The 144,179-nt window shown below is 43.3% G+C and overlaps 2 protein-coding genes across 7 annotated transcripts; one reads left to right on the top strand and one right to left on the bottom strand.

Moving 5' to 3' along the window:
* Positions 1-56,965: 56,965 nt before the first annotated feature.
* On the bottom strand, positions 56,966-101,630 carry NUP58 (nucleoporin 58). Of its 4 annotated transcripts, none has more exons than XM_065896075.1 (16): positions 101,524-101,630; positions 97,012-97,154; positions 95,338-95,373; positions 92,433-92,582; positions 91,670-91,807; positions 90,103-90,213; positions 88,388-88,412; positions 87,006-87,071; positions 86,512-86,686; positions 83,071-83,150; positions 80,955-81,073; positions 80,442-80,524; positions 76,848-77,049; positions 71,342-71,440; positions 69,646-69,741; positions 56,966-57,048 (listed from the first exon to the last, which is right to left on the bottom strand). In XM_065896075.1, the coding sequence occupies exons 1-16, from the start codon at positions 101,628-101,630 to the stop codon at positions 56,966-56,968; spliced, it is 1,713 nt and encodes a 570-aa protein (XP_065752147.1). The 4 variants fall into 4 exon arrangements, with proteins under 4 accessions (XP_065752147.1, XP_065752145.1, XP_065752148.1 ...); XM_065896073.1 differs by lacking the exon at positions 56,966-57,048 and adding an exon at positions 68,242-68,411; XM_065896076.1 differs by lacking the exons at positions 56,966-57,048; positions 71,342-71,440 and adding an exon at positions 68,242-68,411.
* Positions 101,631-126,670: 25,040 nt separating this feature from the next.
* On the top strand, positions 126,671-141,749 carry MTMR6 (myotubularin related protein 6). 3 transcript variants are annotated; one of them, XM_065895847.1, is made up of 14 exons: positions 126,671-126,784; positions 128,494-128,656; positions 129,921-130,078; positions 130,292-130,420; positions 131,687-131,821; positions 132,477-132,590; positions 133,966-134,098; positions 135,056-135,165; positions 135,576-135,701; positions 138,229-138,278; positions 138,731-138,931; positions 139,315-139,446; positions 139,534-139,660; positions 141,486-141,749. In XM_065895847.1, the coding sequence occupies exons 3-14, from the start codon at positions 130,025-130,027 to the stop codon at positions 141,747-141,749; spliced, it is 1,575 nt and encodes a 524-aa protein (XP_065751919.1). In that variant the 5' UTR covers positions 126,671-126,784; positions 128,494-128,656; positions 129,921-130,024. The 3 variants fall into 3 exon arrangements, with proteins under 3 accessions (XP_065751919.1, XP_065751920.1, XP_065751921.1); XM_065895848.1 differs by lacking the exon at positions 132,477-132,590 and having other exon boundaries at positions 129,975-130,078; XM_065895849.1 differs by lacking the exons at positions 126,671-126,784; positions 128,494-128,656; positions 132,477-132,590; positions 139,534-139,660 and having other exon boundaries at positions 130,025-130,078; positions 141,486-141,543.
* Positions 141,750-144,179: the final 2,430 nt, after the last annotated feature.

Genomic DNA, 144,179 nt, shown 5'->3' with positions numbered 1-144,179 from the left:
GTGCATATCTTGCTGCTGCCCCTGGCCTGGGTCCTCCTTAAAGGAGGACACTTCACCTTCTTAACCCCCAAATCCCACCCCCTCCGAGTCCGTAATACGCAGCAGAGACCTTAATTCATCTTGTTGAAAGATCTACGCCAAACAACTCACAACTCACTGAGCGCGGGCACCCTCCAACCTCACCTGCGCCCTCAGGTGAGGCATGAAAAACAAGTCAGTGCTAGCAAAACAAGCATCCCTTCGTCGGTTGGGCAAATGCTTGGGCCAGAGCGCCTGAGGGAGCTAAATACTACAGGCTTTCAAAGAACCTCTGGAGGCGTCTCAAGTCCTTACGGAATTCTTTACATCACAGTTGGTTCAGAAGAGTTGTGTCTAAGTCATACTACAATTGAGGAATAAGCCAGAAAAGGACGATTATGTCTTTGCTGAAACCAGAAGTCAAAGTTTACGCCCTACACCTGTTTTTATCCCTTCCCAATAATTGCTCAGTATCACCATTATATAACTGCTAGGGCTGGACTAAGGAGCATGGAACAGGATCCGTTCTAGATACCATGTGATGTGGAAAAATGGTGATACATTTACCAAGAGCAAAAAGAGAGATTCAAGTACCCTCAGAAGGACTTCAGTTGCCTTTGTCAGCCCTGCCAGGCCCCAGAGTTCCGCAGTAAACATACACACAGTCTGCATCTCAGATTTCCACGGCACCGAACAGAGCCGGCACAAGGTGACCTACTTCTGTTTTCTTTGCCCTGCCGTATACTTCCAGTTCTGTGCAGGTAAAAAGTGATCATTACTTGGGTAATTTTCAGGTGGCCATACAGTTTACTCTTCTTTTAGAGGGACAAGAGAGACCGTAAGTTACGGAGAAACGTGTTAACACATGTAAGAAGAGCAGTCGCATGCCCCCCACACAGCGGGGAACAGGGCCCCGGAGGGACCCCGAAAACAAAAGGTACTGCCCAGCAAGCATCTGGGCACCGCTACAACGCCAGCCCATTAAGGGAATGTTCCACGTGAAATTAAATGTCACCTGGGCGTTCTACACCAAGGTGATGTCAATCAAAATAATCAGTAAGCAATCAGTAATAAGAACAGAAAAAGGTTTTATTTTAAACAGCTGAGAACTAGCCCCGAAGCCCTCTTCCCAGAAACCGCTCCGGAGAAGCAGCTTTTCAGCACAGTTTTATATCTTGTCGGAACAAAGAACATTAAAACAAGTCAGGGAGACATTTTCTCAAGGTTTCAAAATAACAGACCAGCACGTACACAGCGAGTCAACACGGCCTTGGCACCTGGAAAGGGAGGCTTATCATCAAACGAGTAACCAGCTCGCTTGCATCCCAGGAAGAGGGGCATTTAATCTTTATCTTTAACACAGACATTCTTTACTTCTGGTCAATGTGCCCTTTTAATAATTACAGCAGATATACAATATATGTCTGATAGACCACAACAGGCGGCTTCACTCAGCATCAAATTCAAGTTAACTCATGTGTAAGCCAGAATGACTTCCCCAGACCTCGATGTGTGAAAGTTTCTTTCATCGGCGATCGTTTCTTAAAGAATGTGAGGTCTCTGTCCCTCTAGAATTGTCTTATACTTCACACAATAGAAAAAATCTGAGCTATTTCACATTCAGTCCGGGAACTTGAAGCAACGTTTTGGAAATAAAAGGAAGGCACAACTTAAATAAAATAACCCCAGGGAGACATTCCATGGACGTAAGTTAAAGATAAAAGGTATTTGTACAGACCTGTTTACAGCTATCCCAGCTAAATCTTAAAACTGAAATTCATCATTTAAACTTCAAGCTCTCCTAACACAAGGTCAACATGCCCATGACCTTGATATTAAAGCATACAACTTTACAGATTCAATGTTAAGCCCATTTCAATTATCGCCCCAAGTTTTATTTTGTACTCACAACACTGCACCTAAAGCATGGCTAGTATTCAATGTAATAATCTTTGGTACATCACATTTCTGTGAAAACAGGTTTTAAGATGCCAACAAAAGAGACCTACCTTCCTCCACGACCCGCTCTCCCCCTCCGCTCCGGCCAAAGCCAGGGCCACGCCCTAGCCCCCACCCCCACCCCGCCCCATTTTATCCCGGTCTCTGATTGCCACTCGCCCCAGCTGGGGTCCTGCGTGAACCAACCCTCTTCCAGCCGATTCATTTTAAAGCGGTTCTTTTCTAATTGCCCCAAGGATGAATCCCCTTTGGCCTCTCCCCACCCTCAAAATGAGTCAAGTTCGGACATGCTTGCTCCCAGATGCCATTTGAAGGCTGTTTCTGCCATGGTTTTTCCACAGAAACCCTTCAGTAGAAAAACCCAGAACCCCGGGAAGACAGTTTACTCTCCAGGCCAATGCATGCACACACACACTCCGCGAGTTACCTCTGATAATCCTTTCTAGAACTATTCACACACCTGCCTCAGTTCTTTGCTCCCGGCAATTGTCAGCAGAATCCTAGCCAAGATGGCCCTTTATCGGGATTGTTAAGCTGTGTACGTAGAGAACCTGGGCCCTTTCCTGACCACCTATACAGCTGTTATCAGTTATTTACATTACTTCTCTTCACAGCTCTTGACTACATTTTACTCTGGTAGAATCTCCTCCCTGTTAAGCCTTTATGTCCTATTAAATATAAGATCCCTAAAGCAAGTGATTATGGCTTACACTTCTCCAGAGGCCAGCACAGCATCAGTGCTAATACTACATACACTGTGGCTGATGGAAGAAAACAAGCTTAGTGATGGTTCCCACCGACTATTGCCGATTTGAATCACAGCCAGTGCTCCGTGACTGGAAACTCAGCCTAGCGAGAGGTACCTTGGGTGTTAGTTAAACTTCATGGAAGTTTTGTGATTTGGCCGCTGTAGGGCTCCGTGTTCCTCCCTCAGCCGCAGCCCATGATGGATGAGGATAAGGCCAGCAGAGCTGGGGCGACAGGAGGCGGAACGGAAGCAAACCCGCCTTCGGAGAAGGCCTGCTGCGAGCCGGGCAATTTGCACGTCCTTTGATTTCAACTTTACAAGATCCCAGGAGGCGAATGTTGTTATCTCGGTTTGAAAGATGAAACCACGGGGGAGTCAGAGAAGTTCGGTGATCTGTTCAGTTCACGCAGCACGAAGAAAGAGCTAGAAGGAGGATCTGACACCGGATCCTTGCCCCCTCCACTCTCATGCAGGGAAGGACCAAAATCGACGGCGAGGACGGAGGTAATAACCCACGTGACAACGCAGACAGGACCACACGACACATGGGCTGCACGTGATCACGTATCAAGTGCTTCGACAGGCATATCTGAGCTGATCGTCACACAGACCTCACCGACAGGCACCACGGTGCGTCTCCATGATCAGATGAAGGGTCTACAGTTCCGCGGCTGGACCACAGCCCCGAGGGGTGCCAGCCATTCGGCAGGATGAGTGTTCACGTCCCTAAGATCAGGGGGCTGGTGCCACTGCCTTGACTGGTAACAGCGGGTACCCAGAGCTTTAGAGCAGTGGCGTGTCTCAACAAGGCCTGGGAGCTTTTCCACCACACACGTGCACACAAGTGGCCGTACACATGGCTGTGCTACAGCCTTCCTCCCCCTCCCCCATCCACTACCTTCAAGGCCCTTCCCTCCTTAGAGGACGTGCTCCTGCCTTAACACAAGGGCCCAGGTGACACATCTCAGAGCCGCCAACTCAGGATCAGTTCCCTTCTGCAGACAGACTGTGAGCACTAACACCTAACGCCAAAGTAGGGAAAATGGTGCTTCGGCAGAAAACCGTGAACTGTTGCGCCCACACCCTCCATGGGGATCTGACTCTCGCCTCTCATGGCCTTGAGCTCCGTGAACTGCAGCTAATGGAAGGCAACGCAAAACAGCTCTCTCATAGACAGGGAGATGCTGTCAGGGGATGGCGCGGTTATCCTCCCATCGAGAAGCATGCCAGCTTTGCCTCAGTGCATTTCAACATCCTTGACTCTAAATATGTCAGCCCTTCGGGTTCTGCTTTGAACTGATTATAACGTGTTACCGGGTCCCCCTCGTCTGTAAGAGAGTTGGGATTTCGCTTTTTTTTTTTTTTCAAATCATCCTTTAACGCAGTGTAGTAACAGGTCAAGAGGCAGACAGCGCAGCCCTGTCTCCGAGGAGACCAGAGTCCCTCAGGGGAGGTGGGACAGCTGCCAGGCTAAGACCCTGTGCGTCAACTTCTGCAGCCCTGCCCGTCACGCAGAGACTTTCAAAGTCTGCAGGAAACCTCAGCGGACCCTCCTCAATGCAGAGCCTCCCTGGTCCTGCGCACGCGTCAGATGTGTTATTCCAGAGGGCGACGGGTCTTTTTCTTCAGGTCCCCTTTCCTCCATGTTGGTGGGTTTGTGGTCATTGAGGCATTCGTTCCGGGCAGAGAGATCTTGGTGGGAGAATTCATGGGTTTCCTGCACCAGGGCATCCCAGGAAAGAGAGGGGCAGACAGGCTGCGAACAGGGGCGGGGGATAATGGTTAATTAGCAGTGTGGGTGTCTGCGGTCTAGGAGGTCAGGAGGGCACCAGGGAGTTAACTGTACCTCCAGACACTTGGGGGCCGTAACAAAGGTGGGTTTCCCATTCTGTCCGCCGAGTGGACTTTCACCTGTTTATCTCCACCTAGAAGTTTTAATTCTGTTTAATTCTGTCTCTACGGTTAATACTGACTTGAGACTGGTTGTCCAAAGATTAAGTCAACAAGCACTGGATGAGCATCCATGCTGTGTCTGGTACCGTCGGCACAGAGGCAGTGTTCCTCAAAGTGCAGCCAACGGCCCCCTGATCAGAATGGCTACGATTCCTCGTTGGGGTGGAGATCCTTGGGCTCCACCCCAAACAGTCAGTGGGAAATCTCCACGCTAAACAAACTCCTTATCTACACGCAGTGAAGTTTGAGAATTACCAAAAGGGATCATTATACTAACTAGGCAAGTGGAACGCCTGGACTACAGAATCATCAAATCTGCGTTGCTGGAAGGGGCTTCTATCACATCGGTACCATGGAGCTCATCATATCTGTATGACCTGCCTCACAGAAATGGCAGGACAACCAAGTGGGATCATATACGTGAAAGTGCTTTATATGCTGTGAGAGCAAATACAGATTTAAGGCACCCGGCTGCCTTAAATTCTTCCCAAAACAAATTTGAGTTGATGAATAAGTGACTCAATCAATGACGAGTTATCCAGTGTCCGAGAAGGCGATAGCCCATAAATATCTGTGGATGAATGAATTCTCTGAGTGAGGGTGTAATACAACCGTCTCATCTTACAGGTGAACAATGGAGTGGGACAAAATGTCAGCGTAACTTGGCCAAGATCACAGAGCTAGACTGTGACGAAATCTTGCCCAGACCAAGAAGGCAGGACACAGGACCAGGTATCTTTGCGGTGGGCGTGGGGGGGGAACGGGGGGAGAAACCTGCCATGTGGTCAGGACACATCGTCGCAGAAGGCGGAGACCCCGTTATACCATCAGGCCGAGGATGGAAGGAAATGCTGGGTTAAGCCTAAACTGGGGAAAACAGAATCACACCTGCCTCCAGAAATGGCCATGAATTCTGTACAGCTGAGGACAGAAGGCCCCAGGGGACAAAGACAGGGTCTTCAGTCAAGTGGAAAGAAACAAAGAGCTGATAAATGACATTGCTTCATCTGGAACCCAGTTTCCAAAACGGCCCCCCTGAGGTGGCCCAAGTTTTAAGCCTGGTGACGATTCCGAGCAGGACCGGCCCCAGACCTCCCATCATATGAGAAACACAGGCCACAGGTACAAAATAGGGCCCTGGATGCTGCTTCCCTCAAGGTGTTTAACACGTGCATGTCTCAATATTTTCAACCCAAATAGAGGAGGGGCTGCTGTTAGCATCTCGCATGAATAAAAGAAAGTAGTAGGGCTTCTCTGGTGGCGCAGTGGTTGAGAGTCCATCCGCCTGCCGATGCAGGGGACACGGGTTCGTGCCCCGGTCCGGGAGGATCCCACGTGCTGTGGAGCGGCTGGGCCCGTGAGCCATGGCCGCTGAGCCTGCGCATCCGGAGCCTGTGCTCCGCAACGGGAGAGGCCACAACAGTGAGAGGCCCGCGTACCGCAAAAAAAAAAAAAAAAGAAAGTAGTAAAGTGACAAGAAACCACTCAGGGATTAATCATAAGGGGTACCGAAGTTAGTCACTCTGCAAGAATTATGGACAATTCAAGCTTCTCCTGGGCAATGTATGTCTTGTCATGCGACACAAAGAATGACAGTAATGGACCACGAGGGGGTTAGAATCTGCTCATTTTGAGAGAACTGGGGAGAGGAAGACAGATCCTCACTTTCTTTTTTTTAAATAAATTTATTTTTGGCTGCGTTGGGTCTTCGTTGCTGCGCGCGGGCTTTCTCTACTTGCGGCGAGCAGGGGCTACTCTTTGTTGCGGTGTGCGGGCTTCTCATTGCGGTGGCTTCTCTTGTTGCGGAGCACGGGCTCTAGGCGTGCGGGCTTCAGTAGTTGCAGCACGCAGGCTTCAGTAGTTGTGGCTCGCGGGCTCTAGAGCGCAGGCTCAGTAGTTGTGGCGCACGGCCTTAGTTGCTCCGCGGCATGTGGGATCTTCCACAGCCAGGGCTCGAACCCGTGTCGCCTGCATTGGCAGATGGATTCTTAACCACTGCGCCACCAGGGAAGTCCCAGATCCTCAGCTTTCTGTCGAGGTGACAAGCACTTGGACCACAGGGCTGCCCCGAATCCACACACACTGTCTCGGCTTGCTGTCGCCAGATGCCAGGTCACAAGAAAAACACAGAGGGCGCTCACCTTCCAACTCTGGCACCAGGACCTGCCCTGGAGTCTTCCAGAGATATGAAATCTATAGATAAGCTTGTATAAGTGGGGCTGGGGCTGGGGGAGGTGGGGTGGAGGGAACAGAAACTAATCCAGTGAGGGACAATGAGAGCAAACCCTAGTATTTAACTATCTGTGCGTTGCCAACACCCTTTCAGCCCTAATGTGCAGCAATAGGAATTTTAATCATCGCAATACGGTCTCAGATGGTCCCAGTTATTCATTTAACAAATACTGGTGTTCTGTAGCAGAAGCAGTGATCAAAACCCAATGCCTGTCTCGTGGAGCCTGCCATCCAGTCGAGGGGCAGATAACACACAGATGCATTTATCATATATTCAGCAAAAGAGACATAAAGGCTAAAGACATAGAGGGTGAGCCCAGAGTTCAATTTCAGATGCAGAAAACAGCAGCCAGCCCCGTGAGGGCGGCGCATCCTGACGGAGGCCAGAGCACGTGCAAAGGTGCGTTTGAAAGTTGGTGGGGAAGCCACGTGCCGGACGTGCAGGCCAAGAGCAGGAGGGTGGCAGGACGGTCAGTGAGGTCCCCAGGGCCCAGCCACGGAGGACCTGTACCCGCCATGAGCTTTAGACTGAATTCTAAGTGGGACTGAAAAGACACATTAGTATTGGCCCAGGAATTCAGAGCATCTGTTCCCCAGAAACCATCCATCTTTATTATCTCCTTGATCTGTAAAAGTGCTACGCTCTTTCGCTCCTTCCCTGAAAATTTCAAATATGTACACTCTCCTGGTTAATTATTTACATAGTACCTGCTTGACGTGCCCTGGGCCACCAGGAACTGATAAAAGAACAAATGAAGAGATAAAATAACAGCTGAGTGGCGGTGAGGGCACAGAAGGAGGGAATAAATTAAAAGCAACCAAGGGCAACGCTCCGAGAACAAAACGTACGTTAGGTAATAAACCGCAGATCCGGCAATGACATTCAGCATCGTTTGTGGTTCTGAGACTTTGCGGCACGGAATTAATATACAATGAGGGTCGTTAACATATAGGAAGACTCCATTAGCTACATGGAAGCACTCAATTTATGGAAAAGCGACATATGTAAGGTGATCCCAGGGACTGATGAATACAGACGCTTCTGATTCTGTCCTGGGGTAAACAGCAGCCAGCTGCATCTCCTAAAATGTGTTACATTTACTTCTGTACTTCAATGCAACTGACACTTCTCTTTAGAAATACCGTCCTTCAAGAAGACAGTCACAGCGTCAAGGGTCTCAAGTCCCAATCACAGCCCTGGTCCCTGACAAGCCATTTGGTGTCCATGGGTCTCAGTGTCGGAGTTTGAAAGTCAAAGTCAGGTCAGTGACCACCCAGCTTCCTCCTCTCCAACAGGTCTGCTCTCTGGTCATGGTCATCCCACACGGCAAATGCTGACCAATCCCCCGCTCTCATCACTGAAGTCACTAAGGCAAGAAGAGGGCCAGCCGCTTGTTTTTTTTGTTTGTTTGGTTTTTTTGCGGTACGCGGGCCTCTCACTGCCGTGGCCTCTCCCGTTGCGGAGCACAGGCTCCGGACGCACAGGCTCAGCAGCCATGGCTCACGGGCCCAGCCACTGCACGGCATGTGGGATCTTCCCGGACCGGGGCACGAACCCATGTCCCCTGCATCGGCAGGCGGACTCTCAACCACTGGGCCACCAGGGAAGCCCGCCAGCCACTTTTAAAGATTTTTCAGCCCACCTGTGGGAAAATGATGACCCTCGTTAGTAAACAAAGAAACACAAATGAAAGCAGAGGGTTACTAAGGGAGAGCAACAGCAAGGCCTTCGAGAAATTGAAGAGCCTTATTCTGAAATCACGGCCAGGCCTTGGGGCAGCGATGGAGGAGAGGGTCCCCCAGGTGGGAAGCCCTCTCCCGAGGTCCCTGCCAGCCTCACAGTCACTGGTCAAGGAACATTTCTGGCCTCCATTTTTTTGTTTAAAAAAAAAAGTGGGTTGGACTTCCCTGGAGCTCCAGTGGTTAAGACTCCGCGCTTCCACCGCAAGGGGCGCAGGTTCGATCCCTGGTTGGGGAACTAAGATCCCACATGCCATGCGGTGCGGCCAAAAAAAAAAAAAAAAAAAGGTGGGTCTAACTCCACACTATATTTTAGCTTAAATAAGAACCAAAATAGTAACCAGACTCGGTTGTTAACTTAGATGATCAAATCAGGTTGTAAATCTTTGGAAAAGTAAGTCTGATGGCAAAGTATAAAAGACATTCCCACCAAACTACTTGATTTATGTATTATAGTACTTCACATAAAAGCGAGCACAGGGGGCTTCCCTGGTGGCGCAGCGGTTAAGAATCCACCTGCCAACGCAGGGGACACGGGTTCGAGCCTTGGTCTGGGAAGATCCCACATGCCGTGGAGCAACTAAGCCCGTGTGCCACAACTACTGAGCCCGTGTGCCACAGCTACTGAAGCCAGTGCGCCTAGAGCCCGTGCTCCAAAACAAGAGAAGCCACCGCAATAAGAAGCCAGCGCACCGCAACTAAGAGTAGCCCCCGCTCGCTGCAACTAGAGAAAGCCCACGCGCAGCAACAAAGACCCAACGCAGCCAAAAATAAATAAAAATAAGGTAAATTTATTAAAAAAAAAAAAAAGCTAGCACAGGGTTCAATTTTTGTTTGGGTTTACTGAACTAACAAATGGATTCATCTGGCATCACGGGGGCACACCCACGCGTGTCCTGCTCAGATGCTGTGGGCCCAAGATAGCACAGGCTGGGGGGCCAGCTGGCTTTGCTGCTTCCCTGTGAGTCCACGTGTCCCTAGGCCTCTGCCGCCTCTGGCCACCAAGACCAAATGCACTGCATCCCCAGGTGATCACGTCTGCCTTTTGCTGGGGTCTGAGGCCCCTCTCCTGAGCCCTCCAGCAGACACCCGGCCAGCAGCTTGATGGGCGGTAAGTTCTAAGCTCTGCCTTCCTTAAGTGGGTCACTTTGGCACCTAATACACCGAGCCCAGCCTGTGGAGGGCAGGTGATCTCTGCACAGTCAAATCATGTTTCCATAAGAAACGAAGTCATGATTAAAAGATAAATCCCTTTCACCACTTCTGATCCCTGAACACTGTGGCTTAAGCTATAGTTTTTCACAGTAAACAATTTCCTGCTTTGGGTTACTGCTTTATGCGTACTCACTGGCCTGCAGGAGCGGTCAGGTAAACTCGGCCCATCGTTAACTAAATCCCGGCACGACTGCCCTGAAGGACCCCTGCATGGACTCGGCCATTCTCATATTCCACGCAGCTCCACGACCCGACCTGTACCTGCCCTGGCGTGGCCGTCTGTCTGTCCGTGCAGTGCCCCCGGCCCCACCCCAAGCCCACTCAAGCGAATCTTCAGTTTACAAAGCAGCCCTGTATTTTAAGTCAGACCATTCCCAGCACACCCTGCCAATTTCGCTAAAGAGAAATCCACACGTTCATTTGGGTCTCAGGCAAGAAGAAACCGATCTACAGGCAGACAGAAACTGCGTTTTATTTATACAGTACAAGAAGGAGAAGAGTTTTGTCAGGAAATTTTATAGTTCTTTTTACTAATTTGTTTTAAATGTTGAGAAAGAGAAGGTAAAGGTCACCCAGAATCCCACCATCTACAGGAAGGAAGTGACACCAACTCCCCGTCCACACTGCATGTCCTCCCGGGATCTGCCCCCTTTCTCCTACATGTATACACAGACACACACACACCCTTTTCTTACATAAAATAGAATCACGCGGTAACTTTTTGACAGTGCCTCCTAAGCATCTTCTCAGGGTCATGACTACAAAGCTACGACTCGGCACCGCTAGATGGATGCACCGAATTTGGCATACCTGTGCCCAGTCTCCTAACGATGGTGGAAACAATTTTTTTTAAATTTATTTTTGGCTACGTTGGGTCTCTGTTGCTGTGCGCGGGCTTTCTCTAGTTGCGGCGAGCGGGGGCTACTCTTCGTTGCGGTGCGCAGGCTTCTCGTTGCAGTGGCTTCTCTTGTTGCAGAGCACGGGCTCTAGAGTGAGCGGGCTTCGGTAGTTGTGGCACGTGGGCTCAGTAGTTGTGGCTCGCGGGCTCTAGAGCGCAGGCTCAGTAGTTGTGGCACACGGGCTTAGTTGCTCCGCAGCATGTGGGATCTTCCCGGACCAAGGCTCGAACCCGTGTCCCCTGCACTGGCAGGTGGATTCCTAACCACTGCACGACCAGGGAAGTCCCGATGGTGGAAACATTTTTGCTGACATGACAGATGACGACTTTCCAAGGTAGACAGGGACTATTAACCTTGCTTTATGTGTAAAAAAATTAAGGATGAGAAGGTTAAGTGCCTTATGGAAAGTCACAAGGCTGGTAAGTGGAGAAGCAGGACACAGATGTTAGACTCCAGGCGCCCTCCTGGTCCCAGCTGCCTCTTGTGAGCCATTAACCAGGTGCAAACACCCTCGGACATCCTCTCTGTGGCTGACGAGGACACAGTGTGAGCGGGGAGAAAACCTTCATCTTCATCTTAGCAAAAGAAATCATCTTAGCAAAAGAAGCCTTCCTCCTTGAAATGGATGGTGTGAAGCTGATAAGAGGGGTTTTTAAAAATATGTCTGACAACATTATAAATAAGCCATTGTCTTTGGCCAGTATTGACCGATGGGCAGCTTTCTAGAGAAGGGATAAGGGAAGTATCTAATGGGGGTGGGGTGGATAGGAGCCCAGCACTCCTGGAAGACAGAGTCGCTAGGAAGCAGGGATGCTGACAACAGCTGGATGGCACTCGCAGGACCCCACACGGGAAGATGAGAACAGCAGGAAAGAGGATGGTGGAGGGAGTAGTCAGGGAAACGTGGACGCAAGTGGTGGGCCCAGGAGGAGGGCAAGGCCAGTTCCTGGAATTTCCCAAAGTGCAATTCCTGAGAAGACGTTGACTCAGCCTGTTGACAAGGGGTGAGGCCACAGCAGGGCTGGTCAGTGGCAGAGAACGTCCCTCCAGTCCTGACGGCAGGCTTAGCAGAACACACGCCCTCCCTGCTCACTGGAGGAGTTGAAACCCTTGGGCTGATTCAACACAGTCTGCTTTATGAGGGTACCAATCTTTCCGGTTTACTTCGAACTAATTTAGTCCTCCAGCAAATATTTCCTGAGAGCCTACAGTGTGCTGTGCGCGGCGCAGGACACTGAGAACAGAAGGGAGAAGAAGACACAGCATCCAACGGGAGGGACTGGAATGTAAATAAATACAGGACAGTGAACGAACGTCTCCCTAGAAATAGACAACGGTGCCCTGGGGCTTTTGGGAAAAGTTAAATCCACACTGATGAGAAGAGAGAGGAAACGCTTCTCAGAGGAAAGAGCCTTTGGCCGGGTCTTGAAGACAAAGTGAATTCAACACTCAGAAACTGGAGGGAACATGCTCTCGAAGGGGCAGAAGGCCCTAGAAGCACCCTCTGCACAAACTCATTTGCACGTGTAAGTGCCACAGCCCCGTGTGTGCTGGGAACCAAGGCCCTGCGGAGGGGCCGCACAGAAGCCCTGCTGCACAAAGTTTCGCACTTACTCTGGAGAAGCGCTGCCCTAGGGCGGCTTCTCTGGCCCTTGCTACTCACTGTAAAACGATTAGGTGTCGGTGCAACAGAAAAATTTTGCCACCACTGTCGGCAAACTTAAAGGCCCATAGTCCTTCCTACAGATAAGGCAGTACATCCTATTTCCTCGGTGAATGTTAATTTTTAAAGATATTTTCCATGTTTTTCCCCACTTGCCCTCTGATTCAGAGGCAGTAACCACATTAGACCCAAGTTTCAACGTCCCTGGTATAAAACTTTGTCTCTTCCTGAAGGTCATGATTTATCCTTCTAAGAACCCGAAATAAAACATTATCATCGGGGCTTCCCTGGTGGCGCAGTGGTTAAGAATCCTCCTGCCAGCGAAGGGGACACGAGTTTGATGCCTGGTCCGCGAAGATCCCACACGTCGTGAAGCAACTAAGCCCGTGCGCCACAACTACTGAGCCTGCACTCTAGAGCCCGCGAGCCACAACTACTGAAGCTCATGCACCACAACTACTGAAGCCCGCGCGCCTAGAGCCCGTGCTCTGCAGCAAGAGAAGCCACCGCAATGAGAAGCCCGCACACCGCAACGAGGAGTAGCCCCATGTCGCCGCAACTAGAGAAAGCCCGCATGCAGCAACGAAGACCCAATGCAGCCAAAGATTAAAAAAAAAAATAAGTAAATTTATTTAAAAAAACAAAAACAAAAACAAAATTATCATCCTCTTGAATCACCTTCTCCATTTACACTTGCAGGTTATCTATTTTACCATCTCTGTCTTACTTCCACCTAGCTATTTGCTATGCTATTTGGAATTTTTCATCATAGATCTTGCGTCCTGGATGTCAGAGGTCTCGTCTTTTCGTTTTGTATTTTTCACACTTTGTAATGATCACGCTCAGACTGAGAAACAAACGTCGTAACCGTCTCCTTCCTCCCCCAAAAGAAATGAGGCCCAGGCAAATCCCTTTTCTGTAAATAGACACAATCGACATTAGTACTGAGCCTGCAGACTGAGTCAATACTTCAGTAGACAGAGTGTATCACGGCAGAGACAGGATGAAAGCCAGCCTGCGGGTCTAGCCTGCTGGTGTTATTCCCAGAAATTGTTGTTTGCAGAAAAAGTGAGCTTTACAGGAATATCAAAATAAGAAACAGCATATACCCGTACAGTCAGAGAACAGAAAAAATTTAAAAAAGAAGATTTGCAAATAACAATTCCATAAGATGAGATACAAATTTGCAAACTATAATTGAAGGTACTAAAATCAAGCATCAAAATAGTGCTTTATTAAAATGTTATAATTCTTTTCATGTCTTCAGAAAGCCCATTATGTCCATATTAGAGCTGCTCCTTGTGCAACACTCCAAGAGGACCACAGTGTTGTTCTGCATCTATAATCAGAAATTAAAATTATTAGACAGAAAATCCGTTTCCAGGAACCATGAGAGCTGTTCCAAAGCACAAGAGAGCTATGAGGATTCCCTAAATTAAGCTGTCTTTTAAAATAAGGCCAAGAGGGCTTCCCTGGTGGTGCAGTGACTGGGAGTCTGCCTGCCAATGCAGGGGACACGTGTTTGAGCCCTGGTCAGGGAAGATCCCACATGCCGCGGAGCAGCTAAGCCCATGAGCCACAACTACTGAGCCTGCGCTCTAGAGCCCGCGAGCCACAACTACTGAAGCCACACGCCTAGAGCCTGTGCTCCGCAACAAGAGAAGCCACAGCAATGAGAAGCCCGTGCACTGCAACGAAGAGTAGCCCCTGCTCGCCACAACTAGAGAAAGCCCGCGCGCAGCAACAGACCCAACGCAGCCAAAAATAAATAAAATAAATTTTTTTAATTATTATTATTTTTTAACATCTTTATTGGAGTACAGTTGCTTTACAATGGTGTGTTAGTTTCTGCTTTATAACAAAATGAATCAGTTATATATATACATATGTTCCCATATCTCTTCCCTCTTGCGTCTCCCTCCCTCCCACTCTCCCTATCCCACCCCTCTAGGTGATCACAAAGCACCGAGCTGATCTCCCTGTGCTATGCGGCCGCTTCCCACTAGCTATCTACCTTACGTTTGGTAGTGTATATATGTCCATGCCTCTCTCTCGCCCTGTCACAGCTCACCCTTCCCCCTCCCCATATCCTCAAGTCCATTCTCTAGTAGGTCTGTGTCTTTATTCCTGTCTTACCCCTAGGTTCTTCATGACATTTTTTTTCCTTAAATTCCATATATATGTGTTAGCATACGGTATTTGTCTCTCTCTTTCTGACTTACTTCACTCTGTAGGACAGACTCTAGGGCTATCCACCTCATAAAATCAGGTCAAGCATATTTGGGGGGAGAGAAGAGTTGAAGGTAACGGCTTAGTATAGAAAACCCATAAATAGAACTCATTAATAAGACGTGAATACAATACTTGGAGAGTTTTTACTTTGCTATACTACAAACCTGGTGACCAAGTAATTATCCACTGACAGAAGACTGGGAAAAATGTCTCTCTGCAAGATGAACACGTCACTGCACGTGATCCCGCCCCGGAAACAGGGCATTCCCCGCAGGGTCTTTAGTGCTCTCCACCTTGTTTCAGCGGGATCCGAGGGGCAGGGCTGACTTGCCAGGGGCCCTGACCACACTTGTTAATGCCAGGGGAGAGAGCGCCCCTCTGGCGTCAGTGGGAACGTTATCTCTGGCCACGAGAGACACCAGCTCCGCGTTAATAAAATTAGAATGATGACGCCAGCTCTGTCTGCAGCAGCTCCCACCACCGGTGCAAATGCACATGTCCTGGGACAGAAGCCACAGATACTCTCTTCAATTTAACCACTTCCTTCCAGGCCTTTGGATCACGTCCCCACTGTGAAATGTCTTAACAGCTGCTGTCGTCTTCCCCATGAGACCCTGGCACAAGCCTCCTATAGAGGAAATAATCCCTACTTCCCAATCCCATACATTCCCCGAGACCTCAAGAGGAAGGGAGATTCTACTGACGTCATTGGGAATTTGGGATACAAGTGTCAAATTCAGACTCTGTTTCAGTATTACCGCAGCTGATTCGGATTGCACTTGCCAAGACACAGAAAGCTGGAAGAGTTTGACTTTTTAAGTCGCCTTCCTTGCTTGGTGGATTTTAACTCTTGGTCATGAGTAAGGGGAGCATAAAACCCAACTGCCTTCCCCTCCCTCAGGAGTCTGGGCCCAGGGCGGGGAAAAACGCCAAGTGTTGAGGCTGAAGGACCATCCTTCTTGCTCCCTGCAGACCCGCACCCTCAACATCTCATCCCCACTCAACTGCTCTCTGGCCTGATCCTTTCAGAAGTGTTTGCGTGTTCCCAGGGGACCTTGAACCTAGAACATGATGGGATGGCCCGAGCCTCTGCTGTCACCACACTACTGCCCGCCCCTGACGTGGGCCTGATCTGGACATTGGGGCCCCCAAAGCCCCTCGGAAAGGAGGACGCTGCTGCTTCACAGAGGGACCAATTCCTCTTGCAACCATCAGGGTGCAACCAGACACATTAAGGCCAGCAAGAAAGAGCCAGGATTGCACCTATAAACGGACAGGAAAAGCTCACGGATTTCTCACAGTAGGCAGTCCTTGAGGATGTATGACTTCCAGAGAGTTCTGGACAGTGAAAACAATCCAGGCTGCCCACAAAGACAGATGTCACCGAGGCCTCAGGTGAGGCATTGACAGCGGAGAAGAGAGGAACTCAGCCACAGCTGCTCCGGTCACTTACTGCTCTGGAGGGACCGGTGGGAGAGGGCGGCCCACTTGGATTCAAGAGCAGGAAACTTCAACTGTTACGGAAACCTTAAACTTTCACAGTAGTTTGACCACGGCAATCTGAGGAAACTGCTGTTCCTTCCACCTCTCCTTTATTTAGTAAATGTTCACTGCGAGCTGCTGTGCCCTGGAAACCGGGTAGGCAGGGGTAACACCGCGACTTACAAATTAGCCTTTACCAACATCGGTTTCCCATCTAACGCCGTGCTCCCCAACCACCCAGGTGCCCGACCAGACATCTGCGCGGCTGGCTGGCCGGCCTCCTGTCTCCCCCGCATCCCCACACCTCATCAAGTCTCTCCTGTGAGCATCCATCCCTCCGTCCTCACTGCCGTGCCCGGATGTGCCCCCCATGCATTCCTCTCCCGTTAACCGTTTCCTGGATATCATCCCTTTCCTCTCCAAGCCTTTCCCCAGAGTGGAACCAGAGTCAAAACTCTCTAGAGCAAATCCCATTGTGGGACCTTAAAGTCCTTCAAAGGATCCTCCACCACCTTGCAGAAGAAGTTCAAGTTGCTTAATGGGGCTGGGCTTTCCCGCTCCCCAGACTGGACACGCCCAGCAACCCCCATCCCGCAGGCTCTCCTTCCAGGGCTCTGCTCAGGCTGTTCCGGTGCCCCGACCCCTCGTGTCACCCACACCCTCCTTCACACGACTCAGTCTTACGTGGAGCCTCCTCTGGCCGCCACGTCTGGGTGCCCCCTCCCGGGCTCCCCTCCCCCCCGCCATGGCACCTATGCATCACTCTGAACAAGCCTGTCAGCTCATCTGGATCCCCCCAGCCCCCCAGCACATCATCAGGGCCTGCACACAGCAAGTAATCAACGAGCGTCCCAATGGATGGATGAGAACACAGATGAGTGGCCCCTCCTTCCTTGTGCTTCTAGATTTATCATCTGTGATAAAGTGAACTGATACCTTTCACGCAGGTCATAGAATCATAGATGTGGGATTTTCCTGGATACTCCCAACTTCAAGGTCTCTACTCCTCTAACCTAACCTTCAAAGTGTCATGGCTGCAACTAGCTAGGAAATGCCTCAAATCAGTGCGCGACAGTCCCTTAAAAAATAAGTATATGTTAGAAAAATATATTTCAAGACCATGTGTTCCCATTGGGTTCTGGGAAGATATGGTGGCCACACATACAGAGGGAAGTCCCCACCTCGCTCTAGAGAAAGCTGGCCTGGAAAGAAAACATCTGGATGCAGAGGAGATGAAAACTGATTCAAGGTCACCCGGGGAGCTCCTGGCAAAGGTGGAGGTTGACTCTATAACCCATACAGCTCAACCTGAATTCTGCTTAGCGATGTTTCTTCCATGTTCTCTCCGGCACCAGTCTGCTCCAGCTCAGCAGTACTGACCAAGGTGGGCTGTTTCACGGGACAAGAACCATTCTACCGAGGAAGCCCCTCTAGGTGGGTGTGGGGAACTTAAAATTCAGAGGACCCTATTTCCACTAGTCTTGAATTGGCACCCAGCCGGACTCAGCCACCCTCTACTGAAAGGCAGACAAAGAATGAGACAAACGGAGACAAGTCCTCAGCTTGTTTTTTTTTTTTTTTTTTTCCGGTACGCGGGCCTCTCACTGCTGTGGCCTCTCCCGTTGCGGAGCACAGGCTCCAGACACACAGGCTCAGCGGCCATGGCTCAGGGGCCCAGCCGCTCCGCGGCGTGTGGGATCTTCCCGGACCGGGGCACGAACCCGCGTCCCCTGCATCGGCAGGCGGACTCCCAACCACTGCGCCACCAGGGAAGCCCCCTCCGCTTGTTTTGATGCAGACCCAGGGGCCAGCAGCCCGGCAAACCAACAGGGGAGACAAGCTCTTTGTAAAGGGCACTTTCAATGAATCCTGCCCTTTCACCCACTCAGAAAGACACATCCCCCAACACGCAGAGGCCCCGCGGCTACGACGCCTGCTCGTGGCTGATTTCCTGCCTCTCGCACACACCCACTGCCTTTACCCCCTGAACCAAAAAGCACTTGTCTTTGTCACTCACCGTCTGGCCTAAAGTGTATTCACTGCTAAAAAGAAGAACAGCTTGAAGCAGAAGAATAAGGACGAAAAATGGTTATTTTGGGAGAAAAAAGCTTTGGGCTGCCTCTTAAAGGGAACAAAAACCTCCTATTACAGCCCGAGCAAGCGTTTATTAATAATACTGCTGCAGCCTTTTTCCCAGATTCGATTTATAACCCGAGAGACGCAAACACCTGCGCCGGTGAGGCAAAGCCCGGGAGAAAACGCTGCTTCTATGATAGCATCATGCCGGTAAGCTGCAGACCCCAGTTTTAACGCTTTTGGTGAAAAGAACAACGCTCCCTTTCGTTATAATACTGAACCAGTTTAAAGGGCTTCTGCATACTTTTCATTTTATCCTCATGACTCTGCTAATGCTGGAAGGGCAAAGAACATATTCAAATTTTACGGAAAGAACAGGCGTCTCAGAGCAGGTAGGGACCCGTCTCATTTCCCAGCTGGGCGGCACTAAGTGCCTAATCGATTCATCTTTGTATCAACCCAGTGTGGCCGTTGTTCAGTGAATTGAATAAAAGTCAACAATTAATGACAGTTGAGGACGTGATCCTAAGAAAGAGACACTAAATAAGAAAAGACCCATCGTGGAGCCGGGCAGTAACAGAACCCACGTGCACTCAGACTGTCACCTCTTAACCTTACCCACGCTTTCAGTAAAACGTATCACGTTGCATGGGACCTAGATCTATACAGATCTCCCTCCTCTCCTCACTCTACCCGGTGGCGGCCACTGTCCAGCCCCCAGCGCCACACCCCAGACTCCACGGCGAATCCACGGCGCCAGCCGGCCAGTGTTTCTGTTCCCCAGATGGGGGCCTGAGCCTGACTACACCTCACGTTGTGTGGACTCAGCACTGAAAAAGTGGAACCAGGGACACGCTGGCTACTCCTCCATGCAACGGAATCTGATAGCTTTATTTTTTAATCCGTGTACTTATATATTGTACGTTATGATAGATGGTTGCTTGTTGGCGTTTTGCAAAGCACATTCTCAACCACGAACAGGTATTGAGGAGAAGGTCCCTGCTGCCCACTGTGATCCTCCCTGAGCTCTGCACCCCCTAACACAGGCTGCTCCAGGGTGCCCACCATGGCCAAGACACCTTCTGCACGGCATCCTGCAAGGACAACAACGTAAACATCGATACTAGTAGGTTTCTTTTCTTTCCCAAAGAGCAGAACTAACCCAAAGGGCTTCAACTTAAATTATCTTTCACACTTGTTTAATGCCTACGATGTTCAACGCACTGAAAGAGAGGCAAGGTGAGCCTCCTGCCTTCAAGGACCCACAAGGAGAGTTATGTAATTTAAATCCTTCTAGGATAACGTTTTGTTAACTGACTTTCCTGCTATGTCCTTCACTGGACTAAGAACTTCTAGGGGTCAGGGATTATGATTTTGAGTTTGTTTAACCCGATCATAGCTCAGCGCCTGGCACTTTGGAGGCCGTCAACAAATGTTGCTGAATGATGAGTAAACAAAATAACTGAATAGTTTCTTTAATTGAATTATAGTTGATTTACAATGTTGTGTTAATTTCCGCTGTACAGAAAAGCGATTCAGTTACACATATATACACGTTCATTTTGATATATATATTCTTTTCGTTCTTGGTTTATCATAGGATATTGAATATAGTTCCCTGTGCTATACAGTAGGACCTTGTTGTTTATCCATCCTATATATAAAAGTTTACATCTGCTCACCCCAACCTTCCACTCCATCCCTCTCCCAAGCCCCTCCCCCTTGGCAACCACCAGTCTGTTCTCTATGTCCATGATTCTCTTTCTGTTTCATAGGTAGCTTCATCTGTGTCATATTTTAGATTCCACATATAAGTGATATCATATGGTATTTGTCTTTCTCTTTCTGACTTGCTTCGCTTAGTATGATAATCTCTAGGTCCATCCATGTTGCTGCAAATGGCATGATTTTGTTCTTTTTTATGGCTGAGTAATATTCCATTGTATACATTTACCACATCTTTATCCATTCATCTGTCGATGGACAGTTAGGTTGTTCCCATGTCTTGCCTATTGTAAACAGCGCTGCTATGAGTATAGGGGTGCATGTGTCTTTTTGAATTATAGTTTTGTCTGGATTTATATCCAGGAGTGGGATTGCTGGATCATATGGTAATTCTATTTTTAGTTTTCTGAGGAACCTCCATAGTGTTTTCCACAATGGCTGCACCAATTTACGTTCCCACCGACAGTGAGGAGGGTTCCCTTTTCTCCACACCCTCTCCAGCATTTGTCATTTGTAGACTTTTAAATGATGGCCATTCTGACTGGTGTGAGGTGATACCTCACTGTGGTTGATTGCATTTCTCCAATAATTAGCAACGGTGAATATCTTTTCATGTGCTTTAGAATACGTAAATGATTGATGGAAGAATGGATCGATGGACAAATGGATGGATGCGCAAAGAATAGACAGAATGATAGGAGTTCAGGGTAGGGGACAATTACTGCTGGTTGGAGTACAAGAGGGAGAAAATGCTTGAGCTGAATTTATCAATAATAAAAATGCAGACTAATCCTCCCATTCAAGAGTCTTCCTCTCTGTTACTGGTTCTGCCCAGAGGCAGGATGTACCTCAGAAACTCACTCTATTCTATCTCATGCCGCTTTACCTCCAAATTGCCCTGTCCCCTCCCACCACCACCTCCATCTAGATCTATACAGCCTTTGAGACATAACTGAGGATAACCAGGTAAACGGATAAACAGATTGTGCTACATCCATGCAAGAAAATACTTGTCAGTGATACACAGGGATGAAACCACAGACAGGAGTGAACCACAAAGACAGTACGTGAAGGAAGCCAGACACAAAAAGCTGCCCACAGGCTTCCCTGGTGGCACAGTGGTTAAGAATCCGCCTGCCAATGCAGGGGACACAGGTTCGATCCCTGGTCCGGGAAGATCCCACATGCCGTGGAGCAACTAAGCCTGTGCGCCACAGCTACTGAGCCTGCGCTCTAGAGCCCATGAGCCACAACTACTGAAGCCCGCGTGCACAGAGCCTGTGCTCCGCGACAAGAGAAGCCACCGCAATGAGAAGCCCACGCACCGCAACGAAGAGTAGCCCCCGCTCGCCACAACCAGAGAAAACCTGTGCACGGCAACGAAGATCCAGCGCAGCCAAAAGTAAATACATTTATTAAAAAAAAAAAAAGAAAGAAAGAAGGAGGGACTCCCCAGGCAGTCCAGTGGTTAAGACGCTGCGCTTCCACTGTAGGGGGCGTGGCTTCAATCCCTGGTGGGGGAACTAAGATCCTACAAGTCACGCTGTGTGGCGGGGTGAGGGGAAGGGGGGGAGGAAGGAAGGAAAGAAGGAAGGAAGTGAGCTATAAGCCACGAAAAGAACCTTAAATGCGTATCACTAAGCAAAAGAAGCCAATCTGAAAAGGCTACATTCTGTATTCTTCCAACAAGAGAATATTCTGGAAAAGGCAAAACTATGAAGACAGTAAAAAAGATCAGTGGTTGGCAGGGGCTGGGGGTGGCGGAGGGGAATGAGTTAGCGGACCACAGCGGGCAGGGATGCATGTCACTACACATTTGTCACCATGTGACCCTACAGCACTAACTTCAGAGTTAACACACACGTCATCACATCCCAGATGCCACCTCCCTGGCCTCAGTATAATACTGCTGGCGTTATCCTGGTGTGTCCTGTCAACACACCATCCTGCGTAGAAGAGCCTGGATGAGGGACTTGGAAGCACAGAATACCACTCCCACCCTGAGCATCTTGCCGTACTCCACAGACACACCCATAAAGCCCAGATCTCTACTGAAATCACAGACTGCAGACCACACAGCTCTTCGTTATACAGACTCACCGACTAAGAGTCAAATCCTATCCCTAAAGCAAAATACCCACACACCAGTGATGCAATTCATCAGACCACCAGTAACAACACAAGCATCATCTGGGTTACCAGCACTGTACAGGTGATCACTGCCCAAAGTTTCATCAGTGTAGTTCAGAAGAAATTCCTAAAAACTCAAAGGCATGAACAACCTACAGAGTCTCACTTCATCCCCCAGTAATAAAACTTACCCCGTTTTCTCAACAAGACTCAGTACCACTCACAGCCTGATGATGTTTGAACATTACCTACTTGGATTTTTTTTCTTTCGTATCTACTTCTTCCATTTTTTTCTGGGACCCTCACTGAAGAAAGGAATACGTTATGGAGAAAATAGACACTGAGAGGGAAACATTTTTAAAATGTGCTGCTTAAAAAAAAAAAACCCAACTCAACGCCAATTAATGACTGGCCTCTGGGAAGACGAGGCCACTGGTTGTGAAGAGAGCCAGCTGCTCTCCCCGGACAGAGCAGCACATGGTCAGAAGTTCATTCCACCATAAATCGCAAGTCTATAACGTCTGAAGATCCTCCCTGCAAAGATCAACGGATAATATCTGACGACGAAGACTCTCAAGCAACTAGGTTTTATGAGACATTAGGTTCAAAGAAATACAGTAGGACTTTGCAGTATTATGACCCAGTTCGTTTTCCGAATTAATTCTAGGTGGATCTCAGATTGTGCCCAGGGGAGATTTTCACTCAGTGTAAGAGGAAGACAAAACAACCCTGACAAGAACACAGCCAGAGCCCGAAGACACAGGCCGTGTTCTCCATCAGCATCCCTGGAGCCCCGGCGGGTCCTGGCTTCACCCCTCCCAGCCTTGCTTCCCTCATCTGGAAATGCGGGTGATGGACTGCTAGATGATTTTATTCCTGAAAGTCTGTAATTCCAAGGACAGTCGATCGAAACTGTTTGGACAAGATGATCTCTCACCGTGCTGTCCAACAGAAATAGAATGCAACGTTTAAACATATGCAATCTGAAATTTTCCGGTAGCCACACTAAAAAGGAGAAACACGGAAAATCATTTTAATGATATATTTTTTATTAAACCTGACGTACCCAAAATATTATTTCAATATATAACACGCATAAAATATTATTAATGAACATTTTACATTCTGTTTTCGTAATAAGTCTTCAAAATCCAGCGTGTACTTTCTGCTTATAAGAAGCTTGCTTCTGGGCTTCCCTGGTGGCGCAGTGGTTGACAGTCCGCCTGCCGATGCAGGGGACGCGGGTTCGTGCCCCGGTCTGGGAAGATCCCACATGCCGCGGAGCGGCTGGGCCCGTGAGCCATGGCCGCTGAGCCTGCGCGTCCGGAGCCTGTGCTCCGCAACGGGAGAGGCCCGCGTACCGCAAAAAAAAAAAAAAAAGAAGCTATGCTTCTGACTCACATTCACTGTGCCCAGCAGCCCTGTGCTCCTGGCGGCTCCGCACTGGATGGCACAGACCTAGAGGGATGCCTTCAGCTTTGATAACGTCTGACTCTGCGCAGATATCCTGAGCCCCCTGAAGGACAAATATCAGACCAGCGAGATGGAAATACAACTTTTCTACTTGCCCACTATCAGAAAGCTCCTCCGTCGCTGCTCACCTGCCTGGTGTCCAGCTCTCCAGCTCATGTTTCCATAGTCACCCTCCCTTTTCATCTCTGATGCTGCCCTGGTTCAGGCCATCGTTATTTCCCACCTGGGGTATCGCAGCAGCCCCTAACTGTGCGCTTTGTTCGCAGTCTTCACTTACGCCCTGTGTCTCCGTCCAGCCCGATTCATTTTCACGGGAGGCCCCTTCTCGGTCATCTGCCCACGCTGGTGTTTCCCCCCCTCCCCGAGAAAAGTGCCTGAACCCTCACTGAGAAGCAGAGCCGAGTAACGCATTTCCAAGCATCAGGAAGGGTCCACGTGCACACGAGCGCAGAATGGACCCAGAGCATCTATTTGTTATCAGAACCAGTAAAAACGAACAGTTCAGGTACTTTGGGGAAGGGACAGGCAGGGCAGGGGACACAACAGAAACCGCATGATCGTACACTTCTAGCAATTTGGTCAGGCTACACTCCACTGCTGAGTGAGTCCCCTGAGATTCCAGAGGACAGAAGATCACACAGCTTGTTTGCTAGATATATAGTAACTACATCTTTGGGGGTTTAAAGATGGACAACCTAAATGTCCATCAACAGATGAATGGATAAAGAAGATGTGGTGTATATATATATATATATATATATATATTCAGCTATAATAAAGAATGAAATAATTCCAGTTGCCGCAACATGGATGGACCTAGAGATTATTATACTAAGTAAGTCAGAAAGAGAAAGATAAATATCATATGATACCGCTTATATGTGGAATCTAAAATATGACACAAATGAACCTATCTATGAAACAGAGACAGACTCACAGACATAGAGAACAGACCTGTGGTTGCCAAGGGGGACAGGGGTGGGGGAAGGAAGGATTGGGAGGTTGGGATTAGCAGATGCAAACTAGTATATATAGAGAGAATGGATAAACAACAAGGTCCTACCGTAGAGCACAGGGAACTATATTCAATATCCTGTGATAAACCATCACGGAAAAGAATATGAAAAAGAACATATGTATGTATAACTGAATCACTCTGCTGTACAGCAAACTTAACGTAACACTGTAAATCAACTGTACTTCAATAAAAAATTTTTTTAAATTCTGTAGCTCTAAAACCAAAGTTATGTTTCCTCAGTGCATTTAGAATACAGAAAATAAAAAGAAAATGGAAGAGAGTCTTAAACAAGGATAATCGTGATAAGGCTAAAAATAGTTGATAAGAGGCCCGATCCTGCAGTGCCCTGACCTGAATAAATCAATCATCCAGCAGGAAGCTCTTTTCCCCTTTGAATATGAATGAACATCTCCCTGGTATGAGGGTGTCATCTAAGCTGGGGAAAAAGCAAGCGTCTTTGTACTTAGGGTCTGGAATGAGATTTCAAATGTCAGAACAGAGAAGTGCTCACTCCATATGCTGTTCGCTTACCCTAGTTCCCCATATGATCAGTCTCGGTGACGTGCTTCAAATACTGCAGTAAAAAAAATTTTTAAATACTGCAGTAATCCCGACATCCTCAGTGCCATTGACGGCTAACACAGAGACAGAAAAGGGAAAAGGGCTCCCAAACGCTCCATCAAAATGTGGGAAATGTGCCATTTGCTTATTATTTGGCATGAGATTACAAGAGACTGGAAAACGTCCTTGCAAATGTAAAACCTCGAGATCAAAGTTAATCAGGATTAGATTGCTTTTTAGGGTGAAATTTGATGATACATCAGATTTCGATTCTTACAGAGAGGCAGTGAGCAAGGTAAGAGATGAACTGTGAGAGCAAGAGACCTGCACACGGAAACAACACACCACACACACACACACACACACACGTGCACGCACACTTCTGACACAGTGAGCCTCCACGACCACTGCTGATGAATGAACGGCACGTGCACTCTGGGGAACACAGCTAGCGGGCAGACCCACGCAGCTGTGCCCGTGGGACTGTGTCCCTCTGCGCTGTCAGGGTATCTGCAGGTGCAACCAACCATCCTCACTTCCAGGCGAGGGCTCTCTCCAAGGTTCTGCTTCTGCGTTTGCCCCTTGCTAATGGAGAGAAACTCCCAGGGCACGGATATGAGATCACTCTTATTTTTAGCCTTTCTTAATGGGTGTTAACATTTGCTCTAAGCACTTTTAACACCTAAATGGATGTAAATAATACCTTGTATGCAGTGTGGTATTGACCAGAGGTTATATTTAGTCAATGTCAAGATTCAGGGAGGAAAGGAACAGACCCATCTTTAAAGGTGCTCTGTACAAACCCTCCCATAAATGTTTGAAAACTTTTTAGAGAATAATTCTAACTTAACTTTAACTTTATTTTTAACTTAATCTTAATTATTTAGAGAATAATTTTAATTTGTCTAGCTGGCGCCTCGGTCAGATGAGGGTTTAAGATAAAACATTCACTGTAAAAGTAAAATCAATGAATGATGAAATACGGAAGCCATCAACTGAGGTGCTTATTGACCCCTGCAGGATAAAAAATGACCTTGGAGGCAGGACTACTTCTAACGGAAGGTGACAACCTTCAGAGATATCAGAGGATGGAAACTCTATCCATAATCAGAGCGCTAGCTGGGTAATCCCATACACCCAATAATGACACAAAAAGAACACAAATTCTCCAGTGATGACTGTGCAGTCATCTAGTTAAGGCCTCCATCATACGATGGAGATGGGAAAACAGTGACAACTGAAGTTTTTGCCAATTCTGCTGTTTGCAGGGTAAGTGTCTAGGTGGTGGAGTTGACCTTAGCTGATGACGGGCAGCATGAGAAAGGTCAGATATGTTGTCGATACGAGCTCGACCGTATCATAAAGCCCTCTCAATGGGTCGAGTAACGAATGCGCACATTACTCGCTAATCACAACCATTCCGTGAACTGCGAAATTTATTTTCATCCTTATCGGTGACGGAAGTAGAGGAAGCTTTTGAATGTCATACAGGTAGCAAATGACGGTGTCAGAATTTAAATCCACTTCTCTCTAACCTGAGAGCCTGATGTTTTAAATCCCATATACACGAGCTCTAAGAATCTTCCAAACACAATCTAGACCCTTAGATCAAGTCCAAAAATAATCCGTGACAAAGCTCGGTCAAATCTGTATTTATTGAGTACCCACAGGATACATGGTACAAAAAATGGAAGAAATTAGACCCAGTTCTTTATTTCCACTTGAGGAAGAGAAAAGAACATAGAATGAACGGATTTGTTCTGTGAATGCAGGTCTGATATTGAACTAGGGAGGTTGGAAATAGTGGAAAGCACCCTGGATTCGGAAATTACCTGGTCCTGCCAGAAGTTGACCAGCAAACAAGACACAACTGGATTGTTTTTCTCTTCTGTGAAATGAGGGGATAAACTCTGAGATCCCTTCCAGCCCTTACATTTGAGCTCTTCACCCTTTCAGCTGCCCCAATTCTCCTCATTCTTCCCTTGAAACTTGGGTCAGATTGTTAGGGGAAAACTAGGTCCACGTAGGAACGCTTTTTAAAACAAAACAAAATTAAAACTTAAAACCACCTTTGAAGACCAGTAGGAATGCTCGTTAGGGGCAAACTAGGCCCATGTAGGAATGCCTTTTAAAACAAAACAAAATTAAAAATTAAAACCACCTTTGAAGACAGGAGAGGGCAGAAGAGATGGACGGGCAGAGTGACATCCATCCAACACATCCATCCAACACAGAGGCCCAGCGGTGTTCTAGAATAGGTGCTCTACAACTTAATGGCCCTGAGGGAACATCCTATCGATGAAATGACAACGATATAACTCATATGTCTTCACTTGGAGTATACTACAAGACCTGAAACGTAACAGTTAACTAGTTTATTTGATGAGAAATGACTGTGCTTTACTTTTGTATATTAAACTTTCTATTCTGAGGCCATTTCAGATGCACACGCAGTTGTAAGAAATGACACTGAACCTTCTGTGTACCCTTTACCCAGTTTCCCACGACAGCACCATCTTGCAAAGCTACAGGACAACATCACAACCAGGATACCGATATGCAGGAAGTCAAGACACAGAACATCCCCACGAGCACAAGGACCCTCGCGTTGCCCTCACATCCTTCCCACCCCTGCATCCTCCTTCACCCCTGGCAAGCGCTAATCCGCCCTCCGTTTCTATACTGTTGCCATTTCATGAACGTTACATAAATGCGATCAGACAGTATATAACCTTTTGTGGTTGGACGTTTTTCTCTCAGCACAAGTCTCTGGAGCTCCGCCCAAGCTGCTGTAGTTGCTTCCTGTTTATTGCCAAGCAGTGTCCCGTGCTGTGGATGCACCAGTTTTTGTTCAATCATCCAGCCACTGAAGGACATCTAGTTTCTTGTGATTAGGAGTAAAGCTGCTGTGAATGTTGAAGTACACGTTTTTGTGCGAAGATAAGTTTCTGTTTCCCTGGAATAAATGCCCAAGAGCACAAGTGCTGTGTCAAGTGGTCACTGCAGGTTCAGCTTTGGAAGACACTGCCAACCTTTTCTCCCGAGTGGCTGGACCACTTCACCTGCCCAGCAATAACGAATGAGGGATCCAGTTTCTCTGCACCCTGGCCAGGATTTGGTGATGTCGGCATTTTTCATTACAGCCATTCTGACAGGTGTGCCATGATTCACTTTTTTTTTTTTTTTTTTTCGGTACGCGGGCCTCTCACTGTTGTGGCCTCTCCCGTTGCGGAGCACAGGCTCAGCGGCCATGGCTCACGGGCCCAGCCACTCCACGGCATGCGGGATCTTCCCGGACCGGGGCACGAACCCGTGTCCCCTGCATCGGCAGGCGGACTCTCAACCACTGCGCCACCAGGGAAGCCCCCATGATTCACTTTTAATGAACACAAAGATCCAGAGACAAAAGGAAGACACCCTCTACAGCCACCAGAAATCTTTAGTATCTTCCTGGTCCCTTATGATTATCTTCAAGGTACACAATAAATCAGCCTCTGCCTTTAATGAACTGAGTAATGGGTAGGAATACAAGAGTACCTCCCTAGTGTAATACAACTGCCGACTTCTCAGAGCAAATATCATACTCTAGAAGCATGAAATTCTGCAAGTATTCCCTTTAACGTTCTAAGAGCAAAGCAAAAAGGGCACTTCTGGTAAACTTTTGTCAGTACTAGCAAATATAATCAGATAAGAAAAATAAGGGTTATAACAATTATAAAGGAAGAAATGAAATTATTATTTGCAGATAATAAGAATGTCTACACTTGAAAAATTTAGAGAATCCATAACTATCAAAATTCATAAGACTGTTCACTAGGTTGTTGGGTACACAGTCAATATAAAACCCCAAAACCTTTGCTAGGCACCAGCAACACCAATTGAAAAGGTAATTTTGAGGACTTCCCTGGTGGCGTAATGGTTAAGAATCCGCCTGCCAATGCAGGGGACACGGGTTCGATTCCTGGTCCGGGAAGATCCCACATGCCGCGGAGCAACTAGGCCCGCGAGCCACAACTACTGAGCCTGCGCGTCTGGAGCCTGTGCTCCGCAACAAGAGAGGCCGCGATAGTGAGAGGCCCGCGCACCGCGATGAAGAGTGGCCCCCGCTTGCCACAACTAGAGAAAGCCCTCGCACAGAAACGAAGACCCAACACAGCCCAAAATAAAAATAAATTAATTAAAAGAAGGCTCAACATTTTTAAAATGTCTCTTCTCTCCAGATTAATCTACAAATTGAATGCAACTTTAACCAAAATCCTAACAGGATGTTTTTGTTTTGTTTTCAGAAAAGGCTCTTTTAAAAATACCCGTGGAGGAGTACAGGGCTACTGTCCGGGCCTCGCCACTCTGTCGAGTGCAAAGAAGAGGCCTCAGAGCTCAGGACCCTCCCTCGCAGCCCTCACAGCTCCTCCCCCACTTCCATCTGCCGTCTTTGTCGTCCAAACTGATCCCAGCAGGCCCTTTACCCAAGTTCAAATGCCTGCCCCCTGGGAGCCCACACTGTCCAGGTCGCCCGCTTCCTCACACAATGTGTAAATACCCCAAACAGACCACCGTCTCTTAAAACCTTCCTCCCTGTCTTCCTGAACTCACAGCCTATCCGTCAGCGAAGCCCCTCCCCCTCTGGACTTGCCCGCACTGCTCCGCCCTGATGCTGCTGCCACCCACCGTGGATCTCAGATCCCTGCCCTTCCTTCTCCCCGCAATGCCCTGCCTTTGACGTTCATGCCAGCAACTGTGCAACAGTAGCATTAGCCTTAAAACAGCCTTCTAGAACTCATATCCTCCTTCAGTGACCCTTCACTGTGCTCCCCGCCGCGCGCCCCCAGTTACAAAATTCACCCAAAAGAGTTTTCCGGTCATGCTGTTTCCAATACCTGTCCTCTTAGTCTCTCTTGAAGCTGCTCTTACAGATATGCTTCCCTGTCATTACACACAATCAGCTCCCTTCAAGGTCATCGATGTCGTCCCCTCCCCACTGCTGAAGAAATGGGCGGTTCTCAAGCCTCACCTGTCCTGAGCGCTTGGTAATGCTGGGCCCAGCTGGACACCCCGGCTTCCTGGACACCGCCTCTCGGGTTCCCTCCGAGCTCACTGGCCATCCTCACAGCCCCCCTGCTGTTGCCCTCATCTCCCTGACCTTGAAATGCTGGAGTGCCCGGGGCTCTGCACAAGGACCCCTCTCTTTCTGGCCACGTGGATACACATCACGTAAGCGGCAGGGCCCAGTGGCAAATGAAAACGCAGGCCCCCTGTTCAAAAATCAGTAAGCCCCCCAACATAGCAAGAGCAGAGCATGAAGACAAACTCGGGACTCTTCCAAGACTGGGGCCCGTGTGAGTCATGGTTACACACCCGTCCTGAGAGCCCGTGGGCAATCGTGAACGTCCTTCTCTGGTCTGGACACCGGCCTGACTCCACTCTAGGGTAGGCACTTCACACGTTCAAAACCAAATTCCTGACCACCACCCCCGCCAAAAAGAGAACCCTTCTCTTCCTGCAGCTCTCCCTATCTCAGTAAAGGGTACATCCTTCCAGTTTCTCGGACCAAAACCCCTCGAGCCATCTTTGCGTCTCCGCTCTCACTGAGACCCCACAGCCCAAGCATGAGCAAATGCTGCGGGCTGTACCTCCTAACACAGGGCAGCTGTGCCCTCACGTACACCTTGGCACCGACGCAGGGACCATCTGGCACCTGGACGGCGCCCGACCCCCAACCGGGCTCCCCGCAGCACGTCTAGCCTGAGCGCGTCAGCCCTGGGAGCCTCTGACACTGGGATTCTCCGCAAATGTCTCTGACGGCGCCCTTACGTTACTCAGGTTTACAAGACACTGGTCTAAACTGTCTGATAAGTTGTTTTCCTCTCACATTATTCAACTACAGGAATAGGAAAGTCACTTATTTTTATAGGCCTATTTTCTCCAAGAGAGCAAACAAAACCCACGATTCCAAGCGACCCCAGCTCCAAACCGCAAACCCTGTACCTTCCTCGTATCAGAGATGGACCTACAAACTTGCCAAGAGTCCTGAAACGGAATGAAATCTAATCCCTTTCCACCTCTCATTCCCTAAGGGTGTCGACAGCCCATCACGTATCACAATCACGTGACATCCAGCTCAACAAGGCTGGGGTCCCTAAACATGCTACAAAACGAACGCAACACGGCGCCTAAGGATGCGAGCGGACGGGGTGCCGCCCTGGGGGCACCGGGCGTGTGGCTCGAAAAGACCGGCCTCCGAGGCCCAGCCCGGGCGTCCCCAGGGAGGGGGGAGGGTCACCGGCTGGAGCGTCGCTGCGCGAGGCCCCGGGGCCCCAGGGAGTCACAAAGCTGGGGTGCCCCGCCGCCCCACCCCCCAGCGCTGCAGCAAAACGCGCGGCGCGGCGGCAGTGGCGAGAGGCTGGTGCGCAAACCGCCCCGAACCCACCGCGGTGGGGACGGGCACCGGCGGCGGGGGGACGATGGCGGGCGGGAGGGCGCGGGGGAGGGTAGCGGCCGCCCTCACGCGAACCCGCCCGGCGCCCGGGCTCTGACCGTGTCCCCACCCCCGGCCCAGGCCTCCCCGGTGTCGCGGCGCCCAGCCCCCGGCGGGGGCGGGGCGGGGGCGCGGGGGAGGGCGGGGGGCGGGGCGCTGGGTCCTGACCGCGCCCCCGCCCTCTCCCCCCGCCCCGCCCCCCCGCCCGGACCATCCTCCTCCCCACCCCACCCCGCCCCGCCCTCTCCCCACCCCCAGCCCGGACCGTCCCCCTCTCCGCGCCCCTGCTCTCACCTACGGACGTGCGGGTCCACGACCTCCGGGTCAGGGACATCCTAAGAGTATGGCAGCGGCCGGGGCCGTTGGGCATCGTGCCCCCCGCTGGCGCTGCGCGAGGCTGGGCGCGGGGCCGGCGGCCCGAGGGCCATGGGGGGCGCGCCGGGCCGGGAGCGGGCGGCTTCCTGCGCGGGGCTGCGTCGTCCGCGCAGCTGCAGCGCCCAGTGCGGCGGCGCCGGGGCTGCGGGCTCAGGGCGCGGGCGGGCGGGGGGGGGGCCCGGCCTCCGGGGAAGCCTCTGGAACGTCGCGCAGGCCGAGGTTCCTTGAGGTGCGGAGAAGGCACGCGGGAGGCGGGATCGGTGTTTTAGGGGCTCGCCTAGGAGCCGGGCGCCCCTCAGGGACCGTTTCTCTCTGTGCCCATCTGCTACCTGGTTGCCCCGCCTGCCCCTTGTCAGGGGGTGCAGGTGGGAGTCGTTCGGGCTCCTACTTTCCTTTTTATCCCGCCGCAGTTTGTCCTTCCATGTCCAGTACGGTGGGACCTCTGCGAACAGGTATTTCTAAGGTGCCTGACATGTGGCCTGGAACTCAGGAAGGTCCTGGGTCTCTGGACTCCTCACCCCAGCCCTGCAGCCTCCCTACACCTTTAGCTAGTGGCGTGTTGAAGCTGTAAGAAATTCTGGGCATCACTTAGCGCGCGACACACACACACCTTCTTCCATAGAAACAGAATCGTTGAGAGGTGAGGTGACTGGTCCAAGGTCACTTGATCTACTTTTGCTTGTTTTTACTTTAATGTTAATTTTGAAACTGTGCTTGGTCCTGCTGGGCACCATTCCATAAAGAAAATAAAAGGAAAAAAAAGCTGCATCTTTTTAATATCTGATAAAATTCTGACCTTAGAGTGAACACACACGAAAAAACAATTTAAGTAAGAGCCGGCCCCTGCGTTTACCGATGTGACCGTGAAGCTTCACTGAACACAAGTTAAACACCAGGGGCTGACAAGGAGAGTAGGGTTCAGCATAGAGGATTATTGCCAGGGAAGGCAGAGCCATGAGGCCCCAAGCTCCCCTCCGGCTGGCCTCTGACTCGCATCTTCTTAGAAAAAATGCAGAAGGGATGGACAACTTGCTTTGAAAACTGTAGGCTGACAATTTCAGCTTCAAGTAGGATTCCTCCCTGACTATCTTGGGCCTAAAAGAAAACAAAATGGGTTCCTGATAAGAAATGAGTCTCTAGCAGGAAGCTGAGGAAGAAGAAACGTTCTAAATTGTTGAGCCGATCTTCAGGGCGGGAGAAAATGTTTCCTCAGTGGGTCGTCGCAGATGCTGAGGGTGATCCTAAAAGTTCCTAGCAATGAGTTTCTCTTTATAAATTTATACATAAGACTTTAAGCCATTTCCTAAGCCCTTCTTTACCGTAAGCTAAAACCCCATTTCCTTTTTAAAATGTTCATACATGTATACATCTGTATGTCTACCTTTTATATGTCTATGTCTGTCATGTCTATAGACATTTTAAAAAAATTAATTTATTTTATTTATTTATTTTTGGCTGCGTTGGGTCTTCGTTACTGTGCGCGGGCTTTCTCTAGTTGCGGCAAGTGGGGGCTACTCTTCGTTGTGGTGCGCGGGCTTTTCATTGCGGTGGCTTCTCGTTGCGGAGCACGGGCTCTAGGCACGCAGGCTTCAGTAGCTGCGGCACACGGGCTCTAGAGCGTAGGCTCAGTAGTTGTGGCTCATGGGCTCTAGAGCGCAGGCTCAGTAGTTGCGGTGCACGGGCTTAGGGGCTCGAACCCGTGTCCCCTGCATTGGCAGGTGGATACTTAAACACTGCGCCACCCAGGAAGTCCCTCTATAGACATTTTTAAAGGAATGGCATATATATGGCACGTTAAAAGGTATAGATAAGCATATAGCTATCACTCATGTCCCTACTCACCAGTTTAGGGAACAAAACAATATAGACACAGTGGAAGCCAACAGTCCCTAATTCCTTTCCTTTCCCTCTGTCCCCAGACCAATTTCCTTTCAGACTTTCTTCACACGGCCTCTCTCCTGTCCTTATGTACAAACTAACACACTAAAGAGCCTCTCTGACAGGATTGGGCGAAGGGTCCGGGAAGGAAGACCATTTCGTGGAAATCTTTATTCTCCTTAGGTGGTCTCCTAAAGCACTCTGCGAATGCATTCTGATGACTCTTGTCCAGATTCTTCTCATTTTTACACACTGTTTTTAGAGAGAGTGGGCCAGACTGGACATAGAACTATCAACATCTATTGATATCTATTAGTAGAACCAGCAATATCTATTTTCCAATGACAAAGGGGCAGTTGTCACAGACCCTGTCCCCCTCAATCATTCACTCACTCATTCACATTCACATCCAGCGTGTGACACCGGCTGCAGCCGGGACCCCTACACGTGGCCTCTTCGGGTAGCCTAGGCTTCCTCACACCACGGTGGCCGGATCCAGTGGTGCCGGGAAAGAGGAGGCGGGTGAAAGCTATGTCAGCCCTTCTAACCTGGCCTTGGAAATCATGCAGCATCTCTTCCACCACATCCTGTTCGTTAAGGCGGCCACAAAGGCTGGATCAGTCCAAGGGGACAGGAAAGAGACCCCATTTATTGATGGAAAAGCGGCAAGATTCTGGAGGAGCCTGAGGATTGGAAACACTGTTGCAGCCATTTGGGGAAGTACAATCTACCAGAACGAGCAAGAAGCATTTTTAATTTTAATAAAATATTATTTATAGGCCTTCCCTGGTGGCGCTGTGGTTGGGAGTCCGCCTGCCGATGCAGGGGACGCGGGTTCGTGCCCCGGTCCGGGAAGATCCCACGTGCCGCGGAGCGGCTGGGCCCGTGAGCCATGGCCGCCGAGCCTGCGCGTCCGGAGCCTGTGCTCCGCAACGGGAGAGGCCACAACAGTGAGAGGCCCACGTACCGCAAAAAATATATATATTATTTATAATGGTACCAAAATCATAAAATACTTACGGAAAAATTAATGAAAGATATGCAAGACCTCCACACTGAAAACAAGGCATCTGGGCTCCCAAAGGACAGAACAGAAGGACTTACACTGCCTGATTTCAGGTCTTACGCTAATGCTGACACTAACCAAGACACTGTGAGGGGACATGTGCGTAGACAGAGCACCGAACAGCACAGAGCCCAGAAATAGACGCTTGCACATAGAGGGAAATGATTTTGACAGGCACTAAAGCAATTCAATAGGGGAAAAGTAGTCTGCAATAAATGCTGCTGTGACAACTTGATGTCCATAGGGAAAAAAGAAGCCTTGACCCCTTAACCGTACACAGCAATTAACTCAACCTGGATCACAGATTTCAGTGTAAAAAACTAAGCACATAGAGCTTCTAGGAGAAAATGGAGGAGAAAATACTTCTTATGCAGGACCGTAAAAAGCCCTGAGCATAAAAGGAAAAACTAATAAATTGAACATCATCAAAAATAAACCTTCTGCTCATCAAGACGCCACCAAGAAAATCAACAGCCCATCCATTGACTGGGAAAAGACATTCACGATGCATCCGTCTGGCAAGGACTTGTATCTAGAAGGTCTAAATAATCCCCCCAGTGCAACACTAAAAGAACAGCTTGTTCATCATCAGGAAAATGCACATCACAACGGACATCGTGTGATGTTGCTTATGTGTGGAATCTAAGACAATGGTACAAATGAACTTATTTACAAAACAGAAATAGAGTCACAGATGTAGAAAACAACCCTATGGTTTGCCAGGGGGGGACGGGGGAGGGATGAATTGGGAGACTGGGATTGACATGTACACACTACTATATAGATAACTAATAAGGACCTGCTGTATAGCACAGGGAACTCTACTCGATACTCTGTATTGACCTGTATGGGAGTAGAATCTTACAAAAAAGTGGATATATGTATATGTATAACTGATTCACTTTGCTGTACACCTGAAAGTAACACAACATTTAACTCAACTATACTCCAATTAAAAAAAAACAATATTCCACCACACACCCAGCAGGATGTTGAAATACAGATAAGTGACTCCAACTGTTGTGGAGGGTGATGAACAAACAGAACTCAGACACCGCTGGTGAGAGTGTAAACTGTTGTGACCACCCTGGAAAACTTGCAGTTCCTGTAGAAGTTAAATGCCCACCTTCCGTAAACCCAGAAATTCCACCTCTAGGTATTTACCCCCAAGAAACGAACGCTTATTTACAAAAAAGACTTGTAAGAGAATATTAACAGTAGTTTTATTCATAATAACCTCACACTGGAAACCACCCTACAGGTAAATGGATAAAGAAATTGCAGTATATTCATAGGCTATGACTCCGCAGCAGAAAGGAACAATTTTACAATTACCAGTGTGTACAACAGCATAGATGGATCTCAAAAGGCTGACGCTGGAGGAAAGCAAGACACAGAAAAGTAGATGCAGGATGGTTATGTTAAAGTAACCAGATTAGCCCCAAGATAAGTCACTCATGCTAAACCCAACATCAGCAAACCAAAACTTAACTAAATTGCCATGCTCTATGCTTGGCTGTCCCAGAAAAGGAAAGCCTAGGCTACCCATCAGGGCTTGTCCACTCAGCACAAGTCTCCTGACCCCTCCTAGACTTCCCTTTGCTCCTTATAGGTAAGTAACCCTGCTTTAACCAATCAGCAGATGCCCAGTATAACTTCCTTGTACCTGCTCACTCTGGTCGATAAACACCTCTTGCAAGGTGTTCAACATCACTGATCATCACAGAAATGCAAATCAAAACCACAGCGAGATCACCTCACACACGTAAGAATGGCTGTCACCAAAAAGACAAGAAATAACAAGTGCTGACGATGATATGGAGAAAAGGGAGCCCTCGTGCATCGTTGCTGGGGGTATAAATTGGGGCCGCCACTATGGAAACGGTACGGACGTTCCTCAAAAAATTAAAAATAGAGCTACCGTACGATCCAGCAACTCCACTTCTGGGTGTTTATCGGAAGAAGACAAAACCACTAAATTGAAAAGGTATATGCAACCTTGTGTTCACTGCAGCATTGTTTATAGCAGCCAAGATATGGAAGCAACCGAAGTGCCCATCCATAAATGAATGAATAAAGAAGATGTGGTATGTGTATATAAATATATATATATATATAGAGAGAGAGAGAGAGAAAGATAATATATATATGACGTGAAATATTATTCAGCCACGAAAAAGAAGGAAATCTTGCTGGTTGTGACAATATGGATGGACCTTGAAGGCATTATGCTAAGTGAAATAAGTCAGAGAAAGACTGTATGATATGATATCTCACTTATATGTAAAATCTAAAACAACATCAACAACAAACACAAGCTCATAGATACAGAGAACAGATTGGTGGTGGCCAGAGACGGGGGGAGGATGTGGAAAAAATGAGTGAAGGGGATCCAGGTACAAACTTCCAGCTGTAGAATAAGTGTCCTGGGGATGGAACATACAGCACGGAGACTATAGTTACTATTACTGTACGTATATTTGAAAGTTGCTAAAAGAGTGGATCTTAAAAGTTCTCTTCACGAGAAAACAAAGCTTGTAACTATGTGTGATGACAGATGTTAACTAGACTTATTGCGGTGGTCATTTTGCAGTATATACAAATATTGTACACCTGAAACTAATAGAATATGTAATTATATCTCAACTTTAAAAAAATCTCTCGCCTTGTACAGCTCTTTGGGACTTCTTTCCATCTGCTAGATTGGATGCTGCTAGATTCGTGAATTGTTGAATAAAAGCCTACTTGATCTAGTAAACTGATCTATAAAATGTCTGTGAAAATTTTTATTTTAACAATTCCATTTAAATGAAGTTTAAGAAAAGACAAAAATATATCTCAGGGCCAGGGTGTAGAAATTTACTGGGAAGGGTAACTTCCTGGGATGATAGAAAAGTTCTTTTTTTCTATAAAGGAGTAGATATTGGGTGTATGCATTTTTCAAAACTCATCAAACTGTACAGGTAAGATGTACATGTTTCACTGTAAACTATACCTCAACTTTTAAAATACTAATAAAGGGACTTCCCTGGTGGTCCAGTGGTTAAGACTCCACGCTTCCACCGCAGGGAGCACGGGTTCGATCCCTGCTCGGGTAACTAAGATCCCACAAGCCTTAAGGTGCGGCAAAAAAAATAAATAAAATAAAATAAAATACTGATACAGGGGAGTTCCCTGGTAGCCTAGCGGTTAGGAGTCCAGGCTTTCACTGCCATGGCCTGAGTTCAATTCCTGGTAGGGGAACTGAGATCCCACAAGCTGCGTGACGTGGCCAAAAAAAAAAAAAAAAATTAAAATACTAATAAAGGAAGTGAAAATTTTAAATGCTTGCACTGGGATACTCATAATAATGTTATTTATAATAGCAAAAACCTGGAAAGCAAGGCCAATGGCAAAAGAATGAGCATTTAAATAATTTACAATTCTTTTTAGAAAATGATTCTCTTTAAAAGCAAAATTTTTGAAGACTATTTAATGGCTTGAGAAACCATAATATGTTAAATGAATGTCAAATGTTAAATGAACAAAGGGAAAATGCAACTGTATATGTTGTGATCTATTTTTAAATACACATATATATTATATATGTATGTATATATATATACACACACACACATCCGTATCTAAAGGGAGAGGTATTAAAACTTTAGCTGTTATTACCCCTGGGTGGTGCTAACTTAAAGAAATGCACAACATGAAAGTTGCGACTTAAGTTTTATTTGGGGCAAAATGAGGACTGCAGCCCAGGAGACAGCGTTCAGATAACTCTGAGAAACCACTCCGAGGGGGCGAGGGGGGAGCCAGGTTATAGAGAAGTTTTGCAACAAAAGGGCAGGTAGTCGGGAACATCAAAAGATTATTGTTAATTAAAGAAAACCAGGTATCTCAAGTTAAGGAAGTTAGCGCTTTTCTATGTACAGGAAGATGCACGAGTCTGGGCTCACGGACATCGTTCTGTAGATGTGCACCTCAGCTCTCTGGGGTCAGTATCCTGTGTTTTCACATCCTGAGTTTCCTCAGGGCTCACCTAGGGAGTGGCTGCAGTCTGATGGCAGCTAGACGGCAGGTATTCTTTCCAGCCCTGAGTTTCCTCAGGGCTCACCGGCTCCCGCTGGAGGGCTGCAATCGTTGATGACTGTGACATCCTTTCTTTACTGATATGGCAGGGAATATTCCATTTATAAATATTCCACTTATCAGAGGCGTGCTGGCCAACCAGAATAAGTCTCCCTGGAAACTGGGCTTTACCTCCAGGGGAAAGGGTGATCCCAGCAGGGAAGCCAGAGGGCTTTACAGAGAGACACTTGAGGACAGAGAGGCTGTAGGAAGTTATAAGGAGGACATGAGTTGGGGGTTTCCAGCAGCCATCTTGGCACCATTGGGAGAGACCCTGTCTAGCGAGCATTTCTAAGATGCATTTCTGATAACATTGGGGTTTTTTTGGGGGGGTGCACCATGCAGCCTACAGGATCTTAGCTCCCCAACCAGGGATCAAACCCCGGGCCCCCTGCATTGGGAGCACAGAGTCTTAACTACTGGACTGCCAGGGAAGTCCCTCTGATAATATTGTTTGACCTGATCGGTTCAGCTTTTTCTGAAGCCCAGGCCACTCACTGGACTTCACGTGATTGAATAAATTCCTTTTTTATGCACTTCAGGTAATTGTGCAAAAGTTCTACACAGGAAGGATTTAGGGAGGAAAGGGCTAGGGAACATAGCTTGAACTGTGCCAAAGGCTGCATTCCTCACAGTGTAGATGTTGCGGGGGATCATGGAGATGAACGGGGGCAGGGAACTAAACTTTCCCCAAGCCACTCCTGAAACCAGCTACGTTAGTATCACTTGCAACCAAAATATTACTGATTAATACAAATCTCTGCACCATTTCTGCTTCTCTTCTGCTCTTTGTCATCAAATTTGCTTGGAACATGCTGTGTGTAGATGAATGAGTGTCAACTTAAAACAGCAAAGCTTTTTTTAAAATATAAATTTATTTATTTATTTTTGGCTGAGTTGGGTCTTTGATGCTGTGTGTGGGCTTTCTCTAGTTGTGGCGAGCGGGGGCTACTCTTCGTTGCGGTGCACGGGCTTCTCATTGCAGAGGCTTCTCTTGTTGCAGCACACGGGCTCTATGTGTGCGGGCTTCAGTAGTTGTGTCTCGCGGGCTCTAGAGCACAAGCTCAGAAGTTGTGGCACACGGGCTTAGTTGCTCCGCGGCATGTGGGATCTTCCCGGACCAGGGCTCGAACCCGTGTCCTCTGCATTGGCAGGCGGATTCTTAACCACTGCGCCACCAGGGAAGCCCCAGCAAAGCTTCTTAAAGTGTCTCAATATCTTATTTTTTTTAATTAATTAATTTATTTATTTGGCTTTGTTGCCGCATGTGGGCTTTCTCTAGTTGCAGTGAGCGGGGGCTACTCTTCGCTGCGGTGCGCGGGCTTCTCATTGCAGTGGCCTCTCCTGTTGTGGAGCACAGGCTCTAGGTGGGCAGGCTTCAGTAGTTGTAGCATGTGAGCTCAGTAGTTTTGGCACGTGGGCTCAGTAGTTGTGGCTCGTGGGCTCTAGAGTGCAGGCTCTGTAGTTGTGGCGCACGGGCTTAGTTGCTCCACGGCATGTGAGATCTTCCAGGACCAGGGCTCGAACCTGTGTCCCCTGCGTTGGCAGGTGGATTTTTCTTAACCACTGTGCCACCAGGGAAGTCCTTAGACGAAGAATACTTTTTTACTTCAAAAATAAAATGTGTTTGTGAGCATCAGCTGGTGGTATATTGGCCATGGTGTTCCCATCACAAAAACCAAAAATCCCTAAACTTGTATCCTATGTGTATTTGGACCTTCTTAGGTCCATTGTGTGATGCTCTACTGGGAAGTAATTAAGACCATGGACATAGAGAATGCCTATCTACTAAAAATTCCCCATCAGTGTCTCACTGTCACTTACAAGATTCTCCATAAATCAGGTAACTACTTCCTAACTTCAAGGATGACACAGCTCCTCAAATACTTTCTCAAGTATTTCCTTTTCTTAGAGAAAGTTTAGGGCTCAGAGTCTAAGTAGCCAAGCAGTAGCCTTCTACCTAAGACAAATTTCAAATATCAAGAGGAAATTTCAGAGACTTATAAAAAGCTTTTAAATATGTGATTTCTATTAAGATCTGATTTCGCAATTTAAACTCAGTTACAAGGCCAAGTAAAACAAGTTTTACAGACTCGCTTTTGTGTCAGTCAGCGTTTTTAGTTGATCTCAGAATATTCTCTATCACCAGAGGAAGTTGACCTTTCGTGTTTAGATGAATGTGAAAGATAACTAATATGTAATTCTTTTTTCCCTGTTTGCCTTCCACAATTCTTTCTCTGAGTTGCATTCTACCTTTCGGTGAAAGGCTTGCTGTCCCATTTGGGCAGCTTGAACGGATTGTGCTGTTAAGGAAACACAGTGGAATAAAGAAAAATGGGTTTCTCAGCCAAGCCACTACGTATCCATTGGCCTTATTTAGATGAGTAGTAAGTCTCTTTAAACTCTGAAATTCAATGATTACAAAAATAATAAAGTCCATTTGGTATAAAGGGTCTAGAGCCATACTTGTACTCTCAACAGCAGTCAACTGTGGACAGCTCTACACGTCCTTCTGTGTACCTTGGACCAGTGGGTGTAAAGCTTCTGCACAGAAGAGCACCTCTTACTAAACCCAGGAGCTTATGAACCGCTGATTGTCACCCCACCTGATTCAGTAAGTCGTGGATTCCAGTCCCAAAGGTATCTGCCTTTCTGCAAGCATTCTGGGTGGTTCTGATATGCATGGTCTCTGCCCCATTCTAAGAAAACTGCCTTAGATTCAATCCAACTGTCTGTGTTTTGCATAGAGCACAGCAGCCCTTCATCTGGTTGGCCCGTCAGGATGGGACCCGTGTGCCTGGGTTGCCGACTATGGTCACAGCCCTGTCCCCTCGTGACCTGAGAGTCAGAATTGCTCCATTTGGGCTCAGACGGAAAGAACCCAAGAGAGTGACAAGAGGGGGTGTATGGAGGCCCAGAGAAAGGCAGGCACTCAGGTGGGGGCGTGAGCACGTGTGGTTGTGATGTAACACGCGTATACACGTGTGCACAAGGATGGGAAGCGTCTTGAAGCTGGCTCTCCTTCAGGCGTGGCGTTTGTTCCTCTAGTGATGAGGGGCCTGGAGCGCAGAGACAACCTCTCATCCAGGACGTCAAAGCCCAGGGACCAACTGAGGAGAACCGGCCTGGACCCCTCTGTCAGCCATACTATAAGGAAGGCGGGTCACTGGGAAACAAACAGTCTTGGAAAAGGAGCTGCCATCCCCCCTCCCACCAGCAGTCACAGCCTGAAAGGCAGTCTTGACCCTGCCCGGCTGCTTCTCAGGAAGACTTAGAGGAGTTTCTTCTCCTCTCTGCCTCCAAGAAAAACGAGACACAAAGGAAAGCATGAGCGTCCAGTGAGAAAGAGAGAGTGCAAGGGTAGATCATGGTGTGAACCGGGCCATGCAGGCAGAGCTTGTAGAAACAACGGCAGTTTGCTTCCAGTTTGCAATTAACAGGTGACTGCTGTGATTCTCGATGCTCACCCAGTGTTTTAAGCAACTGTTAACTTCATGAGTGTTAATTTAGTTAAACGTAGACACGGTCAGTACAGCCACATAACCAGGTATGAATGTGACTACAGGACATGCCAACTGATTTACAAACTCAGCGAGGACACTATAATAAATCTACATAGTACCTAGGAATAAGGTAAATGTCTTTTCACTTCATACATTTTAAAAGAATACTTTTCAACAAAGGATGCTGGAACAAATTGGATATCCATATACACCAAGGTGATTTAGACCCTTATATCTCACCTTGTAAAAAAATTAACTCATAATAGATCACAGAGCTGAATATAAAAACTAAAACCATAATACTTCTGTAAGAAAACAAAGAAAATCTTTGTGACTTTGGATTAGGTAAAGAATTCTTAGATAGGATACCAAAAGCACAGTCCATAAAAAGGAAATAGTGAACTTGACTTCCTCAAGATAAAATTGTTTGCACTTCAAAAAACGCCATTATGAAAAGATTTTCAAATCATATATCTGGCAACAGACTATACAGAACATTTCAACAAGACAAACAACCCAAGTTAAAAATAGGCAACAAGGGACTTCCCTGGTGGTGCAGTGGTTAAGAATCCGCCTGTCAATGCAGGGGGACACGGGTTCGAGCCCTGGTCTGGGAAGATTCCACATGCCACAGAGCAACTAAGCCCGCGAGCCACAGCTACTGAGCCCACAGGCCACAACTACGGAAGCCCGTGCACCGCAACGAAGAGTTAGCCCCCGCTAGCCGCAACTAATGAAAGGCCACGCGCAGCAATGAAGACCCAATGCAGACAAAAATAAGTAAAATAAATAAATTTTTTTAAAAACCCTTATGAAAAAGAAAAGGGCACAGAAATGTAATGTGCTTTGCTTCCCCTGAGAGTAAATGGAGTAGCAAGACCTGCTCACTCTTTATGGCTAATTGCATTATGATAGTAAACTACTATACACACCGTGATTGTCATCTTAGCCACATGGAGAAGCTCTTGCAGGAGCCAGGGACACAAAAACAAGAAAGAGGTGAGGGTGGGGTGCGGGTCCCGCCCTGGGTGAGGGGGAGGTCTGGCCAGTTTATGTTCTTGAATTTGCTCATCATCTTTTCAATTGTCGTTTTTATAATGGATGAGGGACCTTATGCCTTACCATTGATAGATGATCTCTTTTCTCAAATCACAAGAATCCCTTTCTTTAAGGGATTAAGCCCAGGGCTTATTTCAGCTGCGTCAGAGCTACAGGTGTGGCCGGTTCTGTTACTAGTGTTGCTGAGACGCGGGAACAGCGGCTGCTTGGAATTACGCGGGATTCAAAAGACACAATTTTACACGGTGGGGGGGAAGCTCCTAACATCCTTCCCTAATGGAGCAACCTTCATGAAAACAATACATAAGTTATGAAAAAATAGAAACATTAAAATAAAGCTCGTTAACTTTTGAGAAGTTAACGTTTAATATTTGGTTTGCTATCTGCTTCATCACCTCTAAAAATATTTTACAAACATTCATGCTCATATAACGTTCATTTTAAACATTTTTTTTCCTCACTATTTTCTACTTCTTTTGCTCGGAGTTCTAAAAGGAGCGGCCACGACAGATGAATGTTTGGACCGAGGCTCTTCCTGAATTGTTCAACCACCAAGCGCTCTGGGCTGCATTTTGGCGGAGTGACCCGGGCACTCGGGCCACCGCGCGCCCCGAGGGTGAGGAAGGGGGAGCCGGCTCCGCCCAGGCTGCTCCAGGTGGGCGCGGATGGGGACGCGAGGGGACAGGGGACCCAGGTGGCGCAAGGTCAGGCTGGAGGGCGGAAGTCTCAGGGGCGCGCAGCCCTGCTGGGGAGCTATCAGTTGACGTAGACCCATTTACATCCCCCCGAGGAAGCGGCAAGATGCACCACTTGTGCCCGAACTTCGGAAAATAAGCCCATCCAATGCGCCCTCAGATGATGGAGAACGGGGTGCACATTTATGGATACAACAGAGCACCCTGCCGCTAAGCGCAGGTACCCGGGTGCGCAGAGCCGCTCAGGCTGGGGCGCCTCCCAACAGGTGGTCCCGCGCCCCAGGACAGCCTCGGATACACGGTCACCCCGCTCTCTCCGGCCCCCCCCCAACCCCTCGCTGATCTGACTGCCGGAGCCTGGAGAGGCAGGAAAGACAGACCGGGTAAAGGGACGAGAGAACAGGCGAGGGAGGGCGGGCACAGCGAGGGCACGGGGCGTAGGCCCTTCCGCGGCCTCGCCCCCGCTCGGCCTCCCCCGCCCCCCTCCTCACTCTCTGGATGCCCGCGCCCTCCCTCGCCCTCCTCCTGGCGCCTCTCCACACGCGCGTGGCCGCGCGCACCCCTCACCTGCGCAGGTAAGCTTCTCCCCCCCGCCCCCCTAATGGCGGGCTGCCCTGGGCGATGTCTCCCCTCCCTGGCCCGTGCCCGTTCCTTCCCTCCTGTCCTCCTCCCCTCCGGCCCACACCGCGCCCCTTCTTACCCAGGGCATCCCCCGCAGCGCCCTCCATTGTTTCAGGGGACCCGCGGCAAAGCTCCCCAAACAGAACCGCCCAGGTGTGCGCGGCGGCAGGCGGAGGCCGATCTGAGCGCCCCGGGCAGACACGCGCCGACCCGAGTTAACCCGGCTGCACGCGTCCTGACGCAGGCCCGGCCCGGCCCTCGGAAGGTCTCTCCACTGGGGGGCGGACGCCTTAGAGAAAGCGGAGAGCGCCGCGCGGGCCAAGGGTACCCGACGAACAGGGAGCGGGGAGACAGAACCACACAGCCAGCCAGGTTAAGGGAAGAGGGATGTTCACCGAAAAGATTTCCTTGAGAGGGACAACGACAGCGTGGGAACGCAGCCTGTGGCTGACTCTGCCACTGCGAAGATAGGAGGTGCTAAATACGTGATTGTTTAGAGTTTGCATAGCTTTGGTTATTAGAAAGATTAAACATCCTTTCATGTGTTTATTGGTATTTTCCTCCTGTGAATTGGCCATGAACGTTCTGCGTCTGTTTTTCTCTGGTTGATCGTTTATCCTTACCGTAAATGTTTTTCCAGTTTGGTGTTTTTCTTTCAATTGCTTTAGAATGTTTTATGAGGTGAGAGGGAGAAGCGGGGCAGGGGATTCCCCTCTCCACCCCGCCATCCAGGTCCCTAATTCACTAGAGTCCTTTGAGTGCAAGCAATAAACACTGACCCTGGCTAACTTCAGCAGAATGAGAATTCGGCCTCGATGACCAAAGGTAGAAGAAGGAGGTGCAGAGCCTCAGGCAGGACAAGGCCCTGCGCTCCAAGGTCCAGGCACTGGACAGTCTCCTTAGGGAACCGTCCCCTTTTCAGTCCCCGTGTCCACAACTCCACATTCACACTTGGGGGCGGAGCCTGAGTGGCCCAGGGTCGGTCAGCAGCCCAGCCTCGGTGGACAGGCAGTAGGGGGCGTGGGGATGGGAGGGGCTCGCCCACCCAGGCCACAGAAACAGCCAGCCCTATGGGTTCAGGTGGTCAAATTGTTTCTAATCTTAGCCCTTAGCTTTCCGGATTTCATGACATTTCAAGAAAGCATTCTTTATCTCAAGCTTATACTTTTTTTTTAAATGACCCATTTATTTTAGTATTTTTGCGTTTGCCTCTTTCACATTTGAATCTTCATCCCATCTGGAATTTCTTTGGCTTTTTCTAAGAGACGGGGGGGGGGGGGGGTGTGTTCAGTTTTATTATTTTCTGAAAGGCAAGCAGAGTTGTCCCCACCATTTCCTGGCCTAGCCATTTCTTCCTCGTGGGCGACACCACCTGTATTGTGGATCTTTACTCCGTACGATTCCCACAGAGACCTACGGCTATTCCTGAACACCATCCTTTACTCCAGGGACTGGGCTCTGAGGGCTGGAAGATCCCATGGCCTCTGGGTGGGCTTGGAGGGGGACAGGGTCGAGGACAGAGCCTGTCTGCCTAGCAGAACCCGGGAAAGGTTCAGAGCTCAGAAACACGGACTCAAGGGATAGCGGATGAAAGAACTAACAGCAGGGGAGTTAGTGAACCCTGAGGAGTCCACACCAGCGTGTGCACACACGCTCCCGTATGCAGGCACACGTGTGGATGCACACGTTTGCATACCTGTACACACATGCACGAGCACAGACACAAACCCAGACGCAGACCCCAACACACATACGACACACCTGCCTACTCAACGCACAGAACTTCCAGCAACCAGACATTTAGAGAAATAAAACAGGATAAAAAAATTAGGACATCGATCTGATCGTTAATAGGGGTTCCAGGAAGAGAAAACTGAAAATATTAATAGGTGAAAATACTTTTTATAAAAATTTAAAGAGATATTTCTGGAGCTGTGTTCAAGGGTCTTCTCATTAAAAGGACCAGTCAAGTGCCTAACACAGGGAATTTCAAAAAACAAAAACAAAAACTAAAAACTCTACATCTATACAAAATATTGTGAAATTTTAGAATATTAAGAAAGAAAGGGAAGGAGCAACAGGCTCACGGAAAGGAATAAGCAAATTACTCAAAGAAATGAGATTCCAACAGACAGAGATAACTTTCCTCACATTAACTTGATGCCAGAAAACAAAGGAATGAGGTCTTCAAATTTCTGAGGCAAACAATTTTTAACCTAAAATTTATACCAACCAAGCCTTTCCATAAGATGAATGAAGGTAAAATAATGCTATTTTCAGACTTGCAATGACTGATAAAGTTTACCTCTTATACATCCTTCATCAGGAAGTGACCAGAGCTTTTTAGGATGTGTTCCAGAAAAACAAGGGACTAAATTAAAAATAAGGAAGACAGGATTTAGGAAATCATAGATTCTACCCAGGAGATTAAGGGGGAAAATCTCAAGATGACAGTTGCGTGTGGAAATGGAAATTGATATAAATTGGTGCAACATGGTGGATGCTTCAGTAAGCAGATATGCAGGGAAAGGGGGATAGGAGAGCTTTGACTCTATTTTTGAGAACGGGAAAAACATAAGGCAGCAATAATAACAAAGAATTTAAAGGAAAATAAGGCAATTAGGATGTAAGAACTAGTCAACGTAGCACTTATAGAGCTTTCTGGAAAAAAAAATGCTAGAGATGAAATTCAAGCAAGCAACAGAGGAATCAAAATGGAGTGCAAACCAACAAAGACTGGTGAAGTCCAAATGATTTTATAATTACAACTAAATAACTGTGGAAGCATTGTTCTGGAAAGGCAAGTGATGTAAACCGTATCAACAAAAAATAGCAATATGACTGTTGTAATATAAAAATTGGGTATAGAAAGATGGGAAGTGAGAGGAATGAGATGGGGTTACTGGCTTTCTTTCACCCTCCACAATAGGAAGCTAATAACTGTTTAAAATTAACGCATGCTGCAAAATATATATATAGTATAAAGACTGTAGCCTCTCATTATTTTTTCATGGTCTTACCTTCATACAAAAGAAATTGTTTGGAAACTAAATCAAGAAGTTCCTGCAGTCAAGAAATATTTGCCTCTAGGGACTTCCCTGGCGGTCCAGTGGTTAAGACTTCGCCTTCCAATGCAGGGGGTACAGGTTCGATCCCTGGTCAGAGAGCTAAGATCCCACATGCCTTGTGGCCAAAAAACCAAAAAACGTAAAACAGAAGCAATTTGTAACAAATTCAACAAAGACTTTAAAAAAAAATATTCCACATCAAAAAAATCTTTTAAAAACTTGAGAAGAAATATTTATCTTAATTTCAGTATTTCCGTCCATTTTAGTTTGGTTATTTTTTTTCATATTGGGATATTTGATGAAACTTCACCACACGTAGCACACCCAGTAGACTGAAGTCAGAGACTGGGCCTGAGTGTACGTCTGTGTGCTTCTTTCCCTTTAAAGAGTCCCAGCAAAACAAGCATTTTTAAAAAGTCCTTCCACTGGAAATGTAAAACCTTGCCTTTAAGAAACTCTTAGGTGAAAGGGGAAAATTTTTTTAACCACAAAATTTCTAAAGAATCAAGATATTGAAAAGCACTAAGTATCAGAATCTATGACGTACTGTTAAACATAATGATAAAATGTGTAGTCTTAAACACGTATACCAAGAAAAATAAAAATTGAAATAAACTAATTATCCAGCTAAATGCTGTTTATAAGAGACATGCCAAAAATATAAGCACACAGAAAGGCTGAAAGCAAAAGCAACATTTTGCGGATATTAACAAAAAGGAAGCAGGAGTGATTATGTTAATAAGAGACGAAGTAGATGATAGTAATATTACTAGAGAGAAAAAGGGTTCTACCTAATGAGAAAGCTTCAATTTACCTACCACGATAGGCTTAGTACATATAATGAAAACCTGATAGAACTTTAGTGGAAAATACATAAGCCAATATTGTGGGAGCTCAGAGCATGCCCTCTGTAGCCAGAAGGCCACATGTGATTCCTCACCCTGGTCCTTACTAGCTGTGTGACCTTGGAGATGTTACTCAATTTATTTCAGTTTCCTCATCTGTAAAATGAGGAAAATAATAGTACTCACCTCACAGGACAGTTAAGATCACTACCTAGTAACTAATATAAAGACTTTGGAACGTTGCCTGGTACATAGCAAATGCTCTATGACTGCTATTTCATCACTGATAGGTCAAGTGGACCAAAAGCAAACAAACAAACAAGAGAGGTAGAGGATTTAAATAACACAGTTAAAAGTTTAATTTTTAATAGGCATTGAAACCTCACACTCAACGGTCAAGAGAATAAATGTTCTCTTCAAGTACACATTGTAAAAATGGAACAAGTGCTATATCAAAAATTTCAAAACATGTAATATTCAGATGACCACATTCTATGACCACAATCCAACTAAGTTAGAAATTCATGACAACAATAAATATACGTATTTTAAGGAATATGGTTGAAAATGTAGATTTCTTTCTAGATGATTCACGAATCAAAGAACTTGTGCTGAAAATTAATACTTAGAACTGAACATTAATGAAAATAAAGTATTATCAAAACTTGTGGGATAGGACTTCCCTGGTGGCGCAGTGGTTGAGAGTCTGCCTGCCGATGCAGGGGACACGGGTTCGTGCCCCGGTCCGGGAAGATCCCACATGCCGCGGAGCGGCTGGGCCCGTGAGCCGTGGCCGCTGAGCCTGCGCGTCCAGACCCTGTGCTCCGCAACGGGAGAGGCCGCAACAGTGAGAGGCCCGCGTATCGCAAAAACAAAACAAAACAAAACAAACAAACAAACTTGTGGGATAATGCTAAACTGACACAGAGAGCTAAGTTAGAGACCTCGTGTTTATGTTAGAAAAAAAAATGAAAAAGAACCCAAAAATTAGTTAGCTAAAGGTCCATTTTTAGAAAATAGTAAAAAGAGCAACAGAGTAAACCCAAAGAAGATAGAAGATACTAAAAATGAGAACAGAAATTAATGAGATAGGAAAGAAACATACAAATCAGAGGATCACAAAGTCAAAAAATTAGTCCTTCAAAAGACTACTAAAATGGATAAACTGCGTGGGATGGGGGAATGTGGGCGTGGAGAGAGAGAGAGAAAGGATGAGAGGGTAGTTTGTAAAAAAGGTAATAACATCAAGACCAAGTTTGGCTTATCCTAGGAATGCAAGAGTAGTTTGTTTAACAGAAAATAAGTTAATACAATTTAGCACATTAACGATTAAAGGAGAAAACCATATTAACATTTCAATGGATGCAGAAAAAGCAAGAAATCCAATACCTACTCATGATTTTTTAAAACTGACTACAAGGGAACTTCTTTACCTGCATAAAGAGAATCCAAACCAAACCAAACCAAACAAAAAAACCCTTAATGGTGACATACTGACAGTATTTCCTTTAGGATCAGGAAAAAGACAAGGATGTGACTTTTTTTTTTTTGGCTCCGTTGGGTCTTTGTTGCTGTGCGCGGGCTTTCTCCAGCTGTGGTGGGCGGGCTTCTCATTGCGGTGGCTTCTCTTGTGGCGGAGCATGGGCGCTAGGCGCACGGGCTTCAGTAGCTGTGGCACGCGGGCTCAGTAGTTGTGGCACACGGGCTTAGTTGCTCCGTGGTATGTGGGATTTTCCCGGACCAGGGATCGAACCCGTGTCCCCTGCACTGGCAGGCAGATTCTTGACCACTGTGCCACCACGGAAGTCTGATGCTGACTATTATTTCCACTTCATTCAACATTGTACCAGCACACCCAGCTAGGAGAGTAAGAGAATAAAATCAAGTGTAAGAACAAAGGATTGGAAAGGAAGAAACAAAACTGATTATTTGCAGACGATACGATTGTCAAAGTAGAAATTTCTAAAACATATACGGATAAATTGTTAGAATTAATAAGGATTTAGCAAGATTGCTGAATACAAATTCATTACATGACGTTCAATTGCATTGCTATACAATAAGAAATGCTAATTGTTTTCTTTAAAAACTCGATACCACTTACAGTAGCAATAAGGGCTTGTGAATAAATCTAATGAATAATGTGCACGTACTATTATGGAAAAAAGTTCTAAAACTTTATTAAAAGATATTAAAAAGACCTCGCCAAAATAGACCCCTATACAATGCTCACTGGAAGGAAAACTCAGCGTTATATGATGTCATTATCCACAAATTAATGCACAGATTTGATCAAATTTAAAACAAGTTTCCAATAGGAATTTTCATGACACTTGAAAGGTAGATTTTCAACTTTATAAGAGCCAAGAATAAGCAAGATACCCCCAAAAGAACCAAGTAGGAGAATTTAACCTACTAGACTTATTATGAAGTTATAGAAATTAGGTTCATAATTTAGTCTCTATAACAGTTAAGTCAGTGTAGAATTGATGCTGGGAGAGAGAAACCCACAGAACAGAATAGTGAGCCAGAGATGTACACACACAGGAAACTGGACCTATGACACAGGCTGCACTCCAGGCAGAGGGGACATAATAGATTATTAAATGAACAGTGTCGAGTTTCCAAGTGAAAAAAATGAGATTGTGTTTCTCACACCGTATACAAGTCAATTCCAGTTGGAGTGCCCTTTATGACTTCTAAGTAGGGAAAGACTTTTAAAATAAACAACAACAAAAATCCATGAGTCATAAAGGGAAAAGATGAATGATTTCATCTACTTTAAAACTAAGAACTTCTCATCCAAAGACATTATCAGACAAGCCACAAACTGTGGTTAAATATTGTTAACACATATAACCAACAAAGGATGAACAGCTAGAATGTATGGATTAATAAGAAAAAAAACACAATAGAAACACTGCGCAAAATATATCACAGGTATTTAACTGAAAAGAAAGCATGAATGGCCCGTAGACATACGAAAACATTTCCAACCTTATTAGTCATTTAGTAACAAAATTAAAACCACCAGGAGGTACCACTGAATACCAATTAGATTGGCAAAAATTAAGGAATCTCTCTTTCCTAATACTAGTGAGGATGTGAAAGAACAGGGGCTCACAAACACTGCCGCTGGGGATGGAAATCTACACAAGTCCCGCGACAACACTGACCTTCTACACACTCAAACACTCCTCACGCCTTTGGACCCTCAGCACAAAATAATACATTTCACACCCCCATCCAGAATACCCACGTGCTTACAAAAACAGTGCTGGCTCTTTCTGTGTGTGATACATCTGATGGGCTCTGTTTTTTCATACAGAAGTCTTCCCTTCTTCTATACCAACCCTGCACCAAATCTAACACAGCAGCTTAGACTTCTTACTGCGGGGGCCTCCCGTAAGGCACTTGTTTGGGGCATAGCAGGCGGGTGCTCCCCTGAACCCAGGTGTCTCTCTCTCTCTCCACTTCCATTTGTGTCTGATTTTTCTTCACATTCCTGGAAGCTCCCTCTGTTCGTTTAAGTGCTTGGTAATTATGCACAAATCACACGTTCATTCTCTTGCTAAGTATCTTCTTTGCCCCAACAGTTTCAGAAACCTGCTGTTTGATGTTCTGGATTCTTTCCGGCTTTGCCATGGTAACGTGTGTGAGGCCTTCCTGTTAGAACGGGCTACATTTCCTGGTCCAGAGTACGGCCTTTCTGTGGATCCCCATGTGTCTAACCAGGCCGCCTCCTCTGTTCTCCATTCGGGAGTTTACTAAAAGATGTCAGATCTGGTTGAAATCTACAGATGCTGGTTGCATTCTGCTAAATTTGTTTTCATGACTTACTAATGTATCGTGACCCACAGTTTGAAAAACACCACCCTGGAGACCCTCTTACATGGTGTGTCAGGAACACAGGTGGCAATGTTCATGGCTTTGTCATAGAAAACAGTGTAGGAATGCTAAAGTGCCCACCCTAAGGAGACGTGACAGTTACTTTCACACAATGAACGTTATGTCTTAGTGAAAACTCATGAACCTAGATATGCCTAGATATGGCATGGGTAAACCGTGGAAATATAATGATGAGTGAAAATAAGCAATTTGCAGGCTACATACAAGATAGCATTTTTGTAACACTCAAAAACAAGCAAAGGACTTCCCTGGTGGCGCAGTGGTTAAGAATCCGCCTGCCGATGCAGGGGACACGGGTTCAATCCCTGGCCCGGGAAGATCCCACATGCCGCGGAGCAACTAAGCCCGTGCGCCACAACTGCTGAAGCCCACGTGCCTAGAGCCCATGCTCCGCAACAAGAGAAGCCACCGCTCGCCACAAATAGAGAAAGCCCACGAGCAGCAATGAAGACCCAACGCGGCCAAAAATAAAAATAAATCAAAAAAAAAAAAAAAGGAAAAGGAAATGTTTATGGAAATATGCATATGGGATTTAAAAATTACGTTTAAAACATCAAAGGAAAAGGGGAGAATACAACTTAGAACAGTGGTTACTTCTGCGGGGAGCCAGGGAGATGGGGTCAGGTGAGAATACACAGGTAGCTTCAGAAACGTTGACCATCTTCTGGTTTCTAAATTAGATGGTGATTTCATGAGTGTTTATCATTATTACTCATAACTTATACTTTTATTATTTTTATATTTATACGTATTATGCATCCTAGTGGTTATATCATATGCTTGTTATTATTATAGACTTCTTATAGGATACCTGCATTTATTTTATTATCCCATGTAAACTGCTCTTCCTTTTTTTGTATGTATCAAAGATTATATAATACATTTTTTAAGTGAAGAAAACTGTAGATTTGGTCCAGGTTCCCGTGTACTAGAGTCCTGAGGGAGCCCCACGTGCTCAAAGGAAGAACAGCTTTGCCCCAGGCCACAGACCTCCCCGGCAGGTCCTGAGAGGCTCACTGGGATTCTGCAAGCTCCAGGCTGGTTTCCCAGTCCCACCACTCAACCCTGCAGCCCTGACACCAGCAGCACGAAGCCCGACATGCCCTTTACCCTCCTGCCAGACCCGCACTACCCCAGGGCCCCCACTTACCCCTCAACTCCCACATTCACACACATTACACCTTGCACGTTGACCCCTAGTCCCGTCAATCGCCCCCCCCCCCCGCCGCCCCCAGTTCTTGAATTCAGTGTCCTCGGCAATGGAGGTCAGTCATCAGCAAGCCCCTTAGAGCCTCAGCTCTGAAGACCCCTCGCCTTCTGGCTGTGATGGAAACCCCTCTCCCCCAGGGCACTGCATCTCTTCCAGCCTTCCCCTCATCCCCTGCACCTGGCCAGGAGACAGTGGACCTGTCTTTCTCCCCCTCATGGCTGCTTCCGGGCCAGTCTCTCTCCTCTTCCAAAGAACCCCCGAGCTCCAGAGTTCAGGCCATCGGGCTGTACCCCTGGCTACCCTGGGTCATCCCTCCTTCTCATTCCTCAAAGACTGAGCTCCTGAGTGCCTCCCACTCTTTCCAACATTACTCCTGCTATGATTCTGGATGACTCCATATCCCTGCACGTGATCCATGCGGCGCCCCGGACTCAGGGTTCCTCAACTTCCCTTTCTCCACCCATTCTGTCAGCATCCACTCCCACGGGCACACGCCCGGCACCGTCCAGTAGGGAGGGCTGCGACGATGATGGAAATGCCCTATACCTGTGCAGTGCAATATGGTGTTCATCTGTCACGTGACTGAAGAACTGAATTTTCCCTTTCAGTGACTTTTAATTAATTTATGTAACCACTAGCCGAGGCTAGTGACTATTGTGTTGGCAAGCACAGCTCTAAACTTGGTCATCACGAGTAACTGGAAAACCTCCCGAATCTCAACCTCAGTCATCACATCCTCCTCCATCATCTAGTTTTCCCAGCACATTTTCTTGAATATCAAATAATCCCTCCATTGCCATAGGACCTAAAACCCACTGATTCTAATTTCATTGAGTTCAACTCTTCATTTCCCTCCTTATCCAGTTACAATTCTACAATCCCAAACCCTTTGTCCTTCTCTACCTTTATTGTACCTGCTTGGCTAACCTAAAACCCGATTTCGTGCAAGTCTCTACCTTCCATACACTAAAATCTGAACATCTGAACGTGAAGAAAAATGCCCACTGAGCTGACTGGGCTTGTTGACTTCATGACCGCCAACCTTAAAGGGTACTCAGTACTGCCTGGCTATCTGATCTCTTCACTCTCTCGCTGTCATGAGGTGATTATTTCATAACTTTCTCTCAACCCTCCACACTTCCACCCGCATCACCACTCAGCTTTCACAAGCGCTCACCTGGTCTTCCCACCTTCCTCAACGGATGCCCGTAAACCCCGCTCCCCTTGAGTGACTGTGATCTGCTGTCTCCAATCTTAAGGCAGACCCCCCCCTCCCCTCATTTATCCAAGGACATCTAACAATTCTCTCCTCTCTCTCTTGCATACCAATTTTTCTTTCTCATTGGGTCTTTTCAGTCAACATACAAATAGACCATTATTCTAGCATGTGAAAAAAAATTCTTGATTCTAATTTTCCCTCCAATTCTTACCCTACTTTTCAAGAATCTCCTCAAAAGGGTTGCCTTTTCTTGATGCCCTAATTTCTTCCCATTCTCTCTCTCTTTTACTTTTCTGAGGTAAAACTGGTGTACAGTAGACCACATACACGTGAAGTGTTCAGTGTGATACGGTCTGGTAAATGCCTTTATCTGTGCGTGACCACAGTCAAGATAACAAACATTTCCTTCACCCCTGAAGTTTTCATCTGTTCCCTTCACTGCCTTCTCGTCAATATTTGAGCTTACTTAGCATTCCATCTCCATTTTAATTCATCTTTTGGCATTTTGCCTGTATCTTGTATTTCTGCATTTGGTGGTGGTGATTGCTCTAGGGATTATAATATACATCCTTAAACTTTCGAATCTATTTGGAGTTAATGAACTGTAGAAACCTTGCAACCACAGAGGTCCAATTCCTCCTCCCCCAGGGCCCTTGGCCTCAGAGTCATCGTAAGCATTACGTCCACACACATCTTCCTTCAGCGCTTTAAAGATGTGGTTCTATTGGCACTCGTGGTTTCTCAGGAGAAATCCATCATTATTCAAATTGTCATTTTCCTCTAGTAACTTTAAATATTATTTTATCTTTGGTCTTACGTAGTTTGACTATATCTAGCAGACCGTCTTTGAATCTGTTCGGCTCAAAGTTTGGTGAGCCTTTTGAATCTGTAAAGGTATGTCTTTCATCAAATTTAGAACGTTTCTGGCTATTCTTTCTTTCAGTGTTGTCTCTGCTCCAACATTTATCTCCTCCTCTTCTGGGACTCTTTTCACACAAATGTTAGATTTATAAATTTTGTACCACAGGTTCCTAAAACTCTATTCATATTTTTCCAATCTTTCTTCTGTTCTTCAGATTTGGTCATTTTTATTGATTATAGACTATGTCCACCCAATGGAATATTATTCAGCAACAAAAAGGAATAAAGTACTGATATATCCTGCAACATGGATGGCCCTAGGGCACATTATGCTAAGTGAAAGAAGCTATAGTCACATTTGTATGAATAGGATAGGCAAATACGTGGAAACACAAAGTAGATGAATGGTTCCCTAGGGCTTGGGGCGGTGGCGATGGGGAATGGGGAGTGACTGCTAACGTGTATGGGGTTTCTTTCTGGGGTGGCAAAAATGTTCTAGTATTAGATTGTGACATTGCCCAACTTTGTGAATACACTAAAAAACCACTGGAATGCACCCTTCATTCAACGTACGGTATGTGAATCATATCTCAGCGAAGCTCTTTTTTTAAAAAAGAATGAGTTGCATAAAGTTACACGCATTTAATTCACTCTACTTGGCCAGTTGTCTCTTGTATCAACTTTGCCTGTTCCATCTATGAATTTTCCACTACTCCTTCCATACACTGGATTAGTGGGCTGCTTGCAATCACTTTAAACATTCCCAGGATCGTATATATTCCATTACATTGTCCTTAAACAACAGGGGCAAGTTTTCTTTCCTGAATTCTAAAAATCTTGACCAAACACTCTACGACATGTAGTTCTGTTCTTAAATGAGATTCCCAAAATGATAATCAGAAGTTCCTTGCAAAGTAGATATTTGCTGATTCAATGCCTGCTCAGAACTGGATTTTTCTTCCTAGTTCATTGGTTTCTGTAACACTGGGTTTTCGAAATCCAGTTAAAACCCGTGATTTGTTGCCTGAGAGAAAAAGAAAAATCGTTTAGACTGTATTAGGAGAAGTGTAGTTAATATTTACTACATGCTTAGCTTATACCTTACATAAGTTAACTCATTTCAATTTGCACAATCAACCTGGAACACAGGTATTGGTCACTTTATTTTACTAAAGAGGCACAAAGATGTTAAACTAGGCCAAGGTCATACACCTACTAAGTGGTGGAGGAGAGATTCTACCCCAGCAGCATGGTTCCAACATCTAGACAGAGGTAGGTTGGCAATGGGTCACTGAGTTAACTAAGCTTTTCCCACTGCACTGCACTAATTACTTAATTCACAGCTATTTATGGAGTCCAATTAGATGATACGTATTGAGGATACAAAACCAAACCAAAACAAACACAAGACAGGGCTCCTCTTCTGGGATTACTCAATCTAACGTGGGCGACAAACAGACCATCAAGTAACAAAACCATGACGTGGGAAGCCTGCCCTCTGAGGCCCAAAGTCTAAGCAGAGTGCAAAGGTGTGTATTCACTTTGCAGGAGGAGCTGGGAAGGATGAGGCAAGATGGCACTGAAAAGCCAGCATTTACTCCAAAGAAACGGCTCGTGCACAAGCAGAGGGGTGGAAGGGATGTGCAGTTCTAGGAGGGCCTTGGTGTGACGGTGCCCCAAGGGGCGGGTGAAAGTAAGGACGAGGCTGTGAGGGGCTTGCATTTTATGCTGGAGAGTTTGGAACAAAGAGTGCCAAAGAGCGCCAAAGAGCTTGGCTTCCCATAATCCTATTTGCATTTTGAGACGGTAACTAGGAATTCTGCTGGTGGAGAGGGCAGAGACAATGAAAGCAGGGATACCAGACAGGAGGCTGTTACAACGATTGACCTCGAGATTATTTTAAAAAGAAGCATATTAAAAATCTGCAATTTATTTCTCTTCTTGGTGTATAATAAGCCATATATGGTCCCAGGACCATGGTTAGTATCATCTAAACCAGCACTGTCCAAAAAATATAAAGTCACATACGTAATTTAAAATTTTCTACTAGCCACATTAAAACAAGTAAAAGACATACATGAAATTAACTTTAACCATGTTTTAACTCAATATATTATCTTTTCGACATGAAATCAATATACAAATATTAATATTTTACATTTTTTTCACACTAAGTCTCTGAAATCCAGTGTGAATTTTATACGCAAATGCTTCTCAATCTGGATGCTAAATGTACCTTAGAACTACTTGGTTTGCGTTTAGGTTTTGTAAAATTTACAATTGAAAAAGTAGACACATGTACCCAAGTAGTTCCAGACACACTTAAATGTTGCCCAGTATTTGAACTGAACGTCAGTTTTAAAATTTTAAATTGATTCAAATGAATTTTAAAATTCAGGTTTCCAGTCCCACTGGCCCTATTTCATGTGTTCAGGAGCCACATATGGCTAGTGGCCACCACTTCGGACGGCACAGATTAAAGCCTGCTTGGCTTATAATAGGTGTTCAAAAATATGTTATTATCTGCAAACACAGGATTTACAAAGTGAAGAATCACTCATTCTAAACCAACTGTAAATAAAACATAGTATTTTGGAGCAGAAGGAATTCTTTTTGAGACCAGGAGGAATAAATACTCAGCACATTACTGTTTTGGGCTAAATTATTTAAAAGAACCTTGCTCTTTAGACCAATCTTCTGTGCAGCCAACACAGAAGATGTAAACAATGATTGGAAAGAATCATTCCTTGTTATTAACGTACTTACAAAAGAGTAAAACACAAAAAACGTCTCATTACAGAAGGCTGTCATAACACAACAGGTTAGGAAACATACACTGTGCGCTGAGTACCTGTGCAGCATTTATAACTCGCCCTGGGATAGGAAGGAAACCACCCCTCCTGCCCCTGCTGCCAGCCGCCCTGCTCTGCAGAGCTCCAGATTCCGCAACTCTGAAACTGCAGAGCTCCAGATTCACCGCATTCAAAGTGATTGACATCAAGTGCTTTCCCAGCACCGAGGAATTTACTACACGTGAGTACATTTTCCTTCCTAAGGCTTATTGGAACTTTAACGCCTGTGCGTGACACCTGCCCTGTGTGAGTTGGTTTTCCCTATTGTGAAATGGAGAAAATACCTCCCCCACCCTCCTACACAAGTCATGGCACCAGTGGGGAGTGTGTGGAGAGGACTCCCGTGGTAATGAAAGCGGGAAGGAGGGGTGGACAAAGCCAGTGGCAAACAGATGATTCAGTAAGTAGAGTGATGTGAGTGCAGGAGGCGGTAGAGAGGGGTGGGGAGTGGGGCTAACTGGAGGGTGAGTGACAGCTGAAGGGGCAGCTCCCTCTGCAGGAAGCCTGAGGCACTGCTGCCAGATCCTTCCACTGAGTTCTCAGAAGTAAGAGATTTGGAATTTTATGTAAAATCTGGTTTTTAAAAATCAGCAAACATTCTGTGGACTAGAAAGATCAAGTGGCAGAACTCTAGTCTGTAACCTCTGAACGTAAAGTTACAGAAGCCAAAACTAAAGAGCAACACCCGAAACAGAGTGAAAAAGTAAAAGCCGGGTTTCCCTGGTGGCGCAGTGGTTGAGAGTCCGCCTGCCGATGCAGGGGACGCGGGTTCGTGCCCCGGTCCGGGAGGATCCCGCATGCCGTGGAGCGGCTGGGCCCGTGAGCCATGGCCGCTTAGCCTGCGCGTCCGGAGCCTGTGCTCCGCATGGGAGAGGCCACAACAGTGAGAGGCCCGCGTACCGCAAAATAAAATAAAAGCCAAGAGAAGGAAAGTTATTCTGAAGAAAGAATAATAGACTAGATCATGGACAAAGGAGACTAGAATCACTACTGAGCTCAGGTACAGTCTAGGTCAGCTTATACCCAAATCAGGAATAAGAGAGATTCAACAGAAGGTAGGCCCGTAAAAATTAAGTCAAAGCCCTCTATTTAGAACTGTACTTGGATTAGATGTCCAAAAATACAAAACAGCTGAAAGTGATGGATATAATTTTTAAACATGCCTTTTAAACTCACAGCTGAGTTAGCATGAAAATAAGGTAAATTCTTAGAAGCCAGAAATGAAGTCAAAGCTTGAGGAAGGGGGGCCCTGAGACTGGTAGTGGCCCCTGATCCCAAGTCTTAGCAGCTGTTCAAGAGTCAAGCCGAGAGCCAGGAACCCTTCTTCCCTCTTCTCTGCCAACAGGAGTTTTAGGGGAGTGTGAGACCACCCACCAAAAGACATCCCAGCCTCACGTGCAGCTCTGCGAGGAGGTTCTGGCCAGTTGACGTGAGCAGAAGTGACATGTGCAACCGCTGGATCACACTCTGCAGAGGAAAAGTGTGCCTCTCCTCTCCACCCTTTCCTTCCTCCAGGAGCTTGAGTGCAAATCCATCCCACCACGCAGACGGGGCAGAACCACACTGTCGGGAGTCTGGGCCCCCGAGCAGCCACGTCACCCCCAGACAGCTCCCTGCACCACCGTGTGAAAGAGAAACCATCTTCTCTAAGCCACTGTACCTTGAGTCCTCTAATAAAGCAGCTTGACCACACCCTAAGTGATGTAAGCCATGTGAGGCAAGGAGATCAAAGAACCCCTACAGAACAGGACTGTCAAAGGTCTACACTAGGAGTCTGCAGACATTCCCTCCAGTGGGCCAGAGATAGTGATTATCTTAGGCTTCACGGGCCATGCGGTCGCTGTCCCAACTACTTACCTCTGCTGTGGATGAGCAGAAGCGGTCACAGATGATCAGTAAACAAGTGGGCACGGCTGTGCCCTAGTAAAGCCTTATTTATAAAAACAGGAAGTGGCCTGGTTTTCACCCACAGGCTATAGTTTGCCAACCCCTTTCTTAGCACTACCATAGATAAATAGATAGATAGGGAGATAGATAGATAGGGAGGGAGATAGATAGATAATAGATAGATAGAAAGGATGGGCAGATAGACAGATATGTAGATAAAGTATCTGACAAAGAAAACTTGCCTCTTGTAGCTTTGGCTCTCTGAAGTGAAAGAAAATTCTGCTCTGAGAATTCACTGCTTAGAGCTGACTCTCAACAGGGACTATGGTTTCAAGTCACACTTCATACATGGTCCAAAACATCCTCAGAGTGAGACGTTACATTAAAGCGGACCCGGGCTGGCCATGCCCTCAGGGGCCTGACAGAAGTTCCTGTCTGGAGGAGCACATCTTCGGCCTCAAAGAATTGATAAATTCCTATCAAAGATGAGCTCACAAATAAAAATTACAAAACACAAGGAGAAAGACAAGTCACATGGAATAAAAGACAGCAGAGAAAACAAATAACAAAATCAGACCCTATTGACTTTAGGTATTGGACTTACCAATGACAAATATAAAATAAGTATGTTGAATAATACATAAAGGAAAGAAAGTGTAAATAAGGAATAAGAGATTACCAAAAAGTGACCCAGGCATACTTTTTAAAGGACCAATCACAACTTCCAGAAAAGAAAACTGAAATTTTAAATTAAATGAATTTCCAATAAAATTACCACCATAAAAAGATTAAAGTTTTAAAAGTGGCCTAAAACCACAGAGACAATGAAAATAGGAAAAGAGGCAACGACATTTTAGAAACTGGAATGGGAATAACTGAGTCAGCAAAATCAAGAAAGCTAAATGTGAAGCTTGCAGTGGGGAAGCCTTAGTATTTCTGCAAATAGCGGTGGAGGTGGGACTGGAAACAGAGTTGACCGAAAGCTTAACAAGGTCAAAACAGCCCCTTCGAAAAGGAGAGGAAGGGGAGGGTGCTGCTTTTGTAATGAACCTTAGAGAGACATCTGACTCTTTAAACCTTGTTATGTGATTCTGATAAAAAAAATAAGAATTAAAAAATGAAGACAAATCCTGCTATTTTCAAGGCTAATGAATTCCCTGGACTAATAATATAAAGTCAAATAGAGGGGCAAAATATTGATATACAAAAATATACAAAATACACCTTTAAATATTTACATATCATCAAAAATAGGGATGACTGTCAATGGCGTTTCATTCTGCTCATATATGAGCGATTTTAATTATATCTGACACTGGGCTGAAAGTGCTCTCCGTATGATCACCTGTTGCAAGAGGATTTCACTGGAATGACACCTATGATATTGGGGTTTGAGTCTTGGCATCATCACTCCGTACTTGCATAACTTTGGGCAAATTACTTAGCTTCTTCCCTCATCTGTAAAAGAGAAATTACCGTACCATTATTAAGGTTAACGTTAACCTTAATGTTACTGCAGGGCTCAAAAACTTCCTCGCGGGGTGAAGCCTTTCGGTCCAGACACGCCCATTACAATCTGACCCCAGCCACCCAGCTGAATCTTGTAAAGGCATCTTCATACCGTTATGATGTGTCAATGAAATATTAATATGACTTTATAAACTGTATAACTTAAAAGGTCTTATTCTCTTTTTTCCTGCCACCGAGTTTTCACTCATTCCCAGAAGTCATTTCAAAAGGACTAATAAATGTTGGCAACGTAAGAAAATTAAAATTTCTACACAACAAAAACAAGTGACGGTAAACAGACGTGAAAAGATTAACTGTGAAACATTTGCCATACATAAGACAAGTAATTTAAATATTAAGAATGTTTAAAAACAACATGAAATGGGGTGATGTGATTTTTTAAAAAACAGTCACACGAATCCAAGACTAAAGATTTAAAATTGTTAATTTTTCCAAACATTTCTACAGAAAGTGATTGCATCCAAAGAGCTCTTACAAATAATTAAGATGGCCGATACCCACGTGAAAATGTTCAAACTCACATAAAGTAATGTCAATAAAATTGGATACTATTTTCACCTATCCTAGTAGAATCATTTCTAACAGCCAAAAAAACCCCAGAAACCATCTAAGTGTTCACCAAAGTAACTAGTTAAACAGGATACAGACATATATGCCACGCAGCTGTTAAAAAGAATGAAGAAAAGCAAGAATCAAGATGAAAAGGAACGTAGGAACTTCCTCTGGAGACGGGGGTATTGGTGGCTTTCAATTTTAACCCTTTATGCTGTTCACACTTACTTATGATTACTTTTAATTAAATGTTTAATTTCAAATTGTAAATACTTTATAAAAATAAATCATATTCATACTCACTGCTCAAAGTCACTTTCTAGTACAACGAATTTCTGACTCCCCCAAGCCTGAAGAATCTCTATTCCGTGCTCACAAGAACTTTCTTTGTATCTTTATCCCGTAACTTAGTAAGAGAGCCCACCCTGCATTATACTTATTTGCATCAAAGTCTAGACTCTGAGAAAACTGCCTGGGTTTGAACTCCGGCCCATCCACTTACTAGCGGAGTGACCGTAACTACTTAACTTCTGTGCCTGTTTTCTCATTTGTAAAAAAGGAATGATAGTATCCACCTCACAGGACTGAGGGAAACAAGTTATATCTGTGCCCGCTAAGCTCCCATCAGCGACTCACACACGGCAAATCTAAGTATTTACTGAGGTAAACTGACCTGCTACCAGGGGGCTCAGAGGGGTGAGGATGACAAAACCAAGTTCTCTGCAACTTAAATCTACAGCCTACCTTCAGCACTGCAACCTTTGTGACCTGGTAGGTTGTTTGTTTGTTTGAATTGACAGATTAAGAAGAAGAGAAAAATGGGCACTGAATGAAGGAGTGAGAAAGGCAAAAACATTCTGGGCCAAGACCAATTTTTCTGGTAATCCCTACCCTTTCCTCCATCTGCTGCTGTCTCTCAGCCCCTGCAGCCCATTTCCATGGTTTTCTTGGGCCACTGAGGTACATCTCCGCATGGCAAGAAAAGGATCCAGCCGCACTCAGTCTGAGTTTGTGGTGTTCGTTTCAGTTACAGGGGTCAGGCGAGCCTTCCTGGAAAGGCTTTCTTGTTAAACTTCTTACAAGATTCAAACAGCCCACCCTGCTCCCCTTACCCTGTCCGAGGTGGACAGACCACCCTGCCTGCCAGGAGCTGGGATGTCTTCCTAACACTCCTTACACCCTAGAGGGTGACTGTCCTCCCTCAGGCCCCAGGGCCCTCGGTACTTCCCTGACCTGCAGGGACCCAGTCTACTGTATGTGTACAATTGCCCCGTATAAATCATGTAACCACATTACCTTCGGTGCCTTCCAGAGGATGGGCGTGAAGGTTAGCTTGCTATTCCTGTTTCACAGAGAATCCCCAGCCCCAGGACTTAAGAGCTGTGCGGCCTTGGGGAAACTACTTAGCCTACACCTCAGTTCCTCCACCTGGGCACACGGGATTTCTGCTTTCTAGGATCATACGGGGACTGAACAAGGTCAAGTATGTAGAGCTCTGAGTGTGCTGCCCAGACTACACACAACAAATGAGACACGACGTTGAGTGAGATTCAGATGAGACCCCGGGCCCACGTTAGCGAGCCCCCCGAGTCGCGCCCCCTGGGCAACACCGTGTGACGCGCTCCCGAAGGCACAGTGCAGCCAGACTTACCCGCAGTGAGAGGCGGGGGCAAGGCACAGAGGAAGGAGATGCTGCCTATCTCGCGATAGACCGTTGCAACCCAAATATGTCGCACACGAAGGTATCCCGCTGCAGAACTTCTAAAGGCACTATTCAGCTTCCCTCGTTGTGAAAATCTCTATTTGAGATTAGCAGTACATTAATCTGGGCTTACTATGTTATCACAAAAGAACAGTTAATCTGCATTTGTACTAACTGTAGGATACACATCCTCACTGAAGGGAAAACCACCAGGGATCTAACAAGCATTGTAAAACCTTGCTGAAGTAAAAGACCTAATAAATGCATATACCATGCTGTACATGTGAAGATGTGAATTCTCCCCAGATATATATCTTATTTGTATAAACCTAATCAAAAATCCCAGTAGGATTTTTCCTAAGAAAAATCGAACTTGACAAAATAGGTACATCCTAAAGAGTATAAGGGTCGTAGAACAGCCACCCAACACAAAAACAGAACAAAGAAACAGAAAAACAAGATAGGGCAGCTTCCCCGTCAGGAACCGAAATAAAGCAACCAGCTATAGTGAGCAGTTGAGGAACCGGAGCGGGAACGGTAAAAGCCTCTGCAGCGTCAGAGGTCCTGCACCCAAGTGCCTTACGTAGACTTCACCTTCACACAGCCACCTGCCTTTACTGTCCTCACTTGGCAGGTGCTGAAGCTGGGGTGTAGAAAAAGAAACTTGCCCAAGACCACACAGGTTCGAGGCAGGGGTCTGGGCCCAGCTGACTCCAGAAGTCCAACCTGTCTCGTAAGAAAAATACTAGCACACATTGTCTACAGAGACCATAAGAAGAAACTCCTAAATGATCTGGTGTAAAAACGGACACAGGACATTACCATGCAACTAGGTTAATATGTAAATGGCTAACATGCATGCTAAAAAGTTCAACCTCACATGTACTTGTTTTAAGGACTGATACTACCTAGGGCTGCAGACAGGAAGTGGGTACTCACACATACCACAGGAGTGTCTGTTTATATAGCATTTTTGGAAGGCAGTCTGACATTAAAACATACAGCTTGTATGCCTCTTCAGCAATTCCTCTTCTACAATCGATCCCAGAGAAACATTAAACGTAAGCACCAAGAGTCATGTTCAAGGATATTCACTGCAGCTCTTCTGTGAAAGCGAAATACTGGAAAGAAAAGGGAACGTTTGGAACAAATCACCGGGCGTCCATGCCACAGGACAGTAAGCAAAAAGTCAATCTCCATGGACTGACATGCAGAGAAGATACGCCACTAAAGGGGAAAAAAAGGAAGTCACAGAACACACAGACTATTAACCCACTTGTTTAAAAAAAAAAGAAAAAGAATCTAAGAGACAATAAATGTGAGAAAATGAGAGAGAGAAAAAGAATGAACATTTGTACACATGCTGAAAAGGCATTTTTAAAAAGGATCTGAAAGGATACACACCAAACCACAAAGAGCAGACACTGTGGGGAAGAAAGTGGGACTGGGGCCCAGGAGCTGAAGGCAACTTTCACGTTTTACTCAATATTTTTGTGTATAATTTAAAACGTTTTTGTAATTTTGAGAAGACAAAAGCAAGTGACAAAGAACTTGCTATCTTGTATTCAGCCTTTTGTTTTTTTTTCAAAAGAGCAAGATGTATAAACCAGTGAAAACAAAACACTAAAAACCAACCAGAGAATAGAAGAGGAATAATAAGAAAATTACATATGAATAACAACTACTGACACCTATAAAGATTCAAAGCAACTGACACAGTAAATTTTATTGTTTACATAATGACAGGCTCTGGACAAAGTGGAGACAATGGACACAGTGACGACACATTTAAACTCCTGTCACAAATTGATCTGTTACAAATTCCCAATGGTCAACATATTAAAATGTAAAATATATAAAGAAAAAAACACAAGAAATATAAATATCCAGATATTTGCAGTACAATGCGATGTCCTTTTTAAAAAAAGCTTGTTGTAATGTGTATTTAATTCTGACAGTAATTCAAAACACAAAACCACATGTTTTCCTACCCTTCCCCAAAACCTGGATCTGGTGACTGCAGTATTAGGGAAGTATGTAAAAATAAAAACAACTTTCATGCTCAGAAACAAAGCATTTTCCTTATTTTAATGCATCAAGGCGCAAGAATTTCAATTCCAAAAGCCAATCATCGCTATATGCAGATAAATAAAACAGATTTGACAACACTTTCATAATCAAACCCAACTAACGTTATACTAAAATATACGTGTGTGTGTGTGTGTGTGTGTGTATGTGTGTATATATATATATATATATATATATATATACGTAATACCTATTTTAGAAAAAAAGGTGCCTTGGTGAAAATGATTCTGGAAATATTCACTCGATGCACATTATGTACAAAACCTTCTATATAAAAAAATTAAACTATTTTCAATGAAATTCCATGTTCACATCCCATCTGAAAACTGCACTTGAAAGATAAAATAGGTCTACTTAACGGTTTCTGTCTGAAATCATGGCTAAGGCAGTTCTCTTTCCAAGGGCTCTCTTTTTCACCCACTCTCTGGCACTAATACTAATACAAATAACGCACAGATGAAACCTGACATGTCTATATATGTTATTACCTGGAGCTCTCTGTTCACTGTTAAAACGGGGGATAGTTTACTGTTGCTACAAAGAATACTTTTTTTCTTAAAATATACTGTTTCTTTATTCCAAATTAAGCACTTACTTAAGACATAAAAGAGGCTGATAAGCGACTCCATTTGGTGTCAATATCCATAGCCCTATAAGAAAGAACTCTCTATTGGAAGAGCTAGAAAAGTTTCCACTAAAACAATAGTGCATCCTTCACCTGCATAGAATCAGTTTGGCTTAATAGCTCTTTGCCCCCAGAACACCAGTCTGGAGTTCAAATATGCTCTTGAAGGTTCATTTCAGATATGAGGATACGTAGGATAATAAAGTTGTTGAAATCGGTTTGATGAGTCTCAGCAGCCCTCATCTGGAGTAGCTGCTAAGATTAACGTGGAAACAAAAATGGGAAAGACTGGGGGCAATGAAGTTGAGTTGGTCAATATTTACACCAGTAACCATTTCACTGAGTCTCTGAGCAAATAACTACAATGACTTGGTGCCTTTAGCTCCTTGTTCTACAAGCACTGAGGATCTGAAGCATAAAAGGTGAAAAGTGGAATACCCTTAGAAGAGGGGAACAGTCTGAGGCAAAAGTTGTAGGTCTGTAAATATATATTCTATGTGCACACACAATTGTGTGTATTATCCTGTATATATTTTACATACATATTCACAAGATGCCCTGCAGTGTAGTTCAGAAGGCCTTTTATCAAGGAACGAAGTGATTCTGGTATAGGCCCTAGAGTTCATACCATCTACATAAGGAACAAATGTGCATATATTCACATAATGTAAACCTTATCAACAAAAACATTGCTAAAACACTAGGTTAAATAGTAGTAGGTTTTACCAATCAGCGATGTAATATTTCTTACACTGAGAATCAAAATAATGAAAAGTACACAGCTAGGTTTCAAATACACAAGAGAAAAGTTGTTTAGCACGGCCAACGAGAACAGAGTTCAAATTCCAGAAGTAAGGAAAAACTATCAAAACTTTATAAATCTCCTGGGATGCAATTTAGTTACTGCTTCAACTTTAGAAAAATAGATTCAGAGAATGAACGATGCTGCTATGGGTTCTCTCGACACATCAACCCATATGTTTATCTTTTTCCTCTTTTGTTTCCAGCTGGAGGTTTCTTCAGCTGAAGGAGTTGTCCTCCTGTTCCAAAGCCTGCAGAGGCAGGATTGGACACCCCAAATGTCAAACCAGCTGACGCCGTGATGCCAGGACTGCTGAAGTTAAACCCAGATGTACTTGAGCTGCCAAAGCCTTATGTTTAGGGAAGAAAATATTCATATCAGAAGTTAAATCACAAGAACAAACATAAAAAATGGGGCTGAGAGCTAAGTGTCTAGCTGAAAGAATATATAACCTGTGCAAATAGCAAATATCTTAGGGCCCTGAATTTCTAACATGGAATTTTACAGGAAAATAGTTTAGCTGACAACTGAGTGGCACCGTTACAGACGGACGGTTAGTGATCCAGACCAAGAGAGAAACCTTACACAAATAACTGAACTCGACAGAAAACTTCAAATTGGCAGCCACTTTCGTGTTAATTAAATATGCCAAGGTACCCTCCTCCTCAGCCCTCCAGAAACATTTTATCAAAATGTAAAGAAGAGACTTTCACAGCCTTTGGACCCACCCTTGCAATTCTAAGTCCTCCAGGAAAGCCTTAACCCACAATTTCCAGGACAATGACTACACAGAAGAGCAGAGCCCTCCAATAATTAAGATCAAATACTATTACTGCCTAGCTAACTAAATGTTAATATATGCATGTTATAATCCTGATACCACTGAACTCTATTATCTTACTCTCTAGGAACTACTGATTTTAAACACCACTTGATCTTAAATGGAATTTCCTTCAAATTCCCACAATTAAAAACTTTAATCGGTACTATTATTTTAGGCATGCTATTTATCCCTAAGAATTGCACGTTAAAACAAGTCATTATTTACAAATATAGAAACAAATGCAAAAGTAGATGGAATTTGGAAGTTTCTAGTAGAAGCATCAAGAGATTATACCTATGTCAAAAATGAACCAAGAAGCCAGTTAATCATCATTTTTAAGACTGGTATTCTTAAAATCAGGGGGGCTTATAACTAAAGAACACCTCTTCAGAAGAGAAACTATTCTCCTGAATGAATAATGATAAAACTTTCGCAATGGGTTCATTTTTGTAATAACGAAGAAAACTGTTTAAACATAAAACTAGTCTTTGGGTTCAAAATAATCTCTACTTAGTTAAAAAGAAGATGTAGTTATTTATTATATCAAACTTAAGTTGTTAGAAACGTTCTACAAACCTGACCTTCAGCATATGAGACAGAGAAAGCTATACATGATTACTAGGCTTGCAGGCTTCATCCAGTGGGTAGAAACTGAATCAGGCATCTTTTTTGGATACCGGAAATAACAACACTTATACTTTTAAAATTAAATAATGTGCACCTTTGAATCTGCCTGAAGTTCAGGCCAAAACACACAAACCTGCACTAAGACTTCCTGAGGGTTTATTTGTTGTTCCAAATCCAAATGTGGAGGCCCCTGTGGTGCTGCATCCAAAACCAGAGCTAGCTCCAAAGCCTAGTGGGGGTGATAGAGAGACACACACGGCAGGTAAAAACACAGGTGAAAGGATACTGACAAGTAATACCCAAATTATCAGTGGTCTAATAAACAGTGTTGAGAACCACGGCCTTACTAAGGAGATCTGCTTTACTCCTTTGCATAAGACTTTTGGAAGAACCAGATCAATTCTGAAATAAAACATTTAGATCTACTTAGACTAAGCTTATGACCCATCCGTAATTTTTAAAGAACAAAGCCATAAAAAACAAGGTCATATTAGTACTTTCTCTCCCAAACGGACTAGAGATTTCAGTGACCATTCAAGTATGATTTCAGTCGAACAGACAGACACGTATCTACTTAAGGGTATTTCATTTCGGGAAAAAAAAAAAAGACTAAATTCATAAATAAGCAAGGCACGCACAACAGTTTCAATGCAAAGTACCACACACAGTAATTTTACTCTGCTTCCTGCGAAGACATTCTCACTTACGAAGTTTACCACTGGAACCCTGCGTGACCGCACAAGGGTCGGTCACTCTACAGCTACTCAGGAAGAGCAGGCTCCCGCCACAGAATCAGCAACGCAATGCTGAGAAAGTGGGAGGGGGAGCATCGAGGCTTCTCTCCCAACAACACTACAGTCACAATTTAAACGAAGCACGTGTCTTCATCATACAGAGTGCAAGAGGGGATTTTGCCAAGTGCTGGAAGCTTGGTTTCAAGTGCTCAGAAAATGAAATCCGATTCATCTTCGGCTACCCTGCAACAGCTTATCTAAGATACTGAGCCTGACAGTATTATTGCCCGTAACTCTATGAAATATGGCAACAAACGGGAATACAGATCATAGGAATTACGCTGTCTGCCATAATCCTAATAATTCCTATTAGAGTGTAATATATTACATAACCATAATAGCTTATAGGCTTTCCCTCTTATAATGATATACTTTAATGGAAAGACGGGAATCTTATTCGTTACATGACAATGCACCCGTCAAAATACAATCAACCTTCAATTATCCACACCAGAGAATTGGGAATGCATTTGTATTTAACATGTTTTCGCAGAAGACTTACCTTACTAGTTAGACTTAACTTATGAATCTACTGAAATAAACTTAATTGCCTATGTATACAAGTATGCATAAAGGCAAATATGCCAAAAGTGCTTAGGAATGGAGAGAAGTCAAGTTGTTCGATTTATAATACAATTATTTCCCCATTTAAAGTGTTCATTTGCAGAAAGAGAAGATGCTTACTTAGGAGAATGTATGTCCAGAAGTAGTTTGGACTCCAACTAATTTTTTTTAAGTTAATTTAATAAAACTAAGTAATTTTCAAGTTCATATTTTAGCATATTCCTTTGAAAATATGAACATCCCTACCATTTGATTTTTAATACGTTTTTATATTTACTATTCACAGACGTGAAATGATTTTTTAAGTTCTAAATCTAATACTAGAAAGCACTGATTATGTTTGGAGAATCCTTTTTTTGCCAGATAGAACCTTAACTTTCCAAAGAGCAGATCCTCTTAGAAGTGTTTACAGGCTGGTAGCAATTCAAATGTATCACAGTCCAATGCAATACGAGAAAAGTTAAAGTGTACCTCCAAGGTTTGAAGAACCTAGGCCACTTGACTGCAAGCCAGTGCCAATACCTGAGCCGAATGGCGCTCCAAAACTAACTCCCAGAGATGGCTGTGGCCCTGGTATAAAAAAAAAAAAAAAAAAAAAATGGGGGGGGGGAAAAAAAACAAATTTGCCTTACTCTTTCAAGATTAAAGTTACTTTATGAAATTATTTTAAAAATGAACAGTGATTACTTTTAACAAATTCTATTTGCTAAAACTTAGTTTTCAGGATGTCCCCCCAGCCTCATTTATCTGTCCCAGCTGATTTACCTATCCAAAAATAAATTTTAAAAAAATTAACTTGTTCACACTAGACAATTAAAAGAGGCTTACCACACGGAAAGATGAGTGTTAGTTTAAATAATTTGAAATCTTTAATGTATTGTAAATTATAGTTCTTTTAGTTTTACTTCTAGAATGGTTTTAGATCTCTCCACTTGTTTTCTGATAAAACTAGTTGCTGTATTCAATAAACGTTTTTACTTTTTTTCTTTTTAAAATAAGCTCCTTAACTGTTAGAGTCAAGTCTCAATTGATCAAAAGAGACTGACACTAACAAGCAAAACCATCATGTTACTTCATAAGAGTAAGCACCAAAAGCTAGGCATGATTTCTCATGGAAATATAAATGATATATAAATAAATAGATAAAAAACAAGACAATGTTTTATTTTATTAAATTTATTGTTCATCTTAAAGCAAATCAATTACACAGTAACATGACAATTCCAACTTGTTCACAAAGAGTGATAACTGAGTTCTACCGTTAAGCTCTGCTACATTACACCACTTATCACCTGATGAAATAAGATAGAGAATGAACATTTACAAAGGCACCGCTGTGTACCTTGACAGATTCAATACATTCAAGATTTCAATTCAGAAGTTTCTTTCCAACATCTTGGAGAATGTACTCAGATGCAGAACGATTAGTAATCCTTTTCCCATTTGTTACTTTAGAGATTTTGGCTGAGTTTGTTTGGCAAGAATAGCATCAAACTTACTAGCCTCCCTTTTTTAACTACCTTTTTTTTTAACTAAGCAGAATACAAAAATCTATAAATCTCTCATATCTGATAAATAATTTATGAAAATTATTTGATAAATTTCATAGTACAATCTTCAGTCTTGTCTTTTTCAAGCACAGTGATCAGTGCATCTCAGAGTTGAGGGAACTGCCAAAGTAATATACAGATTGATATTTAGACTTTTTAAAGAAATCAAAGCCTTCAAGTTGTTCAATGAAGAATGAGGTTTGTATATTCAAAAAGGTAGTGTAAAATTATAAAACATTAAAGAAAAAGGAAAGAAAAGAAAAAAGAAACTAAGGAACTACATTTTGCTACACTGGGACGGAAACTGGACTTTCCCAATAGCTTCTACCCAGAAAATAAAGAATAAGGACTAACAGCAGCCAGAGTTCTTACACCGCTATTAAAAAATAAATTAAAAAAGATTAAAATTTTTACATCCAGTTTGAGATCAGTTTGAGAATAAAATACCTGCCTAGCAGCTCTTTTGTAAAATGTTACTACAGGAAAAAGAAACTAAGCATATTACCCTCTTGTTTCTAATGAGAGTAATATGTAGAAAACACACGTCCAGTTTCTTTAACATTGAGAGACTTAAGTGTCACATGTTCACAGGAGGCACTGCTGGTGGAAGACCCTAGAGCATAATGCACACCACAGCCCTCAGCCCTACAAGTCCTAAGAGTTACTCAAGTAACATGCTTCGTGTTGTGTGCGGGTCTGCTTTTAAGAGCAACTCTAGTCATGAATATTCAGGATCCAGGTGATCAAGAACTCTAACGATGACAAGACTTTCCATTGCACAACAGGTACATGATATTTTGAGTTTTGTACCTTCACACAAATTCTGAAGGCAACATCATTTATAAAACTAGTAGGCAAATGTATAACATTTTTAATAGTAAAAACTCATGATAAATATCTCCCATGCCAAAGTATCAGCATATATTACACTCTGGCCACCATATAAATTATTTTCACTATTAGAAAGCAGAATCTACATCCTTCAGGCAAATGTTACGTAAACAATTCAAGAAATCTGTTTTAAAATCTGAATAGTCATTAGTCATTCAATGAGAGGCTCTTAGTTCCATAAATAAAACCAAGTTAGTAGTAACATATCCCAAAGATTGCCCAAAGTGAAATCTTCATGTAGAGTAACATTTTACAAAAGTTACTTAATAATATACTCACACACAACAAAATCAAGTTTAGCACTGTAATTCATATTTTCCAGAATAAATTCTACTTTCTTAAAAGTAAAACTGCATTCACAGGAAAAGGACTAAAGTGCTAAAATTTTTTTATAATTTTCAATGATCACTCAAAATACCTAATGTCACTGGCATGGTTATTCCTAAGTCATATTTTTTTAAATAATAATTTTTCTTAAAAAACAAAAAATGTCTTCCCCAATTTCAAATATTTTACTGATTTAATGGGGAATGTCCTTTGGTTATTAAATATAACAAAATCATAAAACCACGAGAAAGTAAAATGAAGAAGTTTCCTATTTAACACTACACCTTAAACGTCCAAACATACACTTAAAAGCTAGAAAGTAGGAATCCTAACAAAATGTCTCAGCTCTCCTTAAAAACAGCAGCTAAGTCATATGAGAAAAGTCTTTTTATGTAAACATCAAGAACTTTTAAAAGTGTCAAAACACAACAGCAAAACTTAATCCCAGTACATTAGCTTAAAACAATCTATCCTAAGTTAAAATTATACCGAAAAGCCTAACGTAAATGTCTTAAGCTTTTTAAGAGGCTTCAGAAGCACTGGTGGACACGTGTACTCCAGATCTGCCGTCATGCAATCCATGGATGATGCTTACTTCATACATAAATAGCCCGTGGAGTTCTTCATCAGTTCTCTTCAGCCTTCAGAAGCAATAACCACAAATCACACAGGCCTAAGTTCTATCATATATATATTTTTTTCATTAAAAGACATCGAAGAAGGCTCAAGAAGTCACTTACGTCCATACTTCCACCTCCGAGAAAGACTACACAGAAAGCACCTTCAGAAGGTATCAGCCTAAGAAGCTGCCTGCTTTTTTACATTAAAAAGTCAAGAATCCATATGCAAATAGAAGCAAATCCCCCGACAACTCAAACCTTGCACACACCAACAGGGCTGTGTAAAAACAGCACACAAGCCTCACCCAGATTCATCTAGATGGTCCTCAAAATTTGTTACTGGCACTTAAAAAGGTTTCATCAGTCACAGGACAGAAGGAATAAGTCACTGGGTACAGAGCACAATGCAATAAAGAGGGGCATTCCTAATGGGCGGCATGCATCTAACGGAGCTGCTGCGTCTCACTCTAGTGGTGACAGGACTGAAATAGCTAGTCCTGACGGGGAGAGACAGAAAGGGATGGGCTGTGGAGCATGCGAGACCTTTAGAGAAACAGGTGGGAAACAAGAAGACGATACAAAATGATCGCTATCGTTGGGCTTCTCAGTTCCCAAAATCCATACAACTCAAAATGCAAACACTGTAAGACTGTTTAAGTTAATAAATTACAATTCCTGCCACCTGATTAGAAAGCCCTTATGTGGGCTTCACAACTGCAGGGAATGTACAAGGGACTCAGTTTCCCCAAAGCCTGGTTAAAGTCCACAAAAAATTGAAGCACGTGAGCAAAAGGCTCTTCAGGATGATGACTCTAAACTCAGCTAATATTCTCCACCACCACAGAGAGCAAAGACCATATCTCTGTTGTTCACCTTTATATCCCTGGAGCCCAGCACACAGGAGGCACTCATATAGAATGAACGTATTTCTTCAGATGCCCATGAGCCCAAAATGTGAGAGTGAAAACCTACAAACCTCTCCAAACTGCCTACGTAAGAAAGTGTATAAAACAAAAATCCGACAGGTGGTTCTGCCTCAGTTTTAGCTGTACACCGCAGGACACAATTAAATTCCCTTACAGCACAGCAGCTCAGTTAACTGACTTTTCTCCAGTTTTATTGATTAGAATAGAAATCCCTTGTGTTTAAAGAACACCTAACCAAATCCTGCTTCTCTGATCTATTTTGGGATTAATAGTAACCCTAAAAAGTAAACTGGTGCTGTAGTCGGTTGGATGAGCTGGGTAAATAATCATGAGAACTGATGACCGTCATTATGGGGTTGATTTGATATCTATCCATCCCATAATGACCTGATAGGAACCAACTCCACAGTGACTTCTTTTCCCTCTGTAACTGGAGAACGCAACCCTGTACTCCAGCCAGCTAGAGAACCACTACACAGTCCTTATGTCAGCCACTATTCACATGGGTCCAGCCATGGAGCGCGGAGGGTTTGGCATAAGTCCATCATCAACCATTTACTGATGGTAAGTCAATTCTGTCATCTCCAAATGTGAAGAACAATTTTTTAAACTGCCAATAGTGAAACCCAGAGAATGCTTCCCTAGTAGAGGCAGCCTGAACGCAATCTAGAGATGTACGTTTTTTACTTTTTTGTACTATAATTTACTACTGGACTACAAGGAACTCTCAGAAACACACATGCTATAGAATAACTAATAAGCACTACACAAAAATTTATGAACAAGTAAAAAAAATCAGTGTCCATTAAGACTACATTTTTCTCTGTCACACTTCAAGCCTGACAAAATAGGGACTGCAGGAGTAAAAAGATAAGTAATCATCTCTGAAAGACACAAGACCAAACTAAACACTGCAGAACTAGACCACAAAAATGTTTCTCTCGTAAGAAGTGAAATTAAACCATGGTACTAAAATTATCTGCCTTCCAGTATATCACCAGTTATTTTCATCTGCTCAACCTCCCAGCTCATACTTCTTCACGTATAATCCAAAGCATCTCATAACATTTTTTCCTGCTCTTGCCACTGTTCTGTTCATTTTGAAAAGGTACAAATAATTCTAGCATGTACCTTCTTCCAAATTTGGTTAAGAAGGCCTGTTCTCTGATCAAACAAACCTATTGATCTTCAACACAACTTCAGTCGATAAAGACATACTTCATCCTGAGTGTGGGCATTCTGTAACCACTGCATGTGAGAGCACACCACCCGTCAGCATCAGGTACGAAAAGTGCCAACCTATGGCTGGTTTACCTCTGACTTTAAAACAATACACAATACAGTCACAATTTTAGAATCTGTTGCTCTTAAATGTAATTCAGTAGTGGAACACCATGTTCTAAAGGGCATTTATAGCAATACAGCAAATAACATTAATTCACAATATTCAGTATCTAATTGATGTATAATTATTGCTAAGACTACCCTGCATTTTTATCAGGTATATGGTTTATAATTGTGTCCATCACAATTTTTAGACTGTATTGGAACAGCTACTCATGGAAATTTCTTCAGTGCTAACACAAAAGGAAGACTCATAAAAATGCACATAAACTCTCTGCATTTTAACAGTTAAGAAGCTATAACTTGAATGCATTCAGACCTGTAGCAGGCTGTTGCTGCTGTGTAAGTGTTGCAGCCATGGCAACGGCTGCTGCGTTTGGCATGTTGCTGAAAGGGGTGGGTCCAGTAGTGACTCTGGGCGCATTCTGCCACTTCTTGGCTTCTGCTCGCCTGGCTTCAAACACATCCACAGCATCTCCCAAGAACATTTTCCTGTAGCCAAGGTACTGTTCTTTGAGCACCTACAGGAATGAAAAAAAGAAAAGATTAATCAAGTTTTGTGCTGACTTGGATAATATAGGGATGAATATAACCATGAAATAAGTTAGCAAAGACAGATCAAAAACACTGCCAACACTACACACTTCATCTAACCTTCAAATCAGAAGGATCTGAGTGATGGATCGGAGAGTTCTATCACACCTTTGTATACTGTGTTCCCTATTTTAGTCATATGTCTTTATGATCAACTGCCTAACATATTCTGACTTCAGGAGGCCCCCTTTAAAATAAGTTAGCTAAGCTTTTAGACAAGCAAAGTAGTATCTAAAATTCCATTTTAAATATTAAATATTCCAGTTTCTCATGAAAATTTCCCCTCCAAAGGCCAAACTTTGGATAACTTTTAGATTCAAAGAGCTTTAAAAAAAAAAAAAAGCCCACTAAATATATATTTGTTAAATACCTTTTTTATCGGTATAAATAAATAAATAATATTTATTTATTATGGGTGACACATACTAAAATAAGACATCACCTAAGCAGAGAGAGTTTGGAGGGTATAAAGAGGGCTCTTACTTGATCAACATTGTTTATTTTACAATGAGAATAACTCATGTTGAGCTTATGTAACCAAACTGGAGGGAAAAGAAAAGAGAGAGTTTATAATTTCAGAGTAAGAAAAATTACCAACTTCATAAAGTGGGCTGGATTACCCAACACAACATTTGCCTTAATTAAGGCCATTAATAGGAAGGATTCTGTTTCACCTTACAATTATTAAATACTTTAAGGGTTTAGCTTAGTTTAGATCAGTTTTATATTACTTTTGAAGAGACGTAAGATTTTCATATTTCCAACCTGTTCTTAGAGGAAATTAGTAAATATGAGGCTTTGGGTTGTGACAGGTATTTCCAGCATTTGAAAGCTGTCGCCTCCTTCCGTGTGGACGTCAGTGTATCATGCTCCAGTCCCAAGCTTTCCCACCTCTGCAACGTGTGCAAGTGGGCCTGCCAAGAGCTGGAAACTGGGGAAATACACTCAGAAGTGGGCCTGTGACATCAGAAACCACAGCTTACAAGAACAGATCTCCCCCAAACGCATCCTCCGTCTTTCTGTGCAATTACAAGCACATACCATGCAGCGTGTGACATCAATAGCCCATAAATTTTAGTTCTACTTCAGATAATGGGAAATAATGACCTATCTTAGAAACTTAAAAAAGACATTTAGGGCTTCCCTGGTGGCGCAGTGGTTGAGAGTCCACCTGCCGATGCAGGGGACACGGGTTCGTGCCCCGGCCTGGGAAGATCCCACATGCCGTGGAGCGGCTGGGCCCGTGAGCCATGGCCGCTGAGCCTGCGCGTCCGGAGCCTGTGCTCCGCAACGGGAGAGGCCACAACAGTGAGAGGCCTGCGTACCGCAAAAAAAAAAAAAAAAAAAAAAAAAAAAGACATTTAGTTTTTAAAAAAAAAAAACACAAAAAACTGACACCAACCATTATCTACAGAATTAATAAAAGTTACGCCTAACTTTGTTAATGTTGTGGAGGCCTGGCTGATCAGGTGGCTCAAGCCTGTTTCAAGAGGTTATCTGTGTTGTTAATAACACCACAAAAGGAAAAAAAACCACCTCTTATAAGAGGTGAACAAGTCTAGAAATTACAGTTTACTAAACGCAGCTGAAAATAAATGTCAAATCTGATCATGGAACATCCTTTGGTTCTTGGGATGTGTATTAAAAAAAGGGGTAGGTCAAAATTTCAGGTAAAGTTTATCCAACATGAACTGGAGCTTTTTGTGCAAATCTCTGTCTCATTATGGCCCTGTTACCGAAAAAGGTAGTTTTCAAACCAGAGAGAATAAACTGCCATTGAAAAAACATCTATATTTACAAATATGTCTCAGATCTCCTTTAAAATACTCCAGGGAAACCAACTGTACTTCAATGAAAAAAATTTTTAATAAAATAAAAATGTATTGGGGCTTCCCTGGTGGCGCAGTGGTTGAGAGTCCGCCTGCCGATGCAGGGGACGCGGGTTCGTGCCCCAGTCCAGGAAGATCCACCATGGAGCAGCTGGGCACATCCCGTGAGCCATGGCCGCTGCGCCTGCGCGTCCGGAGCCTGTACTCCGCAACAGGAGAGGCCACAGCAGTGAGAGGCCCGCGTACCACCAAAAAAAAAAAAGTATTAATTAAAAAAAAAATACTCCAGGGGAAAAAAGCACGTGTGGAGAACTGATAAAACAACATCAGCAGGATCTTGATAATGGCCCAAGTCGGGTGGTGGGTACCTGAGCATTCATTATAATAGTGCTCTACTTTTGTGTGTATTTGAAAACTTTCATAATAGAACTTAATGGGAAAAAACATCTGCAGAACACAGACTTCAAAGTGCCAACAGAGAATCACCTTTAGCACTTTAAAAAACTAAACACTTATTGCAGACAAAGTTTCAAGAGAATTTAATAAAAATTCCTCCTTTAAAACCAAATTATTTTAAAGATTTGGTTTAAAATTTTAAATCTATTAAGGCAAAAGGTCTGAAGTATGCTGTCACTTCAAAAATGGTATGATTTAAGAGGTTAACTTAAAAAAAATTATATTACCATGCATCAAATGAAAATAAAAATGAAAATACTGGTAATCTCCATGGAGTTCTATTACAGTTAGGGATTGATTTAGACCCAGGCTTGGATGCTTTGAATTTTAAAGGTTTTCTCCGACTATACGTAACTCCAAGAAAGACTTTTAATTATATCTGCTTGATGGAAAAAGTGTACGTGTATTAACATTTCGCCCAAATAATTTCTAAAAATGAACATATTACACAAGGTTCAAAATATTCAGTGACAAATTATTTTATTTTTATTATTTTAATAAATACAGTTTCCTGTGTTTAGAAGGGACAAATGTTGTTTTAGCAAGTTTTTTTTTATGTAGGGATCAATAAACATTTAAAACACACATAAAATTAAAGCAGTGAGACATGATTTTGCTACTAAGACTGCTTACTTTCTACAGAAATAAACTAAAAGAGATGGAGACAACCCAATGTCCAACAGAAGACAACGGGTTACACAGACTACGTACACACATGCAGTGAAATCCTGACTACTAAAGATGACGGTGAAGAAGTGTGTGTATGAACGTGGAATGTGGTTCACAATGATGAAAAAAGTTAAAGTAACAGAGTGCACAGGACACTTGGATCTTGTTTTTTTTTCTTTTTAAAGATCTTATCCATGGTTGTGTCTGGGCATGACCTGCATTATTTTAGTTTTAGCCTTTTTCACTTACATATAATTTTAGCTATTTCTGTAAGAAGCATGGATACTTTTGTCCTGTGAATGAACAAATAAATACTTCACTTGGGTGTAGATGTCCAGATAGATGAACAGGCAATGAGAACTTACCTTCACATTTTCATGAATAGACTGAAGTTGCGCAGCTAAAGCTACAAATGTTTGATAAATTTTCTGCATAGCCATTGACAAATCTATAAAAGAAAATCATATTATCACACAAATATGTATACGACACAATCGATATTATTTTTCTATTACTTGAGTCCAATTTTTGGTACAGTTAATGTATAGGATGAATAAACTACACCAATACTTCCATGGATGAGAGAAGACAGCAGAACAGACTGAGAGAAGGATTCCTCCATCAGTAATCTGGGGGGCGGGGTGGGTGGGTGGGGTGCCCTAGGACATCTGCCATTACATCATAATAATTCATAACAAAGCATTTTATATTTATAGGAAATAAAGAGCTAATCGAGGACTTTTGAGGAAATTGTCTTATGGCAGTTTAAGACAACTACTAGTAATAATAATCTAGAATATCGACTATATAACAGCTTAAGCTCTCTAGCTGAAAAAACAGTGCTATTAAAAAAAAAATTACCACGGAAAGCATGTTACCTTGAGGAGTGATGTGTGAATTGTTCGCTTGGGTGGCAAGATGGTTTTCCAGTTCTTCAATCTGTTGTCTGTACTGCTGGAGCTGCACCTCAAACTGCTGAACCAGGATTCTGAAGTAGCTATACAATAACATTTACCAAGTCAGATCAGTTTTAAAACACTGTTTCCTTTATATTCAAAATTCCAACAAAGATATGCCCCTGTTTATTTAAGGAGGGCCTTTGAATTAGTCTGATGAAATAATGTATCTTTAAGTGACAGAGGTATTATTGAAATAAAAACCCAAACTTGTAAGTTATCAAGGTCTGAAAAATAGATGCACAGCCTTACTCCAATCATGAAAAAATACCAATTAAGGGATAATCTACAAAATAATTTAATACTCTTCAAAAATGTCAAGGTCATCAAAGAAAAGGAAAGACTGAATAAATGCTACGGATTGGAAGTGACTAAGGAGAAATAACAACTAAATCCAGTGTGAAAAGAATCCTAGAACAGAAAAAGTGCATTAGTGGAAAAGACAGTAAGTTCTGTATTTTGGTTACTATAGTACCAATGTTAATCCTGTTCTTGATAATTATACTATGATTATGTAATATGTTAACAGCAAGGGAAGCAGGTAAGGGATATAAAAAAATTCTTTGTACTACCATTTCTCCAACTTTTCTATACGTCTAAAATTCAAAAGAAAAAATTCAAAAAACCCGTGCAATTGTCAACTAGATTTTACAGCCAAATACTTACAGTTCTTATGTACAGTTCTTATAATCTGAAATACTATTGATATTTATAATCTGAAAACACTACAGTGTGCTACAGAAAGAGTATGTAATTATAATCACTATTCTGATAAATTTAACGAGAGAATGCTAGAAAGATAAAAAGGGACCTTGAATAGCACAAAACGCAGTCTGAACACGACTCCACAAGAAATGGGGAACTGTGAATGCTTTTCACAGCGGAAAATCACACAATTCAACCCATCTCAAAACTATCTCTGATGGCAGCATGAAGAACAAGACAGCAGAATAAAATACTGAGGAAGTCCAGCGAAGGAGCTCATCCCATGCTAATCCGAATAAGGTATCAGGAGTATCACTGTTATTGTCCATTTCCTGATTTTGATCACTGTACTATGGTTACGTAAGAGAATATCCTTATGTTTAAGAAATACACTCTAAAGTACTCAAGCATTAATGGGTATCGTGTCTGCAAACAACCCTAACTGTCCAGGGGGAAAATGTATTTACACATATGGAGAGCAAGGAACGAAACTGCAGTAGAAATGTTAACATGCAGGGAATCTGGATGGAAGATACATGAGAATTCTTTGTTTCATTCTTGAAACTTTTTTTGTAAATCTGAAATTATAATAAAAAGCAAAAACAAAACAAAAGGGTGAGGGGCCAGGAGTCAACCAGACCCCTACCGCGCAGAAGCTCAGGACTCTCCTCTTCATGCCACAGGCTCCTCATTTCTAAGACTGGAATGTGACAGCTGTGGAGGGTTTGTGGGAAAGCAGGTACAGCAGGTGAAGGGCCAAGCGCGCTGTGCGGCATATGGCAAGCATTTGAGAATATGAGCTATTACTCTCCTGCACGACACAGGCAAGACATATACCACATGCATGGAAACCACATGAATATACAAGCTGGGTACAGGTGGGTTTTTCAGGTTCACTTATCTACACTTTGTAATTTTTCTTCCTGAAGATTTATTATGTATGCAAATACAAGTTATGGAAATACGTGAAAGAGTTAAACTATACTTAGTATGCCCTGTTTAAGGAAGGGACTATCATAAAGTATTTTTTAATTGAAAGTCCTTATGGGTATAAATATAAGTTTCTACTACCTGCACAATGTAATCAAGTAGAATAGACCCTGTAAGTAATATGAAGTGCAACTACATAATAGTGGGTAAAAGCTCAGACCTTAGCCTTCACTTACCCTTCAATAAAATGGGGATGATATACCCTCTGAGTTATTATGAGAATTAAATTTAAAAATCCACATAAGGTGCCCAGACTTGCTACAAAGTAAACTAAAAATCCCTACCCTGTATACTGTTTTTACTGTTCTGCTTTTTTAAAGAGAAAAACATTTGTTTAACTTACTCAGCAGGAGCTGTATTCTCATGTTGGAGTCCAGGTGGTGTTTTCTGGGTTCTTAAAGCTATTTCAGCATTTTTTAACTCCTGATATAATAGAGGTTAAGAAAAAGAAAAAGCCAATTAAAAGTTAAGCTAAAAATACCAACTACCTCTGGACTGAAACTTCGACAACGCCATTCCTAGAGCTTCATATGCTGTGAGAACTTATGGATGAAGCCGCTTTACAAGGTGCTAAAACCTTCCAGGCAAGACAAACTACACTTTTAACAAACTTTATAATAAAGTTATATTATGGTTATGGTCTATTTTAAGAAACCATGGATTCCTGTAGGATTTGTGAAGTCAATTCATCCACAGTTAAAGACGGTGTTACTATTTTAAAATCTGTAATAATACAACTATAGAAAACACTATTTAAAAAAAGCAAGGTAGTAGTAATAACCCTGAGGTTGATGACAGCAGCAGTTAACATTCTGGGTATTTACTTACTGTGTACCAAGCCCTGTGCTACAGGCTCCCCTTCTATTATCACGGTCACTCCTCAGTAACAACTCTATAAAGTGGGTGACGAAGTTACAGACATTAAGTAATTTGCCCAAGGCCACGTAGCTGGAAGACCTGAGACCTGAGTCTAGGGGCCCAATTTTGTATGCCTCACACACTTAACCTCCCTTCCACTCCTCTGCAGTGCCACTCTTATCTTCCAGCCAAGGTTTTTCAAGACTCATAATGCGTCTAACCCACTTACACTCCACATTCCTATCATTTCATTGCTTCTGCAACCTCTATTTCAACGTCTATTTAAGTTTCCCTTACTTAAAAAGAAGTCTCTTATCCTAACTTTATGTCCTCTGCAGCAACTTCTTACCCTCATTTTACTGCCCAGCTGTGAAGTCTCTAACGGTCTCTAACTGTCCTTTCCACCTCCGTGTTACCCTCCACCTCAGCCTTCCGTCCTGTGACTCTGGACACGGGCCCAGAGCCTGGACTGCCCAGCGCTGAGCCGCGCCTGGGTCGCACTGGCGGGGCCCCCTCCCGTAACACTTAACGGCCTGCGGGTCCTCCAACATGCCCTCTTCCTGCCTCCGCGCCTTCCCCGTCACCCTGCCCCTTCCTCGCGGCCTGGGAACCACCGCCACAGCTCTGGAGGCTCAACTCTTGAGTGTGCCACTACCGCTCCATCCTGCTCCGGAGGGGGGCTGGAAGCACCCACTGAGCCCTCTGCACTCCGTCACACCTTGTCCCTGGAACACTTACGTGAGTGCTTTAGCTCACTCTCCCTAGGATACTGTAAGCGTTTTGATCCCAAAGGCCAGAGGAAGTGCTCTGCACATAACAGGTGCTTAAAAAGGTTCTCTGAATTTGTGGATTCAGCAATATAACTTCAATGAACCACGCGGCACCTGCCCTGCCCATAGAAAACATTCACCACGCAACTTATCTGAACTCTTAAGTGATGTCCCCCAAACGGGGCATGTGAAAGACTTCGCTTCCATAAGGTTCTGGTCTTCACAACCTCAACGCTGCTCCTTACCTCAGAATTGCTTTTATTTCCCAGAAAGGCTTTCTTTGAACAAAAGGTTTTGGATTTAATAAGATGGATAACTCCTTCACTAAGGGAGTCAGAATGTTTGTTTTCAACTGGCAGTTCACGAGACTGTGGGTAGAGCACGAATCCCTGTGTATTTGAAATAAGAGAAACCACAGAGCAAACCCCTTTGAGTTCTCATATAAACTTTCCTCAACGCAACTCAGAAGCCATTTTCCCTCAAGGGAACTCTCGACTCCCACCCTCTTCTCTCTCAGTCTTTGAGCACTTCACTTACCCCACAAGACTTTAGTACTCTGGAGTTCTCCTTTTGTCTCTGAAAGACAAGTCTGGTTATGTGACAAGTGTCTCACAAGTGCTTGTGGATGGAATCACCCAGTGTGAGAGTTACAACGGTTCCCATTCTCGTGTTCATCTTTTTCCCTTGAGTTTGCCTCCCCTATTACTTTCATAATGACCTTGTGCATATAATTTCATAAAAATTTCACACATGAAATTTAGAATTTCCTATAATGTTTAATCAGAGTCAAAACACTCTCCACAGTCTAAAGGCTTAAGTAACATTCTGTTCCTCCTAGGAAATTCTGATATCTGAAAGATCTGATGATAAGGGAAGAATAAGTGGGAAGGAAACATGGGGGAATACTTCATTCATATTTAACCAAAGCATTTGTAAGTGACCAGGAAACGTGAAAGCAGACAATAAAGCCTTTGAATCCTCTTTAAGTATCATAGTTTAGATTAGCTTTTTCTGGTAACACATTTATTAAAAATGTCACAAAGTATTCTCCAATAGTTGACTTAAAGACACATAAGCAGGTACAAACTTCCAGTTACAAAATACTAAGTCCCGGGGATACAACCTACAGCCTGGTGACAACAGGTAACAACACTACACTGTAGATTTGAAAGTTGCTGAGACTGTAGATCTTAAAAGTTCTCATCTGAAGAGGAAAAAAAATTGTAACTATTCGTGCTGATGGGTATTAATTAGACTTCTTGTGGTCATCATCTCACAACATACACAAACACTGAACCATGTTGTACACCTAAAATAACGTTATATGTCAATTACAGTTCAATAAAAAAACACAAAGCACTTAAAAAATTTTTACTTAAAATATTATCACTTAATTTATGACGAGCACAGCATTCTGATAAACCCATTAAAAAGGCGTATCACAGAAGGTTCATTAACAGATCAGGGAAAACTTTAGGGAAAGATGTCTAGATTGCCACGATCAGATCAAGTATACTGTATAACTGTGAAATATAAAACAAGTAAATCATCTATCATCATTCTTCCCCACTGATGTAAAGAAGGTATTTTACGTTATATATTATACCACTGGGACAAGAAGCAAGAAGACATTAGTGACAGAAGGTATTAGCCTCATTACCATTTTTATTAACTAAGACCTAACGAAACTAGCAAGTCACTGGAACTTAATATCTATAAAGCATGATATAATTTATATTTAACCACTGACAGATTAAAAAAATGTGTCTTTCCCTCTTGTATAATATAATAATTTAGGCAGTAGGCACGCTTGTGAAACAAAGCAGTCGGAGCATAAGCTTAGAGCTGGATCACCAGGGTCTGAATGTATGCTCTTAGAAACAGAGCTCTCCTGTTTTCCCGTCTGAGGTAATAGCAGTACCGACCTCATAGGGCTGTTGTGCAAAATCACTAGGTTAATGTATCATAAATTGCTTAGAAAACTGTCTCATACATAGTAAGCACTCAATAAAACCCAGTAACTATTAGTATAGTAATTTAAAAGTATATGCGCTGTACGTTTTCTTATAGCATGTCGGTATGAAACTCCATAATTTTAAAGAGACCTATTTCTACTTGAAAAACAAAAAAAATCCTACAATAAAATGACAGTTTACCTGAGCAGTTTCTATTTTCAATTTGTCAATATTGAGAGTGTTCCTCTGTAATCCACTGGCAGCCAATGACAAAAGCTGCTTCAGAGCTTTAATATCTTCCTGCACTTTAAGCATTGCTTTTGAAGACATTCTACTAATTTCTTCTTGGACTTGTTTTTGTTCCTTCACAAATTTCCTAAAAAAATAAATAAAACTCAGTTTTAAAAAAATACACCTTTGGTTTTATACAGAAAAAAAAAGTAGGCTGGTGAGAGTTTTAAGTCCAAGTGTTTTAAGAAGCAACTATTAAAAATTCACCTACAGTTCACAGAATGGCAGTTACAGAATTTTAATTCCTTTATTTATTTAATTCCATTGTTCTGCGTTCTCCCTGATTTCTAAAAGCACCACAATGCTCCCCAAGTTACAACGCTTAGGAGGAGGAGAGGGTCCCCCTGAAACACCTCCCAGCACTCCAGTCTGATTCATCTACTGATGACACCTCACACACTTACTGCAGGTTGTCCACGTCCTGGCAGATGACAGAAGGTAGAGTCTCATCCTTCAGTGCTTTACTATCCCTAAGAAAGATGCCACAGGCGCATTAATACCAGAGATCATAAAAAGCTGACGGCTATCTGTATATCTTCTTTGGAGAAATGTCTCTTTAGGTCTTCCATACCTATAGCTGATTCACTGTGTTGTACAGCAGAAATTAACACAACATTGTAAAGCAATTATACTCTAATAAAGATGTTAGAAAAAAAAAAGCTGACAGCTGAGTTCTACAACAGTATGTGTTAAGATACAAGAAAACAGAGCAAATATTCCCCATTTACAGTCTTCCTGGATGATTTTGAAGTTCTTTATAAAGAACAATAAACTTCATGATCTACAAAATAACTAACAATTCATCTGACATGGAGGTTTCTTTTCTAAGGAGATTGGCATCTATTATAAGTACACGTGGACGCATTTGACTAAATGTTCAAGAACAAAATAAGAAAATACTACAGACGGGATGAAATATTAATCTAAGTTCCTCCAGCTCAAAAATTCCATGACTGACTTTTCATTCAGTTCAAAAATATTACAGCATTCACTAAAGGAAGTCTGAAAAACTTCTCACAATGAGTTGCTCACAATATTTTACAATGTCAATCTGTTCTTCAACAAAATAAGACCTAGGAGTAGCTTAAAGGATTGATGACTATTTAAGGAAGACAGGAATAAATGTAACTGGGCTGTAATGGGGGGAGCCGCAGATCTGTACAACTTCGGGGACATAACCCTGGGCAAACGGCAGGCTCTCGCTGCTTCCCCCTTTACGTAACAAATACACACAAGATGTCTGGGAGGCGGGAGCTTCGTCATTTATTTACAAATGTTTTATTTAATGTAATAGAAATTATGTGAGAATACAATTGGCAAGAAAATAATGATCTTCAAATGTATATATGACGTACATAGAGGCTATTCTCCCTCTTCAACATCAGTGAATGGTGCTGGGACAGTAATTTATATATAAAATAAACAGTATATATACATTTTTAATTTGTATATATAAATAAAAAGTGCTCCAAGAGTAAAGTTCCATGAGTTGTTCAACATTTACTAAGTTAAAAAGACACATACATATATTTGTGCTTATTTATATTATTTGGGGAAAAGCCAACTATTTCCTAGAAATCAATGGTTATAAATTTTCTTAAAGATCTGACCTTCCATAATCTCTCCAGAGCCTATGCTTATTATTTTATTTTTGACAAAAACTTTAAAAGAATTTTTCTTCTAAATACCTATAAGGTTCCATTTACTTCCAACCATACATTGGCCTATAGTTTAATAAGTAAAACTCTTTAATTAAAGTATTTTAAAAGTCAAATTGTAAACTTACTCTGGTCTTGTTCCTGTTTTATCACCTAGAAAATTCAAGAAGCTTCGTGTAAAAACAGGTTATTTAGCAATGTATTCCAAATACAAATTTTAAGTTAACACAAACTAAGGTATTAATAAAAATTAAGGATTTCTTAGAATGCCTCTTAAACAGCAGGTGATGTCACGACTTGTCACAAACTCTAAACACAGCATGTTACAGACATGTTTATGTACACATAAACACAGTTATGTAGCTGATGTGCATCTATTTCTTTCAAGGGCAAGAATCTTCCTCTTTCAACTATCTTCCCTGAAAAGTCTTCTTGCCTAGGAGTCTAACTCCTGAGAGCTTTATCTGACACTTTTTAAGGCCCTCTTAACAGGCTGCTCCACCTGAGAAAAAAAAATAAGTTGCTAAAACATCTAAGGCTATTTTTTGAATTATGGAGTTACTACAAAGAAAATTAAGTAAAAACAAGAGACAGGACCTTATGTTTAAAACTTTTCATTCAAAGAGAAATAAATCCAAATTTTCTAAGATTAAAAGGATTTTACCAACTTTTAGGATAGTAATTCACTCTTTAAAACAAGTACCTCCTACAATAAAACCCATGTCCAATTTCTGAAATCCCTATACAGATACAGGACACTGAATATTTTACAGCTTCACGCATCATGCCATTCTAGGCTCTTCCAAGCGGTCAGTGCAGCGTGTACACACGCACTCCAGCCGAACATGCTTTCATCAGAAACAGAATAGGTGTTGCGAAACAAACAACAAGCAGATCACACACGCAGAACCAACCACCACAAAAAAACTGCAAAATGAATTTGGGTTGGAAAAAAATTTTTAAAGAATATTAGGCATGCCAAGAGCACAGCAAGAAGGGCATTTTCATACTGGTTGGTGAGTAAATAAAGTGGTAAAACCTTTCTGGAAAGCAAGTTCACGATATATGCCAAGACACTCCAAAATGTCCCTCCCTATAAGCCAATGATTCAATTTCTAGGTATCTGCCCTAAGGAAATAACCAAAATATGAACAAAATTTATAATAAAAGCACACAGCATCTTCTGTGTGCCTGGCTCTCCTAAGGTTTTACAAACAGCAATCCTCAAACCAACCCCATGAAGCAGCGACTGTTATTTCCCCTACTTTACAAAGCACCGAGATAGCCTGAATAAGCTCACAGAGCCTGTGAACGGTAAGCCAGGACCTACAGCCAGCAAACCAGCTACAGATCCGACACTTAACTACCATATACTATGTTGCCTCTCTCTACAAGGATACCCAATACGGTGATGCTTCCCAGAGCGAAGATCTGGAAACAAACACTAACCGCAGGATGGTGGCTGACTGCACGATGACACACCCATTCATAAAACTGACATTAAGCAGCATTAAAATATTTGTAAAACATTACGGACACTGACTAAAACTTGTGATATATTACACGAGAAAGAACAGGTTACAAAACATGTACACGGTCCCGATATTTAAAATGCATATTAAAACACGCATTACGATAGTTACATAAGACATATGCACATACAAATCTGTCTACAAAAATAAAATCTTAAATGCACAACACACACAAAATTTGTGAACTATAATGCAAACTTAAAAATAATACCTTTACTATTGAATATTTAACTAACAATCTTCCAGACATAAGAATTTAAGTTCCGTAAACAGGACTGTTAGAACGTGAAATTAAGAGTAACATTACTTACTCTTTTTATCCGATGAGCTGCTAAAATCTATACCTCCAAGGCCTTCGCTGCCAGCAGCTGAAGTAGCTGCTGCAGTTCCCAGAGACAGACCTAAAGCATTTTGTCCAAGTCCTGCAAACAAGCCAGATGCCACTCGTGAAGTTCCTCAGTCTTTATAATGATTTCCGCACTGACCAAAGCGCTCAAATACATTTAAGTTGGATCCCAGATTATTTTCATTCTTGATTTAGACAAATAGTAAGATACAAGTCTAGAGCATGCTTTGGACAAAGACTGATAATCTCGCTTGGATTCAATGGTATACGTAGTTTGAATGATGTGATTTTCTTTATTAAAACGGCCAGAACGTATCTGTTCATGGATATTTGTGGATACTCGATTTTATTTGTTGTTTTTAAACCCTCTCTATCAAAGCAGTTTTAGTTTGCATATTTTCAGGTGAATACATCTTGTCTTCCAATCATGCTTTGGAATTCTGTACTTTTAAAATCATGTAGCACTGGATGTGTTAATTACCTTGATGGGGGAACAATGTATACAGTCAAATCTTTATGTTTTTACACTTTCAATATCTCACAATTTTGTCAATCACACCTCAACAAAGCTGGGGGGAAATAAATAAAATAAATAAATTAAATTAAATAAATAAATAAAATAAGCAAAATTGCAAAGATCCTGCACTGGTCAATCACATAAGTCCATGCATTCTCAAGCTGACACAATTGTTTTCTTTTTAGACAAGATGCTATTTACTTTAAAAACAGGAAATAGCAGGATATACTGGATAAGAGCATGGGATAAAAGAAAACTGGATTTAAATCCTGAGAATGTGTTAAAAAACATAGCTGAATGAATGTTATGAATTTTTTAAAAAATCAGTGGCACGTTCAGGTTAACATAACCATAAAGTAAGCATTGAATATTGTGTCAAAGAGCCTAAGAAAAATCAGAACAGACCTAAAAACTTAATAACAAGACACAAAAACTACCCTCTCACTCTTGTTTCTATTATTTTTGTGTTTTGCTCCCATGGAAATCTTTGGGAAAGATGTTTATTTATCCTGCAAAGAAATGTACGTTATAGTCAACTAATGATTTGGTTATTAGAAGACACCTACAAAATTGACTATAATAAAATCATTTAATACTTGTTTTTAATGTCCTGACTTCAAAGCACTCTAACACCCTTTCCTAACATCTATAACAGAAAGCCATTCCCAGAAGCCGGCTTATGAGGTCAAGTTGTGCCACAATGACTTTAGAGGCTAAACGATTCAAGACTATCCAACTGCCGTTTATTAAAAAGACAAATTTCTCTATAGAATAGTTTACTGACTCCGGAAACAGGCTCTTTCTTGCCTCCTTACCTAGTCAGTCAATGCTGAGAAAATGCATTTCTAAAATATGGCAATCATGTATGAACAACTATATTTTATAATTCAGTTTTTACACTAAAAGGAAAACATAAAGGTTCAAGAGACCACGTGATCTGCTCAAAAGACCAAAACAAAGACAGTAAATTTAAACATGAATATTTACTCTTCTGGAGAGTAAATATCACAGTTACCTGATGCTGCCGTGCTTGCGCTTTGGAAAAGCGGCCCTCCCAAGCCCGTCAAGGCTCCCCCTAAAGAGAGGCCTGCTGGTGCAGTGGTGGCTGCAGCTGCCGTCCCACTCAGGCTGCTCAGAGTGAATCCTGTGGACGCTATAAACAGTGAGCCCGTAAGCCCCCAAAAGCGCGAGCATCACAGAAAACACAAGACACCTTCTTAAAAACTGATGTCACGATAAACCTGGCTCTTGAGAAAAACCACTCACTAAAGCTAACATTATACATACTTAAGAACAGAAAGAAATAGTACCTTTAAAGCAAAAACCAGTGACAGGAATAAGGGCTTTGGTTAATACCAGCATGGTATCAGGTAAGTGACTCCAGACAGTAATAGAGTTTTCAACCCAGGCTACCAACTCCACACTCAAAACCGGATGAAGCGTAAGCCAAGCAAGGTTTATGCAAACTCTTTACCCTTCCCTGTCACCAAAGTGTGCCTTGAAAACAACGCAGACATCAATAGTTTCACGTGTGCCCTCTCACCCGCTCCCCTGCTTTGCTCTGTAAAGAGACCAACTTCCAAGAGGGCCTCTGCTGCTTTAACGCTCAAGGCTGATCTTCACAAACCAGTAATTCAGTAGGTCAACACTGCTGAATGACTGAAATAAAACTTCTCCCAAACTGAAGTTATCTTTACCAAAGGTGGATACCTACATTCACTGACCGAGTGAAGTAAGAACTCAACCAGAAAACGCCACCCTTCCCCGACACGCCTCACCTGCAGGAGTCGACGTCAGAGCGGACGAGAGCGTGAGACCGCCAGCCGAGGCAGACGTGATGGGCAGCGCAAACGGTGTGGCGGACGCCGCGGGTTTACTGAAGCCTAAGCTGAAGCCTGCCGTGGACGCAGAGGTGGTGGCCGCTGGGCCTGTAAAAAAATATCCCAGCTTGCCGTAGCTGCATGTGTAGTATACAGGTATCAATCAGGAGCCTAGAAGTCTACTTTTCGTAGATGGAACAAAGGTATACGTACTTATATACGTATGAGAGAGAAAAACCATTCACCAAATCAGGGTGCATACTGAAGATGAAAATCCAGTCTATGTGGTAATACTGAAACTCAACTTCAGCCCTACCTCTAAATATACCTAAAACGGCACTTCCCCCTCCTTTCCTTTATACTCAACAGAAAACAGTCCTTCTTCTCCAAGACTATTTAAAACATCTTCTCTGCTGCTTGAAATCCTCCTCCTCTGCTTCCGTGTCTGTCAGTGCCCTCCAGTCCCTTCTGTCCATCTCCCTCCTCGGTTCACCTCTTTATTTTTTTAATTTATTTACTTATTTTTGGCTGCACTGGGTCTTCGTTGCTGCGCGCGGGCTTTCTCTAGTTGCAGCGAGCGGGGGCTACTCATCGTTCTGGTGCATGGTCTTCTCATTGCGGTGGCTTCTCTTGCTGTGGAGCATGGGCTCTAGGCGCACTGGCTTCAGTAATTGTGGCACGTGGGCTCATTAGTTGTGGCGCATGGGCTTAGTTGCTCCGCGGCATGTGGGATCTTCCCGGACCAGGGCTCAAACCCGTGTCCGCTGCACTGGCAGGTGGATTCTTAACCACTGCGCCACCGGAGAAGCCCTCGCCTCTTTTTTTAAATTGAAGTATAGCTGATTTACAGCGATTCAGCTGTACAGCAAAGTGATTCAGTTTTACACACACACACACACACACACACACTCTTTTTCAGGTTCTTTTCCATTATAGGTTATTACAAGATGTTGAATCTAGTTACCTGTGCTATACAGCAGGTCCTCGCTGTCTATCTGCTTTACATGTACTAGTTGTGTATCTCTGTCCACTTCTTAAATGCTCCTCCCGATGGCTCCATTCTTGCTCCCTCACTTCCTGAAACATCTCACCCACTTTCAGAATCTCACTATAGGTTCATGGGTCTAAATCTACATCTACCTGAGTCTCCAAAGGCTATAGCTCTACCTGGATGTCCCTCTGGACCCCTACACATCTCCCTATAAAAAATTTCCTAAATCCCCCAGGGTCAATGTGGTTGCTCAAGCCAGAAATCATAATCATCCTTGACATTCCCTCACTCCCCCGTATTCTATCAGTACAAGTCCTGTCAATTCTACTTCAGGGATATCCCTGGATTACAAACATCCTCAAAAACCTTAGTTCAGGCCATCTCTCTCTTAAGAACTATTACAATAACCTCCACGATCAGTCTCCTCCAACCTCTAATCTACTCTTGAAATCATCTCAGTTACTTTAAAAAAGAACAAAATAATATGCTGGCGATTCCCCCGACCTAAGGTTCCCACTAAGTCTATACATTAGTCTTTAAAATAGATTCTAAAGGCTTGGTACCCAAAACCCTTTCCTATGTGGTCCTAACCCGCTCCGCCAATCTCCTCTTCCTACCATGCCTACCCTCAGAATCCTAAACTCCAAGAGCAAAGTACCTTTCCTGTTTCCCTGGATCCTCTGACGACTGGCCTCTGCGCTCTCCCTCCTGCCTGGAACAGTGCTTCCTGCCCCGCCGATCAGCAACTCCTCTCCTCCTCCTCAGCCTTCCTAGTGCCTTTCATGCGTCTCTTAGAGCGCATGTCAGATGACACAAGAACGCATCGCCTGGCCTGCCTGCTCCCTTTGCCTCACAACAGGCTGAAGGTCTTGCTCAGGCACCCAGCGGCCCCTGACCTCATCAGGGTCCTCCACCACCTTCCGCTGATACTCAATGATCAAGGCATTGTGTAGACTCCCGGCCACAGCCAGCAACTAGTAGTTACGCTAAGTTACTAAACGGAGAAATTATGAATGACCTGCATTTTGGCTTCTCCTGAAGGCACTCAGAGAAAAGAAGTCAGGAACTATGCTTCTGGATCGTCCTTGCCACAAGTGGAAGTCCCTGCCAGAGTAACGTGCTGTGAAACACGCACAGGCTCTAAAATCTCAGGACAGGATCCAACTGCTCGCCCTTGTAACCAGTCCTGTCCGAAACTTTGGTGGTAGACAGACGTGCTTTCTGTTGATAACATGTAAGCGGCATCTAAGTGAAGAAAGTTCACCAATCTTTAATTTATTTCAATTTTAAGTTTACATTTAATTAAATTAAGTCACTTTAATTGCGGTTCCTCACTGTCCTCTCGTCCTTTCACGTCATTTCCTGGCATCCAGGTCAAGGTGCCGTCACCCTGGTTACCCACATTCCCTGCAGCATATCACGATAGAGAACCACGATATTTTTGAGCTGGAAGGGAATTCAAAACCTTTTTATTACAATACCCTCATCTGACATATAACTAAAACCTGCCAGATATGACCATCTAAGGCCTCACAATTATTCAGAGGTACAACCAGCGCTTAATTCCAAGACTTCTGGCCTGAAGTTTGGTTATTTTTTCACTAAAAGGGCTTAAATGACTGAAAACTATAAATGTGAAATAAATTTTGACAGAAAAAGCCAATTCTGTATTAAATTTTTTTTCTGAACTAAAAAAGGATTACATAATCATCGATTTTTAAAAAATAGTCAAATACTGAAAGGTTCTTTGAAAAGTCAGTATCTATGATCTATATTCAGTTCCTTATATGTTTCTTCTATAGCCCAGCTCTGTGAGAGATTAGGAAAGAGTAGAAAAACACAGATCTGGGACCTTCTCTCAAAAATTCCTACTCGGAGTTAATCCTGTAGTTACAGCTGTTGCTATTCCTGGGGACAAAAAGAGAAATAAACTTTAATCACCAGTGGCAGATGGCATTCTTTTGGCCTGTAACAGGGCAAGACTTGGAATCACCCTCAGGGAGTGATGACACTGCTGGTAAGACTAACGCGTATCACAGTATCTTCCACCACAACCACTGCCTAATACAGCGTTCCTTCTACAGCACTGGTTCTCGTATCATAGGCTGTGTATAATTTGATCAATTAGGGATTAAGAGTTGTAAAATGCAAACAACTATTGCCTATAACAAAATCCGACAAGGAGGAAAAAAAGCTAGTCCAAACAAAACACCGGCACTGTCTCAAGAGGCACACTGGCTGGTCTCACGTTTACGCCTGCAGTTCTTCCATGGTCTCTGTGTAGCTGTGAAAGTGCTGCAGTCAAGGCTGGCAGCTCAATGCAAAAGGTGGTTACATAGACCAAGAGACTCTGAGGGCAGAGAACAGAGGTAAATAAGGAAGTAAACTTTTAAAATGGTGGATCCAGTGAAGCATATTTCTGGCTTATAATAACAAAATATCTGTATTTTTTTATTAAATATCAGAAATAAAGTACATGCACAGACTCTAGACAATGCTATACTTATTTTATTTTATTTTATTTTTTATTTTTGGCTGTGTTGGGTCTGTTTCTGTGCGAGGGCTTTCTCTAGTTGCGGCAAGCGGGGGCCACTCTTCATCGCGGTGCGCGGGCCTTTCACTGTCGCGGCCTCCCTTGTTGCGGGGCACAGGCTCCAGACACGCAGGCTCAGTAGTTGTGGCTCACGGGCCTAGTTGCTCCGCGGCATGTGGGATCTTCCCAGACCAGGGTTCGAACCCGTGTCCCCTGCATTGGCAGGCAGATTCTCAACCACTGCGCCACCAGGGAAGCCCAAATATCTGTATTTTTTTTAAAAACTTTTCATTATTGAAATGCCCACCAGAAACCTTTACCTCCTGCCCTTTTCCCAGTGCAACAACTGTTTTAATAATAATAAAATCTGAAACATCTCTTAGGTATGTAAATTATAATGTTATAGCAAAATAGGAGGGCTTCCCTGGTGGCGCAGTGGTTGAGAGTCCGCCTGCCAATGCAGGGGACACGGGTTCGTGCCCCGGTCCCGGAAGATTCCACATGCCGCGGAGCGGCTGGGCCCGTGAGCCATGGCCGCTGAGCCTGCGCGTCCGGAGCCTGTGCTCCGCAACGGGAGAAGCCACAGCAGTGAGAGGCCCGCGTACCGAAAAAAAAAAAAAAAAAAAATAGGAAGCTGACTGTCCCATATGCTAAATTAATTAATGTCCAAATTGTAAACTTGACTCAATCTTCACCAAGATAAAACACTGCATTACATAATCTAACATAAACTTGAATTACTTTAATTCATTACTTTTAAATAGATTTATTTCCTTTAATTCTTAAATGTACGTGTGTGTTGTCCTTCCTTACACTGAAGTAAGTCACAGCTAATGGCTGGCCCTATCTCTGACCCTTGATCCCACATCCCTGTCTGCATTTTCATCTCAGTATTTACCATTTTTAGGTCTACCACCAGTGACGATCCTTGTAAAGGGAGGAGACACAGGACAGAACCTGCAAAGAATGAATACCCCAAACCCACTCCCTGAGAATCTGACAACCCTCCTTACCTGTGTTCGTTCCTCCTAGAGTGAACCCAGCGGCAGGTTTAGATCCAAAGAGCCCGGCTCCGAAACCAGCAGAAGGAGCAGGTGCTGTCCCTGGAGCTGCCGTGCTCCCGAGGCTCCCAAGACTGAGCCCCACAGAAGGGCTGCTTGTTCATAGAAAACACAAAATAAAGTCTACTAGAGCCAATACTTATTTAAGGGAAACGCAAGTTAGCTCTTCGAGGTTAATTATTCCTCCATTTAAGCACCTCACACATCTCCACAGGATACAAAAGTAATCACAACTCACCTTCAACCAACCACGTTCAAATATTTTTCTGTTCTCTATAAAAATAAATCCACATACAAAATTATTCTTAAAAAATGCAACACCAGTCTTCAAGAAAAGCAGAATCTATAGCATTTAGGATTTCAGATGCCAAGGAATCATAAACAAGATCACATATATCCTGCTTTCACCAGTTTTTGTTTGAAAGCTAGCGTATTTTAAAACAGCCATTGGAAATCCTACAAAAATGGATCATTTTCCTTCTGAACTATGTATGTACAATTCACACTGCTAAGCTCATTTGTTCTTCCCCGACTGCTAACATAAAGACATGCCCAGAAATAGGAACGTTACTCGAAGCTGTCCCCACTACCTCTCTGTTGCTGTATCGCCAGCCCTGGGGGTGGGGATGAGGGACAAGAATAGACATACCCTGGCACGAGGAAGCTGCAAAGCAAAGCTACCCTCTAAAAAGACTGTGTAAGATCAGCAGAAACCCTCTTCAGAGGTCCTGAAAGCTTAAAAAAGAGCAGCTGATAATAACAAGTGATGTGAACAAAGTTTACAGCTTTTCAACTGTTCTTAGCAAGCTGCAGAGGCTCAAATTTGCTATCTATAAATGGTAGAACAAATTATGAAAACAAGCCAAAAAATCTTGACAATTTGACACTTCAAAAATTATGTCGGAGAGTTAAGAGAGATTACAACATGTATAACATAATGGGAAATCCCGTTCATGCTACATACGTATCTTTATTACTTCTCTCCCTGGCCTTCCACATAGACGTAAACACCATGGCGGAACTGCATGTCAGTTTTTTAAAAAAGCTTCAAAGCCTGTGGCATTTCAATGGAAGGGGCAGGCAGTACTGCTCTGGCCAGGCTCCGGTACCAGCTCTCCAACGTGCTGGTACTTGTATGACATAATGTTTCTGGGCCTCTATCTCCTCATCAGCAAAATGGAAATAACAGTACCCACTTAAGATTTTTTGTAAAGATTTAGAGATTACGAAGGGCAAATTAACTTCACTCAATAAATGCTGTTGCTACTGTTATCCTAAGGAGCACTTATAAATTCAACTAAACATATCATGTACAAGGTTCTACACCAGTTAATCACTGTGAGGGCAACAGAGAGGGAGGAGTTTTCAAGGAAGGAGGACTTGAAATCAGTCAGCAACACTGAGCAGGAAAAAGGAGAGGGTGCACCCAAATTGTGTCTTTCCCTATTAGCACGTGTGTATGTGCCCCTCTGTGTATATAAACACAGGGAGCTGGCAGAGCAGGGCTGCAAGGTCTCACCCAGAATTAAAGCACAACTGAACCAAAACGTATTTTTAAGAAACATTTTGTTGGCAAATTATGAAGAATCAAATTAAGGAAATGTTTATTATGCTACCCTTCCTCCCAAACAAGTCCGTAATCCCATGTTTTTACTGCTATTCCATAAATACACAAAAGATATACAGTGAAAGTATGTATTTTTAAGACAATTAAAGTATTTAAAATTTCTTGACAATCTAAGATAAGTAAAGATACAATGAAGTGTTTCACAAGTTCATAAAGTTGAAAACATTACCAAAGAAAATATATCAAAGTAAAATCTTACTTTACCAGAGAAGCAAAGGAGAAATTTCTGTGGCAGAAATATTCACTTAAAGAAAAACAAAAAGCTACCTCAGACCTAACCAATTATTGCCTCAACGAATATATCTGCCAATTCCTCAACAAGGACATGACGTAGAAAAGCCAGCAGACCCTGCCAGATGAAGAATGGAATCTTGCCTTACCGTGGACTTGGGAGCTAACCTAACCTAGGTGCATTTACCAAAAGAATGTTAGGCCTCCAAACCAGTACTCCAATGGGCAGGTGTTAGACCGTCTTTCCTTTTATTAATTTCCCAAGCCTTTCTACAGCATGTATACATTTTTCTAGTTTATTGCTAATAATTCATTTACTCAATCATTCAACAAGTATTTATAAAAGCCCTGCCAGGCACTGTCACAGGGACTCGGAGTGGCAGATGAGACTCAGGCCCTGCCCTCAGGAAGTTTCCAACCAGAGAAAGAGATTTATCAATCATTCATGCATTCAACAAATACATATTGAGCTCCACTGTGTCTCCTGGAAAACTAGCATGAAAAGATCTCCACCATCATGGAGCGTAAAGAAGTCAACAAAAAATGTGAGGAACTGAAACAACTGTGATATGTGCTATGGTACAGGGTAAGGGATGGAAACCTCTCTACATTGACAGGTCAGAAAAGGCTTCCCTCCGATGTAAGCACCTGAGTCCCACAAGCAGGCATCAGCTCAGCACAAGAGGTGGCAGGGCAATTCTAGGCAGAGGGAACTGCCCTAAAGTGGGAAGGGGTTTGGCCTTCACCTGAGGAACTGAGAAAAAGCCCAAGTTGTGTTTTTCAAACTAAGATCAGGACCCAGGAGATGAGCAAAAAATCAATTTAATAGCTCACAACCAGCATTTTAAAAAAAGGAAACGGAACAGAATAGAAAATATCAGGCCAAAAAAAAAAAGAAAATATCAAAGTGCATAGAAAATATCAAAGAGTAAGGGTAGTATCCTTCATTGAAACTGTGTCAGTTACTTATCTGTATGCCTGTAGATATTATTATTTTCTTTTACAGTTGGGTCTGGATCACTGAATTGGAGCAAACAAAAATGAGAAGATGGGCTCAGGATGTCTGAAGAGGTTCCAGACTGGGCCTTGCAGACCATGGTAAGGTTTATTTTTACTTCATTCCAAGGATAGTGGAAAATCATTGAAGGGAGGCAATGGGAATTTTTTTTTTTTTTTAATCTGGCTACAACATTGTTAAAAAAAAAAAAAAAAGAAGAAGTTGATGTAAAAGCAGTTGAGACAGCAACTGGGATTCCAGAGAACTAATCAAAGTAGGAGGTGATGGGAGCAGTTTTCATCTAACAGGAGGTGGTTACTGATTGAGAAGCTGGCAGGAGTCATTAAGTATTACGATCTTTCATGTAAGCTTCAGGAGAGCAGGACTTATTTATCTTACCACCTAAAGGGGAGCGTACTACTTAGGAATGCGTTCAACAAACATTTGTTCCACGAATGACAAGAGCCTGCAACAGGGTGGTGGCCCTGGAAATGAAGCAAATGGCAAGTAAAGCATTAAAATGATCAGGCCACGGGGCTTCCCTGGTGGCGCAGTGGTTGAGAGTCCGCCTGCCGATGCAGGGGACGCGGGTTCGTGACCCGGTCCGGGAAGATCCCACATGCCGCGGAGCGGCTGGGCCCGTGAGCCATGGCCGCTGAGCCTGCGTGTCCGGAGCCTGTGCTCTGCAACGGGAGAGGCCACAACAGTGAGAGGCCCGCGTACCACAAAAAAAATAAATAAAAAATAAAATAAAATGATCAGGCCTTACTGATTAAGTGCACAGACTGACAGCATAGGAGCTATTAAGGAGAACTCCAGATTTCTGACTTCACTGTGTAGTCTTTGCCCACCCTACCCCCTCCCATACAGACAAAATTTAAGGGTTTTTGCCTTGTTGACCTACCAGCTTCGGCAGCTATCCTGTAACTCATTCTAGGCACACTATTTGATTTAACGATCTCCATTTTTATCTTCAAAAGTTTGAGCTCTAAAGAGCAAACCTCGCATCATTAAAATGATCGTTATTTTAATTGTCTCTTTCTGGACGTCTGCTGGCCAAATTGTTATCACTTGAAGAGATGAGGTAGCAGGCTGCACAAAGACGATGACTATGGCGCCTACATTTCACAATTTAAGTAAAAGACAATGAGAGTCAGCACAATATCCTCACCTGTGATATACTAATTTGCACATACTGTTCAAAACTACCACCAAAAAGTGCTGTAACAAGTATTTGAAACAAAAAAAACAAGAGGACAGATAGGGCCCCATAAGGCACAAAAGGTTTGAAAGCGCGTTTAAAATAACCACGAAATCATTAATGTCCCAAAACGTATATCCTGCAATGGCGTCTCAATTATCGGGGAGAAATTTGTCTTTGTCCCACTTACAATTTCCTATTAAGTCTCTTTTTCTAAAAAGAGCTTAGATCCGACAACCTTAGCTCCATTCATCCCTGCGACATTCACCAGGCGCCGGGATAGGCCCAGAGAAGCGGAGAAACCGCGGCCGGGCCTCCGCGTGGAAGCCGGCGGCCCCCGCCCCAGCCGCCCGCGACTCCCAGGCCACCCGCCCCAGCCCCGCCGGGAAGGAGGCCGCTCGCGGTTACCTAGACGCCGCGGTCCCGAAGGAGAAACCGCCTCCCGTGCCGCTCCCGCTGGCGGCCACGGTGGAGGAGCCCAGCGTGCTGCTCCCGAAGGAGAACCCCGTGGACATGGCTGCGGGCTCGGCGCTGCTGGCAAGCTAATGGCTCGGCTCGCCGCTCCCGCCTCAAGGCCCAAGCGGGCCGGGCAGCATCGCTCCCACCCAGCCGCGACCCTACGCGAACGCGGAGCCCAGCGGACGCGAAGATCGGCCCGACGGTGTGGAGACGGCGCAGCGCAAGTGTACTGCGATTCCCCGCACGCAACTCCGGAAGCGCGACCGTCACGCAGGGGCCGCTGGGAGTGAGCTGGGCCGGCGGCCACGCAGGGGCCGCTGGGAGGGGGAGGAAGGGGAGGGGACGGGGGAGGGGGGGAAGGGGAGGGGACGGGGAGGGGGGGAAGGGGAGGGGACGGGGAGGGGGGGAAGGGGAGGGGACGGGGAGGGGGGAAGGGGAGGGGACGGGGAGGGGGGGAAGGGGAGAGGGGGAAGGGGAGGGGGAAGGGGAGGGGGAGGGGGAGGGGAGGGGGAGGGGGAAGGGGTGGGGGAAGGGGGCGGTGCCTGGAGATCCTGATGGGACCGTGTCTCTCTCTTGGTTCTTCCCGTTTTGGCATCTGTGCTGACGTAACCTTTGCATTATGGCTGCTTAATCTCAGTTATTGCTTATATCCTTGCCTCCTGCCAGGGAGGATACACAGACTAGACGGGATAAGAAAAGTACAGAAGCAAGAACGATGTAAGGGTTCTGTGAGCAACCCTTAAACATAAGGAAAATGGGACTTTAAAGAGGAGAGTCCCTCTGACGGGAGGATGAGGAAAGGCTTGCAGGCGGTGGTGAGTTCGAGGTGCTGCCTTCACAATGTGGATGCTTATTTTCCCATCAGGGGTTGTTACATTACTCTCGCAGAGGGTTTTCCTACCTGCGATTTCTTCCAATAAGATACGTCTTATAAGCAACCACCGTATTTGCTTTCCTAAAACAGTTCACACCAGGACACTGCCTTGATCAGAAACCGTGGGACTTCCCGTGTGGCGCTCAGAGTCTTACACATCACAGATCTTTCTAACCTGACGTCTCACAGCTCACCTTAATGCAGCACTTTCTCCTGCATTGATCTTGGGCATTGCCAACTGCTATGGACTGAACTGTGTCCCTCCAAAATCCACATGTTGAAACCCTAACCCCCCAATGCGATGGTATTTGGAGATGGAGCCTTTGGGAGGTAGTAAGGTTTAGATGAGGTCATGAGGGTGAGACCCTCATGATAGGATTAGTTCCCTAACAGTAAGAGACACCGGAGAACTCACCGGAGAACTTCATGCCTCTGAAGACACATCCAAAAGGCAGCCTTCTGTAAACCAGGAAGAGAGCCCATGAATACCTTGATCTTGAACTTAGCTTCCTGAACTGTGAGAAATGAATTTCTGTTGTTTAAGCACCCGGTCTGTGGTATTTTATTATTGCAGCTTGAGCAGACTAATACACCATCTACCATCTCTGTGTATAATTTAAAAATTAAATGCATTTCAAATATTATGGCAGTCACTGTGGGAATGATAAAAAAGAAAAGGGACATATTTGAACTATTGTATAAGGAAAAAGTTCATAATGATTAAACAGGAAGAGAAAACATATTGTGGGGTTTTTGAGCTTCAGTGGTCTAGAGAATGCTATTATCAGTGATGAGTATAGGATGGTCACTAAGAGAACTGGGGATATAAAATCAAAGGGTACTTTTGACTTGGAAACAAAAATGATAGATCCAGATGATTTTTGTAAAAAGGTAGAAAGTGGCAACCTATGTGTTAATTCCATTGCATATTCTTTCCAAAACTTTTGAAGAATACCAACATAAAATTAGTAAGAGCAAAATTCCTGGCACTTAAATGCATATATGTTAATTACCAACACATGTAAGATTAGCTGGATGGAAAGAGCATGTAAATATGTAGTAGGGATGAATATAAGACGTTCATAATAGGTGAAACTGGGTGTGGGGTATATAGGACCTCTCTTTGTAATAACTCTGTAAATCTAAAACAGTTCTAAAAATAAGTTTATAAAAGAAAATAGTGGGAAAATCACTCAGAGATGAGACTTTGGAGGGGAGCCACTCAAATTGACAAACTATTTGTTAAACTTTATTTTTAAAAAATTTTAGTACAGCATTTCTGTCTTGTATCTGTCAGAGTAGTTTAAGTTATTACTGCAGAAACCCCAAAATCCCACACAGAGGCGCACTGCAGAAATGGAAACTGGAATATTTGATAAACAGTATTACAATCTACCACATGCCTCTAGAGGCACCAAATGTAAGACTGGACCTCAAAGAGGCTTTGTAATCTTATATGCCTTCTTCTGTTTGTCCTATTAGCAAAAAGAAAAGAAATTCTCACCCATATGCTCTACAGGAATAAAATTCCAAAGAAAGCAGTTTCTGTAAGCCCAATTGTTTGTTTATTCAATTGAAAACTTCACAGTAAGGTGGCAATAATGTAAACTTCATGCCTGTGTAAGATAAAACCCCTTGCAGCCAGGAAAAACCATGGAGCCCTGGAATTTGGCTTTACCTTCCTTTCCTGACAAGAGTAACATCCTATTCCAAAGCATGTTTCCAAATACTCTTACTGGGCATTATGGAACCTGAACCCATGTATCAGTTCTATGTGAATCGCTTCTTTTTGAGGATGAAGCAAGTGATTTGAATTCTAAATTCGATAGCAAGCCATTTTGCTTCCCCTTATTTTTTATATTGTGAAAATTCTGTTAAGAAACCCCATCTTTTGCTGATTTACTGGCTGTATGATGACATTGTTAATGTTATAATCAAGCTGAATTATCCGAAAGGCAATAGTACTGTAAAAAATTCTAGGGGGTTTCCCTGGTGGCGCAGTGGTTGAGAGGCCGCCTGCCGATGCAGGGGACGCGGGTTTGTGCCCCGGTCTGGGAGGATCCCACATGCTGCGGAACAGCTGGGCCCATGAGCCATGGCCACTGAGCCTGGGCGTCCGGAGCCTGTGCTCCACAGCGGGAGAGGCCACAACAGTGAGAGGCCTGTGTACTCCAAAAAAAAAAAAAAAGAAAGAAAGAAAGAAACAAACTGGAGAGGGTGGTACCTTCTTCAGGCAATGAGGCAGTCTGGAGGTCCCAGAGGATGGGTGAAGGGTTAACTAATTGACTGAGTGTCCGAGGGAGAAAGAGGGGGCCTTCATACATCAGTGATGCCAGATTATAATGGAGCTAGCCAAGTAAGACCCGATTCCCAGGGAGCAGAGGCAGGAGCTAGCAAGCAAATGGGGGGAAAGTGGGATGAGCCTGTAGCTCCTAAAAATCAGATTGTTCTAAAACCCAAGAATGACCGGTCCTTCTCTACGAGCTCAAGTTCCTACTGAGGAGAGGGTAAAGGATAGCTGACAAAGCAGGCTTGGAGGGCAGCCGTGGAGAAAAAGAAAGTTGCTGCCCACTTCACCCCTGAAGAGCCCAGGCTTCAATAAAGTGGTTACACAGAGTAGGGCACGACCGGCCACTGTATAGACCAAAGTTGAGAGCGGGTACAAATGGACAGAAAGAGCAGACACATATGCCCCTGGGGTAAATCACCAAGATTCACTTATCTAAAGGATTCAGAGAGAAGGTCACACAGTTAGGAAAAGCAGAAAAATTACAAATAACTTTCAAGACAGAATAAGGGGCAAGCTTCCAAACACTCATATCCTGAGAGAGTGAGGTTCACATTGACCTGGAAACATTATACTAGGTCTCAACTTCAGCATGAGACTGAAGCAGCCCTGTACGTGGCCTAACCTGGAGGTATGCACTTGGCTGGGGCTCCTCAATCACAGGTTATAGAATACCAAATATGATCACTGGAATACAGTATGCAGTGCACTCAGTTAAGAACGCTTGATACACACGTACACACAACTGTTATTTATAGAATTTATTAAGGCCAGCTGCTATGCTTAACGGATTTGGGTTCATTATTTCACTTAACCGAAACAAATAACTCCATGGAGGGGATAAAGGTAAGCATTGCTATTTACAGAAAAGAAAACCATGAGTTGGAGAAGTTAAATAATTTTACTTGATTCACAGTTAATAAGGGGCAGATAGGAGATCTGAATTCAAACAGCTTTGATTCCAGAAAGAATTCTGAGCATAGGCTTCAGCTTCTGCAGTAATCCACCTAAAAATAAAAGCTGAGAAATGCAGCCAATTCTTGCTCTTTTAATGATTTATTTCTATTTAAGAAACATCCAGATTAGGAAGTGTGATTGCTTTCATAATATCCCATTAGACGGTAAGCAGTAAATATAATTATAAAAGCATTAACATTTAATTTTAAAATATGAAATGTTTTCTCACATGACAATCATAGCGTCAGACATCTCTTGTGTATTTTATAGGGGAACTCAGTGGGTTTTTTTTTTTTTTAAAAAGTGTAAAAATAAACACTAAGCATTAGGGAGAAATGAATGTGGAAGACTGATTCCTCATTATTTCAAACCATCATGATTGTTTACTTACTGCTTTTTGTGTATTTGTTAATTTTTGATGCAAAAAACCCTCCATTTTTAAATGCAAGGTCAATTAAGAAAATTATATTTTATTAAAGTCATCAATAACTAGTATGTTATTTTAAGTAGTCTTTGTAGGCACATATAAGGCAAAATCTAGGTGTCTCCTAGAAGTTGGATAATAAAGGAAATTATAAATACACACATCAAGACAAAATTAAGCAAAGCACAGATGTTTTAAGACTCCCTCCAAAAGATAGCATGGCTTCCAGGCTACATCTTGATAGGAACTTAGCAGACCAGGTGGCATTTCTAAAGAAATGGGGTCTCAGTGCAGAGATGTTCAGAAACTAGATTGAGGATATGTAACATACCCCTATAATAATGAGACCTCAGGGCTGCCCCCAGAGGCTTTCCTGGCCCAGAAACACTGCTCTCTTGTTTTGTAGTTGGTACATCACAACTACAGATGGGTTTACAGCTGCATCAGGATCTTGGCTGAATGACAACAGCCTGTCATATCATTTAGGTCATTTCCCTTGCCTGAATTCATGCTAAGTAAGCTTCTCAATGCAAAGTGTCCACTTAGCTTTATAGGAAGAGAATACGCTGACCCTCACTGCTGTCTGCTTTAACGTATGTTTCTCATGGCCAATGATCAAGCTGGTATTTTGATATTCACCAGTCTGACTAACCCTAAGAGACAGAACTCTTCTTGGCTGGCTGGCCTTCCCTCAAGTTAGTTTATAAGTCTCGGGGACTCCTCCGTTGGTACTGTAACTGGATTAAGTGACCTGTTTGCGTAAGTAATGTGATAACGACAGCAGAAAATACTTAATCTGGTAATTTTTACTGATCCAACTTTTTTAGGGAAGGTTAGAATTTAGGGACACTGGTGCCCATAGAGGTCCTCTTAAATTGGACCCTATGCTTTATGAACATTAGTAAGAATAAAAATGAGTCTCAGTGAACAAAACTCTTCTCCTTTATAGTGTCTATTCATTTCCCTTGAGTGAACCCACCCCTTCGTAGTGACACAGGAATTGGGGCTCTTTGTTATGTTGTAGTTCTCACCAGGGGGAGAGCTAGCAACAGAGAAGCAGATGGTCTGGATCATTTGCATCCTGTGTGTGGTGTCCAACTGGGGCTTCTACTCAGGCTCTGCTACTGCTGCTAACAGGACATCTGTTCCCAGGGCTCCTTGTGTCCATTCCCATGCACAAGACCTTCAAGTTGTGATGTGCGAGATCCCCAATAAGAGTGCCACATCGCCGCCCCATCATTCTGTAGCAATCCTGGCCAATTATCAAGCTCTCCAACAAAGATTGTTCTCAATTAACATTTTACTACTTGAAAGGATGATCAAAGATGATCAGATATTAGAGGAAAGTTCTGACATGAAAGTCAGAAGCCAAAACAACAAACCTAGAAAGAAACCTTGAGGGAATGGAGATAATTTGGGAAGCAAAAACAAACAAACAAACAAATACCTTATGTACCTAGAGAGATGAGATCCACAAAATCAGAACAAGGTGATAGGAAAAGAAAACAAACAAACAGAAAATGTATATAAACAAAAAGAACTCTTGGGGCTTCCCTGGTGGCGCAGTGGTTAAGAATCCGCCTGCCAGTGTAGGGGACACGGGTTCAAGCCCTGGTCCAGGAAGATCCCACATGCCGCGAAGCAGCTAAGCCCGTGTGTCACAACTACTGAGCCCGCGAGCCACAACTACTGAAGCCAGTGCGCCTAGAGCCCATGCTCTGCAACAAGAGAAGCCACCACAATGAGAAGCCCACGCACCGCAATGAAGAGTAGCCCCCGCTCGCTGCAACTAGAGAAAGCCCGCGTGCAGCAATGAAGACCCAACGCAGCCAAAAATAAACAAATTAAAAAAAAAAAAGAACTCTTGCTAACATTCCAGTAGGAAAAGGCATACCTAAGGCCCAGATCTTGGATTCTAATATCATTCTTCAATAAAAGAACCAGAGCTCTTTAGAGAAATAGTTAATTCTAAGGGCTGGGGTGGGAAAGATGCAAAATGAGGTGGGAGCTTCTTGTAGTGCCAGAAAGTAAGGAAGTGCTAAAAACAAACAAAGAAAACCCCCAGTATTGATGGGGGTATGTCAAATGGACAGAGGAGCCAAGTGAAAGAGCTGCTAATGGCCAAAACCGGAACAATTTGAGCACGAAAATAAATGAAGAACTATCAGAATATAGCCTGAAGTATAAAATGAATATTCATGAGCCCATACTGATACAAACAAATGATGGAGTAAATAAGAAAATGGGAGAGAACAGAAAATTTTCTTGTGCAGAAGAATTTCAAAGAACTTATGTAGAAACTCAGCCCTCAAAGATGGGGAGTATAACTCCTTCCTCCTTAAGTATGGACTTTGAAGAGTGAGCTCCTTTGAGAGAGGAGAGGATAGAAATGGGGGGAAATAGTAACTTTACAGTGGAGAAAATTGACAAACACGACCTTAGCCAGGCGATCAAGGTGTACAACAACAATGATAAATCATATTGACAATATGACTTGATATTGTTATGATATGATAAGAATGGCATTGTATCTGTCTGGTGTTCTCCCGCAAAGCCCTTAACCCTGGTCTACCTATGAGAAAAACTTTAGACAAATTCCAGTAGAGGGGCATTCAACAAAATACCTGACCAGTATTCCAAAAAACCGTCAAAACTGAGTTTTCTGTTCTGTAAACAAAGTACATCTCTCCATTTATTTAGGTCTTCTATGTGTGTATGTGTGTGTGTGTGTGTTTGTGTGTGTGTGTGTGTGTGTGTGTGTAATATCTATCTACCTATCTATGTATCTATCTCTTTAACTCTATCTCTCCATCCACCCATCCTTCCATCCATCCATCCATGTAATTTTATAACATGCTCTATAGAGATCTTATACACATTTTGCTAAATTTATTTATTGATATTCTTTTTAAGCTGTGGCAAATACATCTTTTTAAAATTCCATTTTCTCCTTATACTAACTTGGAACTTATGTGCTGTTTCTATATTTTAGCAGTTACCCTAGAAATTAAAACATATGTAAATATAACTTTTTAAGGCTAAAATTAACAAACACTCCTACCATCTTCCAAGAGAATACAAGTATTTTAGAGTATTTTATCTCATGCCTGACTCATATATTTGAATTCTTTTCTTTTTAAACTTCTTAAAACTTTATTAAAATTTTGTGCCATCAATATTTGTTTACATTTACTAATTTCTTTACATTAAAAGAACGTCAGGGCTTCCCTGGTGGTGCAGTGGTTGAGAATCTGCCTGCTAATGCAGAGGACATGGGTTTGAGCCTTGGTCTGGGAGGATCCCACATGCCGCAGAGCAACTAGGCCCGTGAGCCACAACTACTGAGCCTGCACGTCTGGAGCCTGTGCTCCGCAACAAGAGGCCGCGACAGTGAGAGGCCCGCACACTGCAATGAAGAGTGGCCCCCGCTTGCCACAACTAGAGAAAGCCCTCGCACAGAAATGAAGACACAACATAGCAAAAATAAATAAATAAATAAACTCCTACCCCCAACATCTTCTAAAAAAAAAAACAAAAACAAAAAACTTCATTTCTTTTTTATCTTAGATCTTCCATCTGTGATCATTTTCCTTATCCTTAAGTATACTTTTGAATAATTTGCTTTAATATGGGTCATGGCAAACTCTCTCAGTCTGTATTTTTTGTTTGAAAATGTCTGGGTTTTTTTTTTTTTCCATTTTCATTTTTTGAAAGATAGTTTGGGAAGAGAATTCTAGATTGTCATTGTTTTCCTTCTGCATGTTGAAGATACTATTCCAATGTTATATGGCTTCCTCAGTTGTTGAGAAGTCAGCTGTCAGTTTAATTGTTAATCAACTGGAGGTAATTTGTTCCTCTTCTAGTCTGGATGATTTTAAGCTCTCCAGTTTTGTCTTTGGTGTTACCATAGTGAATTCACCATAGTGATTGGATTTCTTTTTATTTATTCCTCTTGGAATTCGTTGAGCTTCCATATTCTGTGGATTGGTGTCTTCCATGCATTCTGAAAAATGTCAGGTATTATATTATCTTTGCCCCAGTCTCTCTCTCCCCCTTCTCTTCTCATGAAACTGTGGCAAGACTTATGTTAGACCTTTTCATGCTATCCTCCCTTTCTCTTAATTTTTGTTTCCTATTTACAATCTTTTTGTCTCTCTGTATTCCTTTCTGGGTAATTTCCAAAAGTAACTTCCCATTTTCTAATTCTTTCTTCTACTGTGTCTAATCTGTTAAACCCATTCAGTGGGTTTTCCATTTCAAGTTTTGTACTTCATTTATAAAAGTTCTATTTGGTTCTTCTTCATGTCTGCTCATTAAGACACTGTTTTTCCCAAACGCTGCAGATATTTTCATCATGTCTCATTTCTTTAAACATAATGAGCATTGAGCATAATTGTTTTATAAACTAAGCCTGATAGTTATAAAAGCTCTTATTGCCACTCATGCTGTTCTTGCAAATTAACTCTTGAGAATTGTTTCCTTGTGTGCTAGTTATCTTTTATTGTGACTAACAATTTTCCTTGGAAAGTTAATTGTAAGAATTATTTAAAACCTATTGTAGAGTGACATTCCACCCAGAAAGGATTTGAGTTTGCTTTAATAACATTCCTAGGCACTACTAATCCCAAACTTTTAAAACTATATTCACAACTTGAAGTTTTTCTGAAAGTTTTTTAGGTGGTATGAATCTAGGTTGCAAATTCATCTAATAACATTTTTGTGGTTATAATATTTGCAAGACAGGAGATTATTGCCCCCCTCCTGTTTCTTAACGTCAAGGTGAATTTCCCACAGTATTCTGGGCGTTGGATTGGTTGAGTTTCCTTCTGGCCCAGGCTTTATGTAGGGAGAGTCCCCCATTGTACTTCCTCCATGCGGTGGGCTCTAGACTTTGACTTCTGGACTTTAAGTCCTGTGAGAACATCAAAACAGGTACTAAATTCACCTGGTTTGGAAATGGCCCTCTTGCAGGAATTTCCGTATCCTGCTTACCTTTCTGGGTACACACTTTCCCTTATATTTTGCACTTGTGAGTCCTCACTCTCTTCTCCATTACATTATAGGTGCTTTATAGGATTTGATTTTCTATTTTATTTTAATATATTTTATTTATTTATTTATTTATTTTTTGGCTGCGTTGGGTCTTCGTTGCTGCATGCGGGCTTTCTCTAGTTGTGGTGAGCAGGGGCTGCTCTTCATTGTGGTGCTCGGGCTTCTCATTGCAGTGGCTTCTCTCATTGTGGAGCATGGGCTCTAGGTGCATGGGCTTCAGTAGTTGTGGCACACGGGCTCAGTAGTTGTGGCTCATGGGCATAGTTGCTCCATGGCATGTGGGATCTTCCTGGACCAGGGCTCAAATCTGTGTCCCCTGCATTGGCAGGCAGATTCTTAACCACTGCACCACTAGGGAAGCCCTGATTTTCTATTTTAGATACTATTTTAGTTTTTAAAAAAAGCAGAGTCATTTCCTAGCCTATCATATTACCACAACTGAAACTTTTATATGGATTTTGAAAAACAAAAAGATATAGAATAGTATTGAGAATACAGAATTAGAGTCAGACCTGTCTGGCTTTATCTCATGAATCTAGGCTTTATCTGCTGTGTGATATTGGGCAAGTTACTTAACTTCATTGTGTTTCACTTTCCTCATCTTTAAAATGAGGAAGGTAATAGTATTTTCCCCATAGTACAGGTAAAGCACTTAGTACTCTTTCTGCCACCTGGTAATCATTTAAGCGTTAGTTATGGTTATTATTACCCTTCTATGAGAATTGGTGAAAGAGACAAAGTGAGAAATGATAAGGGACAAGGGAGATAATGTTGTGAGGATAACGTGTTTGGGGATGTGGAAAGGAGAAAATGACAAAAATCTGAGGGAAAATAATACAAAAAGAGGTTTTATCAAGGAAGTCTTGATGTATGTCATGCAGTATAATTCACCCTTTTCTGCTTTTTCAGAAGATCTGCTGGAAAAGACCTGCTTTAGTTTTCTTTTTTTTTTTAGCCGGATTGTGTCTTTTGGATGTGATACGGTACGAGGCTGTTTTCTAGGTCGTGCAATCTTATCCTCATTATGTATTCCCCGTGAGTATCTCCATTGCTTTGAAAATCTGTCTGAAACATAGCCTGCACTCAAAACAAAGCAACACCAAGACGACTTGAATAAAATAAATGAATGAAACACTGGCAAAATAAAACATAATTTTTAATTAGAAAAGAAAATCTAGAGGGTAGAGAGGTCTTTGTAGCACCAAACATGGTAAGAAAGATGATGTAAAAATGGTGATGATGTTTTAAAAATAGCATTTTCTAGTTACAACAGAGTGAAGCGGCTTAGGACAGAACACTTGGAGAACATAGAGCAGGGCTCCCCCGCCTTGGCACTACTGAGATCTTGGGCTGGATAATTCTTTGGTGGGTGCTTGGGTGCGGGGTGTGTCTGGTGTATTTTAAGGTACTCAGCAGCAGACCCAGCCTCTACCCACTGGATGCCAGTAGCACCGCCCGACACACACTCCTAGTTGTGACCACCAAAAATGTCTCTAGATGTCCCAAACGTCCCCTGGGGGCAAGATCGCTCCAGGCTGAAATCACTTCAGCAATCACTGAAACAGAGGGATTACAAAACTCACCTGTTATCCTAACCATCTAGAAATGTAAGTATTTCGGGTTTTTTTTTGTTTGTTTGTTTGTTTGTTTTTTGCGATACACGGGCCTCTCACTGTTGTGGCCTCTACCGTTGCGGAGCACAGGCTCCAGACGCGCAGGCTCAGAGGCCATGGCTCACGGGCCATGTGGGATCTTCCCGGACCGGGGCACGAATCCACGTCCCCTGCATCGGCAGGCGGACTCTCAACCACTGTGCCACCAGGGAAGCCCCAGTATTTCGTTTTAAATAAATAAAAATGACCCAACACACTCACATTGAACCTACCATTCTATAGCCGCTTTATGTTTCACTCAGTAATTCAGCATCAACACTTTTGTTATGTACTGTTCCTCTACAGCATAACTTGTTTTTGAAGTGTGAGTACTTTCTAATAAACTAATCTTAGCTTCTCCCTCCCGCCCCTTGTTTCACTGTTGTCATTAATTTCACTTATATGGAAGCATTTCACAGGGTACAAAATTCTAGGTTGGTGGACTCCTCTGTTAACCCTTTATTTCACTCCCCTCTCTTCTTGCTTGCACGCTTTCGGATGAGAAGTCAGATCTGATTCTTTCCCTCGCTCCTCTATAGATAAGGGTTTCTCCCGCCCCTGCCTTCTTCAGGATTTCTGTTTGTAATCTTTGATTTTCCATGGTTCGAGAATGATTGTAGTTTTTCTGGCATTTATCCTGCTTGGTGTTCTCTGAGGGTTTGGTGTATGACATTAATTAGGGGGAAATTTCCAGTCATTATTGTTTCAAATATTTGTTTCTGTTCCTTTCTCTCTTTCCTCCCCTTTAGATATTCCCATTACATGTATGTTACACCTTTTGTAGTTGTCCCACAGTCCTTGCGCACTCTGTTCTGTTTTTTTCAGTCTTTTTCCTTTCTCTTTTTCAGATTTGGAGGCTTCTATAGAGGTATCCTCAAGCTCAGAGATTCTTTCCTGCGTCACATGTGTTCTACTCGTAAGCCTATCGAAGGCATTCTTCATTTCTGTTGTAGTTCTTTTTACCTGTAGCGTTTCTTCTTGGTTCTTTCTTAGAATCTCCATCTCTCTGCTCACATTGCCTGTGTGTTCTTGCATTCTGTCTACTTTACCCATCAGAGCCCTTAGCCTATTAATCCTAATTGTTTTAAATTCCCAGTCTGATAATTTTAGCATCTAGGCCATAGCTGAGTCTGGTTTTTTTTTTTTTTGCGGTACGCGGGCCTCTCACTGCTGTGGCCTCTCCAGTTGCGGAGCACAGGCTCCGGACGCGCAGGCTCAGCGGCCATGGTTCACGGGCCCAGCCGCTCCGCAGCATGTGGGATCTTCCCGGACCGGGGCACGAACCCGTGTCCCCTGCATCGGCAGGCGGACTCTCAACCACTGCGCCACCAGGGAAGCCCTGAGTCTGGTTTTGAGACTTGCTCTTTCTCTTCAAACTGTGTTTTTGCCTTTTAGTATGTCTTGTCTCCTGAATAGTCAGACACTATGTGCTGGGTGAAACGACCTGCCCAGCACTGGTTCCCAGAGAGGTTGCTGCTGGTGGGTTTCTGCTCCCATAAGGTGTTGTTCTCTGTACTTGCCTGTCTGTCTGTCTGTCTCTCTCTCTAATTTGGGGATCAGTGGTTTGCCCTGTGACTTCAGTTCTCTCATAGATCTAAATAAAGTTGCTGATTTTTCAGTTTATTCAGCTTTTACTTTTAGTCACATAATTTTAAAATAATTAATTAATTAATTTTTGGCTGTGTTGGGTCTTTGTTGCTGTGCGCGGGCTTTCTCTAGTTGCAGTCAGCGGGGGTTGCTCTTCGTTGTGGTGCACGGGCTTCTCACTGTGGTGGCTTCTCTTGTTGCGGAGCACAGGCTCTAGGCACGTGGCTGCAGTAGTGGCACGCAGGCTCAGTAGTTGTGGCGCACAGGCTTAGTTGCTCCACGGCATGTGGGATCTTCCCGCACCAGGGCTCAAACCCGTGTCCCCTGCACTGGCAGGCGGATTCTTAACCAGTGCGCCACCAGCGAAGTCCCTACTCACATAATTTTTAAGGTATGCTGATATCAACAGTGTATGGACATACCACACTTTACATAACAATCCCATAATATTGGAGATTGTGATGGATTCAAATAAGGCTACAATAAATACATCTGATTATTTCCTTAGAGTAGATTCTTGTGAGAAGAACTGCAGCTCAGACAAAGACGAAGTACTGAAATTTGGTGTCACCCTGTCTCGCCCTCACCCACCGAATTCTCTTCTCACAGCACGTCCACACGACCCTGTCCACGGGGGAGAATTGCTGGCCAGTTTCCCAGGAGAGGACCGCGCTCTCTCGGGGATTGGAAGGCCTCCACCGACAGGAGGCGCTGTGGTTCTCACGGCGGCCCCAGGCGATACCGTAGCCGCTCTCTCAGCGCCGCCGCCGCTCTGCCCACCGCGCAGCGCCCTCTCAGCGGCCCCGGCTTGCGGAAGTGTTTCCAGGAGACGACGAGCGAGCTGCGCGTGCGCGGTGGGCGCGGCCGGCTGAAGGTGGTGCCTGCCGGGTCAGGGGCGCCGCGGCCCGGGATATCCGCTCTATGGTGCGCAGGTGCTGCGGCCGCCGGCGGACGCGTCTTCGGGATGGAGCACATCCGTACGACCAAGGTGGGCGCGCGGAGGGCCGCTCGCCGCTGGGCGGTTTGACTGGCGTGGGCGGCGGGACGCGGCTGGGCGGCGGGACGCGGCTGGCCGGCGGACGGGCCGGGGACGCGGGGCGGCCTGGGCGGACGTGAGGCGGGGTTCTGGTCCGGAGTTGGGTGCGGAGGGTCTGGGGTCCGTTCCGTGGGGCCGGCGGCCGACCCCCAGCGCTGCGGCTTCCCGGGCGGAGTCGGGGCTGCTGCGGCCTGGTAGCCCGGAACACGCCTGGGCGCCGGTGCACCTCCCCTGCTCGGGTCCTGCGGTCCCGGGTCACGGATGCTCGGTGCAGGCGTCGGGGGAGCTGGGACCGGCGCTGGGCTCCACCTCACTTCCCTGGGGTTTTGGGATTTCCGGCTCCGTTTCACACTTGGGTGTCTTTAGTGGCAAGTCAGCTGGGCAGACGAGTTACGGAGGACGGCTGATGGAAATGCTGTCCAGCTGAGCTGATTAAATCCCGTGCTTCAGTTTTGTGTGTGATTTTCAGTTTTGTGTGCATTTACTCTGAGAACAAACATATTCTTATGATTCTGGTACAACTGTGAACACGGATGGAAGTGACCTCAAAATATTGCCAAGTTACTTTACCGACAACGTTGAAGTTCAGCTTCCACTTTGAGAGGGCAGGAAATAAGTCGAGATCAGAACTGAATAGCATGTTTTTAAGCTCCGCGCGGAGCCTAACAGAATCGGGACGAGGACCACTGTGAACCTTGACTCTCCGGGTTTTGCGGAAACCATCGGTCAGTTGCTGCCCATCCTCAAGTTATAGCTCATTTAGGGAAAGAGCAGACATCCGCCTTCTTCATTTGTTCCAGGGAAGACGTGAGATCTATGTCATTCACATGTTTCACAAACTTTTTTAAGATGGACATGGATTTATATTAAAACTTTTCTTTTAACATGGCACGTACTATAGCTAATAAAATTAAAGATGCTAAAAAGTAACCCCATTAAAAAAGTTTCTCTTTGTGTCTTTAAGAGCAGAAAAGTAAAGTAACTCTAGAATTCAAGTTGCTGCCGCTTAAAGTTTGAAGATAGAAGGGTGATTAAGTAAATAACCGAACTAGTAGAAGGTGCATCGGACTAGAGTAGGCATCAGATCAGGGTCTGGTCCTGGTTCCCAGGTTCCAGATGTCTTTGTACTATCTGTGCACACAGATAGGAGCTGTATGCACGTGACTTCCTTCTGTGCCAAATTAAACCCCATCTTTGCACCTTTCATCGTGCTTGCTACAGTGCAGAACATGTAATAGGAAAACAGTAAAAGTGAGCTGAATTTAATCAGAACAAATCCCATTCCTCGGGATCGGTAAGAGGGAACAGAATGTTAGAAAATCTGTAGGCTCCCTTGGCTTATTTTAAGTCTTTCCATCTGAAATTTATGACGAGTATATATCTTTGTTTTTATTTCTATAGTCATAGCAGCCCTCCCTTATTCCCTTACGATTCTTTCTGGTGACTTTCATTTGGCCTGATGTTCCTCTGTAACTACCAGTTGATGGACTTCTCTTTAGTTTTCTGATTTAGTCTTACCCTTTCACAGTGGGCCCATGCTGGTGGTTTAGTAAGGTCTTTTTATGATGTTTTTTAAGGACTAAAAGATTTCTGACTAATTTCGTATTAAGATTAATTTTCTACTGTGCTCCTTTATTACTCTGGGTTATTTTTCTAGCATTAGACCACTCCTGCTCTCTTAAGTGGCTGTATGTAGACTACAATTAAATATTTACTAGGTACCTGTTATGTGTCAGGCACTTTACAGACACTGTACAGGCACACAGCAGTGAGCAGGGCAGGCATGGCCCTCACAATACATTCTGAGAATTGTTGTGTAGACTATAATATTTTCCTAAATTATAACTTATTCTTAAAAGATTGCTTTGAACATAGCCAACGTTTGTTTCTGTTACGCATAGCCTTCACCTGGACAGTTAATTTGCTGCAAAAGTAATTGCATTTGAAAACTAGAAACGAATTTCTTTCCGTTTATTTAGCTGTTTTGAACTCTGTGTAGTTTAGTCACGATCAAGAATTGACTGTCAGTAGTGCTGTGTAACTAGTGACTCGTTCTGTGTTGTTCAGACCACTGTATTTGAAAAGTAATGATTGCCATTTATTGAGCAACCGTATGTCAGTATAGCCAACTCTACAGTATGATTTCACAGTGTTTACAGTTCACAAATATGTTAATTTATACAGAATTATCACTAATTTCTTGACGCTGCCAGTTGGGACATTATCTCCATTTACAGATGAGGAAATCGGCTTGAGTGCCCACTTAGCTCATGGGGGGTAGAGGTTTGTCTAACTCCATAGTCTACATAATGACTTTTCCATCATCTCTCTGCTTTCAGTCTGTTTTGTTCAAATGTATTAATATTAATTCAGGAATCTTAATAATAATTCTAAGAGCTTTTCCTTCCCCAAACCTCTTCTTGACATAAGTAAATCATATTTATATGCTGTTGTTTTTTTGTACTGTTTTTAGTCACTTTTAAAAATTATTGCTTACTAACCAGAGGTATATTAGATAAAGTCTTTTAGTTGACTACTAATTAAATGGCTTTATAGTTCTAAGATTCAGGAACAGATGTATCATCGTGTTTTGGTCACATTTGGTTTACAACTGTACAGCGTCAATAAAGATGTCAAGTCTGAATTGGCAATTTTTTTTTATTTTTATTTTTTTTTATTTTTGCGGTACGCGGGCCTCCCACTGTTGTGGCCTCTCCCATTGTGGAGCACAGGCTCCGGACGCGCAGGCTCAGCGACCGCGGCTCACGGGCCCAGCCACTCCGCGGCATGTGGGATCCTCCTGGACCGGGGCACGAACCCGTGTCCCCTGCATCGGCGGGCGGACTCTCAACCACTGCGCCACCAGGGAAGCCCTGAATTGGCAATTTTGAAAGTGCATTTCCAGGCTATATGTATCAGCAGTGTAGCTGCTGCCTCTCACTTTGAGCTCAAACTTTGCCATAGGAGAGAGTCTTGCCAAGAAACAATGGGAGCTGTGTGTCTTCCTCCTTTCCCTGCCAGGCTCCGGTGCTTTGGCTGACATCATGTGTTGATGCCGATGGTATTGTTGTAATGTGAGTGGAACTTTACGGAATGGAATGGAAGGATGTTTTCCTCAGCTATCCGTGTATGAAAGACTGCTTCCTAGAGCTGGTTAAAGCATGGACTGTCCCATGAAAATCTGAGCCCTCTGGGACTCAAATTGAGTTATATCAACAGTAATACTCAGTTTGTTCCTGGCTTGCTCCCCCTTTTTGTCGTTGGAGTGTGAGATCGGTCATACGTGTGTGTGTACAAATATATGTTACGTGTCATGGAGAGCGAGAGTGTGCAAAACTAAGAATGGATCGAGAACAAGGAGACCGATGATATTTTGTCTTTGAAATAAGAGCCAGCACGTTTTCAGGAGCACCTGAGTACCCCCGACGCAGAGTGCTATGTTGACTGCCACTGGTATTATCCCCTTATACAGCTGGGAAAAGTGACTCTTTGCAGAGATCAAATGAAATAGCCTGTCCCGGCTCAAACAGCTGGCTCCACCGAGGAAGAGGTGGAGCTGGGAACTTGAATCCAGGTCTGTGCTGTTCTCTTAGCTGTCACACTCCCCTGCGTCAGGTCAGGAGATTAGAGGAGGGAGGTGGGTCGGTGTGAGCAGGCAGGGAAGGGAGGGATGGACGAGCCCTGTGTCTAGCAGGTGGCTGATCACGAGGGTCTGGGGTCAGGGAGAAGGTGTACCCCGGAGATGTAGGCTCGGGAGTGGTGGGCGTTTAGGGGATCACTGAGATCTTCCGTTGAGGGTGCGTTTATGCCAGGAGAGCATGCAGAGACTGGAGAAGAGTGTGAAGGCCGAGCGCTGGGGATACTCATCAAGGGGCCAGGGAAGGAGTGTTAGGGACAGAGGGGAGAGGAGAGTCCCAGGTGGGCGGGCACAGCCCTGCCCGTTATCGTTTCCTTCTTTGCTTCCCCCTGCCCCCCTGCTCCCGCCTCTTGCTCCTTCCTTTTCCCAGGGCCAGGCACTGTTCTGGGTACTGAGGAAGTGGTGCTGAATCAACCACAAAAATCCCTGCCCTTTGAAAACTCATTTTCTAGCTGGGGAAGACAAAGCAATCGACAAAGTGATGAGTCAGATCTGTACTGCGGTGGCTGGTGGTAAAATCCTGTGGGGCGTGCCGGGCCGGGCCTGGGAGAGGACAGCTGGAAAGAGGTGGTTAGGGACGCCCTTCCAGAGCTGGTGACCCCTGAGTGCAGCCCGTCCAGTGCTGCAGGAGAGCAGAGTAGGCCGGGGCTGGAAGGTGCCCCTGGGTTTCTGGTCTGTTCCGTTTGGTGATTTATGCAGCCGGACTGTGTCGTCGGTGCTGGGGAGTACGTGGCCAGAAAAAAGGTCAAAAGCCTCTGCCCTTTTGATGCTCACCTTCCACTTCACAAAGGCAACGTGACGCCCTTTCTTTTTTTAAAATTTTATTATTTTCATTTATTTATTTAAATTGGAGTATGGTTGATTTACAGCGTCGTTTAGTTTCAGCTGTACAGCACAGTGATTCAGTTACACATATGTGTATATGATATATATATATATGTATTCTTTTTCAGGTCCTTCCCCCTTATGGATTATGATAAAATGTTGAGCAGTGTCCTGTGCTGTACAGTAGGTCCTTGTTGCCTATCTGTTTTATATATAGTAGTGTGTACGTGTTAATCCCGAACTCCTAGTCTATCCCTCCTGGTGCTCTTTCTTTCTGATAGCTAATTCCTGGCACGGTGTGAGTGCTCTGAGTGTGGAATAATGATTACAGGAGTCCCAGGTGGAGGCCTGGCTGTCAGGAGGGACCACGCGGAGCCAGAGAGGACTTGACAGGGCGTTTCCTGCTTCCCTGGCCTCGGCCTGTAGCTGTAGAGGGGGTACATACAGCTGGTGGTCACAGAACTTTGGGGGAGGCCATTGGTCCCTTCTGTCCCAGAGGCCCGCTTATCCCTCTTAGGGGCAGATGGGTGTCTTGCATTTTCAGAATGTGATTCTGTGTATGTGTGACTCCCTGTGCTTTTCATGTCCAGCTTTGTAGTCAGCTGAAATGTGAACTTGCCGTAGACACCATTAGGCCACCTTTTATTGCAGGCCCAGAGTTGGCCACAGTTCCCCTAAATGGCCCATAAAGTGATGTGCTGGCATTTCCTCAGGGCTAGTGATGACGGCGGGGGGGTGGGGGGGGGGCGGGGGGAGAGAGACACGTGCCGCCTAAATGTCTGACTGAGAACACTTCCAGGAAAACACTGGGAAGAATCTGTAGCAACATCTGTAAGGTACTTTCAGTTCCTCGGTGAAGTGGGGAGATAAACAGCAGTTGGTGTTGAGAAACTGGCTGAGTCTGTGGTTGGAAATTTGTATGCTGATGGTTTTAGCAAAGAAAAGATCCGACTTCTGTGTTCTTAATATTTATCTTAGGATTTTCAGCCAAGAACAGAATAATCTGTGTTTCCTCAGAACATCTTTTATATTCTCCAGACCTTTAAGTAGTAAATAAATGTTTTTGAATAATTTCAGATTTATTATCTGTCACATCCATATAGAGGTTGCCATATGGAAGGAGAAATGTAATGATTTTCTGTTATACGACCTTGATTTGAGTATAATCCTCCATTTACTAAGGTCATGAATAATCCTCAGATTATTATAGTTGAGATAGACTCTCTTTCCCTCACACCTACATTCCCTTTGATCCTCTGTCCTAGCGAATGGCCGCCAGTGACAAGCTAACATCTCAGGAAGCCCCTGTTTCTCCTCCTTTACTTCTCACATCCGTTAGTTATTGCCCCCAGGTGGGCTTCCTCTTTATCCTCCAGGCCCGTGTCACGTCTCTCCCAGGCACCCCTGGGTTATTTCAGCAGCCTCTCGCCTGGCCACTGCACTAGCAGACTCTTCCCAACGCAGCGTTCTCTCCATGTTGCCATTGGAAAGATCTTCTTAAAACCCCCATCTGAGCACAGACTGCCGTGCCTACAATCCTCCACTCGTGTCCTTTTACCTGCCGCAGTTTCTCTACCTTTACAGGTGTTTCTTTTTCACCAGGTAAAATATTATGTCTCCCCTTTTACATTTTTCCTCCCGTATTGAGAATTCTGTGTTTTCTCTGGATTAGTCAAGAACATTTTGTTGATCTTTGCTTTTGACGCACAGATTCTTCTGCGCATAGAGCACATTAGAATAGTGCGTTTGCTTTTGAAGTCCACGTCCCTCTTCCTTCCTTTCTCTGTTTGAACTTCACTGGGCAGTAGTTTAATACAGAGGACTGTCAGGGCTCGACTTAGCTTATCAGCTTACTAACAAGAGTAATTTGTTAAACATCTATTTGAGCACTTTAATGCTTACTATCTGTCAAGCAGACTTGGGGTGAAGTACCTGACATTTGTTATCCAGCCTTTCTGCAGCCCTTGAGGTTGAGATTATCGTCCTTATTCTACAGATAAAGAAAATGAAACCCAGAGAGATTGACCTCCAGCTGATAGCCAGTGTATTTCGGGGCGAATTAGCAGACTCTCTTTCTGTATATTTATGTGCATCCTCTTCCCAGGCTCTTCGAAGATGTGTGTGGGGTGTGTGCATGCACACGGAACGCAGTGGTATATTTTAAATGGCTGAAGTTGTAAGAAGCTCTTTTAACAAGTGGGAGGATGAGGCAAGCCGGAGCCTTAAATGTTTGGGGAGAGAGTGCAAAGATAGAGAAGGAACAGAGCCTAATGTGAGTGAAGAGCAAGGGGGATTCATTTGGAGTTGACGTTAGAAGGAGTATCAGGCGCACAAGGACAGTCTGGTGAGTTTCTTAAAAATACAGATTCTTGGTCTCCGTGTCCTGAGACGATTCTGTGGTGGGAGGTGGGAGGTGGGATTTGTACTTTTGTAAAGTTTCGGAGATGATTCAGATGAACAGCTAGGCTTTGAAACTTGTATGTTTAACCCAAATTAAAGCTCTAACCAAGGGAATTTCAGAAAATTTTGGATGTAGAAATTAGGAGGAATCAAGAAATAGGCTTAAAGCGTTAGGAACAGTATTATCAACCTGAATTTCCAATCTCGACAGACACCCAGCCAGAAGGAAGCATGGAATATTGTACAGCCCTAGAGGAAGAAATAAGGAGTGGGGTAGGGGGCTGAGAGTCCACACTTTTATTTTAAAAAAAGGAACTGAACCGTAACTGTACACTCTGTTAGTCATTTGTGTACTTGCTTTAGATTTGTCCATAAGTTACTGAATGGGTGTCTACCGTTCACCTACTTTGTAGGGAAAAGGTGGCAGAGAGAAGTGAGGAACAGTATAATGTTATAAAGAACTCTATTTAATAAATGCCTTGATGACTTCAGCAAGAGAGACCACTGGTAAATTTCGGGCACCTTCTGTTTTTCCCCGTGGGGAATTTCTCTGTGGCAGTTCACCCTAGTTCCACAAACATTTACTGTGTCCGGTGCTATGCTAGCCATTAGGTATTCAGACACAAATAAGAGACAGTCCTGGGACTGGGACATGTTACAGCCTTGGTGGGAGAGATGGACCCTTGAACAGACACTTCCATTATAATGTGGGAACACTTGAAAAATGGTGGATGGGGCAGAATTTAAACATATTTAGGCCGTGGGACGTCCCTGGTTGTCCAGTGGTTAGGACTCCTCGCTTCCACTCGGGGTGCAGGCTCGATCCCTGGTTGGGGAACTAAGAACTAAGATTCCTCATGCCGCACGGCACAGCCAAAAAAAAAAAAAATATATATATATATATATATATGTGTGCGTGTGTGTGTGTGTATATATATACATTCAGGCCATAAAATTGGTAGACGTTGTGATTCACTGAATGTTAGGGGTCAGGAAGTCATAGGATGGATCTGAGGTTTCTAGCGTGGGTGACTGGATGAGGATGCAGTACCATTAACTCAGGCCAGAAATACAGCACTAGGAACATATTTGTGAGAGGTCAGGGGAAATCCGTTTCGTTCTCAGTATGCTTAACGTGCCCCTTAAGATGTCCAAGTAGAGCAGAATAGAGCGGCGGGAATCAGACCTATGATGTAGGGTTAAGACTGGGCTGTTCCACTCACCAGCTGACGCTATAGCACATTTCCCTAACCTACCTCTCAGTTTCCATGGCGATAGTAATAGTACTTACCGCACGGGGGTTGTGACATTAAAAAAAGTCACATACGTTCATTTAAACACTTATTGTAGTACTGAGCATATGCTAAGACCTCAGTACTACGTCAGGAACTCTTGTTGTTGTGTGTGCAGTGGACAGTGTGAACTCAGGAGAGATCAGAGCTGGACATTCGGTTTGGGGAGTCGTTGACATACAGACTACAACAGTGACAGTGGCTGAGATTGCCTATAGAGAATAGCGCCCTGAAGAGTAGTAGTAGCAAGTAGGGGGTGGGCAAGAGAGGGTCAAGATCCAGATGAAGAGGGTGTGATTGTCTTGCATGTAGAGGATCGTGTGTACACGGTTTTGTGCCTTGTAGAGAAATTATTATTTAAGCCTTGTGGTTGGAGGACAACAAGAAATATTTATGATCTTTTTAAAATCCACAGATTTAAACCCTTCATGTGGACTTCTTTGTAAAAAACAAACTTACTGTTGAATTCAATGGTAATAAAATCAGCCCGCCACCCCCCGCCGGCCCGCCTTTGTAAACTACTTGTCAGTACACTTTTTTCTCTTCTCTGGGGGTATCCGAAGTGCTGCAGAGTGATGTTGGCACAGATTGTTTGCTTGAGTAGAGTTGATACCTTATAACATTTATTTCCATATATATTCATCAGTTTTCTTTTCTCTAGAGCCATTAACACTTTGTTTTAATTGCTGCAGGAAATAAGACAGGTGAGATATATATTTCTGGGGTCGCTGTTGGTTGGCCGGACTTTCCTTGCAGCCAAACCTCATACAGTGAACGAGTCAACAGTAGTTGATCCCATTGTTTTAACAGTGTTTAAGGTTTGATGAGAAGTATGTGGTATAATAAAGTTAGATTTTTATTTAAGGAAGAAATGGTCCTGAGCAATGAAATAGATGTTGATTTCCAGTCTTCATTCAGGTTTATAAGAAGGACGTTTTCCTGTTGTCTTAAAGGACAGTGTGTGACGATCTGACAGTTTTTGTGTCTCAAATCAGCTATTGGACTGGAGCTAGAATACATTAAGTTAGATCATGTCTCTAAGTTTCCAGAGGAAGGTGTTAAAACTCAATTCATTGCCGTACCCATGCAGATAAAGTTTTGTATCAAAACCAGATATTTTAATTTTACGTTTAAATTTTAACTTATTTGAATGGGTACTGTTATAAGTAAAAAAAAACTATGGCATTGAATATCTTGGAGGAGGAGCTGATTAGCCTTTTATTTATTTATTTTCTTTCTTTTAAATTTATTTATTATTTTTAGCTGCATTGGGCCTTCATTTCTGCGTGTAGGCTTTCTCTAGTTGCGGTGAGCGGGGGCTACCCTGCATTGCGGTGCGCGGGCTTCTCATTGCGGTGGCTTCTCTTGTTGCAGAGCACCGGCTCTAGGTGCGCAGGCTTCAGTAGTTGTGGCACGCGGGCTCAGTAGTTGTGGCTCGCGGGCTGTAGAGTGCAGGCTCAGTAGTTGTGGTGCACGGGCTCAGTTGCTCTGCGGCATGTGGGATCTTCCTGGACCAGGGCTCGAACCCGTGTCCCCTGCCTTGGCGAGTGGATTCTTTAACCACTGTGCCACTAGGGCAGTCCCTGATTAGCCTTTTAAATGGTAGTTATTGATTATTTTGGAAATCATAATTTCATAATGGGGCATTTTTTTCTTCAGTTTTAGTAAGAGAAAAGAAAATATATATGAGGTAAAGGCATAGAATTAATGAGATAATGGTTAGCTATGTGGTTTTGAAAACACACAATTTAAAGAACTGTCTACAACCTGCTGCTATAGCTGTGGATTAATGTTTTTAAGTTGGTAATGGTTATTTTACTCCCCCCCCATAAGAATGAATAGTAATAAATACTGTCTTTTCAAAACAGTGGTCTCCTGCACATTCTTGGCCAACTCTAACCCCTCTCTCCAGTGGCACCCGTGTGTGTGTGTGTGTGTGTGTCTGTCTGTCTGTCTGTCTGTCTGTGTGTGTTCGTGTGTGTATGTACTATCAAGAAAGATGTACTATGTACTTCACTGCCTCAGCTGTAGAGGGCAAGGGAGCAACATGCAACATAATCTATGCAAGGGAGTCCAGAGCCAGGAAGAAATACAAAGCTGACATTAGTAATTAATTAATTAACTGAGAAGCCTTCCTGTTAAGAGACAGGACATCAGTGGGCCCTGAAGAATGCTTCTCACTTAGCTGAGCAGGAGAGACTGTTGGCAGGGAGGACTGGGTGAGTAAAAGCACAGAGCTGGACACAGAACAGTATCCTGGGTGCAGAGGTGAGCAGAGTAAGTTGTAGGTTGCAACCTATTAACTGTTTCCTGATTGATTTTTTTCTGGTATTTTAGTTTCCTAACTCTAGATAATAACCTTATTTATTTCTTGACTTGCCAGCTTTAAATAAAAGATACTGATTCTTGGATACAAAAAACGTTTATGCTTATTTATACCATATCCTTGCTGTTCCCTTCCATATTTCTTTTTTTAATAAATTCATTTACTTATTTATTTTATTTTTGGCTGTGTTGGGTCTTCGTTGCTGCACGTGGGCTTTCTCTAGTTGTGGTGAGCAGGGGCTATTCTTCGTTGTGGTGCTCGGGCTTCTCATTACGGTGGCTTCTCTTGTTGCTAGAGCACGGGCTCTAGGCGTGCGGGCTCAGTAGTTGTGGCTTGAGGGCTCTAGAGCACAGGCTCAGTAGTTGTAGCGCACGAGCTTAGTTGCTCCGCGGCATGTGGGATCTTCCCAGACCAGAGCTCGAACCCGTGTTCCCTGCATTGGCAGGCAGATTCTTAACCACTGCGCCACCAGGGAAGCCCATTCCCTTCCATATTTATGTTACCTTTTTTACAGACTTCTTCTCTATTGGTTATATTTGTCACTGTAAATATTAGTAATACTTATATTGTTGGTGGTTTATATGTTCCCCAAGATATGTGCGATTTAACTTTCAATCTTAAATAAACTTACGTTTTTGAACAGAAGGAGAAAACATTTTGAAAATGTACATTTAAATGCTGGGATAACGGGAAAAGAATTTATGCGACTTTTGAAATGAGAAATAACACCTTTCTCTTTTTCAGGTTGAGCAAGTGAAATTGCTCGACCGATTCAGTACAAGCAACAAGTCGTTAACAGGAACCCTGTATCTCACGGCCACACATCTGCTGTTTATAGACTCTCATCAGAAAGAAACCTGGGTAAGGAAGACCTCTGCTGTGCTGTTTACTGTAATTATATTATTGGACATGGTCTAGCTCATGTTTTATTTTGAATATGCCCAAAAAATTGTAATCATTGGCTATCTGTCTCAACCAAAAAATTTTCAAAGTCACGTGTTCACACCTACCCTCCTATTTTAATAAGACAGTGATGTCATTGTGGAGTGGCATTCTTTCTCGGTGATGAATTTTAAGCAAAGGCCAGAAATAACACTAGAAGTTCCTGGGTGAAGAGGTAGGAGCACCGCAGTGCTGTGTAAAGGAGCTTGGTGCATTGGAAGAGCCAAAAGAAGGCTGTTGTCACCAGAACTTAGGGATGTGGCAAGGGACCTGAAATGAGGCTAGGGAGGCGGGAAATAACATGACTAGGTGGCTTTTTTATTGTTTATTTATTTACTTTTATTTTATTTTTTTGAACATCTTTATTGGAGTATAATCGCTTTACAGTGGTGTGTTAGTTTCTGCTGTATAACAAAGTGAATCAGCTATATGTATACATATATCCCCATATCTCTCCCCTCTTGTGTCTCCCTCCCACCCTCCCTATCCCACCCCTAGGTGGCTTTTTTTTATTGCTTTTTATTTTATTTTTATAAATAAAATTTTAGAAAAGCAATTAAAAAAGAGCCATCTAGTCATGTTATTTCCCACTTCCCTAGACTCGAGTATTATTGATTTACAATGTTGTATTAATTTCTGCTGTACAGCAAAGTGACTCAGTTACACACATATATATTCTTTTTCATATTCTTTTCCATTATGGTTTATCAAAGGATATTGAATATAGTTCACTGTGCCATGCAGTAGGACCTTGTTGTTTATCCATCCTGTATATAATAGTTTGCATCTGCTAACCCCAAACTCCCACTCCTTCCCTCCCCTTCCCCCTCCCCCTTGGCAACCACAGGTCTGTTCTGTATGTCTGTGAGTCTGTTTCTGTTTTGTAGATATGTTGATTTGTATCATATTTTAGATTCTACATATAAGTGATATGTGATATATTTGTCTTTCTCTTAGTATGACAATCTCTAGGTCCGTCCGTGTTGCTGCAAATGACATTACTTCATTCTTTTTATGGCTGGGTAATATTCCATTGTATATATGTACCACATCTTCTTTGTCCACTCGTCTGTCAATGGGCATTTAGGTTGCTTCCATGACCTGGCTATTGTAAATAGCGCTGCGGTGAACACTGGGGTGCACGTTACCTTTTTGAATTAGTGGTTTCATCTTTTCTGGGTATATGCCTAAGAGTGGGATTGCTGGATCATATGATAACTATTTAATTGTTTTTTAATGGTCACTCCTCTGCCTTGTAGAAAATGGCTTAGAGAGGGTCAAGCGTAGGTGTGGAGAGGGCATTCGGGAGGCTCTTTACAGTAATTCAGGTGGGAAACAGTGGGAACATTGCAACTAGGGCCGTGACAGTGGAGATGGAGCAGAGGTATTTAGGAGATGCCGTTCTCGGGGTCTGATGGTGTGTGGAACATGTGCAGCGATGGGGAAGTATCAGGGTGTGTTTCCAGCTTGGGCATTTGGTCATTTAAAAGTTTAAGTTTGAGTGTGTAGCGTATAACCTCTGAGACTTTATTTGAAGAGGGCGTTTCTAACATTTACACACTCTGGGAAGCGAGTAAGATACTTAGTGCTTGTTTATAATGATGGTCAAGCGTTTTCTCATGCTGTAGATACTGCACCACCATATTGCCTTGGTGGAGAAACTAGCTCTCACGACTTCTGGGTGCCCTCTCGTGATCCAGTGCAAGAACTTCCGGACTGTGCATTTCATTGTTCCCAGAGAAAGAGACTGCCACGATATTTACAACTCTTTGCTACAGCTGTCAAAACAAGGTACTGTTCTTCAGGGCCAAAGCTTACTTGATCAAATGAGGTGGATTATCTAAGATACTTTTAAAATATCTCATTATTGTTATTTTGTACTTTAAGTACTGTTAAGTCAAGGTCTTGTGCACTCTGTTCCAAAAAGTTTGGCCTAGAAATAATGAGAAACTTCTGATCTGAATTGTAAGAAGAAGGGGTAATAAGAAGGAAAGAAGGAATAATAAGAAGGAAAGGGCGAAACGTTTATAGTAGTACAGACTTGAAAAACCATAGATTTACGTGGATGTCTTTAAAGTTGATAAAACCAGTAGCACAGCTTTTTTTTTTTTTTTTTAAATGGTATCCCACAACTGAGAGCAATGACTTGGAAATTGATTCCTGAACGAGAAGTTAAGGACGGTCAGGCTTCTCTGGTAGCAGTGGGACTAGTACATTTAATCTGAGGGAGTGGAGCCTGAGGGGGTGAGCAGAGGGAAGAGAGGGTGACCCCTGCTTTAGCAGAGGTGGCAGTGAGGGCGACATGGCCCTAGAGAGGAGTTGCATCACTGCTTACGCCCCTGAGATCTTACGCCCCTACGCCGACGTGCTGGACTCCACAGCTCTCTCTGGAGGCAAAGCGCACCGGTTCCTGAATGTTCCTTTGTGCTGAACACCTGGGTCGCAGTGGTCTGGGAGCAGGTCCACACTCACTCTGCTCTCCTAACCCTGGAAGCCTGTGCTGTCGGTCCCACTGTCCCCAGGGCAGCCCTTACAGCGGGGATGGTTCTGTGACTTTGGAGCTTGGCCTTGTTCAGAAGCGGGTGCTCTCTGGAGCTCTGAGCAGCCTTTGACGATTTTGGTCCACGCTGTCCTGTTGGGGTGTATGCAATCTCAGGTTCTGTGTGCCACCTCTAGCTTTCCATTAAAGCGCTGGGCTTCCGTTTTACATCTCATTTGGGAAAAGTGGTGGGTGGGAAGGGTCTACTTGTATCTTTAAATTTTTACTTTTAAGAAAAGGAAATATTGCAGTAGAGTGTTTAATGTATGAGTCTGTACTGTTTACTAGCTTTTGCCGATGGTGTGAATTGAATCTCAGATCAGTATGTGTGCCTTTAGGTATAGTCATCTGCATCAAAGAACTGAGAAAATATTAAGTTCAAGTATGTTCAGGTGTTAGCTGTCTCTCTGAAGATTTTTTTAAAATGGAGGGCTAAAACTGAAAAACTTCTTTCATTTGTAGTGTATTAAGTCCTATAAATTGCATCTTGACATTCATGTGTTTTGTATACCATAGCAAAATATGAAGATCTCTATGCATTCTCTTATAATCCCAAACAAAATGATTCAGAAAGGCTGCGAGGTTGGCAGCTCGTCGACCTCGCTGAAGAGTATAAGAGGATGGGCGTGCCGAATTCCAACTGGCAGCTGTCCGACGCCAACCGCGACTACAAGGTAAGGGGCTCAGAAAACGTTGTCGCCTGTCGGAGGGGCTCAGAAAACATACTGGAGGGGAGGGTCAGAGACCGTCATAGCAGTGACTTGTCTATGTACTGCCAAGTACTGTTCTTGCATTTAATAAGTTTTCGTGGTTTTTAAAGGTGATTTTTAACCTCTTGGTTTTTGAACTATGAGTAGCATGGTTATATTTTATTTGATTTTTTACAGATTTGTGAAACTTATCCCAGAGAACTTTATGTTCCCCGAATAGCAAGCAAACCAATCATTGTTGGTAGTTCCAAGTTCCGGAGCAAGGGAAGGTTCCCAGTTCTTTCCTACTATCACCAAAATAAGGAGGTAGGAAGCTGTCTTTTGATTTTACAGATGGAGTGTAACCCTCTTCAGATTGTGTCCAAAAGAACACTCATTTTTACATTTAGAGGTCATTGTTGCAGTGTCGCCGATAGAGGAATGCTGGCTTTTCCCTTGATTACATTTTTGAAATTTTAAAACAAAATTATCTGAAACACAGAAACTTTCATACTTGTCGTCTTCCTCCCCTCCCTCTCATCCTTTCCTTCCTTCCTTCCAGTAGTGACTTGAAAATAACAGGATTTGTGAACAGATAGATTCTCCTTCCTTTCCTGTACTTCTCTTTTGATCCTGCTTGTTTTGGGGGAAACCAGATAGTTCTGAAAAGCCAACTATTGGGAAAAGGGAGAGAGCCAAGGGTGTTTGAGGCTCCCATTTTAATAGTCAGCTCTTCAGATCAGAAGGAGTTTTGCTGTATGAATAGGTGGAGGAGTCTTTTCACTGAGATTCTGTAATCGGGCTTGCCCGTCCCAGTACAGTTTGCCTTTGTGGTCTCCACAGAAGGCCAGGAGGTACTGCATATTTAGTGCCTTATACGCATGGGATCCTCATATAACTTTATAAGGTAGTCTCTGGGTATTATTCCCTGTACCTTTCAAATGGGGAAGCTGTGGTTCAGCGAGGGCGAATCATTTTCCTGTCCTCACAGCTGGTAACTTGAGGGATGGATGCCAGTTCTGACTCCCAGTCTTTTGTGGCCTGATTTTTTTCCTTGAGAAGGTTTTAGAATTTTCTTTTCACCCAGCGTCCTGAAATTTCACAATGATTTCAGGCCTTGGCATGTTGTTTTAAATGCTACGTGGAAACTTCGGACTTAGTTTTGGGAAATTGCCCCTCTATTTCTTTGGTAGCTTCCTCTCTTGTGTTAATTTTCTTTGTACTTTTGTGTGTGTATGTGGACAAGTGGGCTTCCTAGCATAAACTTTCTATGCCAGGAAGTTAATACCCTCTAAATTCTCTCCTCTTTATCTCATTCTAGAAGATTCCCTCAACCTTATCTCCAGTCCATCTCCCGGCTCCTTTATTTTTGCTATAGGATTTTTTTGTTGTTTTTGATTTTGTTTTGCTTTCTGTTTTCGTTTTGTTTTTGTTTTTTGGCTGTGCTGTGAGGCGTGCGGGATCTTAGTTCCCTGACTTTTAAATAGATTGCATGCACATTTGATTTTAACGGTGGGATTTTTTCCTTTAAGCGTGTCTCTGAGGTGTGTTTTAGACGTCTTTGGATAATCTATTTCCTCTTTTTAAAACTAGGCTGCCATTTGTCGGTGTAGTCAGCCACTGTCAGGATTCAGTGCCCGGTGCCTGGAGGATGAACACTTGCTTCAGGCCATCAGCAAAGCCAACCCAGCCAACCGCTACATGTATGTCATGGACACCAGGCCCAGAGTATGTGTCTTAAGTCTAGTATGGTCTGGCAGTTCACTTGTCTCTGCTAATTCAGTTAGTGGGAACTGATCACTTCGTCCATATTTAACATATCTGAATCCTAGTTGTAAATTAACCGAGGCTAATGATACTAAGGAAATCAATCTTTAAAGGATACCAACTTAGAATACCAATTTCCCAAGAACCCAGGTGGTGATTTCTTATGTCTTCTGATATATATACAAATTAGGAAACCTGAATTTTATATTGGGACCTCTAGATGATATGTAAGCCTTATGTTATTGTGAAGAAATACTGAAAAGTATGTGTTGTGAAAATCAGAAATTCTTATTACTTTTTTTGGTGGAATTTTTAATTGGCAAAATGCTGTTAAAATAATGGACTGTAATTTGGAATATTCAGGAAAATAAGGAAAATAGATAGTGAGCTAACTTAGGAAATATTGAACTAGGGAATTATAAATAGTGAACAGTAAATAGTTGTTCTGTTAGGTATCTATAATGTCAGGATAAATTTTTATCATTGGAACAAATGCTAGAATCCCTTTTTCTTTTTGTAAACACAGTTAAACAACCAATTCATGTAAGATACTGAAACTAAAGTAATTAAAATCCTCAATGGTAATAGCTAACATTACTTTTAATTTTTATTATAGCATCGCATGCAGAGCTGGTGGGCTACACAAAAGGACATTGGCAGAATTATAGTGAGAATTTCTTCAAAAATCTGGAATGATGAGAAAATAAGAGAAAGCGATGGGAAAAAGCGAGTGAGCGATGTAGAACGCAATTTTAGGCAGCTTTGTTGAAAGGAATGGTAGTTGTTTTAGAAGTAATTCTCATCATTATACAACTTCACAAAAGATAATGGAGAAAACAGAAGATAAGATTAATTTGCATAAATTAACAAGTATTAAAAATTAGAAATTGATAATTTGATATTCTTTTGTTTTAAAAAAAGACTTTCTTAGAATTCAAGGGTGTTGGTGATACCTCTTGTAAGAAAAATTTTAGTTTACTTCCTTGTGTAATCTGGGTGGGTTAATTGCTTAGAACTATTTTTAGGTAATACTAGATATAAAAAGATGATTGTAACGTAAGACTTTCTGAACATGAGGTCTGAGGGTGATTTGTTTCTCAGGCCCTCATATCTCTTACTTATATAATTGGCTCCTACACAGAAAACAGATCTTTCTTTGATTGGTTCGTTTTCCTAGTTAAACTCAAGTGGTAATAATGTGGAAGCATTTAAACACCTAACTCTTGCCTTAGCCATCACAGGTGCTGAATGACCAGTGGGTCAGTAGACACAATTTAACTATACTTCTTACCAGCCTGGGCCCCAATCCACTGCATGAAAAGCAACTTTTTCTTCCAACTTAGGTTCTGTTTCATCCAAGTTTGTAAGACTATTTAGCAAATTATCATGACGTACCATATGAAATCCTAGTCTGAAAGAATTAAACATGCCAAATCTTAACCTCTGATAGCATTTGATCTAATAGCCAAAGACCGTGGGCCTATAGGCAGTCTTCTCTCCCTAGAAACTGGGCTATTTTTGACCCAGTTCTTGGAGATGTATCAGGCTAGCTCATCATATGCTGTGTCGTATAGGGTGTGGTCTTCCAGTAACCCTGAATATGGAGGACCTGGAACAATCTAGAGCATGTTTCAGATGTGATTTTTCAGGGTCCCTGTGGCTTTCTGAATGATTAAGTGCTCCAGGCTTGTTCTGAAGTGAATCTTCTAAGTTCATTCTGTAAAAACTCCCCAGCTCTGCTCAACTCTGAATCATACAGGGTTTGGACAGCAGACATTTCTTTCTTTTTTTAAATTTTAAAATACTACAAACATATGGAAGACTGACTAAATACATATGTGAATTAGTTTCATGAATTATATGTGGGGAACTTCTTATCTGATTCTTATCTAGCAATCATTTTGTTACTTGATAGGATCCTTCTGTACTATGGATAACATATATGACACTTTTCACTTATTAAAACATGGTAGTATATTCAGTTTTGATGAGTTCCTTTAAACTCTGCTAGCTAAATTGTGGTTTATTTAGTGTTCTCATGATATTTTGGTAAACTAAAAGATAAAAGCAATTTGTCTCTAAATTTCTAAAATTTAAAATTTTAGCTGAATGCAATGGCCAACAGAGCAGCTGGAAAAGGTTATGAAAATGAAGACAACTATTCTAATATTAGATTTCAGTTTGTTGGAATTGAAAATATTCATGTCATGCGGTCCAGCCTTCAGAAATTATTGGAAGGTACGATTATTGCTTACCTTCTAGGCAGCTTTGTCCCATAGAAATGTAATGCTAGTCACATTATAAAATTTAAAATTATATAATTAAAAATTTTCTAGTAGTCACGTTCAGAAGAGTAAAAACCAGTTGAAATTAATTTTAATAATATACTTAACCTAATACATTAAAAACATGCTAACATGTAATCAGTATAAAAAATTAGTAATGATATATTTTGCTTCTTTTCCTTTAAGTCCTAGAAATTGGCTAGTGTGTCTCTTATACTTACTGTGGACTACTCACATTTCAGGTGTTTAATAGCTGTATTTCAGTAGTGGCTACTATATTTATTAGACAGTATAATTCTACTGGTTTTTACAAAAAATTGCTATTGTTAGATATTCTTGATTAGTCAGTACAGTGAAGATTAATTTATGACAGTGTTCCATTTAAATATTAAGCTATCTTTCCAGTTTTGGTGTGGAACTTAAAAAACTGGAATCTCAGACTTTTTTTTTTTTTTTCTTTTTTTGCGGTATGTGGGCATCTCACTGCTGTGGCCTCTCCTGTTGCGGAGCACAGGCTCCGGACGCACAGGCTCAGCAGCCATGACTCACGGGCCCAGCCGCTCCGCGGCATGTGGGATCTGCACGAACCCGTGTCCCCTGCATCGGCAGGCGGACTCTCAACCACTGGCCACCAGGGAAGCCCCTCAGACTATTTTTAGTTACACATTTGTGTTGAAAATTTTTTTACAAAGGGTATTGGAGCAATTTTTTTTTTTAAACATGAGGAATGACAGAAAAATGTACCTAAAACTCCATTATTGAGCTTTTTAATAGCATGTGTTCATGTATAAAGAGTCTTGCCTGTTTATTTTGTCCTCTTCTCTTCTTGCCCACCTTGCTCCCCAGGAGTCTCTTGAATAGAAGTGGGCACTCAAGCTCCTTTCTAACTGAAATGTCTTTCCCCTTGCAGTCAACGGTACCAAAGGGCTTTCTGTCAGTGATTTCTACTCGGGTCTGGAGAACGCAGGATGGCTGCGCCATATCAAAGCCGTTATGGACGCTGCAATCTTCTTAGCCAAAGTAACCCTTCTTCACTCATGTTTGATCTGGGGTTTCACTGGTTGGGAAGGAATGGATTTATTCTGTTGGGTGCTGGTATCCTTTCCTGCCAGATAACTTTTATTATGTTTTACCTCTTTAATGAGGTTCACTTTAATATGAACCTTGAAAGTATCATGTAGCACTTAATATAGGAACTTCAAAAGAAATTCCCCGACACGTTGAAACGGCATTTTTGTCTGTGCTTTTTGTTTGTTCGCTTTGTGTTTTGTCCAGTTCCTTGGAGATTATGCTGTGACAACATAATCATTGCAATCCTAGTTCTTCTTTATAATGCAATACCTGCTACTTTGGTTTTTGAGTAAATAGCACTTACTGATGTACCTAAAATAGATTTTGCTGGAATCGAAGTGTGTGGTCTTTCTTTTCAGGCAATAATGGTTGAAAATGCGAGTGTGTTGGTACATTGCTCTGATGGCTGGGACAGGACTTCCCAGGTCTGTTCCCTGGGCTCTCTCTTATTGGATCCCTACTACAGGACAATCAGAGGATTCATGGTAAGGACTTGTTTGGCCAGACCACTGGTCTCAAATAGGAGTGATTTTGTCCCCCTCCAGGAGTCATCTTGATTGTTATAACTAAAGGAAAGGGTGTACCTGGGATCCAGCTGGTGGAGGCCAGCTGCTAATAACCTATAATTCACAGGACGGTCCCTACAGCAGAGGATTACCTGGCCCAAAATGTCAGTACTGCTGAGGCTGAGGAACTCTGCGTTAGATTAATTTCCACTTGTGCCATCTCTTTGACAAAAAGTTTTAGATTAAAAGGTTTTTTCCCCCATAAAATGTTGCAATAGAAATATTCAGTATTTCTCCCTCATTTTTATCTAACAAATGTAAATATTGTAGTAAGACAAGACATAGATAAGAGTACTTATAAATTATATTCTAGAGGAAACTTTCTATTCAATGCACCTTCACTTGTTAGTTGTAACTACACTTTAGGGAGCATGTTTTAAACCTGAAGGTGCGATTTCTAGTTGAGCAGATTCCCTGCTTTGTGGCGCCGAAGCCCTGGCTCCTGGGTTTTGTGTGCTTTTTAATGCACGAGCGTGGTCAGATTGACTCCTGTTTTCACAATTTGTCTTAATTCAGGGCAGGTAAAATAAATGAAGAGCTGGTAGGCAGTTTTTATTAGTTTAGAATTATGAAGCACAGTGCTGTCTTAAAGCAGGGGAAGGTTTAACACAGCCAGACCCCTTTCAGAACCGTTGTTTTCGTGGTGCCAGCATGTTGCATCTGGGACAGGTCAAATGCAAGGGCTTCTAATAAAGTAAGGTTCCGCTTGCCTTGGGCGTGTGAGATAGGGGTGTTTCCTTGGCCCTGTTTGGCTTTCACTGTCTGCCGGGCGTCCAGATGAAAGCGTGCAGTAAGTGACCGGCAGCCGTGTGGGAGCCTCGCAGGCTAGAGGAACGGTGAGGACTAAAGCGTGGCTCCTGCAGGTGACTGCAGCCGGCGGGTGATGGGTAGGGTGCAGGCTGTGTGAGGGGTGAGGCTGGCATAGAAGAACGGGGTGAGCTAGGGCCCGAGGAGGAGAAGTCTGGCAGGCAACTGGACGTCCCCCTGCTGGGGGGTGAGAGCCAGCAACAGGCTTTTTTTTTTTTCTTTGCGGTACGCGGGCCTCTCACTGCTGTGGCCTCTCCCGTTGCGGAGCACAGGCTCCGGACGCGCAGGCTCAGCGGCCATGGCTCACGGGCCCAGCCGCTCTGCGGCATGTGGGATCTTCCCGGACCGGGGCACGAACCCGTGTCCCCTGCATCGGCAGGCGGACTCTCAACCACTGCGCCACCAGGGAAGCCCAGCAACAGGCTTTAAACGCGGGAAACGGGAACATGCTCAGAGCTCATCTTTTTAAAAAGGTGGTGTCTGGAATGCAGAGCGGTGGGAATGGAGGCTAGGAGACCCGCATAGAAGCCGATAGGATGACTTAGGAGAGAAAAGAGGGCCAGAACTAAGGCAGTGTCCCGCGATGGAGGAGTGGGCGACGGGCCCCTCCAGGGAGGGCGAGACAGCGGAGTAAGCGTTGTTCGTGGAATGGGTGTGGGTGGGGGAGAAGACGCCTCTTCTCGGATTGCTTCCAGGCTCTGCGCTCAGTTGCCAGGATGGACTGTGCTGAGAGAAGCGACGGAGTGAGTTGAGTGAGAACGGTGTTGAGTTTCAGACGTGGGTGTGTGGCGGGATGGCAGAGGTCCCACGGTAGAAACCGAGGCTGCAGCCCGGACCACGTGCCCAAGGTTGCCGGGTGTGGAAGTGGGGAAGCTGGGATTTGAGCCCGTGCACTGTGACTCCAGAATCTTCTTTACCCACACGTGCCATGGCCTTCTGGAGAGATTTAAGACAAAGTCAGAGGAGCTAAAAGTGGCAATTTTGACATTGAAAAGAATGTACTTGGTGATTATATAACGAAATTAGAAAGTATAGTAAATACTAAGAAGATAATGTTTAGATTAGACCGAAAAGAATTAGAAACCTATTATTTCAGTAGAGTTGTAACAGAAAAGAGTGCACTCAGGAGGTCACATATCAACATTTGAATTTGGATATAAACTTTTCATTGGTTTCTTTACCATCCTTTTTTTTTTAAAAAGTATTACAGAAGTAAGGTACAAGTAAGCCAAAAGGTTTAAACATCCACCCCAGTTTGCCATCCAGTAACCACTGGAAACCTTCTGATTTTCATTTTCCTAACCTTTTTTCTGTGCATATATCATCATACATACAAAAAATGTAAATGCAATAGTGTTTTATAACATGCACTTTTCACTTAAAATGTAATAAATGCAACTGAAGTAAATTTAAGTCACAAGACCTACTGTATTTCTTTTTATGTATCATTTTCACTCCTTGTTAAGCCAGCCTCTAACCCAGCTTCTTGCTGTCTTTTGCCTGTAATTAAAAAAATTTCATTTTGTTTGCCACCATAAGTGAAAAGTGTAAATGCTGTTTTTAAGATAATAGGATTTAATCCATTCTAAACAAAAAAAGAATTGTGGTTACAAAATGGATTTTACTTTTTCTCGTTAAGGTTTTAATAGAAAAAGATTGGATCTCCTTTGGACATAAATATTCGGAGAGGTGAGTCACAGTTATACATTTAGGCACTTGGTAAAGTTAGTAGAACTAATTTAGAGTACCTGAATGTTCCTGTTCTTCATGAACTCCCATGTCTGATGGGAGGTGAGAGTGGTGTTTTTTTGTATGAAGCCCGATTTAATTCTTTTTCTGTCATTTTTTTCAAGTCTGATACTTTTGTTAATTTTCATAGCAGTTTATTACCTTCCGTTTTGTCTGCATTGTAGTAGTTAGAATGTAACAGACCTGTTAAAATTGTGGTTGAAAAACTCATAGGTGTAAATTGTTTCAATAAAAACATGACAGTTTTTTTTTTTTTAAATGCCAATGTAACAATGTTTTACGATTTTTTTTGGCGGGGGTGGGGGCGGGATATGTATTTAAATTTAACAATACCCGAACAGTTGACCTCTTTCAGTGGCATTTTTAAAAGCTTGTACTTTCTGGGGGGTTAGGTGTGGCCATTTGGATGGTGACCCAAAGGAAGTTTCACCGGTGTTTACTCAGTTCTTGGAATGTGTGTGGCATTTGACTGAACAGTTTCCACAAGCCTTCGAATTCAATGAAGCGTTTCTTCTTCAGATCCATGAACATATTCATTCATGCCAGTTTGGAAACTTTATTGGAAATTGTCAGAAGGAAAGAGAAGAACTCAAGTAAGGCAGTTGATTGAAATAGGCTTTCTTCTTTCCTATTTAGCTGAGGTCTGACATAAATCATAGTTGAACTTAAACTATCTTGACAGTATGATATGGAACTGAGTCTTATTGTAAAGATTTTTATTGTCTGTTTTTCTGAAGCTGAGTATGCTCTGAGTACCCCTCACACTCTCGGGTTAATAGTTAAAATTTGTTTTGAAGTGTAGCATACATACAGAAAAGTATGTACAGTGTAAGTGTGAAGAATTCAGAGGTGAGGCTAGACTGTGAATAGAAGTAAAAACTAAAACTTAAATCTACATGGGAAATGACTGCCTGCTTTACAAAAGTGAGGGTTAGCGTCTCTGGGAAAGATCTTCGTGTTTTTCTCATCACATTAGGTTAAAGGAGAAGACTTACTCCCTGTGGCCGTTCCTTTTGGATGACCAGGAGAAGTACTTCAATCCTCTCTACAGTTCCACGTCTCAGAAATTGGCAGTTTTGGAGCCAAATACAGTATCTTTCAATTTCAAGTAAGCTGGCATTATTGAAGTATTTATACTCAATTTTTCTCCAACACAATTTATTGAAGTATTTTTTTTTCTATTTTTGTCATAAAGGTTTTGGAGAAACATGTACCACCAATTTGATCGAACGTTGCACCCTAGGCAGTCTGTGTTTAATAGAATTATGAATATGAATGAGCAAAATAAGCAGCTACAGAAAGATGTGAAAGACTTAGAATCCGTAAGTATTCTCAAGTATCTGATGTAATATATTTGGAATATTAAATTAGCTTATTTCCTTACTTGGTGCTCTCAGTGTAAATGTAGCGTACGTATCAATAGAAATCTTGTAAGTACTCATGGTTGCTTCAAAATCAGGTCTCCTCTGCTTTGAACAGGTTAGTTTAAATCGCTTTCCCTGAATTTTAAAATATATTGAACTATTTGAAGTATAATATATAGAGAAATCGAGATATAATATCAGGCTATTCACCAGCTGGCTTTGTGAGGTTTTAAGATTTACGGTATTTGATTCAGACCTTTCATGTTTCTGTTTGAAGGGAAGACACATTATCGATCTATTTGCAGACCGTGTGAGCCCTACTGAGTCTTCCCCACTACACTTGCTGTGCTGAATCTGGTGTTAGTCATTCCTGTGCCTATTTTTATACTTCCTCTATATATGTTTATATCCACAAACAATTTATAATATTGTTGCATATGGTTTGAAATATTATTTTTATTATATATTGAAAAAAGAAAGTAGTTATGTATAAGATGTAGAGGGCAACAAATCACATGAATGCCCAGGTACCCTTCACTCCGCTTAAGAAAGCACGTTTTAAAGCTATACAAAGGCTGTCATGCTTCACTTCGCTCTACATTGTTTTGAAATTTATCCACGTTGATACACGTAGCTTTAATTCATCTGTTTTATCAGTAGCTACTGTATCGTATTCTCTTATGTGACTGTATCACAGTCCATCAATTCAGCTGTGCTAGACATTTCAGTTATTTGCAGTTTCGGATTTCCATGACGAGTGAAGTTGAATTTTTCCCTTTCTGCGAATGGCCTATTCAAACCATTTTTCTGTTGGCGTATTTGCCTTTTTCTTACTGATTTATAAGAATTCTTTATATATCACACACTAATTCTTATTTAGTTAAATGTATCACCAATGGCTTTGTCCAGTCTTTTCTTATCTTTTCCATTTTCTTTATGGTATGTTTCATATAGTTACTGTGAATTTTAATATAGTCAAATTGCTCAGTCTTTATGTTTTATGCCTTTTTGTATATCTTGTTTAAGAAATCCTTCTCCACCCTTAGACGTTTCTTAACCATTATATGTAACAAAAAGGGTCAGTAAGTCCATGTTTTAAGAAATCCTGGCCAATTGTTAAAACTCAGTGAGACTATCCTGTCTGCCTCTCAGACAGGAGTGTTGCTGGTCACCTCTCAGATAAGGAGGTCATGACTGCCTGAGTGACCTGTAGGAGAGGCAAGCCCAAGATATAGACGGTACAAGAAGGTTGTCTGGAGATCAGTCCAAGGATCTAGAGAGTGTGGAACTCTGCCAAAGAATCCTTTTAAAATCTCTTAAAATCAAAAAAATTCTGTTGTATTCTATAGCCTGTCGTGCTCACCTACCAAACCATTGTAGGAAAACCACATAAGAAAGCTCTTCAGGCCGTCACACCTTCAACTAAATGAGTGTGTGTTTGTTACATTATATAGCTGTGATTTCAGGGTGACTGTCTCACTTATATTTCTCTCATTATAAAATGTTTGCTTTTTATAGTTTCTAGGAAATGTATGTGCTTTTCAGATATGAAGGCCTAGTGATCTTCTGTCAAATATGTTTTCCATCGCAAAAGTCGTACACAGTTGGGATTCTCAACCATGTCTCACCTACACTAGATTTTAATTTTTTGAGATTTAATTTTGCGTCGTACATAAAGAGAACATTTGCAGAAGCTCAATTTTTGTGTACTTTCATCTAACATATATTGAACCTGTGGCGTGTACAGTTTGTAATTTTTTTTCAAATTTGGATTTGTTTCTAGCAAATTAAGCAACATAAAAATAAGCAGACAGATGGAGTTCTCACCAAGGAATTGTTAAATTCAGTTCGTCCTGAATCACCTGCCCTCAGAACCTCCTTGTGTCTCAAGGAGCAGACTCTAGAGCTGCCTGTGAACGATGCTCTCCGAACTGTAGAGGGCAGCAGCCCCGCAGATAACCGCTACAGCGAGTACGCGGACGAGTTTTCCAAAGCGGAGCCTGCTGTGGTCAGCTCGGAGTATGGCGTGGCCAGAATGACGTGTTAGGCTCAGAGAGACTTTTCTGGCTGCCTGCGGTGCGAGAAGTGGATTATTGTGAGGATGGCCTGTGTGTGCGACCCAAGGAATTTGCCTAGTGATAATCTTAGAGTTTACCAGTAGGTTGATAGTTGAAGTCAGGATGCTAACTGCTCTTGTGAGAGAAGGCAGTTCAGCTGCATTTCTAGCAGGAAATGAATGGCCTTCGGCTCTTTAAGAAGCAGGTGGTACTGGCCGGTTTACTGGACAGGCAGTTTGTCCTGTACACTAGTGAACTGACATGTCTATGAATTACATGTTAATTACAGTCAAATAGGAATAGCCTTCCATAAGTATGATTTGACTGCCAGAAAACAAAACTGACAAAGTGGTCCCTTACTTAATAATTGACACGGCATGTACTTTCAATTGTGTAACTACGAATATTTGCAAAATTTGCCTATTAGTGGTGTTTATTGTTGAAGTGCCATGAAAAATATTTCTAAGGAAGCCTTAAAGTCTCAGTTTATTCACTACACTACTCTTCAGCTTTAGAGCCTAGAGCAAGATGGTTGGTTGTGTGTTTCCCTTGGTCGGTCCGGTTGTATCTGTGAGCAGCTGCCCTGGCCCCCGCAGGAGCTGCATGCTGCAGTGCCCCTGTGGAAACAAAACGGTGGTCGAAGGACACTGCCAAGCTCATGTCTGGCTGGTCCCACTTTCGTGGTCAAAATTAACGAAACCGACGGTTTTGTTCTGCTTATAATTTGTTTAGTGCTACATTTAACGACTTATTATTTACAACTTACCTTGTTGATTTCCTGTATATGTGTAAGCACATTTGACTGTCTTTTATGAATGGATTACTGCATCCTGTTGATTCTTGTTTTGTGGTTGGCTTTATTCCTTTGATAAGTATGGAAGTTTACGAAGCTAAAGCCCTAAACTGTTCTTAGAGACAATGAATAGTACATATATGTATATTTTTAAACTGTTTTCTCTCTCAGTGAATTGTTCTTCCTAGAAGAAACTTTCAATTTACCCAAGAATTTTGGGGTCAAAAAAAGGGAATACGGATAGTTTAGATTTTGCTTGGTTGCATGAATTTTTCTCTGTGAAACATTTTTTTCTTCTCTGTTAACATAGAAGAAAAAAGAAAAAAAGGAAAATTAAGGATAGCCTAATACAAAGTTAATGTTTAACAAAAAAACTTAAATGCTAGGAAGAGTTTCATTTTGCCACGTTATTGATAACTTTATTCTCTGTACTAGTACATATTATTAAAGCACCAAAAAAAAAAAAAATAGAAAAGAAAGAAAGAAAATGACTTTCAGTTGACGGTATCACCCAGCTGGCTTTAAAATGGACAATTTAACATGGGTGGCACAAGATATGATTGAAGGGTACTAGGAAATCTGCATAGCATTCCTTATGCTTCTTTTTATTACACCTACATCTGTTATATTAATTTTGAACATAAATAACTTTTTCAAATGGAAGAAAAGGCTTTATTGTATGAGCTTATCCTATTTATTTTTCCAATGCTTTTCTGTAATGCATTATGTAATAAGAAAAATACTTCTTTTTAAACAGTGACCGAAATGCACTATAAAATAGAGTTTGTGATTTAGCCATGTCTATTTCCATATTTAAGCACTGGGACAAGAAACTTAAGCCTTGTGACCACAAAGGGAAGCTATTGTGCCTTGTTACTTGGTTCCAGTGACTGATTGTGGTTTTAGCATCTTCCACGGCAGACTTCTTACATTCAACTCTTTGGTTTATTATCTTAATCTTCAGTTTGAGGCATATATATGTGTGTGTTTATATGCTCACACCTGGGCTGAGAAACCAGCTAACATCCTAAGTGACCTACAGGGTATATGTTGGCAAAAAGTAGTTGTGTATATGTCTTATAAGATTGCATTTGTGTTCAGTGTGTTTGGGATTGTATAGCATGTACATTATTACATACATTGTTTAAAGGTAATTAAATGTTCATGTTTTACATTGAATTATTATTTTTTTTTTGAAAAAACAAATGGGATCCAGTTGTGGTGGGGTTTTTTCTCCCTCATGTAAGCAAATGGGCCTGCACATGACACGATTCATCACAGTATAAGGTTTGAGCAGTTAATTTTTCAAAAGGAGATGTTGATAAATAATCATTATTATATACAGAAGCAATTACCAAAATATTAAAAGAAGCATAGTGCGCTAAAAGGTTCAGCAGGTATAGTTGATAATGTCCCTCCATTTTCTGTTTGATCCTGTCACTTCCTGCTGTCATGTCAGTATTTTATTGTGTCCTTCTCAACTTGTTGGTAGAAGGTGGTATCCAACGAATTTGTACGTTTAAGGTGCAGTGTCTCTCCAGAGACGGGCCTGGATGTGATCAGACACAGGAAGTTGCCTGGCAGAGAGGACTGTGACTTTATTTGGGGGTGTTCTGAACAAGTTGCT

This window comes from Phocoena phocoena, chromosome 18 (genome assembly GCF_963924675.1).
Source record: "Phocoena phocoena chromosome 18, mPhoPho1.1, whole genome shotgun sequence".
NCBI lineage: Eukaryota > Metazoa > Chordata > Mammalia > Artiodactyla > Phocoenidae > Phocoena > Phocoena phocoena.
This window is presented reverse-complemented; position numbering and strand designations above follow the sequence as displayed.

Bases quoted from the DNA above. Each gene is read 5' to 3' on its own strand.
- NUP58 (XM_065896073.1), bottom strand. From the start codon at position 101,630: ATGTCCACGGGGTTCTCCTTCGGGAGCAGCACGCTGGGCTCCTCCACC. The intron at 88,413-90,102 runs GTAAGTAATGTT...TGAATTTTCTAG, and splicing joins CAGCTCATCGGATAAAAAGA to GTGATAAAACAGGAACAAGA. The intron at 71,441-76,847 runs GTCTGAATGCAT...TTTTTATACCAG, and splicing joins GCAGCAACAGCCTGCTACAG to GGCCACAGCCATCTCTGGGA.
- MTMR6 (XM_065895847.1), top strand. From the start codon at position 130,025: ATGGGCGTGCCGAATTCCAACTGGCAGCTGTCCGACGCCAACCGCGAC. The intron at 130,079-130,291 runs GTAAGGGGCTCA...GATTTTTTACAG, and splicing joins ACGCCAACCGCGACTACAAG to ATTTGTGAAACTTATCCCAG. The intron at 132,591-133,965 runs GTGAGCGATGTA...TTAAAATTTTAG, and splicing joins AAAGCGATGGGAAAAAGCGA to CTGAATGCAATGGCCAACAG.